General features: G+C 40.9%; 3 protein-coding genes across 23 annotated transcripts; all 3 read left to right on the plus strand.

The window, feature by feature from the left end:
* The first annotated feature begins 1,146 nt into the window (after positions 1-1,146).
* LOC127379192 (leucine-rich repeat LGI family member 2) lies at positions 1,147-43,418 on the plus strand. 18 transcript variants are annotated; one of them, XM_051428490.1, is made up of 20 exons: positions 1,147-1,675; positions 1,943-2,014; positions 3,071-3,142; positions 3,920-3,991; positions 4,188-4,259; positions 4,449-4,618; positions 4,806-4,970; positions 5,051-8,457; positions 21,316-23,251; positions 23,353-23,519; positions 23,607-23,830; positions 24,913-25,042; positions 25,112-25,212; positions 25,509-28,658; positions 30,168-32,085; positions 32,184-32,350; positions 32,437-32,660; positions 33,443-33,572; positions 33,651-33,751; positions 34,160-34,770. In XM_051428490.1, exons 1-8 carry the CDS (start codon positions 1,413-1,415, stop codon positions 5,866-5,868), a joined length of 1,704 nt encoding a protein of 567 aa, XP_051284450.1. In that variant the 5' UTR covers positions 1,147-1,412; the 3' UTR covers positions 5,869-8,457; positions 21,316-23,251; positions 23,353-23,519; positions 23,607-23,830; positions 24,913-25,042; positions 25,112-25,212; positions 25,509-28,658; positions 30,168-32,085; positions 32,184-32,350; positions 32,437-32,660; positions 33,443-33,572; positions 33,651-33,751; positions 34,160-34,770. The 18 variants fall into 18 exon arrangements, with proteins under 18 accessions (XP_051284450.1, XP_051284452.1, XP_051284454.1 ...); XM_051428478.1 differs by lacking the exons at positions 1,147-1,675; positions 1,943-2,014; positions 3,071-3,142; ... (3 more) ...; positions 4,806-4,970; positions 5,051-8,457 and adding an exon at positions 18,885-18,997; XM_051428492.1 differs by lacking the exons at positions 1,147-1,675; positions 1,943-2,014; positions 3,071-3,142; ... (8 more) ...; positions 24,913-25,042; positions 25,112-25,212 and adding exons at positions 10,122-10,924; positions 11,012-11,175; positions 11,259-11,482; positions 13,042-13,171; positions 13,250-13,350.
* Positions 43,419-43,617: 199 nt separating this feature from the next.
* On the plus strand, positions 43,618-58,582 carry ccdc149a (coiled-coil domain containing 149a). Of its 3 annotated transcripts, none has more exons than XM_051429196.1 (13): positions 43,618-44,185; positions 45,617-45,778; positions 45,943-45,981; positions 47,120-47,227; positions 47,358-47,474; positions 48,686-48,858; positions 49,909-49,981; positions 50,158-50,242; positions 50,949-51,093; positions 51,282-51,358; positions 52,260-52,292; positions 55,578-55,679; positions 57,390-58,582. In XM_051429196.1, the coding sequence occupies exons 1-13, from the start codon at positions 44,135-44,137 to the stop codon at positions 57,899-57,901; spliced, it is 1,677 nt and encodes a 558-aa protein (XP_051285156.1). In that variant the 5' UTR covers positions 43,618-44,134; the 3' UTR covers positions 57,902-58,582. The 3 variants fall into 3 exon arrangements, with proteins under 3 accessions (XP_051285156.1, XP_051285158.1, XP_051285157.1); XM_051429198.1 differs by having other exon boundaries at positions 43,618-44,093; XM_051429197.1 differs by lacking the exon at positions 52,260-52,292.
* Positions 58,583-65,606: 7,024 nt separating this feature from the next.
* On the plus strand, positions 65,607-90,648 carry dhx15 (DEAH (Asp-Glu-Ala-His) box helicase 15). Of its 2 annotated transcripts, none has more exons than XM_051429053.1 (14): positions 65,607-65,848; positions 67,742-68,069; positions 69,387-69,580; positions 69,993-70,152; positions 71,498-71,716; positions 74,970-75,137; positions 81,017-81,103; positions 81,462-81,611; positions 82,087-82,195; positions 85,475-85,666; positions 86,775-86,897; positions 86,993-87,183; positions 88,045-88,214; positions 89,979-90,648. In XM_051429053.1, the coding sequence occupies exons 1-14, from the start codon at positions 65,844-65,846 to the stop codon at positions 90,094-90,096; spliced, it is 2,214 nt and encodes a 737-aa protein (XP_051285013.1). In that variant the 5' UTR covers positions 65,607-65,843; the 3' UTR covers positions 90,097-90,648. The 2 variants fall into 2 exon arrangements, with proteins under 2 accessions (XP_051285013.1, XP_051285012.1); XM_051429052.1 differs by lacking the exon at positions 65,607-65,848 and adding an exon at positions 65,859-66,002.
* The last annotated feature ends 53,531 nt before the right edge of the window (positions 90,649-144,179 follow it).

Consider the following 144,179-nt stretch of genomic DNA (forward strand, 5'->3'; position numbering starts at 1 on the left):
AATCAGATGCGAGGATTTAACCTGTGTTAACCCTAATATTTCCAGTAGCAACTAACATGTCAAATTAAGTATTATTATCAATCTATTTATAATATAAATATATATAAATGAATGAAATAATAGAAAATAGGATGAATTAGAAACTTTGGGCCCTATATGTCAAAGATTTTAAGGTATTCTTCCCATGCTGTTGAAGTTGGCAAATTGGATTATGTGAACTGATTTGGGAAAGAGGAAAGGGTGTCGCATTGTCTTTTCTATAATACATACTATGATAATTGTCATTTTTTCATGAAATGGCTACACAAAGGCCTAAAATACTGGAAAGGCTTCATTTTGATTGCTTATTTTGCCTCAAAAAGAATATTATTCAGTACATGTTTTATCAGTGATTACTTTGTTGTGGGTAGACAATCAAGTTGTTATAATTTGATTATGACAATTACGTGAATTGTTTTTCTTAAATAGTATTTTAAAAGCATATATGTGGAATCTGCCATATATGAGTTTGTGGTGTTTTGTAGCTGTCTTAAATGTGTTTTGATAGCTTGTATTCTAAGTTTTTGAGAAGGACTAAAAGTGAAGGATTTTTATTTATTTTATTTCTTGTTTTTCTTTCTGTTATTTCAGTCCAAATTCCTCTTCTAGGAGTTGGATACACAATCTCTCTTACCTTATGTTGATACAGGTGTCTCTGGCCATATACTGCATACATAGTGTACGCTTTGCCTGCATTTGCACCCACTCAGATAGCCATTGTATTCAGTGAAGAAGCTCTAGCAGCTGAGCAGCCCTGCATAGCCCGCCACTGAGGCGCTGTCCATGGTGCTGCAGTTCTGCACCTCAGAGATCGTCTGTATGGAGGAGGGGTACTGTATAGCTTACTGTATGTAAATAAAAAAAAATCCACCTATAGGTAACGATATATCCCTTCCTTGCGTCTCAGACAAGCGGCTTGGTTTCATAGAGAGACTTTTATATGATGGCTTTGATTCAAACATATTGTTAAACTGCCAGAAAAAAGCGCAAAATAAAACCAAAATGATTATATGATGGACGTCGTTTATAAATGTATTTAGGAAATGTCCCCCTTTTCCTATGAATGCACATTGACAAAACGCAATATATCTGCTAATATAATTAAACCATATTCCTGTAATTGCCCCCTATATTCAATAACAGCCATATCTGCATAAAGAAGCGCCCCAAAGCAACATTAACTGCGTGTGAAACGCTCAGGGTTGCCAGATCTGCGGGGCTAGCCTACTAAAAGCCTTTTATTTTTTCTTTTCGGTGTGCGTGGTTGTTGAACCAACAGTTACCGACTGGAGCTCTGACTTAATAAATAATTAAAGTGGACGGAGGGGAGCTGCAGCTGATTTGCTGATGTCAGGGAGCCAGTGCAGCATTTCATGGTGCAGGGTGTAAACGCGCGGTGCCATCTGCCTCGATCGGTGCTCTCAACGAACCTCACACATGCGAGCCCGGCAAGAAAGATGCTGCCAACTCTCAAGATTTGGGCATTGTTTTCCGTGTCGCTCGGTTTCCTGTCTCAACCGGGTCATTTGAAGAAGGCTTTCCGATGTCCTTCAACATGCAGCTGCTCCAGGGAGTCTATCATTTGCGTCGGGTCCTCCTATGTCCCAAGGATTACCCCCAACGACATCAATTCTTTGTGAGTAGCCTCTGTATCTTTTTTTTTTTTTTTTTTTCACCAAACCAAAAACACTGCATGTATGTGTAATATGCAGCAATATAGGCTTATTAAGTTTCATCCTAGTTGTCCCAGGCTGTGTTTTATAATGTGCACCATCTTAATAACGACTGATGTTGCAAGGCAATGCAGTCCTGACTCTTCTCCACCTCCTCCGATTTATCACTTTTCAGCATTCCATTTGCTTTGCCGGCTTTTATGTTCGTCTTTTCTGCTTCTTCCTTTCAGGAGTATCGTCAATGGGACTTTCTCAGAGGTCAAAGAGGCGATGTTTGCTCACATGCCATCTCTCCAGCTACTGTAAGAGTACTTGAGCTGCATGTCATTCCTCTGTCTTATTATGAGTTGGCCTTATTGTAGCAAAGGCTCCTATTAGGACTGAACTATGCAGACAGATTGATTTCAGAACTTATTTTAAATGGATGACTTTAAAAACTTGGATATGTCTTCAATGTGGGGGTTTAACATGCCAAATGCAGACTGGTGATGGAGATCTGACGGCCTAAAGCTGCAATACACACACAGAAATAATAAACTATAGTCTTATCGGCATGTAGTATCTATTGAAGTGCATGTATGTATGGAGCACCTGTAACTTTCTGTTGTGCATTGCTTTAATACAGATACAGAAAAGCATCCTTTAAGTCAGTTTAAAGCATGTTGCAGCGTTTAGTAGGAAATAAATAATGGTAATCTAGTCTTGAGCCATCCATGCTGTCCCATACCAAGATGTACTTATCAGACATCATCAGTCTACTTTGTTACTCCACCTGTGATAGCTGTGACGCCAGCATAAACAAAGGCGTGGCAGATATAGAACATTTAACCAAAGTCACAACACATGATGATTTTAAAGTATCAAGGTTAATCTTTGTGTCATTTGACAGCACAGGGGCACAATCAAATGTAAGTTATAGCCCATTCATGCTGCACACACATAGTTCATATATACAAAAATTTAATTTAGAATAAAGTAAAACTATATATGCAGTTACTTGTTTACATATACACTCAGAAGGTACCATTAACCATTTCTCTTGAAACTGATATTTACGCAAGATGATTGTCTTTTGTGTTCTTGTGTTACATGTAGATGTAGGAGGTGTTATATCTTAGGACAATATAAACATCTGTGCTCTACTTTGTGTGTGACAGGAAACAATATGTGTGAAATGTGCTGAAATGGCGACAGAGGCCATGAAATGTGGTGATATAATTACTAACTCTTAATTTAACATGTGTTGCCATTAAGAATTGGAAAACATCCTAAATCACAGTCTAAGAAATGTCATCTGTACATTGTGTTGGCAGTCAGCAAATGTATATGTATAATGTGTATTTTATTATTCATTACAGGCTTTTGAATTCCAATTCTCTCACAACTGTAAGGGATGATGCATTCTCAGGTCTTCCACATCTGGAGTATTTGTAAGTTCTTCTGTTGGTTTATATTAAAGTAGTGCAAAAGAATTCAGTCAATAAATGTAATAACTTATCATGAGTAGGTAAAAGCATTAATTTAATCAGTTGCGACTGCACACTTTAATCCAACATGATCAAAACAGACCTTTAAGAATGTTGTTATGGACAAGAGGTTATGTTTTTGGATGCTGTCTTTCAGAAAGTGAATAAGGCAGGAAAATATCAACCGTACGCCCTCTACTGGTTCAATTTGTACCAGAACAAAATCTTCACTCATATGTCCACAAACAGTTTCTAAAAAAAGTATTACAAATGCATATCAGTATTGTTGCTGGAATTACAGCCATTTTGGAAAACTGCCTTCTTAGAGTTTATTACAACCCGCAAGTCTGAGTGAAATGTTACTATAATGTTTACAAAAATGTCATCTATTCATCACTAGAGTATACGTATATATCCTGACCAAAAGCTGCACAACATTTACTACGATCAGTATCATATTTATAAAAGTCTAAAAAGACTGGAATGCCACTGGAATGGAAATAGTGACTTGAGCACTTTCCAGACCCAGTGGCAGAGGCAGCTGCTGTGTTCATGTGTTTATAGTATGTGTAGACTATTTTTTAAAAGTAATTTTACTATAGATTCATGCACCATTATTGATGTAAAAAAAAGTCATATGCACAAAGCCTTACTTGTCTGCAACTGAGTTAATATGCATGTTAGAGAACTAGAATACCAAGTTTATGACTAAATCCAATATGCTTTTGTTATCTTTCACAGGTTCATCGAGAGTAATAAGATAGAGACTGCATCCAAATATGCCTTCAGAGGACTCAGGGACTTGACTCACTTGTATGTTCCAGTCTTTAAAATCCTTCCCAAACAAAGACTGTTAAAATCTCAATTTTGTAAAATGTATTTGCTGTAATAAGGCGCAACTGTGGGCCATTGTATATGATGCTAAATGTTGTTCCATTTTCTTGCAATGGAATTATGATATTCTTAATAAATACTATTTTATGTATTGATTTATTGCTGTTGTTTCTAGGTCTTTGGCAAATAACAACATTAAAGCCTTGCCCAGGGACCTCTTCATTGACTTGGACTCACTGATAGAGCTGTAAGTTTGTTGAGAAAATAGTGTAAATGTCCTCTGTTTTCGTTTTCATGATCTGTGCCAAAGATGGTGTCCTTGTTGACGCATTATGTTAAGATATATCTTCCTCCTCTCCCCTTTTTTCTTCTAAGATGCTTTATAGCTTGACTACTTTGTTTATCTGCAATGACATACAGTACTTATCTCCTGCAGGGACCTGCGAGGCAATGCCTTTGAATGTGACTGCCGTGCCAAGTGGCTGATGACGTGGCTGAAGAACACCAATGCCACGGTGTCGGATGTCGTGTGTGCCGGACCGGAGGACATGAAGGACAAGCGCCTCAATGATATGACCAGCCTGCACAATGAATGCGTCTCAACGGGTAAAAAAACCCCTGAGCCAACTGGCCTTGTCTCTAGTCTAACTGACATCAGTATCAGGCAACGCAATCGGGTCATCGGAAGAAGTCTAAAGAAAAAAAGTGTAGTTTTCTGAGTTTCAAAGTGGCTTTGCTTTTAGAATGTGATCATCTTGTGGAAAATCTCAATGCAGAATGTGTTTTTCCACAGATTTCGTGCTGCATCAGTCCGTGGCATCTGAGTCTCTGTCTGTTGACACATTCAGCTATAAGAATGATGTCTATGTGACTATTGCTGCTCCCAGCACAGACAGCTGTATGGTTTTACAGTGGGACCACATAGAAATGAACTTCAGAACTTATGATAACATCACAGGTATGGCGATGCCTTAACAAATTGCCTCAGAATACCCTGACTGACACTCATCTGTTTATAACTTTTTCCCTGCCTCCTAGGTCAGTCCATTGTGGGGTGCAAGTCAGTTGTCATCCAGGACCAGGTGTTTGTCATCGTGGCTCAGCTCTTTGGTGGTTCCCACATCTACAAGTTTGACGAAGACCAAAGCAGGTTCAGCAAGTTCCAGGACATTGAGGTGTCCAAGATCTCCAAGCCGAATGACATTGAGGCATTCCAGATTGGTTCTGACTGGTTCTTTGTGATAGCTGATAGCTCAAAAGCGGGCCTGTCCACTCTCTACAAGTGGAACGATAAGGGCTTTTATTCATACCAGTCGCTGCATGAGTGGTACCGCGACACAGATGCAGAGTTCTTGGACTTGGATGGGAAGGCCCACCTTATCTTAGCGAGCCGCTCACAGGTGCCTGTGATCTACCAGTGGAGCCGGAGCAACCAGAAGTTTGTCTTGCAGGGCGAGATCCCCAACATGGAGGATGTTGTAGCTGTAAAGCACTTTCGGATCAAGGAGGAACTCTACTTGGCTATGACACGCTATATTGGTGACTCAAAAGTTCTACGTTGGGGTGCCAAACAATTTGCAGAGGTCCAGGCCTTGCCCTCACGAGGGTCCATGATTCTTCAGCCATTCTTCTTCAAAGAACGTTACTACCTGGCCTTGGGAAGCGACTATACCTTCTCTCAGATCTATCTGTGGGATGATGACAAGAAACTCTTTGACCGCTTCAAGGAGGTGTACATCCAGGCCCCACGCTCCTTCACTGTGGTTTCCACTGACCGCAGGGACTTCATCTTCACCTCTAGCTTCAAGGGAAACACACAGATCTTTGAGCACATTATCATTGACTTGAGCTTGTGAGGGGCTGTGCCTTATTGCCCGTCCTGCAATCGAACGTCTTCCACTAAAAAGATACATTTGTGAAGGGAAAAGGCTCAGAACAGACTTAATGAACTGTTAAATATAAATTCCTACATAGTTTTCTGTCAGAAATAGGCGCTGGGTCAAGTAGTTTTTGGAATCCTTTTCCGTTTCTTAAGGTGTCTTGACCATTACTCAATGGCCTTGTCCTATTATCTGTTCTCATGGCCTCTCAGACTTTCAGAGATACCACCATTTCACAAAGAGTGAGAGGGAGAGTCAAGAGGGTGGACAGTTGTACAAGGCAGCTGGTAAATTCCCAAAAACTCCAGCTGACATTCCAGAGGGTGGAAATATTTGAATTATAATATGATCTATTTGGATGTATAGATTTTGGTTAATATCCCCTGTGCTAATGGTTTTATACCCCCCAAAAAATATAACAGGACTTTAGAGAAAGATAATTTTACTACTGAGGGTGTAACAGGTGTGGTTGCCACTTACCTCATGTCCTCTTACCCTGTGGTAATGTACAGTATGTTGCCTTATCAGCACTGGGGTTCTGTGTTCTGATGGGTCCACAGTGCCGCCCTCTGGCCGTGATAAAGTATCACACCCCTTTGCTTTTTCCATACAGGGAATCTCTTGAAAGCACAAACCTTTAATTGTCGTAGCTGAGACCCCAGCCCTTAGAGGTTAGTTGTTAAGTGGAAATGTTGCTGTAGGTGCTATAGATTATATTGCGTACAGTAAAAAAGGAAGAAGTGTTTTGTTGTTTTAGGAGGTGAAATATTCAGGACTGGATATAGCTAATGCCTTTTTAGACAAACACATATGAATGGAAAATCCCCATTTACTCACCCTTTTAGTTCAGAGGAACTATAAGTGGCAAATCTCTTTTTATCCATTTAGTGGAAAGGACCTGTGTTAAGGCTAAACCTATTAACAATACACGTTTGAAAAAATAACCACAGTTGGACTACTGACATAACTTAACTTTACTTTTTAGGCTATAACTAAAACAAGGCTCCTTACAGCAAAAGTCAGTGGACTCATATAAATACATTTAATAAGAGGACATTTGTTTGTCCAAAACCGAAGGAAACAAAATGTTGATGTAAATATATCCACTCAAGTTGAGAGGCTTTTTCGGTCTGTCTTTCTGTTCTTTGAAAATACTGAATGTTGACTTACAAACTACAACATGTACATAAAACAAGGACTGCAATGCCACTACCTGTTTGTCACACAACAGTCTGAACTGATCTTTGCACTTACTTAAAAAAAAAAAGTTACTGCAGCTTGCAAGAGCATGACATTCAAAAAAAGGGTGTTTGCCAAATTACTTTTAATGAACCTAATAAACTCAGAAGTCTAGAAGTGCTTCTACTCATTAAGTGAATGGTATTGCAATTAAAAAAAACATAATTGAATATGCAAGCTTTACAACATGAAGATTCTTTTGTATGATTATGTTTTAAGCATACTGAATGTTACTCTCAAAATATACTGTAAATTTAGTCAGTTGCGTATCAAAATAAACGTGTAAAAGTATGATTGTAAGATGTGTTTTATCATTCATTGATCATTAGGATTATGTCACTGTCAATATCAGGAACAGTTTTATTTTCTCCCCTAAAAATAATTAATTTCTTTGTTATAGGGAAAACCAGCAATATTTATTTTGCTGCCTTAACAACAGGCACTGGGATCTTACAGCTGTAACAATCAGTATTTTTATATTGATGTAATGAGCACCAAACTGCAGACTTTTATCAGTACCTAAAATATGATGTCACCATCATCCATGCTGTAATTCAAGATGAGGATTCATATGAAGCCCCAGCTCACAGTTGAACACAGTGTTAGTCCACAATGCAAATGAGCACTGTAAAGGCTATGCTGTCACAAATGTAAAGGTCTACAGTCGGGCAACTGTACTGGCTTACCCAGAGCAGCTTCTTCACGCTGCAAGATTCCTACATTCACCGTCTGCACTCCACCATAAAAATAGTTTATTTTTATGACTTATTACTTATTTATCTATTTATATAATTTTTGTTTTGTAAGTAGCATAAAGGAACTCCAAATCACCAACTGTGTTATAGAATTATAAATAAATTAACCCTACGCTATCATCATGCTTATATTATTTACATATAATGTAGTTCTATAATATGTGTTCATCCAATAACGTTGCAGGCTCCAGTATAAGACAGCTGATACCCTGGCAACCCAGCAGACCTCATAATTTGTGTGTACTGCCTGATTTTGTTACCCAAAAAACTGAGTTGTCTCTATTCAGGGCGAAAAAGGTTTTTCGCCCTGAATAGTGTCTGTAGGTAACCTTTAACAACAAATGTGATGCATAAGGATGTGAGTACAAGATAACAACAGCCTAAAACCATAAATGTGAAGAGGGCATGTCCTCCCCAGTCTCGTCCAGTCTGTAGCTGTAAATGGGAGGACCAAGTGACAGAGAAAGGCAGAGTCATAGTAAAAGAGTTTCAAAGAAATGCACACAAACCAAAGCATGCTGAATTTGCATACATATAATTCATACTACAGAGGACACCACACTTCAACAATGTAAGTTGATTTTCCTACAATCCTCTAAGATTCTTTTTCAAATCATATTGTAAAATAAGTGTAATAATCATAGTGTGTTTGATTAAGAGAAACATAATAATGTAGACCTGCTCTTATTCAAAATCCATTCTTGTGGCTATTTGATGTCATCATAATGAATGTTTACTTACAAACACAATGTGTCATTCTTGTACCTACCACGACCAAAAAGTATTCATAGAAATTTCACAACTGTTCACAATCTAAGTTGAATTCTGGTTGCCAACCTGAAGGAGGAAGTCCAAAGTCTAAACAGTCAGTGAGGGCAAGGTGTGGCACTCTATACATTAACAAGTCATAGCTGTACATGCCGATACTTGGCTGAGGGCTTTGTGAATCACAATGGTAATACATGTCATATCTAGTTATACAGTACTTACTGTAGCTGTGCTTGAGTTTCTTATTGAGTTTGCCTCAGCAAGCGGCTTTGTCTACATTTTAAAATGGCATAAAATCTAATCTAATCTAGTCATCATTTTGTCTTTTTCGCAGTTACCCTGAAGTAAAGACATGAATGTCATCACACAGTTTGAAATTGTTCCGCCTAAAGAAACACATCCTTTAATACAGTGCATATTTGACAACAATCTCAAGAAGCTCAAAAAATTACTAAAGGACAACAATATCAATCATCGTTACCCATGCAGAAAGTTGAAGGACTATGTAACTCCACTGACTGCTGCTGTTGTAAATCACAATACGGATATTTGGACTTTCCTTTTGTGTCAGGGTGCCGATCCAAACCAAGCTTCCGAAACTGGCTTAACACCTTTGCATTACGTCTCACTATCCAAAGCACCTCTTGTCTTTGTGGTTAAACTGCTTGAAGCAAAAGCTAATCCAAATGTATGGAGTATACAGCGAGTCTCACCTCTGCAAACTGCTGCCATCAATGACAGGGACGATGTTGTGAGAGAGCTCATCTCTGCTGGTGCACTGGTAACATTATTACCTGTCACTGATCCTATACATATGACTCAAAATAAAAAGATCTCTCTGATGATTCATAACCTTGCATCAAAAGGAGATGAATTATGCTGCACAATCAGACATTTCCTGGATATGGAAATTGATGTGCGAGGAGAGCCACCTGAAGAAGTGTTCAAAACGTTTGACAGTCACATGCTGCAGGAAGATCCTCGGAACCATCTGACCATGATTGAAGTGCTCTTTAATCTTGATGGGCCAGGTAAAGAAAAATACAGAGAAGGGTGTATTAAATGGCTGAAGAACACTGAAAATGTGAACACCTACATTGCAGGAGCAGTCAGTCGCCTTCCAAACATCCCTGCGATACATGTAAAGAGGGCCATTGATAGTTTACATGCAGTTATCTGCACAATAGAAGACATACCAAATGAGCAAGCTCTAGCTTTAATCCCTCAACTACTGGACCGGCTTTGCTCAGAAGAGAAACCTGATATTTGGGAAGCTGTTCTGCAAACACTGTATGTGATAACACAGAAATCAAAAGACACAGATGGCTGGGATCCCAACTTTGTTGAGAAGTTGTGCAAAACAGTTGCTCCTTTTGTAAAGGACCGACACTGTTCTGACATTAGAGTCTTCACATACAGTGTATTAGCAAACTTACTTTCAAATAACCATGCGGTTGACACCTTTACATCAGTGGGGATAAGTTCAGTGCCTGAGGACATACTGACATTTGCAGATATGAAAATGAATGACAAGCTGAAAGTAGTCCTCAGACGACTAAAAAATCATTTCAGCTCACCGAAGTCGGAATGTGAGGACAGTACAGCCTTACCTGGATCCAAGAAAAAGAAAAAAAAGAAGAAGAAAAAGAAGGAAAAGTCAGAAAAGTTAGAAGACCCAAATGATGATCAAGTTCTGACAACAACTGATCCAACATCAGCTCCTATTGTGGAGTCAACTTCAAATGTTAAGCCATTCCACTTCAACACCACTATGTCATCAAAAACACACAAATGGCTACAGATCAGCAAGAGGTGGAGAGAAAAATTAGAGAAGCTTCTGAGCACTGATGACAGTAAAGTATCCAGAATTGGGAGTATGATTTATGTGAATGATGCAGAATTCCGCATTGCAAAGGGCAGTGATGGTACTGAGGTCTTTCTGGGGCTGAGAGATGATGGCACTGAGGTTGCTATTAAGAGAATGTCTAAATGCAACTATCAAGTGCTGAAGAATGAGGAAGGAATTCTACGACTTCCAGAGCTTGATCATCCATCCATTGTACGATATGTTGATGCTGCGGAGGATGAGAACTTTGGATATCTTGGTCTTCAACTTTGTGAATACACCCTGGAAGAATACATCCAAAATAGTGATGGTGGTCTGCTGATAAAGAAACTTGTCTATCAGGTTCTCGACAGTTTAAGGGTGCTTCATTGTCAAAATCCTCCAATTCTCCACCGAGATCTCAAACCACAGAATGTTTTGATTGGTAAGACAAGTTATGACAAGCAACAATGTTTGAATTTATAAGTATATAATTTGTTTCCTGAGTTTTTCTTCCTGATTTGTTGTGCAGATGTTAACGGGAGGGCAAGATTAGCTGATTTTGGTATAAGTAGACGGTTACTCAAAGGCCAAACAACTTATCGCACAGGCAGCGCAGGAACAAAATGCTGGATGGCCAAGGAGACATTAGCAGGCAAAGCTGACATACCATACAAGCCAAACACTGATGTCCAGGTCCGTTTTTTCTCCTGCACAAAAGTTAACTGATGACTTGGTGAAAAATACTTCCTTAATTGCAAAAATGTTCTGTTTTTAAGGTGGCAGGGATGCTCAGTTATTATATCCTCTCTGGTGGACACCATCCTTTTGGCGACAAACCCTATGAATGTGAGTACCACATTCATGAAGGGAAGTACAGTTTGGACCATGTTCAAGATGTGGTGGCAAAGGATCTCACTGAGTGGATGATCGATGCAGAACCAAAGAACAGACCTAAAGTGGAAGAATGCTTGAGTCATCCCTTCTTCTGGACCATTAAAAAGTGAGGACGAAACTCTGATTGATTGACTGATTGATTCATTAAAATCCTTTTCCATTTATGGGATGGCGATATCAGTCTAGAACTTTGTTGAGAGTAAAACATTTCAACATTATTGGATGGAATGGCAAATTTGGTAAAACCATTCAGGGTTCCCAGACAATGTATTTTAACAACTGGTGATCCTCTGACTCTTCATCTATTGCCAGCAACAGGTTGACGTTTTAGGTTGGGGATGAAATGTGTTCATACCTTTTCTGAATAGCCACCAAGGCAGAGTGAAGTTTGCTATTATTGCCTCATCTTAGCTGCGTCCCACTTCCTCACTAATATCCAACAATCAACAGTCTTTTGCATATGTTGTCATCTCTATGTGATAAAGTGTGCCAGTTGGGATGCAACAACTGTGTATATGTTCAGTCTCATCTCAAAGGCATTTGTAGTGTTCATTCAGTTGTACACACAAGAAGTAATGAAAGTACAGTAGTGGTATAAAGAATATAAACAAAAGTCTACAACCATGTAACAGTTGTGCATGGGTGATGGGAATGTCATTACGGTTTGCAAGTATTTAGTCATAAAATTAATGTTACCATACCTGTGGAGAAATATTACCAAATTTCATGGCAACCTGTCAATCACACGAGGAACAGTCAGCGGATCACCAAAGTCATTGCAATTCATTCTCTGGGAATAGGGTTGGGTGCTGTTCACATTTGAATCTATACCAATAATGGTACCAGTAACTGGAGTTTGTTACCAGTACCCATATGGGACCTTTTTTTTGCTTTCATAATGCAATATTTCATAATATATATATGTGTGTGTGTGTGTGTGTGTGTGTGTGTGTGTGTGTGTGTGTGTGTGTGTGTGTGTGTGTGTGTGTGTGTGTGTGTGTGTGTGTGTGTGTGTGTGTGTGTGTGTGTGATTCACATTCTATTGGTTTTATACAAAGGTTGTGTACATCTCACATACAAACTTGCTGGTCACACTAGAGGAACAGTTAGATGATCACCAAAGATCAATACTCTGGGCACCAGGAATATCTCTACTAAATTTCATGACATTCCCTTTAATAGTTGTCAAACTTCTGGTGGTATTAATCACCAGGATTCTGTGCACCCTGGTCATTCACCTGATAGAGGTACCAAGGCTGATTTCTTACCACAGTAGCCACAGGTTTCAATCCAACCCTGTGGCCCTACTGCATGTCCCCTCTCTTCTCTCTCTTCACCATCTTGAGCTTGCAAAAAGTCACCCCCCTACAGCCTAACCTGTGACACATGTACTGTAATAAGCTAACAGTATGCTCATTGGCTTTGAAAGTAACGCTAGATGTAGGTAGCAAGTTAGCCAGACATGCTAATATTTGCAGGGCACATAACATTTAATCCATTCCTTACAGTTTTGCTGCTGTTTAGTTTTGCACGCTGCTTTGGCATGTGGGTAAATCTAAAGCATACTAGGCCTGTCAGCCTAGTTAGGGACAACAAAACAGTATTATTAATACTTTTTCAAGGTTCTATTCATTTGGCAAATCACATATCTTTTTTTTTTTGCAGGGGAGAAGAATACTTGAGTAAGATTGGCAACAGGGAGGAGGTGGCAAACTGTCGAAATGCTGTCCCGGAACTGATCTGTTCACTGGAAAAATGTGCTGGGGATGGATCCTTCAAACAGTGGAAAAATAAGGTGACAGCAACTGCAACATAACAATAGTTTCTGTATACCTAAATTCAACGTGATGACTAATTACTTTAGGTGTTGTAGTTTCCACCAGAGTTGGTCCAGAAGATGGATGCCAAGAACAAAGCCTACCCTGACAACATACTGGGATTACTGCGCTTCATACGAAACCTCCATGAGCACTAGTGAGTGAAACTGAGTTAAAGCTGATACAGGGCCTTAACTCACCACTAAAATCAAACTTCACAAAGACACTGAAACAATAACTTTAAGACACATAAAAAAATTTTTTTTTAAATGTCAGCAGAAGGGGTTTTCTCAGATTCAAAATTAATTTCATAATCAGCTAAAAAGAGCCAACTGCCTCAAACCAGATGGTCTCTGATGGAGACCGCAGTATGATTTTAATGGTGACTTTACAGAGGAAATTACACCATCTAATTTTTAACATTACATAAAACTACAACAAGTTTTTAACTGGTTGTAAAATAGTCTCATTTTTGATGCCTCTGTATGACCTACAACAGGGGTATTTAACTACATTTGTAGATACTAATACTAATTAACCAGTTTTCGCAGTATTGTGCAGTTGCACTGTTATTGTGCATGTGACATCTGGTTGTAACAGCAAATGCGGTTTAATACTGCAGGTCACAGAATATGTGGCAAAACAAACTATTGCTGATTAAATGAAGAAGTCAGGCAATAATTAAAACTTTTCCATCATTCTGTGAGCAACCTTGTTCTGATTTTATACTGCACACAGCATAAGTGTTTGAGTCTGTGAGCTCACTGTGGCTGCTCCTTCTTGTTCCATTACTTCCTGACATATTTACAGTCTGCTGTAAGATAGCACACATTGTGATCATGTGGTCAAGGGTGTCTTTCACAAACTAGATGTCAAAGATTTGTAAGCTGTTCATTATTTTGTAATAGAATGTTCCTTTTTGTCCACAGTGCCAAAGATGCAGCCCAAGTTGATGTGATGGTGTTATTTCCTGATCTCTTTGGATGTGTTTACAAGTTTGCCAAGACCCAAGGGTGGAATTCAGAGACCCCCTTGAAGGAAATGTTTCAAAGAGAAGACATCACCATGAGCTTTACAATGCTGTCCACAAACGTTGAGGAGCCCCTGGGTGTCCCACTTCAAGAATCTCAACCCACTGACTTGAAGGAAAGTTGACTTGAAGTTGACTTCCAATAGGCCTTTCTCATGTATGACATTGTCAGACCTTTCATAAAAGGTGTTACTAATTGTCCCATTGGCCTTATTGCATTACCGTTTATCATAGTTTCTCAGAAGTACTGCCATTTTAAAAAGATTGTGAGATCAATAAAGAGGTTGAGCATTCATTCTGTTATTTGAAAATACTGTTGTTCAGATGTCACACAAAACTCTGAAAAGTTTTTGCACTTATACTGCTTCCAGGAGCATGACATTCAAAAAAAGGTGTTTGCCAAATTCTTTTTTAGATAAACTTCAACTCAGAAGTCTAAAAGTCATTAAGTAAATTAATTTCAAAATAATTGTTTTGATCATATTGAACATAATTTTCAAAATATAATGTACATAGGAGTATCAAAATAAATGTGTGAAAGTATGATTGCAATATTTGTTTCATCATGTTTATGTTAGGTTATGTAGGGTTATGGCACAAGTATTTTCCTGACTTTCATACTTTAAGAAAACACACAATACTCACACAATAATATTGTATAGACAGAGCAGTGTTTTGACTATTCTCCTAAAGCAGCTCATGGTAAATTTATGGTACTAATAATAGAAAACCTGTTGCAGCAGCATTTGTTCCAACTTTTTTCTGTTTAACAAAAAAACTTTTTTTTTTCTTACTTGAAGCATGCACTGTATAAGCTTAATTTCCAGTATTCCTATTTTATGTAACTAGTAGTATTTTCTGTTAAATAATATCTATGATTACAATATATGATTTTTCTCATTCATAATAACTGAAAATTAAAAAAGTATTATTCCAGCTTGTTGGAAACTGGAAATTCTAGAAATATGTGTTGGAAATTTAGAGGCAAAATCAATAATTCAGCAGGGAATAGTGGAAATTTGGCAAGATATGTGGAATAATAATATCAGGGTTATTATAAAATTCAGTTAGAAGTAGAAAAAGTAACAGCAGAAAAGAAGATATCATTTTAGATAGATTCCGATAAATGTGAAACATGTAATTGTAAAAAAACTGTTGAACATGTGCTGATGGAGTGTAGAAGGTTCAGTATGGACAGGAAAAGATAGACAGACAGGGTGGTGGATATGGGGATAAACAAGGTTCAAATACTAAAATGAAACATTTTCATTTACAGAATATACTTCTGATATAGTCATAATGTCACACTGTGATACAGTTGGTGGCGGCATGCACCTTTAACGTTGGTACGGAAACCAAAGAAGAAGAAGCGAGTGCTATCCAGCTTGTTGGAAACTGTCCAAAAACAAACATTCCAGTTAGAGTTAAATGATATACTTCACATGCAAATATTTTGCCATATCTAAAAGGTTTGGGAATAAATATGCTATATACCTTTAAGTCATGAAAACACTCAATCTCTAGTTTAATGTGGAATTTAAGGAGTCAGTTCCCAGTGCAAATTACAAAAAAGATATAGAGAGCTTCCACTGTGTTGACTGGACATGCAGCACTTTTCTGTTGCATTTGTTTTTGGACTTATTAATATTTTGAAATTATACCATTTAAGTTGCTACAGTCGTCTACATGGTAAAATGGCATCAGATGTTTCGACAGTAACCGCTTTGTTTTGTTTTTCTACAGGTACTCTGAAGGAAAGAAATTCATATTTTCACACAGTTATCAGTCAGAAGACAACAACCTCAAGAAGTTTCAAAAATGATGAAAGGACAGCAGCATTAATGGAGTTTACCCATGCAGAAAGTGGGATGATGATATAACCCCACTGATAGCTGCTGTCGTAAATTACAATCAGGATATTTTTACTTACTTACAGCAGCTGGGTGCAGACCCAAGCAAGACGTCCACAAATTACTGGACATTACTGGAACGTCAATTCACACCACTGCAAACTGCTGCCATCAATGACAGGGATGATGTCTTCAAAATGCTCATTTCTGCTGGTGCACTGAAATCAGAAATGAAGACAATAAAATGAAAATCACATTATGGGTGATCACTTCTACTTTTGATACTTTAGTTTATATACATATGCCAAAAAAAACATTTGTTAAGGGGAAAGGAAAGACATCAGAATAGACATAATGAACTGAAATATTTCCTATAATAATTTTACTTCTGAGGGTGCAACAGGTGTGGTTGCCACTTACCTCATGTCCTCTTACCCTGTGGTAATGTACAGTATGTTGCCTTGTCAGCACTGGGGTTCTGTGTTCTGATGGGTCCACAGTGCCACCTTCTGGCCGTGATAAAGTATCACACCCCTTTGCTTTTTCCATACAGGGAATCTCTTGAAAGCACAAACCTTTAATTATCGTAGCTGAGACCCCAGCCCTTAGAGGTTAGTTGTTAAGTGGAAATGTTGCTGTAGGTGCTATAGATTATATTGCGTACAGTAAAAAAGGAAGAAGTGTTTTGTTGTTTTAGGAGGTGAAATATTCAGGACTGGATATAGCTAATGCCTTTCTAGACAAACACATATGAATAGAAAATCCCCATTTACTGGTAGATTACCTTTTAGTTCAGAGGAACTATAAGTGGCAAAGCAGATAGAAGCTCTTTTTATCCATTTAGTGGAAAGGACTTGTGTTTGGGTAATATCAGGGAAATGAACTTTGAATTAAATTTGAAAAAATATCTGCAATTGTTGGACTACTGACCTAATTTAAAAAGTCAGGGAACCTAAATAAATACATTTGATAAGAGGACATAATTGGAGGATTTTATGTAAATATATACACTCAAGTGTCTTTTTGTTCTTTAAAAACACTGAATGTTGCCTAACAAACTACAAAATGCACATGATCTGATTCGCTTTTATTGGCCAGGTATGTGCTCACAAACAAGAAAGTTGACTCCAGTTTCACATTGCTCTCAATTTACATCCATAGAAATAGACATACATACAGAAAAAGGAAAGGACAACAAGCTCAAGAGTGCAAAGAATGCTGGAATCTACATCATTTTGATTGACCTTCCTAAACTGGCACAGGAAGTACATCTGGTGTGGAGGATGTCTGGGATTATTGTGTTGAACACCAAACAATTTAGTAAAGGAACATCTCTGTTGAATAAACTGTAAGCCATATAGTTTGAAAACACAGGCCTGCTTGAACAGTAACCTACATGCTGATGGTGGTTACATTTATTTGCTTTTGTTTGTTTGCTTAGTTGTGATCACTTTACGTTAAGTTTGGAGATGTGAGCGCATAATATCGACTACAAATATGATCTGATCTAATCGTTAGCATTTCATTCAATGTCAGTGAGTATTTTTTCTACCTCCTCGTATTTCCGCCAATTTCTCATCTGCTTAAGAAACTCTTAAGCCTCTTTCAAATCATCCTCCCTACGCCTAACGTTATTACATCTTAGGAGCTTTCTTAAGGGCTAACGTGCTTTGTGAAAAACTTTCATCTCGGATGTTGGATCTAGTCTTAACTGGAAGTGGAAATTCTTAAAGTCATAATTGTATTGAAATGAACCAAACTGTAGACTCCTATCAGAAAAAACACAGTGTATGTTTAGCCTGAGAGGGAAAAGTGATGAAAAGTTCAGTGTGCAGTGCACATAAGGCATAAGGCAGATGAGAATATCAACATTTTTATCAACTCAGGTCTTGTGAAGGGGTCCCTGTGGAAAACTATTCTGCTTATCTCTTCTTTTCTAATCACACATAGAGCTGTATAATAACCTAGAGAGTCATATGTTCAGGGTGTCGCTTCTTTTGCAACAGTTAATTTAAAACGTCCATTATGATCTACGGGAGACGCTTCTCTCCTGCCTACCTCTGTGTGTCTGCTTTGTCTCTCGCTCTCTGCTTGGATAAAACTGAAAAATAGGCGGAATGTGGAATAATTAGCCTACGTAATTTACCGGAACCACAAACACGAGTGACACTGTTTTCAGTATATATAGTGGATTTTGATATTTCATCATGTGAGGGATAAGAATGGTGAATCGAGACTGAAACTGAACATGCTCCATTTATCAGAATCATGTAATTTAATATATCATTTATATAGTTTATGGTATATTACCAGAAATGGTAGCAATTTAAGCAGCTCTGATGAAACTGTCAAGAGGGCTAAAGCATATCCAAGACCCAGGGTTGGAAATCAAAACAATGAATGGAAAGTCATAATTAAATTTATTGAGCACTTCCATCTCATTAAGGTGGCAAAAGCTTTAGAAAAAGGTGTGGTTGTAGTGCAAAGAATTTGAATACTTGGCAAGATATGTGGAATAATGATATCAGGATTATTATAAAATTCAGTTAGAAGATATCATTTTAGATAGATTCCGATAAATGTGAAACATGTAATTGTAAAGAAACTGTTGAACATGTGCTGATGGAGTGTAGAAGGTTCAGTATGGAAAGAAAAAGATAGACAGGGTGGTGGATATGGGGATAAACAAGGTTCAAATACTAAAATGAAACAATTTCATTTACAGAATATACTTCTGATACAGTCATAATGTCACACTGTGATACAGTTGGTGGCGGCATGCACCTTTTACGTTGGTACGGAAACCAAAGAAGAAGAAGCAAGCGCGTCAACACGTACCGCGAAAACTTGAATAGTATATTTCTACTGTCAATAGTGGGTACGTCATACTTTCGTTTCACTGGAAAAGGCGGGTTTGGATCACGGTAAGTCAAGTCACTCGTCTCGAGCGGTAATTTATTTTGTGTTATCACAGTCGTTACCTCTTGTTGAATTATTTAGTACTTTAACACATCCGGAAGTTTGCCATGTCATGTCAGAGTCTTTCGCTATAGAAACAAGTCAGCTCTGTGGAGATCAAAGTTTCTGTACCTGCAGGAACAACCGGGGTCCTTTCGCTTCGCCGCTATGCAGTCACACAATGTTTGTGTGTGTGTGTGTGTGTGTGTGTGTGTGTGTGTGTGTATTATAGCATTTATTAAACGTACTCCTCTATCCGCCCCAAACAGCCAGAATGTAGCTAGCAAGCAACAGGCAGTGTACTGCGGTAAAGTGAGCCGCTGTCAGAATTCCCTTGCGCCTACAGTAGGGTTATTATGGTAAGTGTGGCCTCTGAGCGAGGCGATGGTCGTGAGAGATACATACACCCTTTTATGAAAGCTACTACATCATAAAAGAAGAAGAATTAGAATTCCAATAATAAATACAGTAATAGAAAAAAACATTTACATGTGCAACATTCACTTTTGTTTGTTATTTCTGAACATAAATAAACACTATAGTATTACTATTACTACTACTACTACTAATAATAATAATCTCAAATCAGAGATTTAAAAGACATGTGTAGGCTATTTAAGATATTTACCCTCTTTAAAGAAACTGCATCTTGATTATGTTCTGTTGGTGATCATAAGATGTAATTTTCCTACATGGTAGAGGCAGAGATAGATAACTACCAAATGTGAGGAAGTCGTGATTGTTAAAAAGTCAAATTTCTATATCTCAAAGTCCCTACAGTAAAATTACTCAAAATCTCCCATGAGTACAGTGGGGATTATCCTTAAAATGATTACATTGCGAGTTTTAGCTAACCTACTAAAGTAAAGTAAATGTGAAGAAATTTTGATTAGTATAATAAAAATAGTTTTCAGGACCGTCTTGCTCAGAGGCCACACTTATCATAATAACCCTACTGATACCACGGTTCCCTAATTGGCCACTCACGTTACCGCAGTCAGGCACAGATGGGTGAGTGTCTGCAGACAGCTTGGAAAACGAGAGAGTGAAGATAAATCCACTCTTCATTCCCAAAAAGTTTTTAAAATATCGACTATCGGACTACCAGATCAGAACTATGAGATTATAATGTAATTTGAGCTTGTCCCTTTTAATTTTTTCAAAAACTGTACAGTCAAAATGAATGAAACCTCCATGAGCACAGTGGGGGTCAATCTTAACAAGATTACATTCAACGTTTTCGCTACCCTACTAAAGAAAATGAAATATGACTATTAAAATATAAAAACATTTGGATATTTATAATGAAAATGTAGCCACCTTTCCCTTTATTCTTTTCACTATACAGTAAAATTAGTCCACTCAAGGACAGGAAATATGACCATTCAAATATGAGGAAATTATGGTTTTCATTATATACGCATATAGTAATACTAATTATGTGAAAATTTAATTATTTCTATTTTATTTTGTATTAAAAAACAACATTTTGTTAGGGGCCCAAACATATAAATCACATATGTGCACCTAAGTCTTCCACAAACCAAGGAACAACGCTACAATTTAATCTGCTATGACGCACATTAATACAGACTGGCGCTGCATGCTTGATGGTGTGCACGACGGGGAAATACTGCCAGTCTTTGATTATTTGATGAATTTTTACTTACAAATGCAATATTTCATCCTTGTACCTAATGACCAAAGGTTATTGTGTCGACATATCACAGCTCAAAGTTGAATCCTGGTTTCCAACTGGAATGAGGAAGTTCAAAGTCTAAACAGTCAGTGAAGGCCAGGCGTGGTACTCTCTTATATCAGTCATATCTAAAAAAAACATTCAGTCATTAGCATTTGCAACTCTAGAATTTAGGACCAGCGTTCACTTGACCTTGTGTCCACATTGAATTACTACTCAACCTGTTGTGACTTTTCTCAGCAAAAACAGTAAATATATGAGTTTTTTCAATTCGTAAAATGAAATCATTTTGCATACCTGTACATGGCTGAAGGCTTTGTGTATATAGCCCCTAGCCGGATGCTGGGGTGGTGGGGCTTACAAAGCAGGCAGCAATACGGATGCAGGGCAGCAGTGGCATTGACAGAGCAGAGGGAGAGCTGGGAAATTGTGCAGTTTAAATAGACAGCCAGATCGGAAGGGTGCGCTTTGTTAGTGATTATGGAGTGAGGCATGTCGTGTGTATAGCAGCGCAGCTTGAGTTGACTGCCTGAACTAGCTTGCAGACTTCCGTCCATTAATGTCTTAATTTTGTCTTTTTTGCAGTTACCCTGAAGTAAAGACATGAATGTCATCACACAGTTAGAATTTGTCCCGCCAAAAGACACACATCCTTTAATACAGTGCATATTTGACAACAAACTCAAGAAGCTCAAAACATTACTAAAGGACAACGATATCAATCAACTTTACCCATGCAGGAGGTTGAAGGACTATGTAACTCCACTGACTGCTGCTGTTGTAAATCACAATATGGATATTTGGACTTATCTTTTGTGTCAGGGTGCCGATCCAAACCAAGCTTCCCCAACTGGCTTAACACCTTTGCATTATGTCTCACTATCCAAAGCACCTCTTGTCTTTGTGGTTAAACTGCTTGAAGCAAAAGCTAATCCAGATGTATGGAGTCTACAGCGAGTCTCACCTCTGCAAACTGCTGCCATCAACGACAGGGACGATGTTGTGAAAGAGCTCATCTCTGTTGGTGCAATGGTAACATTGTTACCTGTCACTGATCCTATACATATGACTCAAAATAAAAAAATCTCTCAGATGATTCATAACCTTGCATCAAAAGGAGATGAATTATGCTGCAAAATCAAATATTTCCTGGATATGGAAATTGCTGTGCGAGGGGAGCCACCTGAAGAGGTGTTCAAAACATTTGACAGTCACATGCTGCAGGAGGATACTCAGACCCATCTGACCATGATTGAAATGCTCTTTAATCTTAATGGGCCAGGTAGAGAAAAATACAGAGAAGGGTGTATTAAATGGCTGAAGAACACTGAAAATGTGAACACCTACATTGCAGGAGCAGTCAGTCGCCTTCCAAACATCCCTGCGATACATGTAAAGAGGGCCATTGATAGTTTACATGCAGTTATCTGCACAATAGAAGACATACCAAATGAGCAAGCTCTAGCTATAATCCCCCAACTACTGGGCCGGCTTTGCTCAGAAGAGAAACCTGATATTTGGGAAGCTGTTCTGCAAACACTGTATGTGATAACACAGAAATCAAAAGACACAGATGGCTGGGATCCCAACTTTGTTGAGAAGTTGTGCAAAACAGTGGCTCCTTTTGTAAAGGACCGACACTCTTCTGACATTAGAGTCTTCACATACAGTGTATTAGCAAACTTACTTCCAAATAACCATGCGGTTGACACCTTTACATCAGTGGGGATAAGTTCAGTGCCCGAGGAAATACTGACATTTGCAGATATGAAAATGAATGACAAGCTGAAAGTAGTCCTCAGACGACTGAAAAATCATTTCAGCTCACCGAAGTCGGAATGTGAGGACAGTACAGCCTTACCTGGATCCAAGAAGAAGAAGAAAAAGAAGAAGAAAAAGAAGGATAAGTCAGAAAAGCAAGAAGACACAAATGATGGTCAAGTTCCAACAGCAACTCATGTAACATCAGCTCCTATTGTGGAGTCAACTTCAAATGTTAAGCCATTCAACAACACCACCACTGTGTCATCAAAAACACACAAATGGCTAGAGATCAGCAAGAGGTGGAGAGAAAAATTAGAGAAGCTTCTGAGCACTGATGATAGTAAAGTATCCAGAATTGGGAGTATGATTTATGTGAATGATGCAGAATTCCGCATTGCAAAGGGCAGTGATGGTACTGAGGTCTTTCTGGGGCTGAGAGATGATGGCACTGAGGTTGCTATTAAGAGAATGTCTAAATGCAACTATCAAGTGCTGAAGAATGAGGAAGGAATTCTACGACTTCCAGAGCTTGATCATCCATCCATTGTACGATATGTTGATGCTGCGGAGGATGAGAACTTCGGATATCTTGGTCTTCAACTTTGTGAATACACCCTGGAAGAATACATCAGAAATAATGATGGTGGTCTGCTGATAAAGAAACTTGTCTATCAGGTTCTCGACAGTTTAAGGGTGCTTCATTGTCAAAATCCTCTAATTCTCCACCGAGATCTCAAACCACAGAATGTTTTGATCGGTAAGACAAGTCAGAAATATAAAAAAAAAATCAACAATATTTGAATTTATAATTATCATGTAATTTGTTTCCTGAGTTTTTCTACCTGATTTATCCTGCAGATGTTAATGGGAAGGCAAGATTAGCTGATTTTGGCATAAGTAGACGCTTACTCAAAGGCCAAACAACTTATCGCACTGGCAGCGCAGGAACAAAATGCTGGATGGCCAAGGAGACATTAGCAGAAGAAGAAGCTGACATACCATTCAAGCCAAACACTGATGTCCAGGTCAGTTTTTCTCCTGCACAAATGTTAACTGATGACTTCATGAAGAAATACTTCCTTAAATGCAAAAATGTTCTTTTCATTTTTAAGGTGGCAGGGATGCTCTGTTATTATATCCTCTCTGGAGGACACCATCCTTTTGGCGACAAGTCCTATAAATGTGAAAGCAACATTCATGAAGGGAAGTACAGTTTGGACCATGTTCAAGATGTGGTAGCAAAGGATCTCATTGAGTGGATGATCAATGCAGAACCAAAGAACAGACCTAAAGTGGAAGAATGCTTGAGTCATCCCTTCTTCTGGACCACTGAAAGGTGAGGAAGTAACCCTGATTGATCGATAGATGGATTAATTGAAATCCTTGTCATCGATTTTATTTTTTCATTTCTATGGAATGGTATATTCTGTTGTTTAGCTGGTCTACAACTTTGGTGCAGAGTGAAATATCTCTACATTTACTGGAATGATATAAAATATGGTAAAAAAATAACAAGAATTCTCTCTTTTGCACGCGTTTGTGGTCTGCCAGTTGGGAGGCAACTTCAATCAGGAAAGACTTAATTTTTTGAATGGACAATTCTATTTAATTGATATGTGCACAATGAAGATGAGAAATGTGAAAAATCTTTGGCAACAAATCCCATCGTGGCATCATCGTATTTGAAGGAGTTGGTGAAGCCATGATTAGAATAGGAAACCCCCCCCGATGGAGTCTAGACACTGGTTGTGGATGTGGTGGTGAAGGAATGAAGAGAATGCTGAAGATCTGGATCTTTGATGAGGAGTAGACTTCTGATGAGCTCAACCTGGGCACTGGATGTGAATAGGGTGGAGGAAGGTCGTGAAATGACAGCTGACAGCAGCAGAGAGGAGAACAGATTTACAGTTTTTTTTGGCCTTTAATGAATAGTGACAGCTGAAGGTAGACAGGAAAGGGGGTAGAGAAGGGGGGTGACACGCAGGTTGGATTTGAACCCTGGGCCGCTGCAGCAGCTTGGTACATGGTCGCCAGCTCTGCCAAGTGAGCTAACCAGGTGCCCCCCAGATTTAAAGTTTGATGGCAGCTCCTACACTTGTTTCTAACATAACCACACCCAGTATTTTGAAAGTTGGTTTTGAAAGTTATGCTTGGAGTAGGTAGCTAGTTAGCCAGGCATTCTAACACAAGATTGTGAAATCCATTCCTTCTTGCTGTTTTGTTCAGTCATACACGCTGGTTTGGTATGTGAAGAAATCCAAAGTTGCCTGTCTGCCTAGTTAGGGTTAGACAAAGCTGTTTGTTGGAGGTGTTTAGTGACTGGTCAGTTTCCATCTCTAACACAAATTCCAATCAATATCATATGATAGTTCTGTGTATTCTGCAATTCATGTCAATATGACAAAATATTTTTTTCAGGGGAGTTGAATACTTGAGAAGGATTGGCAACAGGGAGGAGGCCGCAAACTGTCGAAAGGCTGACCCAGAACTGATCTGTTCATTAGAAAAATGTGCTGGGGATGGATCCTTCAAACAGTGGAAAAATAAGGTAACAGCAACATAACTTTAAGTTTTGTATTCCTAATTGAAACGTTATAACACATTTTTGGTGTTGCAGTTTCCTCCAGAGTTGGTCCAGAAGATGGATGCCAAGAACAAAGCCTATCCTGACAACATACTGGGATTACTGCGCTTCATACGAAACCTGCATGAGCACTAGTGAGTGAAACTGAGTTAAAACTGATGCAGGGCCTTATAACGTCACTAAAATAAAGTCTCTTATATTTAAAGTTTTATCATTGCCAATTCTGTAGGCTGGATAGGAAGTGTTGGTGAGCCAGTTGAATACACCTGACCTACATTAACAAATTAGTGAGAAGACTGGCTATTTCTATGCAGTTACTCTACTGAATCCCACCAGCTTTTGTCCACAGAAGTCGCCAAAATCCACACAAATAAAACAATCCTTCTCAGGGCTTTAAGTTTTGTAATAAAATTTTCCTTTTTGTTTGCAGTGCCAAAGATGCAGCCCAAGTTGATGTGATGGCATTATTTCCTGATCTCTTTGGATGTGTTTACAAATTTGCCAAGACCCACGGGTGGAATTCAGAGACCCCCTTGAGGGAAATGTTTCAAAGAGAAGATTTAAGCAGCAGCATAACTGTGCCATCCACAAACCTTGAGGAGCACCTGGTTGTCCCAGTTCAAGAATCTCAACCCACTGACTTTAGAGGGAAGTTGACTTAAAACAGGATTAAGGAAGTCACTCTTTCTCCCACATTGTCAGACCTTTTCATAAAAGGAAAAGCACAGGTGTTTCTAATAACATTAACAATGCCAGAGTGACAGTGAGCCAGCGTGCACAATGCGAGAAACCCTGAAACTGAAGCAGCTGAATGGAATTCAACTATCACCGATTTTATTATTTCCACCTATTATTTATTGGCATATGTATTGTACATAGAGACTATTTTCCAAATGTTGACAGTAACAGTAAATAGATTATAAGGTACTGTAGTACAATTTTAAGGGACTTTCGCTTCACTGTGGAATGTGTGTGACTTTATACTTTTACTTTACATTATCCTCATATGGAACTGTTTTACTTTTATTTTGCAACATTTATCTGATGGTTGTATTTGCTGGTTACTTTAGAATTTGTTTAGCTTTTACCGCTGATATAGTTATAAACTGATATAGTAAAACATTTTTGATCATTGCATAATTTAAAATTTGTGATTATCCCGTATGCCTTACAGGGGACATTTTGGGTTTGTTAATGCATATGTCATAAGCTCTGGCAAGATGATTATTATTATTATTATTATTATTATTTTATTTTATTTTTTGGGAATTTAATATCAGACCCTATATTAGGTCTGTCTAAATGTAAATACGCTTTAAAACTCCATTTATCATACGTTGAACAACAATGTCCGCATTTAAACCCACTAAAACACCACATTTTTGATCCCAGGACCATAGCAGCATAAAATAATGCTCCCTGCTGTATCAGCCTTTCATTCTAGAGCAAGCCCAATATTTTTTTTCAGTCTTACTATTTTCCACCAGATTGAGCCATTGTATAGGGTTTGCCTTATGGGGAAAATACATTTAATTTCCCTGGTTTCCACTAGGCACACTATTGCCTATGTTAGTAAGCAGTGAAGCAGATTTTTGCATCAGAAATGGTGTTTGTGTGTTGATATGGACGTCAGAAAAATGTTAGTGTTTGTGTGCAGGCATAGAAATTATATTGTAGTGCAGGTCATATTTTGCCTTCTCTCTGTCTCTCTCCCTGTCTCTTTTTCATGTTGCGTTCCCACCAATGGCGAAGCGAGTATTCCCCTCGCATTACTTGTGGGATCGCTTGATTACTCTGCGTATAGTCGGCTTATATTCTGGTTTACATTTGTGGTATGAGAGCCTAAAATGTTTGCTGTGATTTGAAGTCAATAAACGGATCTAAAGGATGCTGAAATAACTACGTCATGATGACAATTTGTAAAGAATCTGAATTCATACTTTGTCAGGTTTTTCCTCAGAACGACGAGCAAACAACTTTTAAAATGCCTGTTCTAAAGTAAAAAAAAACATAATTGAATATGCAAGCTTTACAACATGAAGATTCTTTTATATGATTATGTTTTAAGCATACTGAATATTACTCAAAATATACTGTAATTGTAGTCAGTTGCATATCAAAATAAGTTATTAAGATAACACCTTCTCACCAATGTTTCACTGACTGAAGGATCAACAATATTTTTCAGCTTCCCCTTTTGAAATCAGCCCCTAGTCTTTACCACCATAATACACACAATACTATTTTATACGCTATCATGTGTCTATATTAATTACATATTATTTAGTTATATAATATGTGTTCATCTAATTAAGTTGCAGGCTGTGACAGGAGACTTTGGCCAATCGCAGGTCTGTAAGACTGTTGATTGTTGAGGCTCATTCTCAGGTCATCTAATCCCAACCGACCTAGGAATGAGGCCCTCCAGAATCACTTACTGCACCTTTAAGATAACACCTCCTCCCTTTCCTTCACTGATGTTTCACTGAGTTGGCTAAGCTCCAAAAGCTTAACAACATTCCTCATCTTTCCCCTTGTGAAATCAAACCTCATACTTAACCACCATAATGCACACAATACTACTTTATTTATTATCATCTGCAGGTGCAGGTCTACATGCTCCAGTTAAAAACAGCTAATGCCCTGGCAACTGAGCTGGCTTCAAGTTTACTTCCTGTTAACAGCATTTCTGTGTGTCATCTGTCAAGTACAGGAAAGGGCGTGCTTTGGTTTCCGAAGTTTGTGTGTGTGTGCGTTTGTGGCTGTGTGGGGGAGGGGTGCTTATAATAATGAACAAATAGATATGCAAACCTCTGTCTTGTTAATGTGCAAACCTTACTTATTGGCTTCCTTAATAAACAGGCCTATTTCATCCTATCTGATAGATAACTTGGAATTGTTGGGGCTTTGTGAGTTATCTTGTCATTGACTGGTGTTAAATTCTGGCTTCAATAAGGGGAATATTAACTATGAATGAAAATATAGATTAAATGTTGTAGCCTAAAGGTTAGAGATGCGAGTGTGTGACCAGCTCAGTGGCCAGCAGATCAGGTTGTGATTGTACTGGATAGCTTCTAGGTATGCATGTGTGACAGTGTGAATGTGATTAGAGTTTCTGCAAAAGAGAGGCATTCTCTCAGTGAACCTTTCCTGAATAAATAAAGGTAAAAAAAAAAAAACATCAGTAAGGTAGGCCAGCCTGTATGTAACCTGATACTCTATTTTTTGCTCTTTACGTTTAAGGCTGTGAGAGGACAGTAATAACTAAAGACACTCAAATGAGCTCATCAATATTGTTATCAACTCAGATTTAGACTATGGCTGGACATTCAGAACAATATTCATAGAAACCAAACTAAATCAATAAAAGTGAAATGAGCATGTCCTCCCATTCCTTATGAAAAACCCAACCCCAATCGGTCTTTTGAGTCTTCTCTAGTCTATAGTGTAGGAGGAGCAAGTGACAGAGAAGCAGGAGAGAAAGAGTATCAGATTGACAGGCAGAAATACAGAACAATCACAGCATGTTGAGTTTTGATAGATATAATTCATGCAACAGTGGAAACCTTTCTTCAACACTGTAAGTTGATTTTCCTACAATTCTCACAAGATGATATTGTAAAATAATAAAACAAAAGTGTGCTCACTTAAGAGAAGCACACTCATGTGGACTTACTTTTATTCATGAGCCATTTTTGTGGTTATTTTGTCATCATAATGAAAGTTTACTTACAAACACAATATTTCATCCTTGTACCTACTACGTTCCAAAAATATTCATAGAAATTTCACCGCTGTGCACATTCCAAGATTAATGTTGGTTGTCGACTTGAATGAGGAAGTCAAACGGCTTAGCAGTCAGTGAGGGCAAGGTGTGGCACCCAGTTTGCATTAACAAGACACATCTTAAAACATGAAAACATTAACATCAGCAATTCTGAGTTTAGGACAAGTATTCACTCGAATGTACTTGTGTCCAAACTGGATTACTACTCAACCTTTTACCAGCAAAAATAGTAAATAAAGAAGAGTTTTCGAGCTGTATAAATAATTTAGCATTCCTGTACATGCTGGCACTTGGTTAGTGGATCACAGCCTTGGTAATAAATTAACCCTCTATTTACTATGTGTAGTCATGTAGTCACATTTCTTATTGAGCTGTCCTCTGGTTTGAATTCTCCACCGTCTGTACCCACTTCTCAAAGCATTAAACATTACACATTTTCTACACACTAATAATAAAAATAAAGAACCTTTAAAGTTAAATTCTAATGATAGCTGTTGGCTGCTTATTTAAAGTCCCTTGAAGTTCATTCATCTGCTAGAGGTGGAAAGTTTCTCTGTGCTCAATGCAGTGTTGCAGTTATGTGGGAGCCAGTGGGAGTCAAGCTACCATGAAAGAGGTCAAATCATACATCTGTAGGTCGCTAATACATTACCAGCAATCTGTAAAAAAGTAACACCTTTCATATGATACCAAAAAAGGTAGAAATGCTTCTCCCTTTGAGTGATGGGTCTCAGTTGGCATATTTCAGCCCATTGAATCTTTGCTGCAATATCATAGGGCCGTTTCAGGTTGTGACAGTGTATTTGATACAATTGTTGCAATTGTGGACTTCTGTGTGGTAAAATGGTGAAGTCTCTCTCGCACTCACAGAAAGAGCACCCATTTGGCTATCATTTATTTACCTCCATCCCAGGCGTTGCTTATTTTAGAGACCCCAAAAAATTATAACTCGAACCCTGGCTCATTGGAAATCTGTCTTTATCAGATCCCGGTCCAGTATGTAACTTCTACTTCAAGTGTGATGTAGAAGTGCCAGCAGTGCACATACACTGAAAATGGACTTTATAGTGAAGTATTAGACAGCTTGTGACCAGCAGGAAAACTTTAGAAATTAACAACATATACATATTCAAAGATTCTGGAATATTTAATCCAGGTAGCAGGTTTTTTAAATGTGGAAATTATACTTTAAAAAAAAAAAACATCATACATAGATATATGACTTAATACGTGTCTGGATGGAATTTTTTAAATTGCACCAAATGTTGTTACAGTAATATCATAATTCTATCTTTTTTACAGATACCCTGAAGCAAAGAAATGAATATCTCCAGAGTGACAGCTCCACCAAGAGAAACACATCCTCTCATAAAGTGTATAGTTGACAACAACTTCGAGACATTCATAAAATTACTGAATTACAAAAACATTAATGGACTTTACCCATGCAAAGAGTGGAATGACAATATTACCCCACTGATTGCGGCTGTTTTATATAACAACTGGAATATTTTTATTTACCTTTTGCATCAGGGTGCAGATCAAAACAATGCTTCCCAAAATGACTTAACACCTTTGCATTATGTCTCACTATCCAACGCACCACTTTTCTTTGTTGTTAAACTGCTTGAAGCAAAAGCTAATCCAGATGGATGGAATGCTATTGGACTACAGCGGTTCACACCTCTGCAAACTGCTGCCATCCATGACAGGGACGATGTCATGAAAGAGCTCATCTCTGCTGGTGCACTGGTAACATTGTTACCAATCACTGATACTGAACATATGATTCACAATAAAAAAATATCTTGGATGATTCATAACCTTGCATCGAAAGGAGATGAATTATGCACCAAAGTCAAATATTTCCTGGATATGGAAATTGCTCTACAAGAGAAACCATCTGAAGAAATGTTCAAGACCTTTGATCCTCACATGCTGCAGGAGCATCCTCAGAACTATTTGACCATAATTGAAACACTTTTTAATGTAACTGGGCCAGATGCAGACACATTCCGCAGGAGAAGTATTAAATGGCTGAAGAACACTGAAAATGTGAACACCTACATTGCAGGGGCAGTCAGTCGCCTTCAAAACATCCCTGCAATACATGTAAAGAAGGCCACTGATAGTTTACATGCAGTTATCTGCACAATAGAAGACATACCAAATGAGCAAGCTCTAGCTTTAACCGCCCAACTACTGGACTGGCTTTGCTCAAAAGTGAGGCCTGATATATGGGAAGCTGTTCTACAAACACTGTATGTGATAACACAGAAATCAAAAGACACAGATGGCTGGGATCCCAACTTTGTTGAGAAGTTGTGCAAAACAGTTGCTCCTTTTGTAAAGGACCGACATTCTTCTGACATTAGAGTCTTCACATACGGCGTATTAGCAAACTTACTTTCAAATAACCATGCGATTGACACCTTTACATCAGTGGGGATAAGTTCAGTGCCCGAGGACATACTGACATCTGCAGATATGAAAATGAATGACAAGCTGAAAGTAGTCCTCAGACGACTAAAAAATCATTTCAGCTCACTAAAGTCGGAATGTGAGGACAGTACAGCCTTACCTGGATCCAAGAAAAAGAAGGAAAAGTCAGAAAAGCTAGAAGACACAAAAGTTTTCACTATTGCAACTGATCTTACATCAGCTATTGTGGAGTCAACTTCAAATGTTAAGCCATTCTACTTCAACACCACGATGTCATCAAAAACACACAAAAGGCTACAAATCAGCAAGAGGTGGAGAGAGAAATTTGAGAAATTAGAGAAACTTCTGAGCACTGATCAAAGGAAGGTAACCAAAATTTGGAGCATGATTTATGTGAATGATGCAGAATTCCGCATTGCAAAGGGCAGTGATGGTACTGAGGTCTTTCTGGGGCTGAAAGATGATGGCACTGAGGTTGCTATTAAGAGAATGACTAAATTCAACTATCAGGAGCTGAAGAATGAGGAAGGGTTTCTACGACTTCCAGAGCTTGATCATCCATCCATTGTACGATATGTTGACTTTGCAGAAGATGATAACTTTGGATATCTCGGTCTTCAACTTTGTGAATACACCCTGGAAGAATACATCAGAAATAATGATGGTGGTCTGATGATAAAGAAACTTGTCTATCAGGTTCTCAAGAGTTTGAGGGTGCTTCATTGTCAAAATCCTCCAATTCTCCACCGAGATCTCAAACCACAGAATGTTTTGATCGGTAAAACAAGTTAATCTGAAAGTATACAAAAATATTTGAATTTATTCTGTTCAATATATGATTTTGTTTACTGAATCAGTACACCATTTGTCCTGCAGATGTTAATGGGAGGGCAAGATTAGCTGATTTTGGTATAAGTAGACGGTTACCCAGGGGACAAACAACCTATCGCACAGGCAAGGCAGGAACAAAATGCTGGATGGCCAAAGAGACATTGGCAGAAGAAGAAGCTGACATACCATACAAGCCAAACACTGATGTACAGGTCAGTTCTACTGCTACAACAACTTAATTGATGACTTGGTGAAAAATACTTCCTTAATTGCAAAAATGTTCTGTTAAATTTTTAAGGTGGCAGGGATGCTCAGTTATTATATCCTCTCTGGAGGACACCATCCTTTTGGCGACAAACCCTTTGAATGTGAGTACCACATTCACAAAGGGAAGTACAGTTTGGACCATGTTCAAGATGTGGTGGCAAAGGATCTCATCGAGTGGATGATCGATACAGAACCAAAGAACAGACCTAAAGTGGAAGAATGCTTGAGTCATCCCTTCTTCTGGACCACTGAAAAGTGAGGAAGTAACCCTGATTGATTGATTGATTTAGAAATTAAAATCCCTGTCAGCTGATGTCCTTACTTTCATTTCAGCTTTTGGGGTGGCATTGTCAGTTGGCTGGTTGGTCTACGATATTGGTCTAGAGTGAAATATTTCTACCTGTAATTGAAATGGTACACAATCTGCAACAAACATTCATGCTTTTCAAACATTGTGAAATGTGTTCATGTCTGAACTGATGCCAGGTTCAGACAACACAATATTTTTGCCCGTTACGATGTCTGTCACTGTGTCAGATTAGACAATTATAAAGGAGTCATACATTTTTGCCGTGACAAAGAGACATGACAGACCACATGCCAACTTTCAACACGTGCATGATGTCACAGGAAAGGAAGTGCTAGGGACCACCTTCATGGGACATGGGAAGTCCACTACGGTAAGCTACATGGGACAAAACAATCAATTGTCTCACCCGATTCATCTGTCAGGTCAGGCTTATTGGGCTGATATCATGTAGTCTAATAGTGACCACCAAAATTGCCCAAAGACTTTGCGTTACATATGTCAATAGGCTCCAGAATGAGGTTTTCTTAATCCTGGAACAGACCTGAAAGTTCCAGCTTCACTCGGCTTGGTCGCACCAAGGACCATTTATAGAGCATTCACATGCCAAAGCAACATACATGCCAATGCACACCAGGGCTGTTGTTCATAGTTAGGGTTGCTAAGCTATGATTTGAGAGAATGGTCTAGCGAATGGTCAGTGTGCTCAGTATCTGTAACTTTTTTCCAGACGAGCTGAATACCTGAGAAAGATTGGCAACAGGGAGGAGGTGGCAAAGTATCGAAATGCTGAGCAGGAGCTGATCTGTTCACTGGAAAAATGTGCTGGGGATGAATCCTTCAAACAGTGGAAAAATAAGGTGACAACTACTGCAATATAACAACAACTTCTGTATGCCTAAATTCCACCTTATGACTAATTACTTTTGGTGTTGTAGTTTCCACCAGAGTTGGTCCAGAAGATGGATGGCAATAAAAAAGCCTACCCTGAGAACACACTGGGATTACTGCGCTTCATACGAAACCTGCATGAGCACTAGTGAGTGAAACAAAATATTAAAAGTGGTGCAGGGTCTTTACAATAATAGTAACTACTAACTAGTAATAAACTTTCATTTTGTTTTTTGATAGTTGTGTGGTTCAGTCCTTTTTAAAAGACACATGTTATGTGCTGCAGTGTTGGGTGTGGATGCAGCTGGATGGACACTGTTTCTCAAATGGCAAACCTTTTATGTAAAGACAAAAACAACATTTTCATCACTATGTTCTTGCTGCAGTTTACATTCACCAAGATGCAAAATTTTCATGAAACAAAACATCATGTGGTCATGGGTGTCATTCACAAACTAGATGACTGTTAAACAATTTTATATAATATCTGTATAACTGTACAGATATTATATAAACTGTATAATATATAATAACTACTTTTTTTTTTGGTTTGTAGTGCCAAGGATGCAGCCCAAGTTGACGTGATGACGATATTTCCTGCTCTCTTTGGATGTGTTTACAAGTTTGCCAAGACCCAAGGATGGAATTTAGAGACCCCGTTGAAGGAAATGTTTCAAAGATCACCACAAGCTTTGTGATGTTGTCCATGAGCCTCTCTTAAGTGAAGTTGACTTTTAAAACATAGGTCATCGTTTGGAACCCTTTTAGCTTCTTTGTTCTATTGCTCTACCTGTCTTAATGGCTTTTTATGTCATTGAGAGGTACAACCATTTCAGAAATAAAGAGACAACTGAGTGAGTGGCAGTCGAGAAAGTTCGTACAATTGTAAAGCAACTAGAGGAGAGAAGTCACAGAGTGCAGTAATGTCTTAGTGTCTTCCTTCATTCCTGACACAGATTTCCTTTCTTATTACATTAAATGTGTATTTATTATTGTTTGCATGTTTTAGACGTTGAAATAGATGAGTAATTAAGAAAAAAAATATATAAATGAAATAATGTAATTTTATGGTGTTTAACCTATTAAGATGACTTCACATATTGTAAAATGTATGTTTTTAGAAATAGATTCTTGTCTTATAAATAAATATCAATCAAATCTTGTTTATTTAATATTAAAATTGTTATTGTTATGTTTTCTGTATTGATTATAAATTGAAGTTATTTTAACAAAAAAGAGTTGTTGGAATGGATTACATCATAATGTTTTCAGTTCAAGAAGATTCTTGATTAAGCAACTTTTACGAGTAATTTTAAGTGACACCAACTTAGTTACAGAAACATTCTTTATTCAATTCTTTTTACTAGCTTTCTGGTTGTCAGTGTTTTTGAATTTTAACAAACTCATCCTGGGGAATGGATCGGATTGACTCCAAATTTGGTCAGTATAATGTAAAGAACATTGCGGTCAAAAGTTATCAAAATCTTGAGTTCTCGTTGTCGGTGGTGTAGCTCCGAAATTTGACATTTTTCCACGAAACAAAACAGGTTATAACTTCAGGGTGCTTAGTCCAATGTCTGATGAGAGTCCCGCCCTGAACACACACGCAAGCAATCCAACAACAGCCAGTCCAATCATGCAGCAAGATAATGCACTGATATGGGAGGAGCAAAAAGAGAAAAAAAAGCAGAGAGAGAGAGAGAGAGATCACTTAGATCCTGAACTTGCTTTATCAACACGATAACTTTGGAACGATAACTCAACAAAGACAACCATCATACTTCAAAACTGTAAGTTATTTTTTAACTTTCCTCCCACTCTAAGTCAAGGTAGATCTCTAAACTTAAAAAAGTTGCTAACCTGGATGACAAACTTCCCTGGGCAAGATGTACTAAAACATTCACCCAAATACATCCAAAATGAACCAGCTTGTTTAAAGAGTCTCTGGATACAAACGGTATATAAGTATTTTGATTATTGCAAATGTTTGAATCACTACGCTTTTAAAAACCAGCAACCCTGGCAGTTGTACAACCAGGAAGTTCACACAGGGCCATATAACTGTGTTCCAAGGGGAAAGGAAATATTAAGTGATCAAATGTCAAATGAAATGTAGGTACAGTAAAGTGTTGCCATAACTGTGGGGAAACACATTTATGATCTTGTGATAAGTGACTCTGGCAGGATTGGTCTGATACCATAGCAATGATGCAGATAATGCTAAGTTTAATTTAATTTAATTTAATTTTACATTTTTACTTAATGGAAACTGAGAGTCAAGTGATATATACTTTATTAATCCCTATTAATCTATATTGAGTCTTTATTGTTTAGCTTTTGATTTACGTCAGCTGCATAAACATGTTCATCAACTCTCTCACGGTTTCGTTTCCTCTATACTGCAGTGTATGTGTGTGTGTGAGAGAGAGAGAGAGAGAGAGAGAGAGAGAGAGTTTCACCGCGATGTCCAAGACAGCTATCAAATCAAATCAAATCAAGTTTATTTGTATAGCCCTTTACAATAGCCGAAAGGTACCCAAAGTGCTTTACAACAAAGCCATGAAACAATACATAACACATATATAATATACAAATACAATTAAAAGTGCTGTAGTGCTGCAGAACTGCAGGGTATTAAAAGCCTTCCAGAAAAGCTACTGCTAGTGTAACAAACGTTGTCGAGAATATATATTTTTGGCATTGCAAAAACCCAGCACACAAGTACTCACTCACTTTACTGAGTTTTAGTCTAATTTCAGTCCTTGGACCTGCATCAGATTAAATTCATAAAGACACTAATACGATATATATATGGACATTGGAAATATATTAGCATGGCCAAAATATCAGCCACCACCATCACCGTCCAATCTTCATTTATCATACTAAACTTACTACTAAATACTTGTTTAATGTATTTGAAGTAAATTAAATATCTTAATTTAAGACCAAACGTGACATTAACATTCATCTTACGAATTAATGAAAGTAATCCATTGCTTTTGTCTTGCCACAGATACTCTGGAGCAAAGAAAATGATCAGAATAATAATTCCTGTGGGAGGGGAGCCATCTGTAGTGTTCAAAATGTTTGACCGTCACATGCTGCAGGAGGATCCTCCGACCCATCTGGCCATGATTGAAGTGCACTTTAATCTTAATGGGCCAGATAAAATAAAATACAGAGAACGAAGTATCAAATGGCTGGAGAACCCTGAAAATGTGACATTATACATTGCAGGGGTAGTCAGTTGCTTTGTAAACAAATCTGCAGTACATGTAAAGTGGGCCATTGATAGTTTACATACAGTTATCTGCAGAATGGAAGACCACCATATACCAAATGAGCAAGCTCTATCTATGGGGATAACTTCAGTGCCCGAGGACATACTGACATCTGAAAATATGAAAACACACAAATGGCCAAAGTTTAGATTGACACAAAAATTAAATAAGTTTCTGAGCACAAACGTTTTCACGACAACAACTGATCTAGCATCAGCTATTGTGGAGTCACCTTCAAATGTTAAGCCATTCCACAAGAACACCACTATGTCATCAAAAACATACAAAAGGCTACAAATCAGCATGAGGTGGAGAGAAAAATTAGAAAATTTAGAGAAGCTTCTGAGCACTGATCAAAGGAAAGTATCCAGAATTGGGAGTATGATTTATGTGAATGATGCAGAATTCCACATTGCAATGGGCAGTGATGGTACTGAGGTCTTTCTGGGGCTGAGAGATGATGGCACTGAGGTTGCTATTAAGAGAATGTCTAAATGCAACTATCAAGTGCTGAAGAATGAGGAAAGGTTTCTACGACTTCCAGAGCTTGATCATCCATCCATTGTACGATATGTTGATGCTGCGGAGGATGAGAACTTCAGATATCTTTATCTTCAACTTTATGAATACACCCTGGAAGAATACATCAGAAATAATGATGGTGGTCTGCTGAGAAAGAAACTTGTCAAACAGATTCTCAAGAGTTTAAGGGTGCTTCATCGTCAAACTCCTCCAATTGTTCACCAAGATCTCAAACCACAGAATGTTGTCATCGGTAAGATGATTAAAACTTTCACTATTAAAATTTGAAGTAAAATAATATACTTCATTTGTTTTGTTCAATATATGATTTTGTTTAACAAAATAATATATTATCCTGCAGACGTTACTGGGAGGGCAAGATTAGCAGGTTTTGGCAAAAGCAGACGATTACCAACGGAACAAACAAAATATGGGATGGCCAAAGAGACTAGAGACGTCGTTTTAACAGCATACAAGTGCAGCGATGACATACAGGTTTGTTTTTCTGACACACAAATTTTCTTGCATGAAAAGTCATTCACATATTTGTGCTTACATTGAATCTGTACTTACATTTAAGGTGGCAGGGGAGCTGATTTATTACATCCTTTCTGGAGGAAACCATTTCAGCGACAAACCCTTTGAGTTGTTTCAGTACAACATTCATGAAGGAAATTACAATTTGGACCATGTTCAAGATGTGGTGGCAAAGGATCTCATCATGCAGATGATCGACAAAGAACCAAACAACAGACTTACTGCGAGTGAATGCTTGGACCATCCCTTCTTCTGGAACACTGAAAAGTAAAATCACTTTTATCATGGCCACTTAATTCAGATTAATTCAACTTGTGTTTTGTTGCTAACGTTGCGTTAAAAAGGCCTCAAGTCCATTACTTTGGCTCTGAGGCAGCTCTTAAAGGCACAGTGGTGCTTTCATCCAGATGCTAATATCAACAGGCCAACATGCTAATGCTAACAGGTATAATGTTTGCCATGGTCACCATCTTAGTTTAGCCTGATAATATGAAGAAAAGGTTTAAGTTGTTTATGTTATGAACATTAACCCAAAATGGAAATTTTCATTTCCAGGATAGTCAAATACTTGAGAGAAACTGGGAACAGAAAGGATGTGGAAAACTGCCGAAATCCTGAATCGGAATTATTGACTTCACTGGAAAACTGGCCTGGGGCTGCATCCTTCAAATTGTGGAAAAATAAGGTGCCTGCAACATATACATTTTATGCTTTATTCAAAACCCCACTCGTTTGTTTTCTTGAATTCCACTTTATCAATATAATATAATATATATCATAACTAGGGCTGGGACTTTATTGCGTTAATTACGATTAATTAATTACAGAAAAAATAATGTGACAAAAAAAATAACGCATTTAATCGCAGTTTATTTTTACACACCAAACAGCGCGGAACGTTGCTTGTTGCACAAGTAATACTGATGCACAGGACACAACACGAGAAATGGAAACTGATGAGAAGTCGTTGCTGGGTTTGGTTGGCGGAAATTTGAGTATTAAAAAACTACCGGGTGGAAACCTGGATAAAAGCACAGTTGTGTGTAAATTGTGCAAGAAAGAATTTGCCTATCACCAGAGCACTTCCAGCCTCCGCTACCACCTCAATGCCAAACATGTTGCAGCTAGCACAGACAACGCTCCTAGTTCGAGCAGGTTTTTTATTTTAATAAACAAAAACAAATGTGTTTAAGACATAGAAAGTTTACAAAAAGTCCTGAAAAAGCTTGAATATAGCTAACTTGAATTTAAGTTTGTGCCTTGTGAAAAATGCAATCATAATATTCTTTATTCATAATGCACTTTATGTTAACACTCAGTGATGAAAATAAACACGATTTGGTGGTTAAGCTCATTTATGTGTCTATTCATTGATTCAGTCATATACCAAAATCCATTTAAATTGAAAAATGTTGCTTCTTGTGTAATTACAAAGCCTCTAATTAATTTGATTAATTTATTTTTTTAATCGAGTCCCACCACTAATCATAACTAATGTTTTTTGGTTACAGTTTCCATCAGAGTTGGTGAAGAAAATGGAAAAGAAAAAGTCCTATCCTGAAAACCCACTGGGATTACTGCGCTTCATACGAAACCTCCATGCGCACTAGTAAGTTCAGCTGGGTTAAAAATGATAAAGGAATTAACTAACCCTTAACATATTATTTTCCGACCTATTGATCTCATTGTTCTTTTGGTGAAATTAATGAAAAGTGTTCACAGTGAAGCTAGGACATTTTTTTCCCCTGGAAAGTGATGTTGATAATGAGTTTTTCATTTTTTACTTTTCAATCCCTGAGCTGCATAGACAAAATGCCATTCACCTTCATTGTGAAAGTCAGAAAGGATGTTCAAAAGATTTGTATTTGTCTTTAGAACACAGTATTTTGGAAGAATGTTTAATGATTGCATTTATTAAATGTGCTTTACTGATTTCTTGGTATGAGTTTAATTCCTCCTGTAACATTGACCTACATTACACCTATCTTCATGGCCACATCAGTGTTTGTGCTTTCTGCTCCTCTTCTGTTTTTTGTCTTTGTAACACAGTTTTATTTTTTGTCTGTTTGCAGTGCCAAGGATGAGGCCGAAGTTGATCTGGTGTGGATGTTTCCAGAACTCTTTGGATGTGTTTATACATTTGCCAGCAGTAAAGGGTGGAATTCACAGTCACCCCTGAAGGAAATATTTGGAACAATCCAAGCTGTAAAGCCACCCACGGTGGATGAGAACGTCACTGGTCCAGTTCAAGAATCTCAGCTCATTTCTATGGAACTCGAAAGCAAAGAAATAATCATTACCCCTCAATTACCAATGGAAGACCTCCCAAAAGAGATAAATAATCACATTACTTATTTTTGGACTTTCCTTTTTCGTCAGGGTGCAGATCCAAACCAAGCTTCCGGAACTGATTTAACACCTTTGTGTTATATCTTACGATTAGAAGCTCCACTTGCTTTTGTGACAAGACGACTTGAAGCAAAAGCTAATCGAAGTGTATGGAGTCAACAGCAAGTCTTCCCTCTGCAAACTGCTGACATACACGACTTTCAGATGATTCTTAACCTTCCCTGGAAAGATTATATATGCTCCAAAATCAGACAATTCCTGTATATGGAAATTGCTGTGCCAGGGGAGCCATCTGAAGAAGTGTTCCAAACGTTTGACAGCCACATGCTGCAGGAGGTTCCTCAGACCCATCTGACCATGATTGAAGTGCTCTTTAATCTTGATGGGCCAGGTAAAGAAAAATACAGAGAAGGGTGTATTAAATGGCTGAAGAGCATGGAAAATGTGAACACTTACATTGATCCAGTCAATCACCTTCCAAACATCCCTGCAATACATGTAAAGTGGTCCATTGATAGTTTGCATGCAATTATCTGCACAATGGAAGACTTACCAAATGAGCAAGTTCTGTCTGTATCAGCGGGGATAACTTCAGTGCCTAAGGACATACTGACATATGAAAATATGAAAACACACAAATGGCTACAGATCAGCAAAAGGTGGAGACAAGAATTAAAGAAGCTTCTGAAGACTGATGACAGTAAAGTAACCGGAATTGGGAGAATTTTTTTTGTGAATGATGCAGAATTCCGTATTGTGAAGGGCAGTGATGATACTGAGGTCTTTCTGGGATTGAGAGAGGATGGCACTGAGGTTGCTATTAAGAGAATGTCTAAATGTCTAAACTATCAAGTGCTGAAGAATGAGGAAAGGGTTGTACGACTTCCAGAGCTTGATCATCCATCCATTGTACGATATATTGACTTTTTAGAGGATGAGAAGTTTGGATATCTTTGTCTTCAACTTTGTGAATACACCCTGGAAGAATACACCAGAAAGAATATCGATAGTGGGCTGAGGAAGAAACTTGTCCAACAGATTCTCCAGGGTTTAAAGGCGCTTCATCATCAAATTCCTCCAATTGTTCACCAAGATCTCACACCACAGAATGTTTTGATCGGTAAGATGATTTAAATATACATAAAGATGTTATTCACTATTTGAAATTCAAAGTAAATCATATACTTGAAATAAAATTAATGCATATTTTTATTTGTTTTGTCCAATATATGATTTTATTTAACAAAATAATATTTTTATCCTGCAGACGTTACTGGGAGGGCAAGATTAGCAGGTTTTGGCAAAAGCAGACGCTTACCCATACGGGACAAACACTTCCACATACCCTCAGGACAATGTTGGAAGGCCGAAGGAGACTTCAGACGTACGTTTTAACAGCATACAAGTGCAGCGATGACATACAGGTTTGTTTTTCTGATACACAAATTTTTCGTGCATTAAGTAAAATGTCATTCAGCAATTATTCTGCTGTGCTAACATTTAAGGTTGCAGGGGAATGCTGATTTATTACATCCTCTCTGGAGGACACCATCCTTTCGGGCGACAAACCCTTTGAGTACAACATCCATGAAGGGAATTACAATTTGGATCATGTTCAAGATGTGGTGGCAAAGGATCTCATCATGCAGATGATCGACAAAGAACCAAACAACAGACTTACTGCGAGTGAATGCTTGGACCATCCCTTCTTCTGGACCACTGAAAAGTAAAATCACTTTTATCATGGCCACTTAATTCAGATTAATTCAACTTGTGTTTTGTTGTTAAAAAGGCCTCGTCCTACTTTGTTGAGGGTCTTAAAGGCACGTGGTGCTTTCATCCAGATGCTAATATCAACAGGCCAACATGCTAATGCTAACAGGTATAATGTTTGCCATGGTCACCATCTTAGTTTAGCCTGATAATATGAAAAAAAGGTTTAAGTTGTTTATGTTATCTCAAACATTTAACCAAAATTGATATTTTCGTTTCCAGGAGAGTAGATTATTTGAGAGAAATCAGAGGCATAAAGGATGTGGAAAACTGCCGAAATCCTGAATCGGAATTATTGACTTCACTGGAAAACTGGCCTGGGGCTGCATCCTTCAAATTGTGGAAAAATAAGGTGCCTGCAACATATTATTATTTTATGCTTTATTCCAAACCCCACTTTTGTATTCCTGAATTCCACTTTATCAATATAATATAATATATCATAACTAATGTTTGGGGTTACAGTTTCCATCAGAGTTGGTGAAGAAAATGAATGGCAAGTCCTACCTTGAAAACCGAATGGGATTACTGCGCTTCATACGAAACCTCCATGCGCACTAGTAAGTTCAGCTGTGTTAAAAATTATAAAGGAATTAACTAACCCTTAACATTATTTTCTCACTTATTTATCACATTGTTCTTTTGGTGAGATTAATGAAAAGTGTTCACAGTGAAGCTAGGACATTTTTTTCTTTCTGGAAAGTGATGTTGATAATGAGTTTTTCATTTTTAACTTTTCACTCCCCTGAGCTTCACAAACAAAATTCCATTCACCTTCATTGTTTTAGGGTGAAGGCAAGAAAGTGACAAAAGATGTTCAAAAGATTTGTATTTGTCTTTGGAACACAGTATTTTGGAAGAATGTTTAATGATTGCATTTATTAAATGTGTTGTTGGTCTGAGTTGAATCCCTCCTGTAACATTGACCTACATCACACCTATCTTCATGGCCTACATCAGTGTTTGTGCTTTCTGCTCCTCTTCTGTTTTTTGTCTTTGTAACACAGTTTTATTTTTTATCTTTTTGCAGTGCCGAGGATGCGGCCGAAGTTGATCTGATGTTGATGTTTCCCGATCTCTTTGGATGTGTTTATACTTTTGCCAGCAGTAAAGGGTGGAATTCACAGTCACCCCTGAAGGAAATGTTTGGAACATTGTTTACCCGAGTTGTAAAGCCACCCACAAAGGATGAGAACCTCAGCGTCTCAGTTCAAGAATCTCAGCTCATTACTACTCAGCCAACTGCAAATTAGTGCAGTCTTTGCTTAGACACAGTTCAAAATCATTTTGAATGATTCTGAATAATTCTCAAAATTTGTTTGTCTGTTGGGTATAAAAATAAATATATTTGATATAGGGTATGGTTTTAATAAATCGACATTAGTTTGTATTAGTGTTATGGGTCAAAAGTATCATCTAAAAAACTCATAAGTCTTAAAATCCATATACTCCTTATGAAGTATATTTAATATCACTTTGTCATGTTGGGTATTACAATAAATGCTCACAATGTAATATGATTGCTTTATTTTAGGGTAATGGGTTATAATCCTTTCTCAAGACACCGGGAACTTTATTTTTCGCCAGATGTTATGGTCATATGATCATTTATACTGAGAGCAGTAACTTAACTAATTTATTGAATAAAGTCATTGCTGTATGTAACCCACCCTTTATATATCCAAATACATGTCTGTGTGTGCTTTTATTGCGAAGGAATAAAAACAACTATGTTCAATTTCCGTTTTGTCAGTTTGTAGTTTTTTCAGAGGTGCTCCAGTCATTTACTTCTGAATAATATGGAATCCCCACTGTTTCATATTTGAATTGTTTTAAATATACATGGGAATTATCCTTTAAAACACATTTTCTTTAACGATAATCTTATTTTCAACGTTGTACCGGAAGTACCGTCTCTTTTTTTTTTCTGCTGTCATTCCGCGCGACTTGACAGCTGAGCCAAAAGAAGTGACGCTGCAAGACAAACAAACGGAGGAGAGGCAGCTCGGACGGAGGCAGAGAGAGGTAGCCTGTATCCTGACATTTTGTCAAATATATTTCGGATAATGCAGTCTTCCAAGAGGAGCGAGACTGACTGGCAGGGGCTGGTCAGCGAGGTAAGAGAGCGGCGAAGACCGTGACCAGCTGTTGCAGACACGGACTGATTTTTGCGGGAGCTCCCTCGTCCATATGGAACGAGCTTCGGTCTGTTGGCTCAATAGACAGAGGAGCTGTCTAAAACCACATAGAAAACTCTACTTTCTCGTCTTTGGCTAGATAGGCTAAAGGATGAATGGTAGAGTACGTTAGCAATGCTATTCTGTCAGGCCGACAGCATCCGTCTCCGGGTCTCTGGGTTGGAAATGCAGTAACGATAACACTCCTGCCCACCTCTTAAACACGTACAGTATGGTGCTAAACGTTAGAACCCACCTGTGGGGGTGCATTGACTTGTTAACATTGCTAGCATAAATTCATTTAAACTTACTGAGTAATATTCGACCTATGTAGAGTAAATATGAAATAGATATTAAATATATTTTGGAGGTGCAAACGCAGTGTAAGCATATTAACGTAATTAGCACTATTACAGCAGAAATGTGTTCACAAAAAGAAAAAGAACAACACAAAAACAACACATGGAAACTCAACAGTGACACCCTTTAGTAATTAAATTATTCCAATCAATAGCTTTTTACTGCAGTGAGCCACCACACACAAACACACACACACACACACACACACACACACACACACACGCGCGCGCATAGGGACAATTCATCAAAATCACATTTTAATCCAAATAAAAGTATAAAGAAAGAAGATATTCTTGCAGTTTTCAGGGACTGTTTACGTAGCTATGTGATTTAAGGAGGAACTTCCACCCTGTAGGTGGAGGACAAAACTGGTTGATAATCTGATAGCTAGTGATAATCCAAATGTTCTTTATGAAATTTGAATGAAGGCATCTGACTCTACTACAGCACATAAGAGTTAAGCTGCAATGATCAAATACAAAAGCAATTATAATTGGGCACTATTTTGTTAATCAAATAGTTTAACATTAAGTGGGGGAATGACTGTCAGATTCATTTATCATTACAACTCTACATAAGGGACTGGCATGGTTGAACTTGAAACCATACTACAGTCTTTACTACTGCACATTCAGCTCCATGGCAGCAGCTGCCGTTTCATTTGGTTATGAGCTGGTCTGACAGCTATCAAGGTTTATTCTTCTGCTGTGTCTTATCTACACTTTAAACACCCCACTGTGTGTTTTTCCACCTGCAGGGAGCTGTTCAGTTACAGCTAAGTAATTTGGTCATTTCCATCCAAAGATAGGACCTGTAGGGAGTTATAAAGCTGGACAACACAGGAAGTGTTACAATAGATGGATGTTGTATACATACTCATGTAGTCCTGGAATTGACACACAGAGCTAGGTTGACAAATAACTGTATCTAAAATAATGCATCTCATCTATCTGTTATTGTCTCTCATGTTACTGCTCTCTGTTCTGTCCTTCTCTGCGCTGTTTGTTGTAGTTCCTGGTGTGTAAGCGCAAGCTGGAGAGTAAGAAAGAGGCTCTGCTCATTCTGTCCAAGGAGCTGGATACCTGTCAGCAGGAAAGAGACCAGTACAAGCTGATGGCCAACCAGCTGAGAGAGCTCCACCAGGCACTCAAGAAAAAGTACAGAGAACTCATTGTGAGTGGTTCAAACCATCAAGGTGATGTTTATTTGTCCATGTGCACATTGTTGTCTTGTCTGTACAGCTTATTTGTTTACTAGCCCCCGATCAGTCAGTTAATTCAATGTTTAACAGTATGCATAATGTAATATAATAATTGTATTTTTTTTTTCTGTTTTAGGATGGGGACCCCTCTTTGCCACCAGAAAAACGCAATCAAGTAAGTTGTTGTTGATTTTACAGGACCACGTTACTGCTCAGTATGCAAGTATTTGCCTTCTTTATGTTGCAGTGTGAATGTAATGGTGTGGTTCAATCAACTTGCTCTCTCTCTTTGTTATGTTGATTTAAAAAGGTGAGGATAACCTCTGGGACCTGTGTTCACATCAAATACAGCATCTCAGTGGGCAAACAACCTCATAATACCAAACAAATACAGATCACATGCTCACTTAGTGACACTGAATAACTTGTTCAGGTGGTCTATCTGCAGCTTGCAGACTTGTCCCCTTTAGCACGTTATTATGGTTAGGATAAATGTGAGGGTGGGTGTTTCTTGTTGGGAGTCCTACAGGACTCTGCCTTGTGGTGCTTTCAAGGACGCTGTGACAAGCACAATGGAAGGCTTGGCTGCTGAATTTCATTAGAAAAATGAGTCTTGCTTTTTAGAGGACAAACGACAACCATCAGTTTTGTGAGGATAATGCTGACACGCACATTACATCGCTGTTTATATACAGTAAATAATGTGATCTTGAAAATTGGACAAACATAGTTGGCCAATTAAAATCTGCATATGATTTACAATGTGAATGAGAGGGTGTTCTTTAGTTCTGATATTGATTATTTAGAATCATATTCTTTGTAGCTTATATATTTGCCATTATGTATTATATAATACTGTATATTTGTTTATGTTTTTCAACACACACACACACACACACACACATTCAGTATCACAGTTATGTTTTGGCTATGATTTGGCTGATATCAAGACATCTGTGAAATAGTAATGTTGGTTAATAAGTATTTATGAATTGATAATTGAGTTGAGACTGCTACAAGTGCAATATAGCTATGAAATCAGCCGTGTGTTCTTGAATTAACATGTGATGATTCAAAAGCTGTTAAAAGCAGCTTCAGTCATTTCTGTATGTTAACAATTGTTCCTGTGTGAATGTTTTCTTTAGCTGGAGAAGAAAGAAGTGGTGAACCTAATTGAATGTTTTTAATCTGTCTCTCTTGTCCATGATGGATCAAGTGACCTGTCACCAGCTTTCTAGCAACTGTAGGCCATGTTGCTTTTCAGTATCTTTCTCCTTCACTTCATTCACCCCTCTTCTCCACCTTCTCCTCAGGTGAATCTAGCTCAGCTGTTGAGAGACTCGAGAGAACGAGCGAAACAGCTCACTGAGGAGTTGAAGGAGCTGACTCAGAGGCTTACAGAGGCCCAGGGAGATAACAAGGTGAGGCTACTACCCGTAGCAGCTAAACACACAAACTTAGACACAGTTTAAGGCGACCCCTCACTCAGTCCTGCGCAGGAGCAGACGTGCTTGAGAGAAGCAGTGAATTGAACATGTTTTCCCTCTACAGCTCCTGAGGATGACCATTACTCGACAGAGGCTGGGGGATGAGGAGGTGGGGGCACGCCATTTCCCCGCCCATGAACGGGAGGATCTAGTTCACCAGCTAGAGAGAGCGGGGCTACAGGTTGATACATTTACATTTTATCTCTAAAAAAGCATCATCGAAAACCATCTAAACACATTTGCACAAGTGCATCCAAGACATTGACAGTTCATTTTTGCTTTCTGCCTGTCAGAGGCAAAGATGAAAGGCTTTTATTTATTTTAATTAGCCTTATTTAACTGTGGGTATATTTCCATGGGCCCAGGAACCATTTTTGTAACAAAGAAACCTTACCATGCCATTGGGACAAGGGACAAAATTGAGGTCCTCAACCCTCGTATCAATTCGAACTAGAGGCAAACATTTCTTGAAGTGTTAATTAATGTTAAAAGCAAAGTCATGCTGTCAGATTCATGACTAGACTAAAAAGGAGAGAGAGAGGGTGTCTGCGAATGAGCTGAAGAGCAGGAGTGAAACAGAGAGGGGGAGTGGTAATTGAAAGTGCTAGCAAGCGATTCAAAAGAAACAAAACATACTTTGATATTTGTTTCTTTGTTTTTTATGTGTGAAAGCAATAATGAAAACTCTGCGGGTCGACTATTTTAGTCTCCCTTTCCACCTTTTGCTTGTCTGGTTTCTATCAAGCCATTACATCCATTCAAACAGTCATGCCACAAAAAGCAACACAGTGGCTGTGCTATATTGTGGTTTCCTGTTTTTTCTTATTCTGTTATTGGACTAATATGCCCTCTCTTTACAGTTCTTCAGATCCAGTGGGAACACTAAAAACATTTTTTAATTCTTGGTTTGGTTCCTGAGTGTAGTTCCTGCTGCTCCATAGTTCCTTGAACTGTTTGGTTGAAAAGGAACTAATGAAAAATGCCCTCAGTAGTTACCAATACAATTCATGCACATTTTGCATTGTGAGTTAGGGGCATGCCTCACTTTCTGGAAATATTCTCATCCCACTACTACTATCACTTGCCATTATGAAGCTTACAGGTTCACTTTTTTTTTTTTTTTTAGGCAGTGGTGGTGGTGTACTGGATTTAATTATTTTGATGAAACGGTACTTTCCCCTCCACCTGCTATTAAGGTGTTCGTGAACAAGGCACTTAACTTCTATCGGCTCTGGTGGAGCCACTCACTCAGTTGAAAACAGTAGACGGGCTCCTACATTGCTGATTGCTGGAAACCGTGTATGCACTCTCAGCAAACTCTGCTTTGGTAAACAAAGCTTGAAAATATCTTTTTCTCGTACAAACACATTTTGCCTCGTTAAATTTGTCTAGATGGAGGAGATGGAGCACAACATGAAGGCTCTGACAGATGAGCTGCAGGACGTGAAGGCGGAGCGCAATGCGTTCAGGGAGAAAGCCTACCGGCTCAACGTAGAGCTCAACCATGTCTTGGGCAACCGGGAGGCACGCATTATTGATGTGGATGCCCTCTGCATGGAGAACAGGTAAGTGGGGCAAAGAAGCAGATAGTACGCTGAGCTACCTCTAACGGTCACATTGTTTAAAGCCAGATACACTTGTAGTTTTCTAAATCTCTAATCCAGCTTCTGGAGAGGCTGTGTGTTTTCTACAAGCTGCTCTCTCTCGAGTTCTCTCTTTCTCTCCTTTCCTCCCATTCCGTGCTAAAACGGGATGTAAACAAATCTTTGTTGAAAAATCATACTGCTGGGGGAATACAGAAAATAATAAAATATCTGGTGAAAGCAGAAGATTCAAGTAAAAGGATTAAAACATTTTACTTTGTCCTGTTTACTTATTGCTTAATTTGATTTCCATTTTGGGATCTTTATCTTTGTTTTTGTATTCTGCATTTTACGTAATGCTGAAAAAGTGTGGTGGCAAAAAATGGTGGCTTAATTTCCTAAATTGTCCAAAAACAAACCCTCAGGTCACACATTGTTTTTATTCTCACTCTTATGTCACTGAGCTGTGATTAATACAACGATGTGTCCCTGTCTTGTGGAGCCATTTTACACTTCAAATTTCATACTAAATATTAACAACAACAAAATATATTATGTGTACATATAAACCATGTGGTACCCCTTGTGGAGTAGTTGCACCTTTTGCTTCACCACAACAGTAAGCATCAAAAACATCACCTGTGTACATTTACTGTACTTTTTGATAATGTTAAGTAAGAGAGGGGAATCTTTGAGCTCTACCAAGATTAGAAACTAAGTAGAGCTCATTAGCTCATTAGTATTCATAGTGTTTAAGTGATGTAAGGTTTTTTGTTTTAATACAATAATGGTCTGATTGATTTTTGTTCTCCCCCAAAACAAAGATTGACAATTTGTTAAAATGCTCATCAGGGACGATATGTGCTAATACCAAAACATTGTGTAAAATATTGCACATGTCTTGTTGAACTTATTTCAGTGGGATTTTTGGAACCTTATATTCAGATATCATTCTTTAACTTTGTGTCTTTTTTTTTGCATTAATCTGCCTTCATTTTCTTTGTCTTCTGATTTTTATCACCGTTACTGCAGGTATTTGCATGAACGTTTCAGCCAACTACAAGAGGAGGTGAATCTGCTGAAATCTAACATTATGAAGTACAAGGTACAGATGGAATGCATCTAGTAATATGGAAATGTAAAGCTGATTTGGAGGCTTACGAATCCTGCCGCAATTCATTTGATTTCATTAACTTTGTATTCTTATGCATGCACACTGAAAGTACAAGAGGTTGCTTTGATTTTAAAATGTTCATCAAACATGTTTTTACCTCCCCACAGACAGCTCTTGAGAGGAGGAAAAACTCCAGCACATATGGGAAATCAAACAATAGTCCCCTCACTGGAGTCCTCTCAGCCAAACAAGGTGAAAGCACAAACTGTTCGGCTCACTCTGAATTCTCTTTAAACTCTGACATAAAGAGATAAAAGAGCAGCTCATCTGGAAAGTGTTGAAGGGCAGTAAAGTATCGCGCGTCACCCTTTTGCAGCATGTAGAGTAGCTAAATGCAACCGATTCTCCCTTCAGTATAACAAATCAGTTTCGTTCTTTGGTTCTAGCTGCGCCTCATTGCATTATTTAATATTTTTGTGCCGATCCTTCAAGCCACCGCCCGGACACCAGCTGGGTTACTAATTGTATTCTGAGTGGTGGAGAGCACCACTGGCAGGGAAATGAGCCTGCCATGATGACTGACAGTTGCTGGCAGAAGCAGCACAGTGGGCTCCGGAGTTAAAGTTAGGAGAGTGTCACCTAGTAGACAGCTGTTTCTAACTCTCCATCTCTGTCTTGCTCTTGTCATGCTGTTTTCCCCATCTCTTGTTTTATTACCATCTTCTCTCTTTTATCTATTTTTTAAGTTCTGTGAAAGTTTTATTGGCAGGTTGTAGGTTAGTACCAGACATACCCTGAGTAAATGAGGCCAAGTTTTTGTCGATGGCGTCATTAAAACATGTAACTTCAAATGAAAAAAGGCCTTCTCCCTCCTCTTCATTCCCTTCCTATCACACTCTCTCTGTCTGCTTCACTTGTATTTTTCCTCTCCCCACTCTCCTCTCCCTCTCCTTATTAGTCCAGGAGATGCTCCTGGAAGAGCAAGGCTGCAGCCTGCCAGCAACACCTCAGTCCATCCACGACCTCAAGTCCCTGGCCACGGCTCTGCTGGAGACCATCCACGAGAAGAACCTGGTCATCCAGCACCAGAGGCACACCAACAGGTAATGCTCCTCCATTTCACAAGGGTCATCATTTTCACTTCATCCATCTGACACACTTCTAATGTTTGCCTACCTGGTTCGAGAATCCTCCTCCACCTCCAAGGCAAACACTGAACTGTGACACACGAATACACAACAGTGCTGTTCATCAGTCCCACGTAACCTGACCCATAGTATTTGGTCTGCAGGATCCTCGGAAACAGAGTTTCAGATTTGGAACGGAAGCTGAAGACGTTGGAGGTTTCAGGACTGTGGAGCCTTCCAGGTGGGTCTCATGACCGAGTGTTAAATCTTTCACCAAAAAACTAAAGCATTTAAGCTGCAGTACATTGCTGTGTCATTACTGAAATCCTGAAATGTCCCCCCCATCACTTAATCTAACACCAAACACAATACACAATGAAACAAAGTAGTTCTGTCTTTCAGCTTTTAGAATATGAAAACAAACAACTTGTGATACATTTCATTACATTGTCTCTTATTAAACAGTGTTTCAATGGCACAGTCATTTGTCAGTGATATAAATGATTTTAGTTTGTGTATAAAATAATCATATTTGTCAATTACCATACATTTATATAGAATGTTTCTGTATAATCCAGCAAGTAAACATTGATTTTTTTTTAAGAATACAGAATTAGTAGGTGAAAATGTTTGTATATAGATAAAGTTATTAGATGGCCAGGACCTGAACCGTACCTCACTGGGAAGTAAGACATCAGTCTCAACCTCTGTGTGTTTCCACTCTTGCAAATACTACTGTACCATCTGCTTTGGCCTGGTTGGTACCTAACTGTATCACACCATTAACAAACATGCCCATGTGACTATGGGTGTGTTTGTGTGTGTGTTTACATAAAGGAAATTGCAGTCACTTGTGATAAAGCATGACATTTCTGTCCCTCTTGTATATAATAATTTGTTATAGAAATTAGATTTTTTTTTTTTCAAACATTGTGCTTCACCTACACTGCTCTCCAATCTTATTTTGTAATTTATTTCTATATGAGTAAAAAACATTACTCAGGGTTGTTTTCTCTAAATGTTCCAGCTAACAAACTCGTTTAAATTGATTTCACTTCTTCTCTCTTTTTTTATCTAAATACATTTGATATGGTTTTATGTTCATAACAATGTGTCTTTCTCTCTCTCTGGCTGCGTCTCAGGCTTGACCTACCGCGTATCCGTGGGAATTGGGAGTATGTATTCCTTCTGCCCCACTTAGCCCATCCATGCCCTCCACTATGTCATGCCAGGACCAATCTGGGCAGACGCCCAGAGAGCGTGTCACCTCATGCCCACCGTTTACAATGTGTTGACTCCATTGACCACCCGCTCATGTGTCTGTTCATGATATCATTGACTGAAGCAGGCTGCCTGAATATCACACACTTTTTGAATGTCAGGGGTTGGGCATGTTTTAAGGGCAGAAGAGACCTTTTTTTTTGAATAATAAATGAGAACAAGATATAGGTTGTTGAAAAGATAATTAGAATTGATTTAACATACTGCTTTTTAGGATATGAGATTGAAAATGAATAGTAAAATGTGCTCTTGAAGCTGCCGATTTTATTTATTTATAATTCTTTTAGATAGATAGATAGATAGAATACTTTATTTATCCCCGAAGGGAAATTATAGTGAGACAGTAGAGAAATAACATACATATATATACACTATTTTATTTGCACCTATATCCATACCTTTTATATGAAGTAAACCCAGGCTTATGAATTATATACTTTGACATGCACTGTGTCTATAGTGGTGCTTACAATCTGCTAAGACTGCTTCCAACTGTCAACAAACCTCATCCTCGGAACAGCAAACATATATTTAAGTCAGTCCACCTAGAAAACAGCTCCCCGCTTCTCCCACTGGAGGGAGATGTTGTGCCGCGTATGAACCACACAGAGCGGTGGAGGGGCTGCGGCTGAATGGAGGTGCCCTGTCATGAGACCGTCATTCTCACCGCTATAAAACTGACAAGCATCCATTACTGAAAATGATTGCCCACATTACAAACACATTTAGGGGAATGTGCCGTTATTAGGGAATTTGTAGGCGAGGGCCCAGAGTGCCTGACGACCACGCTGTCCACCACAGTTAGGGAGACAGAAATATAGAGAGGGAGATGCGAGCGTCTGTGGCCTTGATGTGATGTGAAGTTGGGCTGATGGATATTAAAGGCAAACAGGATAGGATGGAGGGCCTTGGCTGCCTACCTGAAGCCTGGAGAACACTAGGTGGCTACATTGTCTCCGGATGAGAGAGAGCCAAAAACAAGAACAATAGTGTCCATGCAGAGAGTCAGATAAAGTTGTGATTGATAGATTCCCCCCCCCCCCAATGCTGAATGAGTGCAAGCTGAAATGTAGCACAGCAAGTGAAAGCCTGTCAGTGTGCATCAGCTATTGAGAAGACAAAGGTGGATACAGAAGGCACCCATATAGTTTTGGTTCATTGACAGACTCTTTCCAGTTAAGAGGAAGGCATTTCCTTGTCACCCTAGAGCTAGACAGCATCCCAGTGTAGGGTTTAACTGTGTGACTGTTTGACAGACATGTTATGTCTCCTTATTTGTGATATAGAGTAGAGTATATGATCCTTTAACGCAGAAGAGCCTGTTATGTTTGCATATACATATACAGGATGTATGTGTGTGTGAGACAGAGAGGGGGAGATGGGTAGATGGCTGGACAGGCAGCTGCCAGTCGGCTTTAAAGGAAGACACTGGTGCCTCCTACCTCCTCCTGAGTGCTGCCTGGCTCCTGGAGACACACTGCTGAGCTCAGTCTGGGCTTTGCTCTTCATAACAGTCACAGATAGCACCTTATTATTGGCTTTAAAAGGCAGTCTGCAGAACTTCTCTAAGGCCCCTCTCTCTCAAAACTTGAAGACTGCGCTTGGATGAAGTAGCAGAGTCTTTAAGCTACAGGCCAGCTAAAAAAAAGCAAAAAAAATTATGATATATCAATATATATATATATTAAGATCACAGACATTTAAATAGAGATTTTTCTTTACAACTTATACAATTGATTGATATCGCTGGGTATATTAGCTTATTGTGGGCAGTGTTGCCAGTAAGTGAGACTGCGTAATGGCAATATATGATTCACAATGTCAAATGTCATTACTCAGGACAAATTTCATATGTGGCTATATGAAATAGTCATTTTGAAATTAAAGGTTAATTTAGGAGAAACAAGACTACAAGTCTATCTCCATGCTAGTAGCTCTGTGAGAGATACAGCAGTAATTCAAGCTAAATGTAATGCTAACATGCTGATGTTTAGCATAATAAATTCACCATCTTTGTTTAGAGTTAACATTTGTTCATTAGTATTTAAAACAAAGTACAGCTGAGGTTAATGGGAATGTCATTAGTTTTGCAATTATTTGGTCACAAACAAAGTCCTGGAGAAATTGAAATTTTGACTTGGGATGACCAAAGTTATGATAATTCACCCTGAGGGGACAGGATTGCTCGTACCAAATATCATGGAAGTCCAATAGTTATTGAGACATTTCAGCAAAAACCACAAGTGTCAACGTCATTTTAGTGCTAGAGGAAAAGTCAGAGGGTCACCAAACTCATTAGGATTAATCCTCTGGGGAGCATGAATGTCTGTACAAAGTTTCATGGCAATCCATCTTATTGCTTTTTAGATATTTCAGTCTGGACCAAAGTTGTGAACCGTCATTGCCATCCCTAGAGCCTTGTCACTAAAAACAGTAATGAGGTTTGATACAGAAACAATCTAACAATGATTGAAACAGCTGCCTTGGTAAAAGAAGTAAAGGAACTTTGTAGATAACCAGCAACTTTATTGCTTCTCTTTGTGCCACCGGTTTGTATGTAGAAACCCTCAAGATCCAACAGCCCACACCCCACCTTCTCACTCACTGTTCCCAAATCAGTGTCAACACTGAGCATCCATAACAATATGGACTGCATTAATAACAATATGGTCTCCGTTCACCATTCATGATTCTCACGCATCGTGTCACCCAGTCATCCATTTTCTCATTCTTCTGTTTGTTTTTGTGCCTCACACTTGAATGGTCAGAGAAACAGGCCTATTCACAGGGTTTCTGTGACGTTAAAGGCTGATGTGCACACTTACAGGCTGGACTGTAGGCATGTGTCTATGTGAATACAGTTTTGTGTGTGTATTTGTGATGTCTGGTTTATAGTGCACAGTCTTCTATGAGTAGCATATGGTGTCAGCCTAAGAGGCGTGCAGCCATCACTAATGAAGACAGATGACAGGGAATTGAAGCCACTTCCTGTGAGCACTGCAGTGCATACGTGCGTGTATGTATATACGCTGTGTGAAAGTACGCACAGCACAGCACAGCACCATACATGTGCTCGGATGATCGGCATCCAATCCGGACATGCCTTTCAGAACTTTCAGAACTCATTGTCATTTGGATGTGACATTAACAGTGTCCGTTTCTTCCTGGTGGTCTCACAGGGACACGAGACCTCACACTGAATGAAAACCTTCAACCGGAGCTTCATCCAACACATGCCACATCTTACCCAAACATGCATCCCAGAGTGCAGCCACCCAAAGGTGAGTGCGTAATTGTGTACAACTGGCTTCTCCAGCCATTGATAAGAGCACCCACAGCTAACGGCATAAACACTGCAATTAGCCACTGCGTGCTAAACACTCCTTGCTATCTTCCATGTTTAACCCTTAAGTCCTTTCCCTTCCCGCCTCCACTCCTCTCTGCGTTTCATTGGTGCAAGCTGCCCAAATGCCATGGCATTTTGGAAATGTGAAGCAAATTCTCGCCCGCTGACATTCAGAAACTTCTGCCGTGTTCTCTTTGAAAGGGGATGGGGGATGGGGGATGGGGGGCCATAAATATGGATGCCAGTTCAAGTAATGTTGCTTTCTTCTTGCGTGTTTTTTTTCATGTGTGCGTGCGTGGGAGAGGAGGTGGCTGGGACTCTATGTGCAGTCTTTAACCTTTTTGCCTGCACATCCACAAATATGGGTCAGTAATCCCCAAAGTGAGAGCATATTTTGGCGAAGAAGCAGAACTAAGCTGTTGCTATTGCCGAGATGCGGGGTGTCGCACTTGTCTTGCGTCCCCTTGTCTGGGGCACTGGTGCTATATTTAGCCTGTTGCCATGGAAGCGCTTTAGTCACATAAGTAATTGAAATAACTTTCTACATTGGCACAGTGGTCCAACTCCAAATGAGGAAAGTATTATATTATTAGTTAGTTAGTTTATACTGGCTGTTCATCTGGTTTTCTTTATAGTGTGTTAGTGCAGTCCCACATGTACAAATAGGGACTGAACATAGCTGTCTGCCCTGAGAATCAACATAGCTTTTTTTTTTTTTTTTTTTGAGTATATTTTTGGGGCTTTTATTGCCTTTATTACAGTGACAGCTGAAGACAGACAGGAAAGGGGTCAGAGAGAGAGGGGATGACACGCAGCAAAGGGCCGCAGGTCAGATTCGCACCCTGGGCCACTGCAGCAAGGACTCAGCCTCGGTACATGGGTTGCCAGCTCTACCCACTGAGCTATCCGGGCGCCCAACATAGCTTTTTTGTTTTAAGTTCCTTTCACAGGGCTTTTTAGGCATCTTGGTCTACCATGTCAGTCTAAGATATAACTGCAAAGTGTTTAGATTGGGCTGAACTATGGACCTTTTATCTCTTTATGTCCTTGTGTTTTCTGTCGACTGTAAAATTAAAATAGCTTACTGTGACATCAATTCAATTCTTTATACTTTATAATAATTAATAATATATTTGTTATTACCCTAACTCAAGCTAGAGTTCGTTATTAGTAGTATTAGTGTTAGTAGAGCCAAAATGATTAGTCGATCAATCGATTAGTCAATAAACAGAAAATGTGTTTGCAACATTTTGATAATCTATTTATATTTAATATATCTGAGTTGATAAATATCAGGCAAAAAGGTCAGATATTTTCTGGTTCCAGCTTCACATTGTGAGGAATTGCTGTTTTTCCTCTGCTCTACATTATAACAAATTAAATAAAATTGGGCTTTCAGATGTTGGTCAAACAAAATAAGTAATTTAAAGATTTTCACTATAGTCAGTAGAATAACGAATATAATTGTTTGCTTTAGCCCAAAGAAGAAGGTGATGTAGTTGTAGTCTTAGGTATAATTGTTGCTTGCAGCGTAACTCTTTCAGAGGAACAGAATAGGGCAAAAGTACTTGTTTTCTGATGTAACTATGGCTTCAGATCAAGTGAGTAATTAAAATGACCAGTTGTCTCATCTTCCCTCTCCCAGTTGTGTCAGACGACAGAAGTTCACATGAGTCATTGTGGGAATGCCACACCGCTGGCAGCGACCTTGGTACAGATGGCGTCAGCGGGGAAGACGCACCTGCACTGCTCAACAGCCTGGAGCCTCTAGTGGGGGTGGAGACGAATGGGATTGACAGGAGAGGGGGAGAAATCGTGACCCTGACGGAAGATCAAGCTGCCTTGGAGCTGGAGGAGGGGCGAAGTCCTGTGGAAGAGGCGGGGCACGAGGAAGAGGGAGTTGAGGATGGAGAACTGGGTTCCACGGTAGAGGAAGGAGAAGAGGCAGCTCTGGCGCTAGGTGTCTCTGCGTCTACCGAATCAGTCCATCCATGGCTTCCAATTAATCAAGCCTCTGTTGATCATTCAGAGGTGGGTCATCAGCCCTGTGACAATGGGTCTAATGATGTACCTGAACATACAGAAGCCTCAATATCAATTCCAGAGAACCAGAGGACTGCAGAGTGTGACACCTGTCATAGTGACAACTTGGCATGATCTGAACATCACTGAGAGACTTAAAAAGCTTATTTAAATACTTGTCCTTGCTGTCCTTATTAATAGTTGCATTAATGATCCCTAGTTGCATTCTCACAACGTAGCCACCGCTCACTAACTCCCATTTCAACTCTGTTTTAGTCAATAAAACTGAAAACACTTTTCCAGCCACCGTTGACAGAGCCGGAGGTGCACTTTGTATGTAGAAAGGCTTGTTGCTGCACAGGAACAGACGATCTTGAAATCAATGGAGTTGCAAACTTTTTGCCCTACAGGAAAGAGAAATTAGCTGGGAAAATATCAAATATGGCAACCTCAACTCCTGCGCCCCATATTCCCTTCCTCCTTTCCCCTGCGATGAGATAATCCCAATTGTTTGCTTTCTTCTTCTTCCTAAGGGATGCCAATAAATTGAGTGCTGCATTTTGTTGTTAGTCTCATAGAGGTTCAAATTGGCTTACCAAAACATGTAATGAATGTGTTGTAAATAGATGTAAATTAATAATGTAAATATAAGAGATTCTATTGATGTTTATTTATCTGTATGGGTGAATGTTACTAATCAGTCAGTTTATATTTTTCATCATTTATAAGTTGATATTCGGATGAGACTAAATGTGCCTTATATGTGGATGTATTTACTGATATTTATAAATATAAATACATAAATCTGCAATGTGACTTGTCTTTAAGTTGGTCTTTATCTTTAAAAAAACATATCTGTGCAGTTAAAGGGATTAATAGTTGAAATAGGTTGCTAAAAGTAGCCCAATACTACATTAGTGGTAGCACGTGGCAGTAATACACATGCAGACTTGACCAAACTGACCTAAATACTGAAATGTTTGGACTATGACATGTGGAGTCAATGAAGGGGTATTTGAGTTCATCTAACATGTCTGACAAAAAAGGCTGGGACCAACTGGTCTCGTAACATTGAAAGCTTTTGATTGATATTTTATCAGCTCCCGCCTTAAGCTAGAAACCACACAAGCAGGAACCTTAGTCCGATCAAAACTTCCACTCTGACACAGAGGCTGACTTTGTGAACTTGGTGTAATATTTGCTTGAGCTTTCACCCACAAATGAGGTTTGTCTGATAGTAATGTTCTGAACCAGAAAATGAGCCCATATCCACAGAAAATCGCTCTGACTAATTTCTAAGTGTTCACAAGGTTGGTCTCTCATTAATTCTAAATGCAGCAGCCTCAGTCTTCTGATTGTTTTACAGATTAGAGGAGCTTAACTTGATTCTCTTCTTTCCACCCTTGGGAGAGAATTGTTCCGGTATTACAAATCTACATTGAGTTGTCTAAAATCAAATAAATTTTCAAATTCTATTTTTAGTTGAATTAACATTTTTGGAAAGATATTTATTTTGAGTGTCCATTTATGAGCTCATTTTAAACTGTCTGGGGTTGTGTTTGTGTCCAAAGAAGGTACATAAATATACTAACACACGCACAGTTAGCGCCTCGGTATGATTGTATGATTACAAAAAAAAACAAAGTTAATGACCCTAAGAGTTTTCCAGCACTTTAAAATGGATGCGTAGACACACCCGTTTTGTCTCGCAGCCAAAGTCTACTGTGTATTGAGAATCAGTGGTGAGGCCTCCTCTTCCTGCATGCAGGTGACAGCTGGCCTCTCCAGGCAAACACAGCGTCAAAGCCAGAATCCATGAACTGCTTATTCTGCAGAAGGCCACTTGCTATTTTTAATCTCTGACACAAAATAGAGGCGAGGAGAGAGAAAGAATTCGAGCTAGGCAGCCATGGTGTGTACCCAGCATCGGCACTGTGCCAGGCAGCTGATTTGGCACACTGCAGCTAGCCTTTTTTTTTTTTTTCAAGGAGTTTGTTAAGTTTATAAACCAGATGGAATCTGAACTAATACAATTGAAATTGCAAGATGATACCAGCTTGCCATTGGGTTCCTCATAAAGTCGTTGACCAGTTTTTTGATTTTTGCATGCGTATGAATGCCTTAAAGTAATTAGAGATAGTCTGTCAGAAAGAAAAGAACGCAGTTGTGAGATGCATTGTCTGATTCAGGGAAGCCATATCGGCTGCTCTTGCGGGGCGGTTAGACACGTGACATGACTTGTTTTCCATGACAACATTTCGGTGAAACATTTAAGCAGGTTTTAAAAAACAACAATGTGGCCCCAACTCAATTAAGTATGTTCAGAAACTAGAGCTCGATCGATAAATCAGACAATATTTGCTTACAACCCATATCGGTGTATATTTTAGAAAAAGTGTCACTATTACATAGTTTGTCCACCAGAGAGCACTGAAAAATGTCCCACTTGGTGCATGTCGGTCACAATTCTCCAAAAATCTCTTCTTATGTTATGCATTTTATGTTTAAAAAGTAGATAAAAACTGGATTTCTTAAATTCTAATATCGAGATTGGTATTGGCCTTAAAAATCCAGCATTGGTCAGGCTATAGCGGAAAACCCCCGGAAATTTTAGGTGGGTGAATTCCCTTAATTAATATTGAACAGCAGTTTCAGCACATAAAGTAATTTATTCAAAGAGCAGGGAGACAAAGCCGTAGTAAATAGAACGAAGCTCTGGAGGTGTATTGGTGGTTTACCTTCTCAATAATTACTTGAATTGACCTCATATAACCAAACAAACGACCAGCATAAACTTGCTATACGAGCTGATTTACTTGCTAGAGATTAATCGGAGACGTCGCCCCTCTGACCCCATTACCTGTCAGGATTTCATTGGCCAGTATTTGGTCTTGTCACACAGCTGAAAGATTCAGGCTGCCTCCCCAGACCCCAGAGAGCAAAAGAGGATTGCTGAGAACTGTTGTAGCCAATCATCACCACTACAGATAAAATGAGGCTACGCTACCAGCAACTAGCTCTTGCCAAAACTAATCTTAGCCCCTTATCTGTGACAGCGACATCCCCCCACTAGATGGCAAGTAAAAAAAATGTGCATTGCGAAGTGCTTCGATTGGGCCCCCGTGCTGCTTAAATCACTCAGGTGTGTGTTTGCCTCTCTGTATTTGTGCTTGAAGGAGAGATCAAGGGAGGCATAATTTGTATGTGTGCGCACGCCTGTCCGGTGAATTTTATTGCTTTGTACTTAGCTGCAACCCTTTCATGTTTTAGATGTTGAGATGAGTTGTACCATACCATATAGACCACTAATCTTATCACAGTATCAACTTGCTTTGTTCTGATACCTTGCCCCCCCCCCCCACTCGTTTTACCCTCCCTGGAGCCTGGATAGTGGGAGAGACGAGCTGGGTCACAGCAATGCTCACTGGCTCTAATAAGTGTGACCAGGGAGGGTTTGACACTCCATCATCTCCAGGTCCTCCAAAGGCTTGAGGGATGGAGGGTGGACAGGGGCATGTGGAGCCAGCAGTTTCCAGGCCAACCACTCAGCAGGGTTAATTACTATACCAACCAGATGCACCTTCCAGTGATGGTCAGTGCCCTTATGATCCATGCTTCATTCGCTCACCTTGCTTTTTTACGCTTACCTGAGTTTTATCACGTTTTGCCTCCGAGACACTGGCGGAGCCCTGCAGGTTTGCTCCCCGGGTGCTCATTTTGAGGAGTGTAACTTTCTGCTCTGTTGCTGACAAGACTGTTATTATCTGAGATAATAGAGGAACGGCAAAGAAAATAATAAAAAAAAACAGGCAAAATATGTCAGTCATCTTTTTCCTGCTTGTTTCATGTGGAGTTAATAATTCTAATGTATCACAGATATGATGTGCATAACTGCATCATTTGCTCGGTTTGCACTTTTATATGGATTTGGTATCTCTGTAATTAGGCTCACTGTGTGCATTTTCTCATCACTTGAGCTGTCAAACATGAATCCGGTACAGTCAGTTGCACAAAGATAAATTGCTACATAGTCTTAAGGTACATGACGCACTGATGTTGTCATTGTCCTGGCCTCCCTTGAACGTTTTCGGTTGTTGGTTCATTTGATGTCTTATATACACTCACTTTGGATTCAAGAAAGAGTATAACATTTTGGGAAACGGTTCATTTTCTTGCAGATAGTCAGGTGAGAAGATTGATATATCACTCTCATATCTGTACGCAAAATATCAAATTTAGCATAGCCAGCTAGCTTAGCATAAACCCTGCAGAGGAAGAAACAGCTAAGCTGGTGCTGTCTAAAGGGAACATTACACGTTATTGTGGAAATACAGTGCGGATTCCAAAACAAATTTGAAAGTATGAATTTCAAGAACTGAACTATAGAAACAACAATTTGACATTTTATGCAAGGTTATGTGCCGGGCTATTTCTCTCTAATCTCTGCTGGTTGCCTGCCCAACCTCACACTGATGACAAGACTCTGGACTCTGTTTCCCCCTGTTTTAAGTCCTTATGCTAAGCTAACTGACTGCTGGCTGTAGCCTTACATTTAACGCACAGATATGAGAGTTGTATAGATGTTGCCATCTTACTCGCAAAGAAAGTAAATAAAAGTATTACTCAAAATGTCAATCCCTAACTTTAAACAACATCAAACTGGCACGTCCTTGAATAGTTACTCAAATTTCTGAAAGATTATAAATGCACGGAAACTGCTCTACTGCTGCCTATGGTTCTTTGTCCCCTGTGACCTACCTCCATAGTTTCCAGATCTCCTGGAGGCAAAACTGAGACTGACTGCTACAACAACAACAACAACAACAACATGGCTCCCAAGGCCCCCGCTGGGAAGCAAGCTTGGCAAAGTCGGAAAGAACGTTGGAGCCACGTGAGCTTGTGGACGGCCGATAAGCAGAAAGGCCACGCCGAGGGTCAGCACGTAGCCATGGCGTACAGTCAGATCTCTATTAAGATAGAAGATGGTGGGCCAGTGTGATAAGAGCCGACAGGACCTAGTGATGTGATCTCAGTGATGGGGCGCCAGCTGCAGATGACACTGTCCCCAACCAGCAGGGGAATCAGGGTTTGTGCTGAACCAGCTGGACGTTTGGTATAATGAGGTTGTCCTCAAATATCTTGATTTACATTTCACAGTGTTTGAGCACTTCCAGAAAACAATCACTTTGGCAACAATTTTCTGCATGTGAAAATATTCTTTATACCTTTATATCAACGTTTCCTCAAAGGCAGTGTATATTATTAGTCATGTTATCTCATGTTCTTGGTTTGTTTCTCAGAAGCTTTCCAGCAGGACTTCACTTTATTTTCCAATGAACTGGACCAGTTTATTTGACTAAAAGTCGGTTCTCTGCATGGCCTACATCCAAATTTAATTGGTTTCCCTTCTTCTCCTCCATTATCAGTGTCATCCTCTGTATTTGACCATCTGGATAAACATGTTTAAAAAGGACTTAGGTCCCCTGGCTGACCCACAAGCAGTGTGGTGCTGGGTTTCATTTCACAAGTAACACTGTGTTATTGTATTCTCTCAATGGGAGTGCACCTGACCCCAACACTTGTGAGCAGAATATGACTGAAATAACTGTATATATATATACTAAAAATACAGAATTATTAATGAAAATGTAAATTATAATGTGCATGTTTTGAAAATGCAATGCTTCAGTACTCACAGGTTATTTTTATTATGTGATGTTAAATGCTTTTCTCTATACATGGATGAATTATGAGCCCCCATCCAATTGCAAATGTCCTTTTGCGTTTGTTTCTATTTGTACTCATTTTGTAATTGGGCTGTGCAATATGGCCAAAAAAATCAAATCTCCGTTTTTTAACACACTACATCCAATTTAAGTTTTTAATCATATTTTTTCTCTTTAAAACAAATAACAAAAGACACCACATCTGTATCGCTTATCACTGCGTTCTTATCACTCCCTTTTTCTCATGGGATGTTATGGGAAAAAATTCTACACATTCTGTCCAGATGAGCGACTTCATTGGATTGGGGCTTGTCTTTGCAGTTATATACCGCATTATAACATTTGTTGTTTCAATCTTGATTTTATGATTCTGACGATTTTTTTATGTATCTTTTTAAAGTTTTGTTTTGATATAGTTTTATGCCTTTTATTTGATAGGACAGGTGAAGATGGACAGGAACGGGGTAGGGGGGCAACATGCAGCTGTGATATGGATGCAAAATTAACAAAAAACAAACATAGGATTGGATTTGGTTGGCAGATAATGAATATGAAAGGACTGTGATCGCGATCAGGAGCAAAATAACATCAAGACATTCCTACTTTTAACTAAGCTGTGTGACTTTCCAGCAAGAAATGTTAACAGTCACTTCAAACAGAGGCCTGATCCACAGTGGTCTGATCCCTCAGACCACTGTGCCGTTCAGTAATCCATCAATGCTCCAGTATGGTTTGAAACGATAGTATTATAGGAGCATAAAAACATCCCCACCTTGATCATATTTTCTATTTTGGACACATTAAAGTTATTGCTCTCTCTTCTTGTCAATTTTCTGTCCAGTTCTTTCAAGCCAAGGATTGCAGTTTGAGTTCATGTAGCAATATTCTAAATGATTAGTCCCCAGTATTGTCCATAGCCTCGCCGCCAGCTCTGCAGCTATGTTTGCCAGAGCTATTTCATACACAATTGGACTGCTACTTAATAGCCTGTGAAAGAAAGACAGTCTGAAAGGTGGAAAATCCCCAGTATTTTAAATTATCCTTGAATATTAGAGCATTATGACTTTGTTGTAACGTTGACTTCTCCTTAACCATCACCATCAATCCCCCAGCTATAAGCAATGAGCCATTTGCCATTATGCAGCTTGTTAGCAATGTCCAGGCTGTGTAATTACCTGTGTCAACGGCAATAATTGTCTCCAGTGACAGATTATTCATCACTTTCTAATTGTAGAGGTTGAAAGAAGGGTTTTTAGCTGTTCTAAAAGAGCCTAGAAGTACAAAATGTTCATGCTCTTCACCTTACCTGGTTGCACCTTCCAGACTTGATCAAGTCTGCAGAAAGAATAGAGAAATTCTAATTAAATCACAATTTCAGTATAAAGTGTTTCTATAAAATGTGCCTAATTGTCTTGCCTTTTTCTCTGCAGTTGCCTGCCCAGTTCCCACATACAGTATGAATAGCTGAAAACACCCCTCGAACATAGGAGTTGGTTTGGTTACAGACTATTGGCTCATGCAGTTTGTAATGGGCTGGTGATGAGTGATGATATTGATTAGGCTTATCAGTGGGTGAATGAATGGGTGCCAGCGTGCCCTTACACATCCCGATGGAGGTCAAATGAATAAAGAGGTAGAGCAAATTGGTTTCATGTAAAGACGAATGACCTCATCGCATCATTCAAAGTGTAATGTTGTATATTCATTTATTTCATGTTGTATGTATTTACTGTTGTGTATTTTTAAAAGTCAATATTTGCCATAGTCATTGTATTTTTACTGGTATTTTGTGATATAAATTAATTAATATTAATATAACAATTGCTTTATGTATTAATTTAAGAGTTATTTTTGCTTGTAATGCAGTTTGTCCTCAGTATATTAGAACTAAGATCACTTAATTTACACTCAGAAAAGCAGAAACTGTGGTTGTTTGTTAATTCTCTAATATAATATCTAGTAGTTTCTAAAGACAGACAAGAGTCACATGTAGCCTATAACGACTAAATACTTTCACGTTGCTCGTTTCTTGAGACAAATCACAGACCTGCCTGCAGTGAGACTGGGGCTGTGGACTGAAGGGGGCGAGGCAATAGTAGTGTCTGTGTGTGTTGCGTTGTTTGGCGGGCAACCATCATCCCGACCCGACGGAGCGGCAGCGGACCTCCCGCATCCCCGATCCACCGCACTGTGTCTGCGGGCACCGCGATAGGCTTTTCATGGACAGCATCATGTACAAGACTCAGTAACGCCGGGGGACGTTTTCTATGCAACGCGCTCGCTTGGTCTTAAAGTAAATCGCGGCTTTCTCCAGTCGGTTTTTTTTTTTTTTGTTGTCAAGGATAATAAAGATGAGGTAAGAGCTTCCGGTCGCCATTTTCCCGGTGTGTAACGGTTTTTGGGGGATAATTAGCCGCTGTTTGGATGGATGCCGGGGGCAAGATGTTCAAGCGACATCGCTTAGATTTGGGTGAAGATCATTCGACGAGTAAAAAGAGACCCTCTGATGGGTATGTAATGTTAGCGTCGCTGCTGCGGGCTGTTTTGTTTTTGTCCCGTTGCTAACTAGCCGTGCTAACGTTAGCTCTTTGCACGTTTAGCTAGTTAGCTGTTAGCAGTGGCTGGGGTGGAAATGCACCGCTCTACTGATAGGATACCCCCCCAGCTAGCTGCAGAGGGCTGCTGGTGGACGGATAGGGTGTGCAGGGGCTACCCAACAAAGTGACCACCAGCGTCCCGTTAGCAAGCTAAGTTAGCCAACAGGCTGGTCTGGTCTACACGTGGCTACATGCTAGCCCTCGCTAGGTTGCTGCGGTTTTGTGTCTCACGGTGAAAGGTTATAAATTCCGTGACACAAACTCAGCAATATCACGATGAACTCTCGGTTGTCGTGGTGTGTGGCTTTTACCAAACGAAGGCGGGAAGCTGCTCTGAAGCTGCACACAGGACCCTTAGCTAGGCTAATGTTAGCCGCTTAGCGTTAATGTGATGCCCCGGCAGATGTCATGTACCACCTTACTGCCCCCCAGTCAGCGCCCGTCGGCTTTTGCTGTGAAGCCAACCTCTCCGTGGGGGTGTTAACGTATTGCTGAGCGTTCATACGGATGCAGATGAGACCTGACAGGCCTGTAGAAGTTGGAGGAAGCTGAAGCGCCTCTGCTTGTCAATTGTCAAAGTCACCGTTAGTAAGCTCAGGGTCACTGCCCTGGGTTTGACATCACTTTGACCTTACGGGAGGTTCAAGCGAACTGATGAATTCTCCCGCGGTGATAAATGAATATTGCATGCGTTATGTGGACGAGGAATTCCGATATAATCTTGTTCAAACAGCGTTATCTGATGTGCCTACTGCAGCTTCCCCACAGTCCAGGGGTTAATGAATGCTAGAGATGCGTAGTGGCGTACGTGAAGACGAGCTGTTGGGTGTTCATGGGTCTCAATGATGCTAGTCATCCCTTTTTCTGGTCTTCTTATTTCTGCTGCACTGTACACAGCTTTCATTAGCAATAAGTTATGCAGCTGTGTTATATTTTAAAGTATAAAGGAGGTGTTTTTTTTTTTTTTTTTTAGGTGAAATATGCCAGAAATGACTAGTTCATTTGCTCGGTCCCACTGTTAATGTTAGCCTCAATTTACCTCTAGAATTAGATTATTTGGTACTACTAAAACCTCATCGCTGCCACAGAGCTACACACACACCATCTTCTACATCTGGCCCGTGTGCAGCCAGCTCCACCGCAGTAGCTGGCTGTTAAGTGCCTCGCTCTAGGGTACCTTTAAAGTCCACATTGTGCTCAGCCTTTTTACAGACAACTTATGTGGGGATGTAAATGGTTCACGTTCTGGTCTGTAGCCATTAAATACATCTGTCTGTAACAGGAGAACCAACTTGCTTGATTTGGATTGTGGACAATCAGTTTTTTTTTTTTCATGACCTTTGCATGCTCCACTTGATTAGGCTGTGCTTTTTGCAACCATGAATGAGAATGTGCAGTAACCTTATCATGTGATTTTAGGATAAGGACTTGACATAGGCTAATGTCTGTTTCATGTTGTGTCTTTTCTGTTTGGTTTAATTGTCACAATATCTGGGGCGGAAATTGTTAAGATTTGGTATTTTCCAGTGTATGTTGGTGTGTATGGATTAAGGCCATTTTGAGTTAAATTGTGTTTCTGTGGTAAATTAAATTGGTTAGCTTCTGTGGCAATGCTTCATCAGATCTTAACCCCGTGCATCTTCCACTCGCAGGCGTGACCGTGACAGAGACCGTGATGAGCGGCCGAGGGATAGGGACCGCGACCGGGAACGGGACCGTGACAGGGACAGAGATGTGAAGTCATCCGGGGTGCCCAGCATCATCCCGGCTGCAGGCCTTAGTGGCTTCCTTCAGCACTCTCCTTTTCAGCAGAAGATCAACCCCTTCACCAACCTGCCCCACACGCCACGCTTCTATGAGATCCTTAAGAAGCGTCTGCAGCTGCCTGTCTGGGACTACAGAGAGACCTTCACTGACATCCTGATGCGTAACCAGTCTTTCGTGCTGGTCGGCGAGACGGGCTCTGGAAAGACCACGCAGGTAATAGACAGTGTTTAGCGTTTTTTGCAATACCACATAAAGCTGCACTAGATTTGTAACTTGCCCCTAAACGGACTGAAATGTGTCAGATTAAGTAAAAATGTAAAGTTCAGTAATATAATTGGTATAATAATACCACCAAAAACAGGGTGCAATGAACAGATGATGCATTTTAAACAGTTTCTCTGTGGAGCTGATTCACAGTGTGCGGTTGTTAAGTTTATTTTAAGTTCCTGAGAGCATAGGGTTGTCTGTGTTTTTTTTTTTTTTAAATTTGCAAGAGAGAAGATTAGAGTAAATCACTGGTTGAGCCTTTGCCTCCTCCTGAGGGGAATATAAACTATCTTCCAAACACTTCTTAAATTAAGTGGTGTAATCTTGTCAGTGCTTTCTCCCTTGATGATGCGAGAAACCATTTGTATTCAATGCATTGATCATGAATTTTTGAACTCTATGGACTTTCAAAGAATGTTTAGTATGAAATCCCCTCTACATGCTCACAAAGGTAGGGCCTGCATTTATTGATCTTTAGCGATAGTCATCTGTAGTTATCGCTCTTAAAATGTAGGAAAGGAAAAATAATCAGTGTTGTGTTTAAGTTTAATAATTAAGGATTTCTTGAAATGTAAGAGAGGATGTTAAGTGTTTGTATTTAGCCAAATTAAAATATAATAATGATAAACGATCAGAGGAGAATGCAGACTCCCTTTAACATTAGCGCTGCAATTTATTCTCACAGTCAGAGTCTCACCATTTTCAGGCAAAATGTGTTTCAAAACAAAACAAAATATATTAAATACTTACTACATATGGGGCTTGGATTACTGTTGTGTACAAATGAGGTTGCACACAGCTATCAATTGAAATAATAATCATGCAGCCCTAATCAGCATTCCACCAGACATATCCTGATGATTAGGGTCAGGTCCTGTAAGTACTAATAACAGATTTTAATACTGCCTGCGAAATGTTTGTCTCTCCCAAACCTGTCATTGGCATTTTTTTTTTTGTTCTTCTGATTGGATGAAATTTCAAAGACTGCCCTTTCAAGATGATTCGGATCTTATCACTCATCTGAACCTCAGGATTAATAGAATGGAAATAGGGCTCTCTTTGTTCAGGCCTCTCTTGATGAGGGAAAATGATGACTGCTATGGACTTTCATAGACACTTGCTTTGCAGGACATAGAAAACTGCAACAGTTCACTTCCAAGTAGTACAACTATGTATTCTTCATCCTCCTACATCATCTGCCTCGCATTGCATCTCTCAGTCTCTTCGGCTCAAACACAACCTGACGTATCCTCTGTCTTCCAGATCCCTCAGTGGTGCGTGGACATGGTGCGATCAATGCCGGGGCCGAAGAGAGCGGTGGCCTGCACCCAGCCAAGGAGGGTAGCGGCCATGAGCGTCGCCCAGAGGGTCGCCGATGAGATGGATGTCATGTTGGGCCAAGAGGTGGGCTACTCCATCAGGTTCGAGGACTGCAGCTCTGCCAAGACAGTACTCAAGTAAGAAGGCTAGATAAACATATTCACGTAGACAACAGTCGTCGCCTTATTAGGTTAACAGGAGCCCTGTACAAGGGATTCATTCTAACAGGCTGCTCAAAAAAGAACACAAAATATGTCAAAGCTGACATGGCCATGAAATGCACGCTTTTATTTTCTCAATTGCAGTAAACTTGTTGTTTTTTTCATTCAGATGTAGATGATTGAATTGTCTGATGCTTGACCGACTGATGTTAAAGGAAACGTTGGATGTTTTTTATTTTCGGTCCCGCTTCTGTTCTGTTCTGCTCACAGCACTTTGAAGGGAGAATCTTCTCCTGTGGGGACTTCTTTGCTCATTACATTACATGTTTTATTCAGTTAAATGCCATCCCATATGATTATAAAGCCTGCATGTCTTCTGTTCTCACAGGTACATGACAGACGGAATGTTGCTGCGGGAGGCCATGAATGATCCTCTGCTAGAGCGCTACGGTGTCATCATCCTGGACGAGGCACACGAGCGCACATTAGCTACAGATATCCTCATGGGGGTCCTGAAGGAGGTGGTCCGCCAGAGGGCTGACCTCAAGGTGAAAGCAGTTCTTAGAAATATGCTGTTGATTGAGTTTGAGTCTGTTTCTGAAAACTCTTTTTTTAAAGGCCTTGGTTTTGGGTTTAGGTCTTGCATTTTTAGAAGGGGTGGATTCATTTGAAAGTTCCTTTATCTTAATGTGACTATTTGTCCAGCACCTAAATTTGCAGTTTATTCTGGAAAATCTACTTTTATTTCACCTTCTATCTAAGTGTTGTGCTGAAAGTCATCTTGACAGTGGTCTGATTTGTTTCCACAAATATGTCCCACTTAAAGCCTACAAAACACTGTTATAGCCCTACATATTACTTCCCCTGAGGATAAATTCAGTGACAGCCAGTGTTAATGTCCCTCTTCTGTCACTCCTCCCGTTTGTCACATTTCTTTTCCTGACACTGTCCCCATGTCTGACAGCTGTGTATCTGTTGAGGAAGAGAGTGAACGTTGCAGTTGGGCTCAGAAATGCACATCCATTCTGCACCACAGCACTAGTGGAGATTGCTCACAGAGTTAGCACCATTTTAAGCCAATCAACCGGGGGGGAACAGCAACGCGTCGGCGTGGATGGGAGCGTGCAGGCAGAGGTTTTATTGGCAGAGTGTGCCAGACATCATTCTCATAAAGCAGATGGATAATGACTAGTTGTTTGTCAGCGTGGAATCAAAGGTTAGATTGTTGTTCGCGGACTGTTAAATGAGGTCTAGGGTTATTGGGAATGATCATCCACCCGCACCCCTCTATCTCCTTCATCCCTATCCCCTACCAAATTTGAAAGTTTAATTTGCCTTGATTAAGAGCAATTATGATGTCTCGCAGAGCGTAAAGCGAAATGCCGAGACACTGGCCCCTGAAAATGTTTGAGATTGAAAATGGGAGACGCGTTTCCCATCAGAATCCTAATGCGCTCTATCTAATGGCTCTGGAGAGAACATTGTGTACCCAACATCAGGAACAAGGACTGTCATAGCTCCGTGTAGGTCAGTGACTTGGAGCGTAATGCCAAGTTCTACGCTATAGACGCCATCTTGGGTTTGTGCCAGCGCCCTCATCCTAAATTCTGATTGAAAGCATTATCCAGCCGGTATAGCTCTTTACACTCTTCATCTATTCTGTATTTATCCGCACCCTTATCCAATTAGCATGTGTCCTTATCCCCAATTATCATCAAGCCATATAAAATGTTCACTCATTCTACGCTCGAGTGCTCACGCCCATAATCACCGCAGTCTTTTACAGTCTGCTGTCTTTACTTTACTAGTTTTATCTTTCCTTTAACCTCCTTTCATGAGTAAATTGTCCCTCACAGACTTCTCTCTTCTACATCTGCGGCCTTCTCTGTCCAGGTCATCGTCATGAGCGCCACACTCGATGCCGGCAAGTTCCAGGTGTACTTCGACAGCTGCCCACTGCTAACCATCCCCGGACGCACGCACCCCGTGGAGATTTTCTACACGCCGGAACCCGAGCGAGACTACCTGGAGGCAGCCATCCGCACCGTGATCCAGATCCACATGTGTGAGGTGGAGGAAGGGGACGCTCTGCTCTTCCTCACTGGACAAGAGGTGCAACTCTATAGTACTTTTTAATCTTATTTATCAAACAGGAAATATTTGTGTTTGATGGTGTTATGTTGACTTCTACTGAAAGATTTTTATACAGTTATTATCTTTAGTGGCTCTTTTATCACATACATGTAGGGCTCGTGCTCATTATCGATTAATCAGTTGGTAATTAATCATCAATACTGTGAAATGTCTCCTCGCAATTATCTAAAGGCCAAGATGAAATATTCAAGTTTTTTGGCGTGTATTGTGGTTTCTCTAGTGCGCTTAGAAGGGGAAGGTGAAGTGAGGTATTTGTCGTTGCACAGCTAGATATTACTAAATCCTACACACTGGACCTTTTTAATGTATGTGCATGTGAGTGTGCCTGTTTGGGAACCTCCAAGATTTGCACAGTGAAAGGCTGTGGGGTGGGGGGGGAGTACGAGGAGTGACCCAGATTCTGCCCTTCCCATGAATCTCTGAAATTAAGTCATTTATTATTTTTTTTTCCCCCTTCCTGCAAATGTTGTCTACTGATGTGTAATGGAGGGCAGGGTTCATGCCCAAAATGATGAATTTGGTCACAGCAGGGTGGACACACACACACACACACACACACACACACACACACACACACACACACACACACACACACAAAAGCACCAACAAATGTTTCAATGTCCTGATCATTGGACAGGAGAAGCCAGTCAGTGCCTGTGCTGGTGTGATTTTTCTCTCAGCACTCTGCTGGAGACCATGTGATTACCTGTGGTTGCAGAGGAGAATGTAACTGGTGTAAATATAACAGTTTGCTGTGGAGATACAAAAAACATGTGGACTTTTTTTTGTTACACTGTACCAATTTTTCATCTACAGAAGGAATCTTAAAAAGGTCTCATGTAGTTGTGTCACCCTGGCTTCCCCAATCACACCTTGTGACAAGTTGTTTATTAGCAGTAATTATTTGTCACTCAACACCGGATTGACTGTGGCAGTCCACCTATGTCAGTTTTCATTTGCCAAAGCAGGATCAATATGCAGCTTGTTACAAAAGAGACAAAGTCATCGGAGGGGCATGGTGTTTGAAGTGGGCTCCACTGAGGTCTGGTAATTGATTTTAGATTTAGTGGTATCCCAGACGCTCAGATGGTCAGAAACACTGATAGCTGCTCATATGAACGCGTAGAAGTCTGGGATATTTGCAGGCAACGTGTTAAACACTTTCTGCAGATAGATATAATATGTTGATTTATGTCCCCCCCCTTCCTGCACTGTGTCAAGCTAAGGCATTACTGAGAGCACTCCCACGGCGAGTTCATTATCACCCCCTCCTAATTGGGTTAAAGAAGTTAATGTGTGGTAGGTCTGGCAGAGATGGGTGTTCAAAGGGTGCTGCAGCGCATCCCTCGAGCGTTTCTTAACCTCTTCAGTCTCCCAGCAACTTTGATGTAGACTAATGATTGGGAGGCAGATCCATGGCAAAGCCATAGACTCTTTTTATCTGACTGTTTAATTTATATCAGACGAAAGCAAAAATGCACGGGACCCTCTTCCTCTCTCTTAGTTTTTCTGTGAGATATTTTTCTTCCACAAACAAATAGAACTGATGCACCAACTCCAAAGAAGAAAGTCGAAACTTATCACAGCTGTTGAGCAAAGATAAGTCCTAATATTTAAGCTTCCCCCTCAGCAGCTAACATCAAAACGTGGGGATTGGCAAGGGGGTTGTTTGCTAGTCAAGAGGAGTGCCTAAATGTGTCGGTTATTAGCTTGGCTGTAGATTGTTGCTTCTGGGGTCGCAGGGAGAAATGGTGGACAGGTTCCCAACACTGGCCAACTGCCCCTATGTATGTGTGTGTGCGCGCGCGCACACACACACACACACACACACACACACACACACACCACACTCTGTCTTGATGTCCCTGAGGGATAGACAGCCAGCTTGCTTCCAGCACTTTGGCAAAGAGGTCCATTTTTTTTCTCCATGGCAGCTGCTGCATCCAGAGGCTTGATGGGCTATTAATACCCAGGCTAATTTTACCAATCCATTCATATTTACCGTTTTCCACTTGTCAGTGTGTTGATTAAGAGGCACGTGGCCATCAGCAGGGCTAATAACAGACTTGCAATCCAGAAGGAAAACAGGAAACATCACTGTGGTGTTTTGTCGTGTCAAAGCAAGTGTTACAGGCTTCACACACTGGTACAAATGAAGTCACTTTAAACTAACTTAGCTTTTAGAAGAGGAAAGATGTTTGAGAAGTTCTGGGCTATTCTTGGCCTAGTAGTTAATAAGTATGCATGCAGAGCTCTAACCCTTTGTATGTTTATAAGCACCAGTAAAAAAAAACTGGATATCAGAGTTTCTGTGCTTCCCTGCCTTATGACTCCTCTCTTCGCTGCATTGCTCCCATGGGCCTGCAGGTGGTGCAACAGTATAGGCTGTAATGTGACATATAGTAACTGCTGCTTCATGAGGATTAAATTATTGTTGTTAGCAAAACAAAGAAAATGGTTCTTAACAGCGGGGAGTCGCTTAGAAAAGAAAAAGCTATTATATGTTGTTTTAGGCCATACAAGAATCTACTTAAAACCTTCAAGTCTGATGATTAGAAATGTGTATGTGTGTAAAAGGGGTAGGTAAAACAAATTTTCCTATGTTAATGAATTATAAGCACTGGGTTCATGTGGAATATGAAGGTATACTTAGTCCATTTAGTAGTGTATTTCAATAGGCCTTTAGAGACTAGGCCCCAGCCCTGTGCTCACTATCATGCTTTCTTATTCCTGGCGCTACTCAGGTCCTCTGTCTGTCTGCCAGCCCACCGGCTCTAGAACGTTCAGCTTCACTAAACTGATCTGCCATGATTTGCCGCTGGTTATGCATCAGTGCTGCAGTCTCATCTCACATTCCCCTCTACAATACTGCACGGTGGAATAATGAACCCTGTTTGAGTCTGTCTGGCTCTGTGTGTGTGTGCGCGCCCTTCCGAGCGTGCGCGTCCATGTTTTCCATGATTGCTGCATTTGACAACAGAGCCACGGGGAACTCGGCAAAGCATACTGCAGTCCAGGTTTAATTTCCTCCTTCAGATGGAGCGATAGTTAGAACAAATGTACTGTAGCAGGGAACCACGGTTTCCCCGGCCACCTCGCCTCGCTTTCCCCTATCACCCAGATTCACCACCATTGTTTATCCAGGTGTTGTTCAGAACCTGTTTGATTTTGCTGTTTGCAGTGTTAATTGTTGCGCTTTCCCATTTTTCAGGAAATTGACGAAGCCTGCAAGCGAATCAAGAGGGAGGTCGACGACCTGGGGCCTGAAGTCGGTGACATCAAAATCATCCCGCTGTACTCCACGTTGCCTCCACAGCAACAGCAGAGGATCTTTGAGCCACCCCCACCCAATAAACCGAATGGTGCCATTGGAAGGAAGGTATAACTACCTTGTTGTTGTTATAAAAACACTCAGAGGTTGAAGTGGGGAGTTTCAGGGAGAGGGTAACTGAAAGAGAAAATGAGTGGGGATGATGTAGAAAGGCCAGATGGGGAATAAGGTGGGCAAAGGAAGAGATGCTGGAAGGTAGGGACTGAAACTTTTTTCCCTTTCTCAGCTCTAGCGCAGAACTGACTCACACAACATATGCTGCTTTTGTCAGCATGCGTTTCTCTGCTCTAAATTATAACTGGGGTATTACTCACGCCCTCTGAGCCCGAGGAAAGTACTGCATTCTCAGTCATTTTTATCTTTCCACTACATTTGCGCAGGCCCTGCTGCTTCTCCGAGAGGAAGCCTAAGACCTCTGCTGTCTGAAACCGTGCGAGGGGTGCACGTTTATACGAGCTGATCAAAAACAAGACAAGTCATCTTCTTCCTCAATCACTTAATCTCAGAGGAGTGGATGATCCTCTTATTGATACAGACACTAAGACAATTCCTCTCCTTTGTATGACAGTTTCTATTCAGATGGGCTCATCACCAGACTAGCAGCACCACCTGCGCTGCCACAATGTTGGCCAGGGATCTGACAGAATATCAGAATATCATCGCTGCCAGTGAATGAGCAAACATTCACCCTCAGCATCTGATAGGGGATGATGTTGATGAATGACTCATTGCTACAACCCCTCTAATTGAGGCAGATCAGGCTGACATGAGCAGCAAAAATATTTATGTGCTGTCAGAGTTAGCTATGATACATTAAAAACGCTTCAATTCAACCTGGATTTAGGGAATATAGGATTCCTTGCAATGTCAATTAATCAGAATTTGAAAAAAGTATAAGACATGCCATAAAATTGGGATCAAGTATGTTATAAAGTTTACATTAACAACACGGCAAAGCCTGAGGGTTACCCACAAGGTTTGGATCAAATATTATACCACCATCTTTACTGTTTTGAGTTTTATAGTTTCATCTCTTCCAGCTTTCTGTTTGATTTGTGTGTGTGTGCGTGTGTTGCACAGGCTTAAGAGGCTCAGCATTCTTAGTAGTTTGATCGGCCAGTGTCGGATAAGATCTTTTTCGAAAGTTCAGATATCATTCCCAGTGTTTGCCTCTGCTGTTCAAAGGGATGCTGACATGAAACGGGGCCATGGTTGCATAGGGACAGGTTTAAATATTACATGGCTCCCGCAATACCTGCATGGCCCTGTAGGTTTACATATATCTGCCTGACGTTGTAGAACTAGGAGAAAAATACTATTTCCCACTGGCAGCGGGCTTGCTGGATACATTTGGCTCATCCTCTTGGTCAACACCTTGCAGCAACTTCTCCCTGTATAGTTAATACAGTAAATAAAAACAATGTACCAGCACTGCCCCCTGAACTCTCAACCCAGCAACCACTTTTAGCTTCAGAGCAGTGCAGTTGACGCGCCATTTTCCACTCGAGATCAATTCGTCAGGTGCTTGTTGAATCGGTGGAGGTGGCATCTAACGTTGCCGCGACTGAAGTAGATGTGCTTCTCCTCCGTGACTGACTCGAGCGACTCATCAAGTGAAAAATGCAGAGATGTCATCCAAGCCAGCTCAAGAGGAAGTAGTGAAAAAGAATTAAGGCTCGCCATGTCTGCCGCTACGCATGCTAATGACTGCATTAGGCACCCCTCAATTAACATAAAGCTCCAGCTCGTCATTGCTCTATTTCTCCAGGAAAGCCACTGATCTTCTATTTTTGAACAGTTTAATCATTTAGAGCCCAGGCAGTAATTGACTAATTACAAACAAAGATTATAATCTCACTTTGCTTTCCAGCGTCTCAAAGATTGTCTCTAACAAATGTGCTGCTATGAGTGTTTTTTTTTTGTTTGTTTTTTTAAGCATTGTCACGTTTGGAATATTCCCTCAAATGTCACTCGTGATTGCGCTGCATATCCATTTCAATGAGCTTTGAATGTTGGTGCGTCGATGCTGCTCGAGGCACGTTCTCCTTTTCCCCCAGTCAGGGGTAGGCTTTATTTGTCAACAAGGCTGCGTTTCCCCCAGCAGGGAATGTGAAAGATGGCCCGTGTTAGCCATAGTACTTTCTCTCCTGCAGGTAATAACCCAGAAATAACATGCAGAGATGATGCTCTAATGATATTACTGATGAAGAAGCCAGGATTATCCAGTGCAGCAACAGACTGGAAGGAGCCAGCCTATGTTCAGTGTAATGGCCCTAGCCTGGATAATCCTTCAGAATCAATGCAGTCAATGAGGCCACCCATATGATCATGAAATGTGAGAGGGTGTCATGTGTGGCATCTGCTGGAGCACTGACTGTGTCCCAACACGTAGGACAACCTCACCTGGTCCCATTTTTTAAAACCCCGACTTTAAAGTGTTCCATGCCTTTCATGCCTCGCAGGGATGTTGGTCGCTGGCATGTAGCGTCTGTCATGAGACACTGTCTGAATGCGTGGGCTTTTTTGGCAGGCCACTTTAATTTCAGACTGGCATATTGTGGCAAATTGGTTTTTTTTATAGATGGGGTTTCTCTGTATCTTTTCCACTGCAGGAACTTGTCAACCCATTACCCAGGAGTTTCCTTAAACTGACATTTTAGAATTCTTGTGAGCCTTTTGGTGCTAGAGTTTTCCTTGAGTTTTCCTTTTTTTTTTTTTCTTTTGGTGAAAACAGTTTTCCATAGGTTTTATCTCTACTTCTGCCAGACACTGAGAAAACCTTGGGTACACCTTTTGCTTTTTAACCACACGCTCTCGATCGACAATCTCACTTCAACTGATCTCATCAAGCGTACTCCATTCTCTGTTTTGAAGTATTGGTTGGGCCTGTTTTTTAGAGTTGCAGTAGTAAAGCAATGGTTTGTTCTAGTCTAGTGATGACCAGTCACGATTGACAGCACTGTCGAGCTTAGAGTTCTGAGAAATTTAGTTTCAGGAACTCACCCCCTTAGCAGGTGGAAATCCATCTAAACAGCAGAACCTTTGATAGCGGCTATGTTTAAAATACGTTTCGTGAAGTTCCTACTATGGGAATGGGTTTGGAGCCCATATTATTTTCAGTTGTCTATCAAAATTAAGCAACTCAAATTTGTCAGGGAGTGCTCACGTCTATCAGATCTAAACAGCCGTTCAACCAAGGAATACATGAATAACCAACCATTAGCCAGATACTGCTGTCTGATCAGTTTTCATACAGGCGTTTATCGCCGTCTTCATTCCCCTGCTTGAGTATTAAGGGGAATGTGTCTTACGACAGGTGAATTACCCGAGGTCGAGGGCTGAATGAGGGGGGGAAAAAAAGGCCCTTCCTGGCATTAATAACTAAACAGTCAGGCATTCTCAGGCTGGGGAGAAATCCTTGCTTAAAAGGTGGGATTTAAAAGTCTGTAAGGCTCACAGTTTGAAGACAGCTGAAGAGGCACAGCTACAAAGGAAGTGTGTCAAGTGTGCAAAATTGGTTCTGTGGACCTGTATCAGCAAAGACTACAGAGAACTGTTTGGTTTTTGTGCTTGGCATTTTATCACAAGGACTACCAGGAAAGCAGACGGCTACCACCAAATGACTGCTTAGGTCAGCCTACAGCTTGTTCCTGTCTTGGTACATGTTGAGCAAGTGAGCAAGGAAAAAGATTCTGAAGTGTGGAGAGGCATTTTTCCAAAACACCCACTTGTATATTAGGCTGTGACACTGGAGTGGCAGTTGCCAATAGAGTGGGCTATGACCCGGCCACCACAGTCTCAAGTGCTATGATGAATCTAAAGGGTTTCTCTGTCCAGTCTGTTTCAGCTGTTCTATCAGGAGAACTCATCCTAGCAGCGGTCAAGGTTTGCGTGAGAGCAGCTGCAAATCTTTCTCCCTCTCCCCCCCCTCTTCCCTCCTCCCCCTGTTTGCGTATATGCTGACAGCTAGAGACCCATAGGGTGATGTGACTCATTAGATTTTTTTTTTGCTCTGAATCAGCTGTCGTTTCTCAGACAGACTTGCTATAGGGGATAATTGTAATAGAAAAAGATCTGGGACTGACTGAGAGATGGTGCAGGTTCACAGTTTCCCCACTTGCCTTATTTTCCAAACCAAGTAACTTTTCATTGTTTTTCCTCTATGTTTATGAAGACAGTTAACAATGACGCACTGCTTAACATTACTTTCTGGCCAGAACAGCAAACATACAATTGGAAAGTGTACCAGTCATTCTCTTTTGAGACTTCTGGGGCGACTTCATTAGGTGATTATTAGGACTTACGCCATAGTTGTTGCCCTGTATCCCAGTGAGGGGGGTAAACGCAGCGATCACATGAAGTAGTTTTTGTAATATTCTCTTATTTAGTAATGAGACAAGGCAAAATTAAAGTTACATGAATATAACTCCAGCTCAATAACTAGATGCACAGCCCCAAAGACACTCTATATGACCAAGTGAATATGGAAAGAATGTAAACACAGTTACTGTGGGGAATATAATTAGAGCGCAATACGGCCTGATCATGCACAAGGCATCTAATGTGATGTGGTGGCGGCGGCAGTGGAATCAGCAGGGGAAACCCAATGCTGAATGAAAACCTACACCGCAGGTATCTACAGCAGGACTCCCATTAAACCCTTGCATCAAGTATAAATCTAGCTTTAGATTTGGTGGGTCTTTTTGCTACCTAATGACACCTACACCCCTTGGTGTATGGATCGTATGCTCACTAGGTTTTTCCACAAATTTATCTAAAATTATCTAAACCAGCCATGTCTTGTCACACTAGTTGATTTTTTTTAAAGTTAATTGTTGGGAATAAACTCTTTAGTGTCAAATTTCAAATAAATCCTCCACAAATAATAGCTGATCCTAACCCTTTCCAGTGGTCAGGTTAATGATTTTTTAAATATTTCAAACTGAACATAATGCAAACATTTGCAGTGCTGTTTGCCTCTGGTTGTGTTTGAAGCACAGCTTTGGAGAAGCCACCATTGCGTAGCACACAGCAAGAGCCAATCAGCGACAATGAGCCGTGCACAGTTGGCATGTCCGCAGACAGCGTTGTTCCAAATTTCCCGAGACGTGCTGGATTCACATGAGATAGCAACAGCAGCCCTCACTTGGGGGGCGGGGGCGGGGGAGGAAAAGCAGCTAGGATGCATGCAGTAACGGTTGTGGAGCTCTCAATGTGTTAAAAAGCAGGCCGCCTAACAGGAACCATTACATAAACTATTTTCTATGATTTTGAAAAACTACGGGAAGACCTTTGCAAGAGAGGGAAGCTGACCTGTAAACTAAACCAGCGGCATGCTGAGGACAGTCGGACAGAACCCCGAGCCTCATGCACAGACACGCACAACACAAAAAGGCCAGAGGTAATGCCTTTGGATGGGACACTGAGCACCAAGCCAACTCCCACAAATACGTTGCTAGCACATTGAACTTGATTGCAGAAGCTGTAGCGGTACTCCCCTGTTGGTTTGCATTAGACAGCGTGTGTACAGTGCTCTAAAGTGACATCTCTACAAGCTTCTTCAGTCAACTGGCTCACATCAGGGAATAGTTTTCAAGTTAAAGCCAAGCTGTTATCTGCACTTGTTTGTTTCCCCTCCGTGCTTAAGAATTACTATGATTGACACTGATGACACTGTAGGTACTGCACATTTTGATTGTACAAAGCACTTTTAAATACTTGAATGACAAATATAGTTCTTGCACTATTTTCTTATATTTCAACAGAAGAAACTACCATGTCCCCAAGTTGCTGAGTTCTCTGTATTTGAAAGCTGACATCTTTGAATGGATTTGCTAAATAACTGATGAAAATATAAAAAAATTATGATGCAATGTCTTGCACCGGAGTCTGAGGTCTTGTCATCTCATCTGTCCTCATTTTCACAGGTTGTCGTGTCAACAAACATTGCTGAGACGTCCCTGACCATCGACGGCGTGGTGTTTGTAATTGATCCCGGATTTGCCAAGCAAAAGGTTAGCACCCCCCTTCTCCCCACCACTGCCATGTTCTCCCACCACTCTTTATCTGCTCGATCATCTGCGTCTGTTGCCCGAGAATCCCCAGATAACACAGCAGTGCACACCTGACAGTGGCAAAGATGGAAAAGCCAGTTATTTATTCCTCTGACATTTCACCAGCCTGGAGCCAAGTCATGCATTTGGCGCAAAAAGAGATTATAGATCCACTATGGTGAATTGGGTGTATGTGTTACTGTATATCTGATTGACTATATCTGAGCTGATTGTGTGTATATATAGTGGATTGTGGATGTTAGTATGTGTGTAACTATTGCGTATTTACCTGAAATTCATTCTTTTCTTTTCATATCAGGTGTATAACCCACGCATCAGAGTGGAATCACTTCTGGTTACAGCCATCAGCAAAGCCTCAGCCCAGCAGAGGGCAGGTCGCGCTGGACGGACACGCCCAGGAAAGTGTTTCCGCCTTTACACAGAGAAGGCTTATAAGACAGAAATGCAGGTAAGAAACAAGGCAGTCTGATAATGGTTAGAAATTCAATGTTTGATTCACACATTCTTCAATGCCACAAGCACTTTGTATTCCCCCAAAGCAGCCCTCTAGCTGGAAAAGCTCTCTATTATACAATATTTGCTCTTCGAACTGCATGATTCCCAGTTCAACTGAATTATAATTCCAAGGGCTTGGTGCTAAACCACACTGCTTCCGCCCTTCCTCGTAACCTGTGCTAACGAAACAGCCACCTTGTGACAAATGAACCTGCAGAGGCCCAGTTCTCCACTTTAACAGGCCAATTCTTTCACGTCACGCTGAGTGGGAAAGGGAATTTTTTAAACAAGTTAAATAGCCCTTCAAATGCCCTAGACTTGCGGTCTCTGTTCAAGTTGACATATGAGCGACGCATGAGGAGATAATAAGCACCCTGACTAATTCATTTTGAATTGTTCCTCTCGTTTCTCTTCTCTCCTCTTCACAGGACAACACGTATCCAGAGATCCTGAGGTCTAATCTGGGCTCTGTAGTTCTGCAGCTGAAGAAACTGGGTATTGACGACCTGGTGCATTTTGACTTCATGGACCCACCAGGTTAGTATGGAAAAAAAATACTAACCTAATCTTTTTTTTTTTTTTTCCAGGGGGTGGGGGTAATCTTTTGCAATATAATTTAAAACCTGTTCAAAATTGTACTGAATATTTTCATGAAATTAGATCCCGTTTTTGATATTTATGGTCTGCATTTTTACAGCAATAGCGATTCAGTGGATTTACAGTGTAATTAATTCTCTTTATTGTAGTTTTCATTGTTGGTGGTGGGGTAAACAATTTTCACATTGGATTCAAATTGCCTTGGCATTCACATGAAATGAGTTTTGCCAATTTTGGAAAATTACTTGTGCAGTGTGTAGCAAATCAGATTCTGTTTGCAATTGTTATTAACTGACTTTTCATTCATACTATATTTTGTTTGGCTGCACTGTAAACAAAGATACTACATCTTCTGTAGTATTTCTGACAAAGTAGCTACTTAAGAAGCACTTGCTGTTACAAACCAACCCAAATGATTGAAATCTGAAATGTCAATATCAAATAATATTAAGATCTTGAGTTTGATCAGTATCCCCTGAATCAGTACAAATGCAGTTGCAAACTGTTTTAAAATCTACATTTTGTTGAACTGTGGTTGTTTCATGTATGATATGAAATCTGGGTTGCCTGTGTCACCTGGGAGCTTAAAAATGACAAAGCAGAGATAAAATGATCCTGGCAGATATCAAATACTGCATACTGGATGTTTGGAGATTTGAGTAAAAGTGATCTGACAGACATGGGCTTCACAATAGTGTTATACAGTTTTTATGAGCAGTCTACTTTAAGTTTAGATGATTACTGTTCAAAGTGAGAAAAGAGAGTGATATGTGGAGTTAGGATTCTCGCTATCAGTCAATTTATGTTTCTGTCTTTGTATTTCTTAAGGCTAGTACATCTGAATCAGGCTGGATCTAGGCCAAAAACAGACCTAGTCTCACCGAGGCGCCAAGTTAAGGCATTCTCTAGGAGAGTGTGTGTTCCTACAGCTTCCCGAGGAGACCACCCCTCCTTTCCCTATCCTTAACCTCCCCCTCCCTCCCCCACTTTCTCACCATAATATAGTTTTCATCTCACCTCTGAGATTAAACCCATCTCTCCCCGTCCACTGTGGCAAACGCCATTTTGAGAATGAAATTGGTTACATCAATAGCAGCGCTATCACCTTAGCTATTGCCTTCCCTTTATATTCCTCTAGTGAAACGTGACTGACCTCCACCACCACCCCCACATTTCTCACAAAACGCAGGGCTAAGTGTCAACATATGGGATTGGCCTTGTCGGCTGACTCTAACTGGGAACAGTGGGGTGAAGGGAAAGAGGGGGATTACCTGTATTTATTTGATCCACTCATGGCAGAAGGTTTCTCCTAACTAGGTTCTGAGCGCGCTAGAAGCTTGAGCTAGTTCAGCGCTATTGTTGAAGACTGCTTTAACTCTGTGAGAATTCTTGTAACATCTAGTTACAGTGGATCAGTTTTGATATGCTGTGTCAAAGGCCCACCTCAGAGAAAATGGACAGGTCAGAAGTGTCTCTGGAGAATCAAGAAAGAGAGGATGAAGCAATGAGTGTTGAGATGATACGGGTTTTTCTTGTTGGTTGAGCTGCTTTATTAATTAGCTTTTGACGTGTTTGAAATCTTAAATGTGGATAGGTGGACGATCTTGTAATTGTCACAATCAACTCCCTGGTCTGAGGCTACAGTGTTTATTGTGGTGATGAAAGACCAACATACATTTTGTACTGTTGTATCTTGATGTTTAAATTTGAGTTTAGGGTTTGTCTCCAAAATATCAACCCCAAAAGCCTGTGGGTTTTTCTATTTGCGCTCGTCCGTACCTCAATGGGAGCCTTGATTTTCCTTTCACTGTGAAATGCCCAAATATCTAGTTTATTTCTCTCTTTGCTCACCTCGCTCCTCGCTCACTAAACACAGGAGCGACAGCGTGAGCCAGCCCACCAAATGGAAAATCCAAAAGAAATCAGTAGCGATTTACACAAGGACTTGGCTGGGTGGGATTCATTTGCCTGGTGACATTTCCAGAGAAGTACCTTTCGAAGCCAATGTGGTTTAATGTACCTTTAGCCTTTCGTCTCATTGATTTGGCCCTTGGTTAATATATCGGATTCTTGTGTGTTGAGGCAGTCAATACGTGGTTTCTGATGAGCCGCGTTGTGTATAGATTGAATTTCCACACTGGTTCATCATGCTAGCAGTACTTGAAATCAGATTTTCACCTTTTGTTTAGCCCCACACAAGTCACTGGTGTGGTAAGTAATGTGGCCGGCACTCACTTTGTGTAAAAAAGTAGCTTTGATGCCCCAAATCAATATTTGTTAATCATAAAAAAATGCCTCCCTGCTGTTTGAAATTGAATTTTTTTGGGAGCACTTGAGAGAAATGAAAGTGAACGAGCAGCGCAGCCAGCGCTTGAAGCTAATTTTCAGTTAACATGCAACTGGTCATTAGGCTTCAGCTCTCGGGAGCCAAAGGTCAATAATTGCATCTGGAGGAAAAATCTTTTAACCAAACGGTGGAAGCCTTTTGTGTTGAAGCATTAAGTAGAAAGTTCCCCTGTAATTGCATTCGTTGTTAAGGATTGCCTGAGCGGAGGATGAAAAATGAGCTCTGCCATGATTACTTCTCCGCTAAGTTGCTGTCTAATGTAACTCTGGCCATCACACACTGAGAGCCTTCTCATTTTGATTGACCTCATGCTCCCTGCCACCAAAGCCCAAAACAGACTCCCTTTGTTTCAGTGTCGGTCTCTTTTCTTAACTCATTTGTCTTCTATTAAAGGTGTGAGTACAGCCAGTGCTGGAACTCAGTTGTTTATCAAATTCTATGTTATAATCTGCCATATATTTACTCAATTAGTCGATGTAGGATTGTTTTCTCTATAAGACACAATTGACAATTATAATATCCCAGAGGCCAAGGTGACATCTTCAAATGTCTTGTTTAATGTGAGTGTCACATTTGTGTAGCTGAAATCACAGAATTAGTATTGTTGTTGAAAAATAACTTAAAACAATTCACTGATTCTTGAAAAAGTTTATTTCAGCTCTACGTGTAAACATGCAGTACAAGAGTATTAATCAGTTCTGACACAGGTGTGTGAAAGGACTCCAAATTGTTCTTCTCAAGTTTCGCTGCGATGAAGAAATGACAGTTTTGCAAATTGTTCCATCTCTCTCATCAGTGCGTGTGGGGTTTTTTTTGCCCCATGGGCTTGGACCGTTGTTAATGGCCCATCTCTCCCATTCTGTCTCCTGCAGCCCCAGAGACCCTGATGCGAGCCCTGGAGTTGCTGAACTACCTGGCAGCGCTCAATGACGACGGTGACCTGACGGAGCTGGGCTCCATGATGGCAGAGTTCCCCCTGGACCCCCAGCTGGCCAAGATGGTCATCGCCAGCTGTGAATTCAACTGTTCAAACGAGGTCCTCTCCATCACTGCCATGTTGTCAGGTAATGCTCAGGGCTGGCCCACTGTGTGGGTTTGAGCTGCTACTCTTTCCATTTCCTGTGCTCACGGAGCGTGCTTCAGTAACGACCAATGAGCTTGAAGGAAATATACAGAGCAGCTTCTTTATCCCTTACGTGTGTTTGCATTATTTGACCCCTCTTTTTATTTTAGTTGTGTTGACATGAGGAATTTAATTGGTTAATTAGAGTTGTTTTAGGTATTGTTAAACATATTGTATGCCCTCATTAACACATTTTTACTTACAATTGACTTAATCTGTATGAATAATAGATAGACCCCGGGGGTTAAAATCTACTTAGAATAAGTTTAATGTTTACCTACTGAACTTACCTACAAGGCAAGCAGAGGGTAAAGTCAGTGGTGTCAGCTATTATTTGTGTGGAAGGGGGAAAATACATGTCTGTACAAAATGTATAGGTGTAGCTGGAGCGGCACCAGCGTGCTACAGCAGTAATTGCACTTTAGGCTTGCCAAAGCAGAATGCTGCTCATTGAGATGAATCTTGGCGCCTTTGAAGGGAGTGCGAGGGTCTTTGAGAGCGGGGAAATGGATTTAACTAGGTGTTTGGACGTGGTGTGCACTTAAAGCAGGTGTTTCAGGATGGCAGGTTTTTGCTGAGTTCATTAGAGTAAGCAGCAAAAGTACACCTGAGAACGGTGCCGCCACAGCAGCCGACCAAGAGGCTCAATAAACGCAGCTTTTACCCATTAAAGCCACAATCGAGCAGGTTTGACGTTAAGCAACTCAGAGCGAGTTCACAGAGGGGAGACGGCAGAACCAGAGTCCTCTGGGTAAACTCCACTGTTTTATGTTGCCTCAGTGTCAGTGTTTCTATAAGAAAGAATGCCTGTTTGGACTGGGTGTCATATATTTGCTTATATAAAGCCACACTGTAGCGCATCAGGAAGGAGAAATCCATCCGTATCCCCTTCTCTTTGACCCTCCTCCTTTCCTTTTCCACCACAATACAGTGTGCCCTGTGAAGTGCTCTGTGCCTCTCTATGAGCTGAGGCCTTGTTCCTCTCTGTGGGATTTGCTTAACTTATCCCTATGGGCGGCTGTGTTGGGGCCTATACCAACCTTGTTTAGTCCCACAGTGCTTCGTCCGTCCCACGGAGGCTAGGAAGGTGGCCGACGAGTCCAAGATGCGCTTCGCCCACATCGACGGCGACCACATGACGCTGCTCAACGTCTACCACGCCTTTAAACAAAGTGAGCGGCCCCTGCACACGCACACTGGTTTCACCAAATGGTTTCACCTCGTCCTCATTTGTCCCTTAACTCTAAACTGTGATCCTCTCACGCAGACCACGAGTCCACTCAGTGGTGCTATGACAATTTCGTCAACTACCGCTCGCTGATGTCAGCAGACAACGTACGGCAACAGTTGTCCAGGATCATGGACCGCTTCAACCTGCCGCGGCGGAGCACTGAGTTCAGCAGCAGAGACTACTACACCAACATCCGCCGGGCGCTGGTCACTGGCTTCTTCATGCAGGTCAGTCACATCAGGGTCCCTAGGTCAAGTTCCTCGCACACAGAAGCATATTGTATTTGTCTTATTCTCAGTGCAAGTTTTGGGCTTGCTACCCGTAGCTATTTAGTGTCCTATTGCTTTGTTTATAATGTTATACATCATTCCACTTCCTTTTTTTTGTTGGTCCCTTATGTGTGCAGTCTTTATATTCAGCCCCACTGATATTGGTCATTTGAAAAATTAGTGTTTTTGTGCATAACCTAGTATTTGACTAAAAATGCAGCTGAGATCACCCCCTTAAAAGTACACACGAGATAGAGCTGCTCTGTTTTTAAACGCATAAAAAGAAATCTAGTCAATTTGCTCCTCGCTCAAGGAAACAAATGGCATTTAGCAAGAAGCCATTTTCAGGGCTACCTGAAACAAGCAACCTGACAAGTTGAATTATGGTGTTAATATTTAAATATTTGTCAACATTAACCTTTATCTTGGAGACAAATTTGCGGCTCATGTTGGAGCTTTCACAGCATTAGAGATCATGTCTTTGTTGGTAAAGGCCTTTATTGAGACTGATTGCCTTAGTTAATCACAACAGCCACTGCATTTTTACCTAGTACCTACAAAGTAGAGAAAAATCACTCACTCCCTAAGTTTGCCTTCAATGTCTGGCTGCTTTTTTATCAAAATATTAGTAACTACCTTATGAGGTTGTGATTGATCTCTATAGTTAATCCATAGTGTGTCTATAGTCTATAGAAATTAAGTAAAGCACCTATAAAGGGGGGTATATGTGTTTGGTTTTTTTCCCTTTTTCTGCGTGAACTCGATTTCAGAGTGTTAGTTACTGGCAGTGACACTCTTGTCTCTCCGTGGTGTGACCAGATCGCTCACCTGGAGCGCACCGGCCATTACCTCACAGTGAAGGACAACCAGGTCGTACAGCTGCACCCCTCCACTGTGCTGGACCACAAGCCGGAGTGGGTGCTTTACAACGAGTTTGTGCTCACCACCAAGAATTACATCCGCACATGCACTGACATCAAACCAGAGTGGTAAGTTTCAGTTGTTGCTACATTTTTAATGGAAATATTTATAGTTTATATTAATAGTTTTAAAGATAATTATCATATAAAAATGTTAGGTTGAATTGCAGAAGGTGTTGTGTGTGTGTGTGTGTGTGTGTGTAATACAGGTAAAGCATTTGTTTTAAGGATTTACTTGAGTTTTGCAAGAAGCACAACACAATTTTTTTGTACCATTTATACACATAAGACATTTTTTTTAAAATGTGGTTTTATTTTCTGAATTTTTTCACATGAACACTTTAATTGTTTGTGTTTGGGTTAGCGCAGTCTGATGCCTGTGTGTGAAATACCCTGAATTTCTGCACGCAATCACTTTTATTTTTTCTTCAAAATGGCTTCAGAGATCCATTTTTCTTTTGAATTTTGCTCTTATGAAATTGGGTACAAATCCTACACCGTTCACCCAGTATGAATATAAATACCCAAATGGGCGACACACACCGGCAGCGTATGACACACGTCAACACCCACACCTGTTGTTTTGCGTGGAAACACCAACAGCATCTTGAAGCCCATTGTTGTGTCAGAATACATCACTGTCCTATTTCTTACGCGTGTCTACACAGGAGCAGCTTCAGTGCTCAATATATGTCTATACAGGATGCATTCAGACACAGTATTGAGTGTAGGTCACTTGGGTTTAAAGTCTAATAGTGTACACAAACATTGTGGTTACTAGGCCTGTCACAATAATTACATTATCGACTTATTGTATGATATATACGATATGTAATTATCTCCTGTCACAATATCCACTTACTGTTTAAGAATGGTGCAGAAATCTTAGCCAACATGATACCAGTGACATAAAATGGTCTTGAAATTACAATAATATTCTTAATCACAACTATTTCTAGAGCAATATATAGTCCAACCAAGGTAGTTATGGCGATGGGCCTCGCAGTTACGCGCATTCAACTTAAGATAATAGACCGGAAACATAAAAAAAACAATGCGGGTCTCAGCATATAGCTTTAGTGAAACGGAGCCTTTACGCAGCCTATGTACACAGCTGACTGATTAAAATAGAAGCACGTCTGTTCTGTCAGACTCATGTGAGACGGATGGCTGAAACACTTTGTGTAGACACACCTTTGGCGTCCACATGCATCCGTGCTTCAGGAAAGTGGGGGAGACATGGAGGGAGGGATGGGGGGGGGGGAGGGAGGGGGATGGAGGGAGGGATGGATGGAGGGAGGGATGGATGGAGGGATGGATGGAGGGAGGGAGGGAGGGAGGGAGGGAGGGAGAGGTATGCCACGCAACAAAGGTCCCCAGAATCAAAGTGTAGGGTATCAAACTGTGGGCCGTTATGTGACCTGAACCGACTCTACCCTACCTACTTTTGTGTTTGTGATTAGTTCGTGACATGGCCAGTGTGTTGCACACTTCAATAAAGCTAAAAGTTGCCCTTGTATGTGTTGTTTCTAATGCAGTGTGCTGGGACTAAAGAACCAGCACAAACCTAAAAAAGTCAATCAGTTTTAACTTCTCAGGGCTAATGACAATAAAACAAAGGCCTCCCCAGTGCAGGCTTGTTTGCACACACTTGCACTGCAATAAGCCTGCTACCTGTGTTTCTCTTCCCCCCTCTGTGACCTTGTACAATTAAGTATCAGATTTGTTGAGATTGCTCTGGTAGTCACTGTGAATATGGAAGAACAGCGTTCTCCCACAAGTAAACACCGAAGACAATTTTTGTGACTAATGTTTACTTGCTTTCTTTCCTAGGCTGGTGAAAATTGCCCCGCAGTACTACCAGATGAGTAACTTCCCCCAGTGTGAAGCAAAGAGACAGTTGGAGCGTATCATTGCAAAACTCTCATCCAAGGAATACACCCAGTACTAAGAAGGTCTGCATGTGCTGCAACGGCATCCTCAGTGTCTGTACAAAGGAAAATCTGAACTCATATGAGCGGTCTCTATTTTTTTTAATTCCACCAACAACCTCATTTTGAATTCTATTTTTGTCTCACTGTGTGTAATGTATTTTCACGTTTGATGATGAATTGTGTTCCATTAACCGTTCGAGGCCACCTTGCGTCTTCTTTTTTGAATTCAAGGGGGTTAAGCACTACTAGAAATGTACTGTAAATGACTGGTTGGCAGGAATTTAGTCATTAACCATTTCTGTTCAAAGCATGATATTCCATGTCAAATTTCAACATTCCTCTCTAAGACATCCATACTAAGTCACAGCAGGGGATTCTTGGCTGTTGTTTTGCTTCTACTGCTGGAATGACATTAGTCCACGGAGAGAAGCTTTTGATCAAACGTAATTTATACTGTGTTTTGATGCGGGCATAATGTATTGTTCTCTTGTCATGGAGATACTAAGAGGGGCACTCTGGTCACATTTCCTGTCGCTGTTCAACTTAATAAAAATGACTTTGTAATAAAACATTTTTCCAGTGTCAGCATTAAAATAACAGGATAATCTGTCCATAAACTTTTCACTTAACCCTAACACACCACACACACACACACACACACACATACACACACACACACACACACACACACACAGGCACTGAGCAATCACGCTTTGACCTGCCAAATCCAGCTCGTTTCCTGGCTCTTCAGGGAAGTTAAATCTTCTTACTGGGATATTGATAGCTTCAGAAACAGTTGGAGTGAGGGAGAATGTTAATTACAAATGTTTCGGAACAAGATCAGTGTGAAATCCCTGCTGTGCTGGAGCCTGTTCTAGCTGTACCGCTTTGTGTCAGCGCCTCTCTTATGTGGAAGGTAAAGCCTGCAGTTGGGAGAAGCATGAATTCTGTGCACCGCAGTGATGTAAAATATCACCAAAATAATGGTCAGCGACATAGCTTGAATGCGTATTTAGTTTTACGATAGTCCAACCACGACTGTCTCATCAGGTTAGACTTCAAAACTTAGTATCCGACACCGAAGCTTGTCAGGATTCCTTAGCAAGAAAGAAAGTTGGATGAGTTCTGACAAACTTTTCTTGGGAAGCATTCCCCTCTCATTCTGTGGGTCAACAACTTAAACGAGGCAAGCTGCCTGCGAGTGGCAGAGCGTGAATTCTACAAAGAGTTTGATTAGCAAGGCTCACGAGAGACCTCTGCAGGGTGGTGGTGGGGGGGAGGGCTATCCCTGAGCTTAGGTCAGAAGTCGAGTGCACTAGGGGAGAATCCTGGTCCTACCACCCCTACAGACTGATTACTGCTGTTTGGCAGCTGGCAGTTAAGTGTGTGTGTGTGTGGGGGGGTGTGGGGTAGGTAACCATGACACATACTGCTTCTTAGAGGTGCACTCCTACAGGTAATAGTCAATTTACTAGTCATTAGTGCTACTACACAACCTGTGAAAACAATTTATTTTTTAGGTCTTCTGTGGCTCTGGGCAAGCTTTGTCAAGTCTGAGAAAAACAATTCAAGTGACAGCCAGGTATTTTAACTCACACTTGGAGATTTTGTTACAAACTGAGGGCTTGGTCGTACTGTGTTCTTTTTAGTGTCTAACTAAAAAAGGTAACCAGTTATGGCCTCTGCTGCATTGATTTTTGAGCATCCTTTTTTAATCTCTCACACAATGCCCTTCAACTTTGAAGAAATACATTTTGAAGAAAGTTGTGCCTTGAATTGTGAAATTACGTTTTAGAATTTTGTATGTGTGATAGCCCTAACTCAAAGTTGCACTTAGTAGATTTTTACTTAGGAACTTTGCACTAGGCCTGCAACTAACGATTAATTTTTTGCCATTAATTAATCAGCTAGTTTTTTTTTCACGATTAATGACTCAAAGGTGGATTTCCACTGATTTACATATCAAAGTCTATTTACAGGTGTTGGGGAGTACCACATATATGAAAAAAAATGTATATCCATTTGTGGCATCAGAGGGAACTGTGCAAAAAATTGCCTCAAGTGATGTCACTTAAGTGTGCATCACTTGGGGGCTAGAAGTGTAAGAAAGGAGAACAATGTGGGGGTGTGTAGTTAGAAAGAAGTTAGCTTGCCGCTACTAGCTGAACACCTAAATCTCCGATCAAACCTTCTGTGGATGAGTTGCATTGTGGGTAATGTAGGCACCTTCTTGACGAGGAAGAAGATTGCATGGACTAGCCACTTCTATTATGCTTCTGACAGTGATGTAGCAGTGAAAAGCTAAAGTGGTGGAGTACTCTTAATCACTGATCATTGTATTGTCTAATAGTGAGCAATTTGTTACACATGACTTTACAACAACAACAAAAAAAAAACAGTTTACTATCATGTAAGATAAAGGAAAAACAGCAACACCCTGCAAATGTTTGATATTTTTATTTGAAAAAATTACCAAAAGGATTGATCCATTATCAATAAACGTATCCATGACTTCGACTCCAGGTGGGACAGACTATTCTGTGTGGAGTCTGAAGCACAAAAAAGCTTGAATTGTTTTTTTAACTGAGTTTGAGCTATACTTTGTCTGGGCACAATGACAAATGCAAATCAAAGACCACATTTTGCTTCTTACGTCACCTTTTTAAAAAAGCAATTTATTCAGCTGCTCCTAATCCAGTTTTCCTTCTGTTCAGGTACACATTAGCCTGTATGATAGCGTCACCTTGCCTTCCTCTGTTCTGCATCTCAACTTTACATCAATTGTAAGGGAATATACATAACATTGACCTGAGGATGGAGGCAAAAATGAGCCAGTAAGCATTTTTTCGCAATCTCTGTAGTGTCTTGAGGTAGGCAGGCCGAGATACTAGACCTGCTAAGGGAGTTTTAAATTAAGCCTGCAGATTGTGTAATATGCTAAGTCAGGAAATTAGCATGTGTGCTTTAATATTTTTTGGACTGTTGGGAGGCAAGTTTTTAAGTGGACGGGCCCCTTTTGCCCGGGAACGTCGACAGAACCACAAAATGGTGCTGGAGAGATTAGTCCCTCTCCAAAGTGAAGCCAATAGAAAACCCATTAGTTTGAGCTGATCTGGAAATTATATGGAATTGATCCCAGGGTAAGGACAGTTTTTCATGCTCAATACTTCCCATTGATTCACACCGCCATAATTACAAATGAAAATCATTATGTCTCCAAGTTGTATTTTGTTAGCGTCTGATGTGAGGGTAGACGACGATTGCATGCAGCCCTACTTTTTGTGCTTAATCATCTGTAGTGTCTGTACGTAGGCATCCTCAAATATTATTAAAATGGAATTCTGACACAGTCGGAATTAGATTTTTCCCTTTTGTTTTGCTGTTCAAGCCAGAAAGTTATTTGAGGTCAAGGTATGTACTGTACATTCCATCAGGCAGCTGTTGATAACACACCCATCCCTGCATCCTGCGCTGATGTTAGGGGCCATTTTATGTGGCTCTTTGACAGTAACTCACCAAAAGTAGCAAACACAAACAAACACCAGACAGGTATTGTTCAGCGGTGTTTCCAAACAGTGTGAATCACCACCTTGCTACAGCTCAATCTCCTACCACCCACAGAGTCCTGGATGGTGCCTCATCATAATTTGAGACTGTGGGTAGGGAAGTTTATTGCAGAACACCTCAGCATTTCAGGAAATCCATCCCCGCACACGGTCCTCCTCCCATCCCACGCCAGGCCCCCCCCCCCTCCCCCTCCCCCTCCCCACCCACCAATGCCGCCACCGATCGGGGCCCGAGACAGGTGTCTTATCTCCATCACACAGCACAAGCACAGCCAATCTTCCAGGAAGATGGCGACTGGAATGTGACAAATCCATCTGTCCTGGTTTGAATTTGTATGCTAATTTGAAGTAATAGCCCCTCTGGTGACAGTGCAAGGGAACAATTCAATCATGCCATCTATGACAGTTGCTTTCCAGCCTTCTCTGTGATATGGGAGTATATGCACGTATCGCCGGGTTAGGCTTGATAAATTGGTTATGTAGGGGAGATGTGGCATGTAGACTGCATGTTTAAAATGGGCTGCCAGTTTGAAATGAATCGACTACTGAAGGCACCTGTGCAGAAATGTGCAGCCACTACCTGTAGGAAAGGGGGGGGGGGACAACATTTGATTTGACCTCATTTATTTCCCCTGCACAAATTGGTAGCTGTCCTGAACTTTCACCCAATTTCACTGCCGCAGCCTTCATGAGATATGTGTGAATGATAGAAATATCCCCACATAAAATCACACTAACACAATTGTTACATTGTCACACTGAATTATCTCGGGCTGTTGATTTGATTCCGTGAAAAGCTTTCATGTGTCACTGGGCAGAAGAAGAAGCAGATCAGAGGGATGCTACGGGCACGAGTATACGAACAAGCTGAGCTGTGCCATATATTCAGAAAGAAGCCGGCTGTACGATTTGTGATGTCTCTTGTGCCTTGGCACGCCCCTGTGCCGTGCAAACGTATGGCACTCCATAATCTTTAAATTAATCTACAGCACAGGACAGATTATGGTTGATGGTGACAGATAAGGCAAGAGAACAAACCGCTGTTCATTTTGCTTGCATCGTTCTTTTTCTTCACCTCCAGATCAGGGCACGCTTTCTTTCAAGGCCCTTTTGGTTGGTTAACATATTTTCCCCCCCAAATAATGCCATTCCATTTAAATATGCACAATAATCAAAAAGTGTAAACACACTCAGACCTGCAAATGCCACAGAAAGCTCAAAGCCTTGCAAAAATCCCTTATTTTGTTGCTATCTGAAGTCATTTTAATGTATTTTTATTCCACAATTTTCAGTATTGACGCAGCTAACAAGCCTCGTGAGAATTAATTAAATGAAATATGTAGGCTGCGTTATGACCAATCGCCATGGGGAACATTCACTGTCATTTTTCCGCCTTTCCATACTCTCACAACTGCAGTGAATTCTTGACGATTTTCTCCTGGAAAAAGAGAATGCACAGCACTGTGCCAATTGACCACACTTCAAACGGGTGCAGATCATGCGTGGCAAACGCATCTGATCAAACAAGAAGGCCAGCAAAGAAAACTGATGAACAAAAGGCCCGTCTTACTGCACTGGTCTCACATCCCAATAAATAGCGGGGCTAAAAGACAGCTCTCTAAATGAGCTCTGCTAGCAGCCCTCCTTGTACAGTTTGCAGTGAATTGAAAGATGTCCTGTGCTCAGCATGGCTGCACGCACATTTTTGGAGTACAATACTGTGCTGGTTTTGTTCTGGGGGGGGATTCTACAGTGCTTTGCAATTGTTCTAATGGTTAACATACTCTTTTTGAACTTCTAGTTTTTCTCTAAAGCTGAGTAACAATTTAACTAATCAGCCAGGCTTTTCATTTGAATGCACCATAATGGCCTGGAATAATCTATCACAGTCTTTATGACTAATAAAGCAATTAAAATGCAATTCAACATTTTACACTCAAGTTTACACTCACATTCATATTTACAACATCAAATACATTTTTTCCTAATCTGTATTGATTTTGATATTCGCATGGTATCAGCCTACAATATGTGTCATGCGTGAGCCGCATTGTTACACATGTAGTGTCGATAATGTCATTCTTTAATTGGTTTATATCCAGGAACACCCACTGCATTCTGTACATACTGTAATGTAATTGCATTGCAGTAATAGAATGGACATTTTCTGTCAACCTTTGGTCAGAGAGTATACATCTAGTGAATTAATAAATCTTGAGGTGTTTTGCAACTAAACCTTTTGAATTAGCTTTGCATTAAACCTATTTGCTTTTTCATCTCCTAAACAATGTGACTGTTGACAAGTAGATAGTCCAAAACCTGATGCAGTTGAACTCCTCAGGCTACAAAGCATTTACCCGTGACATGTGAGAGAGTATGATTGATACATTGTAATGGAGGTCATCACTTTATCTGAATACAATTTTTTCAGGTCACCTGACCCAGATTTGTGTGTCTCTGAAGATGGCGCTGAATTTAAGCCTATATTCCCCCTTTTTTGTACAGTGAGAATTATCCAACACCACTGGGAGACAGTTTCTTCTTATATTCTGCTGCTGTTGTTAGTTCTCCCAAAAAGCAATGTGCCAATCACAAAACATATTTTTGCATAACTTAATTTTTTTTAACACATAAAGATGGTAATTAGGAAAAATGATCAAGTATTACGGACTGACACTGGATGGATGTAGACAAACAGTATACAGTACAAACACAGAGAACTGCTCCACTAGTTTCTTCAACCTAGTTAGAGTCTTCCTCCAGAAGACATTTGTCCTATTCAAATGTGAACAGACAGCTCCCTTTGTCCTGGCTCCGAAGTGCTGCTGTTTTCTGTCCCTGCAGCTAGTTTATCGCATTCACCTGGTGGCTCTGATTTAAATCAGCCTCTTGAAGGCAACATGGCTATAATAAACCCAGCAGTGCTCGTCTTTTGAAGCTGCGTTAAAGCCTCAATCTCACAGAGGCAAGACTGAGGGACGATGGCACAACTGACCGATTGCACATTGGACACAAAGGTGTCCAAAACACATTAACATTAACAATGTCCAAATGTTAATTTTAGCCTAATAGGCTCGTCAGGCAAATGTATGCAGCTGGTATACTGCATTTGCATGTAAGATTATCATAATGTGTTATATTACTGACCTTTGTTCTTTACAGGTTAACAGTCATCTGTCTCTAATTTGTTGGCTTGCTGTGCTTTGTAAAGTTCTTTTTCAGTGGCACCTGATTTGGGGATAACCTGATGCAAATTAGCCTCTGGCTATATGTATCTCTGGTATAATGTAGCTGTGTTATATTTTGTACTGTCAAATAATGTAGGTAAGTAAAGTGAGAAGAGAATGAGGTACAAATTATTATTGGTTCAAAAAGTGGGTTTTTTGACATTTTGTCTTTAATTGAAGTAATTCATCTTCTTCCACGTCTGTGCCATCCAGCCTCTGCAGCCCAGCTGGTCTTCAACAGATCCAAGTTTTCCTACTCTACACCGCTTCCCGGCACGTTGCACTGGCTACAATGGCTGCTAAAATCAGATTCAAGACACTAGTACTTGCTTACTGTGTGGTGAATGGCTGAGGACCATCCTGCATCCAGGACATGGTAAAACCATGCACTCCAGCCTGTCCACTACGCTCTGCTGCTGCCAATTGGCTTGCTACATCCTCAGCACAAGGGGGGCCCAGCTACCATTCAACAAAATCATGACTGTATGCGGTCCTGGCTCCACAATGGTGGACTGAGCTCCCCATTGATACCAGGACAGCAGAAACTCTACAGATCTGTTCAGACTGCACCGTGGCCCATTCTTTCTCAATCTCTTATTGTTTCTAAATGTAGCAGTTGAAGCTATTGAGCATATTTGATTAAGTTGATGTACTTCATTCACATAGTTGAATGCACTTTTTGTGAGTCACTTTGGATAATAAGCTAAATAGATATAATGTAGTTTTGCACAGGTGTTCTCACTAGTTCTGTCTGATTTGACCTCTGCTCAGGTTGGCTATGCAGAGCTTTGCATGACGTCTCTCCGTACTAACAGTGCAAAAGATAAAGGTGTTGTCCCGCAATAACAGGGGCAACACAACTAACAGGAGAGTAGGGAGGATGTCAAAAACTCTGGAAATGCCCTGAGAAGACGTCTAATCAAACACCTGTCTTCTTCGTTTTTGCCTTTACTCTCCTCAGATTTTCATTAGAGGACACATCAATGAAGATTTTGTTTTGTGAGAACAGAACTGTGTGGACTTTGTTCAGCATAGTTTTGTCTGAATGTGGTAAACATGAAATGCATCTTTCCCTTCAGCGTGCACAAAGTCTGCTTCAAAGTACATCTGGAAGGAAAATTAAGAGTTAATTCACTGCACTCTTTCTTTTTTTAATTCTAAATTAAAAGGCTGAATTCCAAGTGAAGTAACAAGTCTTTCGCATTAAAGAAAAAAAAAAAAGTTGAAGGCCTTTTTCACAGCAGCCATTCTGACATGAAATAGTCAGGTAAACACAGGTGTTACCCATGTTAAGGTTCCTTTCCATTCAGGTCAAACAGACTCAGGGTGCTGCTGTAATTGTGCATGTTGGCTCACTGGAAAGGCTCTGCTACCCTAAATGGAACATTGCATTAGTAACACCTGTGATTGCCCTACTATTTCATGTCAAAAGGGCTGCTGTGAAAAAGGTCTATTTGCTGCCTTCAAATAAGGGTCGTGTTTACAAGAAGAGTTCATACGAGGGCGCTCTTGTGGTATTCACGGCCTTAGAAGTGTACATTTTCGGAAAGCTCAGAGTTCACGAGTCGAAACGTGTTTGCTGACATTTTCAGAAATGGCAGAGGTCATGGAGGATCATTTTTTGGTGGGTGATGAAATATATTGTAACTTTAGTCATAGACAGGGTTTTCTTTGTAATTTTTAAATGGAAAATGTTGATATTCCCAACAGCCTAATTTTTTTCCATGCCTTTACTTTTCCTGCATTACTTTACCCGCTCGCTAGCTTGCTAAATTGTTAGCCTCAGTGGCAACAAATAGTCGTTTGGCGTCCGTGTCGCCTTTGCCTCCGCAGCGGTCGTTCCCTCGACTTCGCATTTAACCCTTGAACGCCAACCACATTGAGTTTTGTACACAACTGTCAGTGACACAACTGTTTAAAACCCTAAACACTTATTTGAATCCAAGTCACTCAACCCCAGATAGCCCTGAAGTGCTTTAAAACACTCACAGTCACACAATGCAACAAAGTAGTGTCCATGTACACTGTCTAATTGCTAGAAAATCCCACAATGCACTGCGTCATTTTTTCAGTTCAGCAGCAAGTCAGACCAAAATGTCGATGTGGGGCTACAAACTATTGAGTGGAAGTGAAGGGAGGGAGTGATTTTAGACTTAAATGTAGCCAAAGAACGCTAATGGCGGTGGGAACAGCAGGTGAGTTTAATGAACAGAAAAAGCAGCTAGCTTATGTTTCAGAGGACCTACAGGTGTTGGGGTGGAGAGGGAGACAACAACACTCATCTTTCACACCCTGTCATTTAGACCTTTCGTAATAAAGTATTCTTCATTATGTTGGGGGGTACTCTTGACCCTGCGGCTGACACCTACGGGCGGTCCGCGGACCCCACTTTGGCAACCGTCGCCCCCCGAAAGCATCCCACTCTTGTCTTTTTTTTTTTTTTTTTTTTTTTTTGGGAGAATCCGCCCACGTGACAGGGAGCAAGCAAGCATCCAGCACACCGTCGCTGCTCGTTTGGTAGCTTCCACAGCGCTGGACGGAGAAGGCAAGCGGGGCAGAGAGAGAGAGAGAGGGAGACACGCACACCCACAGAGAAAGACACACTCGTCGAGGGAAGACAAATTAAAAAAAAAAGACAAAAAAAATCTCCGTTTGCAGCGTAAGAACTCCGCAGACCCCCCCCACCACCCCACAACCGAGACGGCTGGCTGGCACATAGACACACACCATGGACGGTTATGCCCGGACCGAAGATGAGCTGTTCTCCTCCTGCCTCCTCAACCTCACCTGGGAGAATTGCTACGAGCAGGTAGGACATGTTTCTCTCCACCGCCATAGGTACGGGCTGAACAGTCTGACTGTAATGATAATGTTGTGCTTAAAACGAGTCAAATAAGTTAGTAAAGCATATTCAGAGTGAGTCAGCGCGTGAGGTGACAGCAGGTAGAAACTTCAGGAACTTCATTTTTCCCTTTTTAATTGACCAACCGCGCGAGGGTCCCTCCCCCCCTTTTTTAAGGCTGTTTTTACTTGCATGTTTGTACCAAACTTTTTGCTTTTTACTTTTTTGACATTACAGTTGTGATTAAAATTTGGGGGGAAGCAGCCGACTAAGCGCCCCGGTGTCTCCAAACTACTTTTCTGAAAGGTTGCCTTCCCGAACTTCCACGTCTCTCTGTAAGGGGCTCAAACATCCTGCCCTTGAAATCAATAATGAATTAACCTAGTAGACAAAATAAATCTTATGCCAGGAATTCCATTAATAAATAAGAGCCGAACACAAACTTAGCATTCCTTTGAAGTAACTGAGATGCGTCATCTTCGGTGTTATGTGGACCCCTTTTTCACAGCAGAGATCATGAAACATAAGCTTTTTTTGTTTTGTTTTTCATAGCCATGTGTCCTGAGACCCACGGGTTGCCAGGTAGGTTGCTAAAAGCAGGTAAAGCGAGCTGGGATTGGACTGAGTCAGTAGTTGAGAATAGACTTTGATCCTGGAGTGCTGGGCCTGTTCTCACACAGCAGAGCAGCAGCGGTGTCTGTTTGGAGATAATTACCTAATTCCTCCCTCTTCCCTCAAGCTTAATCAGTTCTGCCTTTAAAATACACTTATCGTGCTGTATGAAATCCCCCTTAATTCTCACATTCTAATTTGTGTGAGGAATGTGTGGAGGCTAAAGTCATCTGCCACAAGAATGCCAATGAAATCATTCTCTATGAATGCTAAGAAGGCTCCCAGCTATTTAGCAATTTATGCTCAGTGATTGATGCCAAAATATTTGTACAGTGATTTTTATGGTTATTTACTTGAATGCCACCATGAGAGCTCAGGATATATATACAGGATATTTATTTCTCTGTTATCAGCATCCAGGTTGCAATACAGTGACGGAGGACATTTAAACAATAAATCTCCCGTGGTTTAGTGGGCTAGCATTTTGAATTACAAGTAATCACAAATTAAAGAGGATTAGGCTCTTAAAGCCGAGCTCGCGATTGGCTGTGCTGAGAGTCATATTGTTAACAGTTATTTAGGCACAGGAAACAAAAGCCACCACAAACATGATTCAGGATTGCAAAGTCATTGTGGATGGCATTTGAAATGTGCAACAATTGAGCCTCAGCATCTTCTGCTGCAAAATGGATTTTGGCACGTCAGTTGGGAGCCGCACATTTACAAAGTCAAGATACTAAAAACCACAATGAAGAGTTGACTAAGCAGCGTGGCTTTTAGCCGGATTCACACCCGTCTCTTGTGTTTCAACACAGAGGGTTAGAAAATAAAAGTTTCTAACTTCACTTCATGTGCTCTTAATTTGATTGAAAATATGACAGCATTATATGAAGTCAATTGATTTTGATCAGTTCATCTTTTAAGTCAGTTGTCAAGCAAAAATGCCAAAAACTGGCTTGTTCCATCTTCTCAAATTGGGGTGTTTGTTGCTTTTCTTGGTTATATGTCACTGTAAATAAAACAACATATGAGCTTTGGTCAAACAAAACAAGTGGTTAATTAAATTAAACTCTATTGTCTGTATTACTTGTGAACAATGAAGCATAGTTGTCTCATTGCAAGACAATGCAACTTGCTAAAACAAAAAATAAATTTGGAAACATGACTCATGAAGACGTTGTTGGATTAATCTATAATGAACGTGATTGGTCGCTACAGCTGGCCCCAACATTTCTGTTTCGCATGGCTAGCTGAAACAGAATTCTGGTCTCCTTTTTAAAAAGCTTTAGCGTAATCTCCTAAATTCAGTTTGGTACACCGGCTGAAAGCGGGTCATGTGCTCGGCCAGCATGTTGTTAGCCATGCACATATCCTCTCTCGCCCTCCCCAAGTCCTACGGCGGGTGGGTAAATAAATTAATAAGGAAGTAAAGGGAAATGTTGACACAGCCTGTCCTTGTGGCCAGATTATCCACTCATGCTTGAGCGCCGGGTAAAGGCCCTGCATTATTCAGCCTAAGACACAGAGATGGGTGGAATAACTGTGGAATAGCTTGGTCTTGCCGCAGGAGTTGTGTGTGTGTGTGTGTGTGTGTGTGTGTGTGTTTTGGCGTAAGCACCTTCACTTTTGAAAGAGCAGACATGGGGATAGCTGAAATGCATGGGGTGGGGAAGATGAAGCCTTTGCTTGATTATCAAATGAACTCATTGCTTCCCACTTTACTCCATCTCTCGTTCTTTTTTTCCGCTCTCTGCATCTCGCACACTCTCTCTTCCCCTCGTCAGGCTTCTTGAGGGCTGCTGTCCATGGTGCTGAAAGTTTCATCACACATTTTGTGCATGTCTTTTTTAGAATTCCAGGCTCCAATCCCTGCCTGGCCCTCGTCGCTCTTCAAAAGCAATGTATTCAGTTTGTCTTGACAAAAAGCGTGCCAGCACTTGGCAGTCCAGCTCAAAAGGGTGAAGCCTATCATTCAAGACATTTCAAAAAAAGCTGCAGGTAACACAGTGTGCTCTCAGAAGCAGTAAGGACTAATGCATTTTATTTTTTTTGTGTCTGCTTCTGCCTACAGCATGTTTCATCACAGCAAGGCTCAAGTTATGTTACTACTCACTCAGTGGCTTGGTTAAATGAAAGCTCCTTTGTGCGCTCTCTTATGTACTGCATTTGATCCATGCGACTTCTTTTTCTGTGTAATGAGTCAGTCGACTGAATAGTTTTAGGGGAGGCTTTACAGCAAGAAGGGATGAAATATTTGAATACGGTAGTCTTTTGCTGAATGTGACTTGCTTCTCTTCAGTTCAGACCCAGCAGAGAGGTAACATTTTTTTCTAGTAAATTTAGAATGTGCTCCCTTTCAATTGACAGGGGAGTGAAATAGTAAAATTTCATATTTTCATATTTTTTTATTGGATTTGCAAAAGTCGTCCCTGGAAGTCTTGTCCATTCTATCTTCTCCCTCCTGCAAAATTAACATTAATTGGCTACTATTTACATAATTTATTAATTTATAACTTGTCTTTGTTTTATATAATTGTAAATTGAAATTAATTGGCTCTTGCATTGTTAGTCAGACAAAACAATACATTAAAAGAAGTCCCTTTGCACTCTGATGTTGTTTAGACCAGACGATTCATCAGATGATTGAAAAACTGTAAGATAATAATTGAAAACAATCCTTATTGAAGCTCTACTCTCACATATCAATGCAGAGACTCAGAGAACAGGTTTAGTTCCCGTAGTGCCACTGGTATATGCTGCCTTTCACATGGATTCATGCAAAACTGGATGTCAATTTAGTGGATGAGAGCAGGACGGTCAATTTAGGTGAGGCCGGCAGAGAATACAAGCAGTGGTGGACAGCACTGTCGTCCTCGTCGATGGAAATAAATATTGTCGGACTGTTTTTGTTTCTCCTGGGTGGTGAAGAAGGTGCTGTCCGTCTTCCATCTGCCTGAATCCATGTGACTGCAGCACCAGTCGGGTGCCAATTCAATTGCAGTGTCTGTGAGTGGGAAGCCGGTCAGGGATCATGATGTTTGCGCTGGTCACTCTTAACTGGTAGGTCAGGGTGTTTTGGTCACTAAGCTTCTGGTGCAACACCAAGACGTGACTGACATAATTCAGTGTACTATTCATACTTTTCATACTAATTAGTAGGGGTGGGTAAAAATATCGATTCATCAATGCATTGCAATATATTTTTTCCCAATTCAATATCGATTCATTAAATCCTCTGAATCGATTCAAGCCCCCGGCCAGTGGGGGCGCAGTGAGCAACACCTTTGTGTGATTTGCATTGTACGGACGGAGGCCGCACTCGACCACACAACAACAACAACATGGCAACAGAAGCAATGTTAAACCAGCGCCTTCAACTTTAAAAGCAGACGTTTGGAGTCATTTTGGGTTCCAGTGTAAACCCGGAACACAGGAAATAGACAAAAGTAAGGTGGTGTGTATGCTGTGCCAGGCAGTACTAAAATACTGTAATAACACAACAAATTTGCGCAACCACTTAAACCAACACCATGCAGATGCTCAGCAGCAACCCGCGGCTAAACCTGCCGATTCAAAACAGACACAACTCGACAGATCCTTCCTTTGCAAATTGCCGCCAAACTCCGCCCGCGCACAGAAGATAACGGAGTCTGTGGCTGTCATCATATGTAAGGACCTACGACTGTAGTGTCGTGGAAAACAGGGGTTTTAAGAAGATGGTATACACACTCGAACCACGATACGCCATACCAACACGCAAACACATGACGGAAGTCACCGTCCTGAAGCTTTTAGAATTATCAACAGGTACTCTAATGAATTATTTGTGTAATTCTACTTATTACTGAATCGATATCGAAGCATTTAAATCAACATCGAATCGATATCGAATCGAATTGTGACCTAAAGAATCAAAATCGAATCGTGAGGTTCTTAACAATACCCAGCCCTACTAATTAGTGAGTCTTTTGTTGAGATGACCCGATTGACTAGTGACAATCATGATCTAAGATACTTTTTTTTGGTATCTATCAACAGCATATGATCTAATCTATTACATAAATGGTAAGTAGGGAACCAATGATGGACAGTCCATGTGTTTGAGCAGAGACTCATGGTTGCCTCCCAAAGATGAGTTGTGTAACTCTAACTAACTAGCCATTCCAAATTAGGTTTAAAATGGACCATTGCAGGCAAAACATCAGCTGTCTTGGGGGGGAAAAAAGCCTTTTTACCTGTTCTAGGTTCCAGGTACTCATTTACTGTTTGTCATGGCTTCAGTCCATGTGTATCTAGAACTTGTCGCACCTCTTACAACTACCCCCAAAGGAGTATTATCTAATTTCCATGTTGGCACATCTTTTTTTTTTTTTTTCTCAACAAGTGTGTGCCTGCTGAACACTTTGCCTTTGATAGCAACCCACAGGAGCAGGGCCTGTCCTCAGTTTAATGAGAAGCGTGTTGTTCTCTTGCAACATATTGCCAAGATATGGATGGGTAATTATCTAATCAAGACTTTGTGAAAGTGCCGCCACTTACTCACCGCTGACCTGCTAACCGTCTGCCAGAGTTTTTGCTGCAAGATGTTTACATACTCTAAATTGAACATAGAGCTACATTTTGGCACGTGTTACAGTTTAGGATATGGTTGAAGGTTTACATGGGTACTGATACAGAGGAACGTGCCTTTATGTATAATGTACACAGAGTAAAAAGTAAGTAAAATGTATAGAAGAGGAGGCTTCAGTTTTCAGATGGCTTTTTGATGACTTACTGTTGCTTAGTGGGGATGGACAACAGGGTTCTATCGAGCAATATGAATTTAACATAGCTTTTAAATAATTTATATTTAACATCATAGCAACATGGCACTTGGTACTTATTTATATACCAACATGCCAATGCCCAAGTGTGATGCTATCCTTAGTTGTAGCTCTCCATGGTCATTTTTAAAGATTCAACATTGTACTTTGAGCACAAAGGAGGAGGAGATGGGCAGGGTGTCTTAGCAGAGGCTAAAGCAGGTTTGTTGACCACATCATTAACATAAATGTACCCAAAGCACAATTCCAAAGGGAGATGTGGACCACCAGAGGGAGCAACAAGCTTTGATTTCCCATTGAACTATAAAATTAGTCATGTCAGTTGTTAATTCTAATGTAAAGATTTTTGAGCAGCAGAAGACTTTTAAACTGCACCACCATGGCCCAATACATATTGAGAGAGAATAAATGGTGTTTGTCAGATTACTTTTCAGTCTTTACCGTGTCTGTGTGAGGTGGTTGTTTCACAGATAAATTAATGTAATCACAATATTAGTTTGCAGAGATACAGATCTTGTTTTCGAGCCTCCTCGCACTCTATATCAACGTCATAGCAGAGGGAGTGCAAGCACACCAGACTACGTTCTTTGATTATGTGTGGGAAAATGTCTTCCTCACCATTGACAATCTGTTGATACCTTGCAAAATCTGAGATGAAAGGAAATGCAGCTTAGACTGTGAAAAATCCTTGCCTTCTCACCGGGAGGTAAAAGTACTCTCACAAACATTGAATTGTACATCTGAAGTGTTATCAATTCCACCTGAAACGGAGGGCCCCGGTGGCAGAGCTGAACCCCTGTGCTTTTGATCGCGCCAGCAGTGCCTGTAAACAAGTATTTTCCCATCTTCCTCTCTGTCTGTCTCTCCGCTTCCCTCCCTTTCTCTCTCTCTCTCTCTCTTCCACCCCCACCAAGGTGTCTGGAGGGGGAGGTTCCTTTGATTATCTCCGCTGTGGATTAATTGCTTTTCTTAACCTCTGCACAGACGTGCTCCTACACCGCCCCGGAGCCCGCCGCACGCGCCCAGATGGACCCCTGCCAGGAGAAAAACAAACCACACCATGCTTCTATCTCCCCACCTTCTCTCAATTACTGACCTTCATCCTTTCATTTCGCCTTGGATGTTATCATTGGCATTATCAGTGTATTTACTTTGTTTGTTTAGCTAGTTACTTGGCGCACTGCAGCATTCTTGACTATATTTTAAGGCAGACTGAGCATGTGTGAGAGGTGTATTAATTTCTGGGAAGAGTTACAGCGGTGGATGAGATGTGTGCGTTGTCAGGTAAATGTATTGTGTGTCATAAAGTGTCTGTGGGTCACCAAGTGAGGCAGCGGGGGGCAGTTTTTATGCAGGAATATTATGCTGCCTTTTTTGGAGCTGTCCTTAGTCCATGATTAAGTAGATTTTGGCCTTGAGTTGTGCTGGCCAAGCAATTTCAGTCACGTTTTTTTTTTTTTTTTTTTCTTCCCTAACACTGAGTGCTCTTTTCCATCTCACTTTGCCTTTGAGACACGCATGTTCATCACGTCTCTGAAAAGGTCCCAGCCCCTGCCTCCAAACACTGTCGTATAGCAATGGACTGCCTCCTTCAGACCGTGGTTTTTTTTTTTTTTTTTTTTTTTCCTTCAGGACATCCTGAAAGCACATCCAGGGGGCCATCTCAATGATTTATGCACTACTCACATGCAGACCATCTACAGTACCTTCACAGTTTGGACAACGCTGTGCTAAAATGTTCTCGGAAGTGTGATTTTCACAGGAGTAAAGAAGAAGTTTTAATTTTTTTTTTCTGTTGTTGGTGCTGACTCAAGAGTTCAACATTTAGACATGAAGAAGTTTCTTTCTTAGCCTAGAGTTGTTGGCAGAAAATTGTTGGAATATAACCTTTGTAGTCTCTGGCGGGGGTTTCATAATCCATAACTCAGACTTTTTGGTCTTGGTCTCTCTCCAGTTCATCTTTTTTTTTTTTTTTTATCCCAATAAGTGAATCCAGACAAACTTCTCTTATAACTTAAGTTTTGCATGACTGTTTATGACATTACTGTAAGTGGCTTTAGGGATTTTTTTTTTTGCAAGTATAGCCTAATTGGTTCAGGTGTTTTGATACAGAGAGCACTGTGGGGCTCCAGTCTAACAGAGAAGAGACAGCCCACACATAAGCACGCACGCACGCACGCACGCACGCACGCACGCAAAATCTGCATGTGAGACATGAACAGACGCATAATGTGCACATAATGTGCACACTGACTCACTCATTCACTCACTAACAGGCTAGACTCCCTGGACTGTATGGTACAGTATGGTGTTGCTGATTTTCCCCATCAGCAGAAAGCCGGGATGAGCTGAGCTAATTGAGCTGGGAGGCCCGGCGGGGGGAACAGGGCCCCTTCACGCACCGGCTCGTCACTTCCTTTCTTTATCCATCCACCACTGTGTCTTCAGTCCCATATCTCCAAAACACTCAGTGCTGCACAAATGTGTTTTCAATGCACGATTCAGTGTTTCAGTAAAAGCCAAATGCATAGTGATGTGATCTTAAAAAAAAAAATATTTAAATGCAATGCAAATTCCACACATTATGGTAAATGAAAGCTGTTTTCTGTGTTACTTTTTGAGGCCAATAGTAGCAGTTATTTCTGTATTAAGTAACCCCTTAGTAGAATAACCTTTCACATACCTGCCCAAGCTGACAGGCGATTGTTTTTGAGTTCTGTGCTACACCCAAACAGGAATAAAAGCCCAAGTGGACACAGTGCATTGTCTATATCACAGCAGACTTGGCGACAACAAAAGCAGATTACCTGTTCTATTTGAGGGATATTAAGATGTTACATGCCATTCGATGGGCCCTGGGAGGCCCGTCATAAAAGCCACAGCAAGCTGTTGAGACGGAGACTCAGAGTTGTTTCCATCTTTTAGCTGCACTTGGGGACTGATTATGGTCAAGCAAACGGCCTTTACCTGGAAAGTCACTTTCACTTTCTCGTCCACCATTTGTTAGTTTGGCTAATGTCTCATTAAGTCTCTCATAGGGGAAATGATGTGCTCTTTGGGTGAAGGTTAGGCTCTCAGCTTATCATGAGACAAAAGAGAGACTGATTATCGCAGCACTGGTGTGCCTTAGCCTGTGTCTTTCACAACAAGTCCTATTTGTGTTACTGCTGGAGCTGCTTCATTACCCATAATCTATTAGCCCTCCCTCCACCTCCCCCAAATAAAAGTTAAAACATTTGGGCTAAATGATGAATGCTTGATCACTTTTGCGTAGTGTTCTACGGAAAGGAGTGGACGGAAAGGAGGCGGGGGGTAAATTTTACATTATCAAGGAGATAATTACAAAGCAATCATAAGCTGTTTCCGGTAAAGTGGTAAACAAGCCAAGGGCTTGTGCTCTTTTCCCAAGAATAATTAAAAGTCGCTTTGCATTCTATGCATCAGTGTCCTTTCCCCCACTCAGTGGCCACCTCTTGGCATAATAAAGCTGGCTGAATTTTGCCACAGGGGAGGGGTCCTTAACTCAGAAGTGTTTGGCATTTTCTGGACCTTTTTTACTGTCTTATATCTTAACATAAATCTATATAAAACTTTTAACCCTGCAATTGTAGTTTTCTGATTCATGCTTTTCCTTATTCATCTATTGTTTTCCGGTGCCAACTGCCAATTCTGAACAGCTACAAATTGCTGTGTCACAAAGCAGGAATGTTTCCAAATAAGGACTACTACTCCTCCATGTCTTTGCCTTTTAATGCCTGAGTAACAAGTTCTTTCATTGATTGCTCTAGTCTTGAGAGAATGGCGACTTGCCGACGGAGGTGTAGGAATATTAGATGAGAAGCCTCTCCATTTGGCTGAATTCTCAACCATAAAAATTCCAATCAACTTTTACTTCAAGTGACAATAAAAAGGATATTTATATGCAGCATGCATTTCATCCGGGACTCAATACTAAAGTACAAAGAGACACAGAGCTTGGCAAAAAAGATCATTTTTATGGATTTTGGCAATTGGTTTGTATGTTTTCCAAATTTCCAAGTTTTCTATGGATCCTGGTGTTTTCAACAAGCACATTGTTATGATCCATGAATTTCTTGTTCTCAACTTCCATTCTCAGTTTCCGAGCCATGTCTGTAACTTGAGATGCCTGCAGGCTGTGTCCCATCACAGCGCTGACATGTAGTCGTTACCCCACTTCTGACAACACCAGAATCAGTCAATTATCGAATCAATCGATCAACATAACCCCAGTGCCACTCATTGAAAAGAGCCAATTAATCTGCATGGGCCTTTTCTACATTTTCCTCGCTGTGGTACAAGCATTTTGTGTGTGCGTGCATGTGTTAGGCGCCGCGGGTTGGCCCATGATGGATCTACTCGAGTGACAGCTCGTCTTCTGATTTATGGTTGTTTATCGCCGGAGTAAGACTGGAGTTGACCCCTCATCTAGGTTGCCACCACTTCCCATGATGCCTGTAAAGCGTAGAACGTGGATGTTCACGAGCACCTGAACCTTAAATGTTGCACTCGAAAGCTCTTAACTTTGACTCACTTGATATGTCGCTATGTGCCGGCTGTACTCACCAACTCCTTGGTGACTTCATTACTAAATGAAGCGGCCCATAATTCCACATCACTGCCGTGATAGATGCTGTAGCGGCAGTCTGTGAGGCAGAGAGAGTGGGGAAGGGGGACACTGCGTCCTCCCTACCTGATGACATGCAAGGTTTATCACGTTGAGCAGAGACATGGTCACCTTACCGCGGGCCTCATTGTGACAGCCAGCAAGTCACTCGAGAGCACCATTGGAAATCAATAAGCCCTTGCTCTTTAATTGTTAGAAAAAAAGCTTCCCTGTTTACAGCATCACATCATCAGTCAGGACAGCCTGACTTTCGTTTATTTTTGCTTTTTTCCTCTCTTCCCTCTTGTCTTTTTCTTCTTCTCCTCTGCCTTCTCCTTTGTGGAATGTGCTAGCTGGCTGATTATTTGGGAGATTACGTAAAAGGAGCCGGCTGACTTTTATTTTGGGCGACCTGTTTGATATGTATACAGAACGCTTTTCTGATTAACTTCAGGGTGCTTTAGGCATTTGTGAGTCTTATCTCAGTGAATGTTTGCCTCACTGTGAGCTGCTCCGCTAGCAGAGGACACATGCCTACTTCTGTCCTCTGTTGACTTCAAGATGCAACTGCTCCACCGTGTGTGCTGAGGAGAGAGGCTGGTGATCTCCATCAATTGCAAACACACAGCAGTCCCATATACTGCAGACCAACTTGGATTATGACCTTAGCCAAGCCATGCCTGTTCCAGACCCTTCGTTACATTACGTCTGTAATTTGTGAGCAGGTCAACCAGAGAGTGATGGCACAGAAAATCACGCTTTATATTTGTAGTTCACTGCATTGTATTTGAATAACATAGTGAGTGGATTTGACAATCATTCTTCAACTTTCAACCAAAAGTTTGAGTAATTTTAAAAAAAAGAGTTCCAAGTCTTTCTAAATGATGCACTTGCAGTAGTTTATTTTAAAGTAGTATTTCATGACAAGCCAGGAAAGATCTGTGTAACAGCAATTCCTTTCCTTGTTTGCTGTCTTGTTTAAAGCTCCCTGTGGAGTTTTTGACCGCTAGTAGCAATATGGAGCAGTGTTTCTACAACTGGGCCGTTTTGTTTGTATCGTGCATGTGCATAAGCATGCAAGCAACTAGCATGCAGACAACATGGTACGCATTACTGCTGCCGGTATTACATTATTCAGCTAACTGCAGTAGTGCGCAAAGAAAGTAGCAATCTGCAAGCAAGCCAAAGGAGGAAGACTGCAGAAAGCAGCTAGCAAACGTAGATGTAAACAATGCACAATTTAAAATATATATTCAAAAAACACCTTGCAAAGTTTTTAGCAACAAAATGCACATCAAGGCCTCAAGGATACACATGATACACAATTTTGGTGAGAAATGCTGATCATAAACATAACTTAGTTTGCAAGAAATCTGCACAAGGCACTTCCAATCATCTGTTTATCCTGACCCCCAGATTGGGAACTACTGCCTTGTACAAAACAATTAACTAATTAAAAACCTATCATCATAATATCTCAAAAACGTACCAATTCTGCCAAATTCTATGTATTTTTGTACACACAGGCCAAAGCAGGTTATTGTGGCATACTCTCTTTTGAGAAGCCCAAAGCCAATACTTACCTGTTTCCACGCTCTTTACTCCATCTGTGTCTCCACAAGCTTCTCCTATTAGTGTGTTACCTGGGGAGGACCACAGCTCCAAAACTCTGATTAGGCCCTCTCTGGCTAATTAACTGCTTGGGCCACAGTTGGCCATTTGCAGCGTTTAATGGAGGGACGATGCTGCAGCTGTCCTTCGTCTGTCATTCATCTGATTTGTGCCCTTTATGCCACAATTTGTGCCATAAAATTTATAAATAGCCAAAGCTAGCATAGCATTTATCGCTCTCATTAAAGTGACAGAGAATATGGTGCATACTACGTCTTCATGTAAGCAGCAGCAAGGGCTGTGTTTTAATTATGAGGAAGAGAGAGGGAGAGTGTAGAAGGCTTTTGTCCTAGTAGGAGAAATTCCTGGTGATTCCTAGAGAGTGGACCTAATTATGACAATGTTGTGGTACTTTAAAATGCCGCAAGCGGGGCTGATCGCTGTTAATTTTCCTTTGTCCTCCCTCTTCTCTTTTCCTCTCCGGCTATTCAGGGCAACAGGCTGCTTAATTATTTATACCTATCTGTTACGGTATGAAAATCGGGAGGACACTAACATGCATACAACAGAAGGAATCTAATATTCCCCCCTCGAGTGTTGAGTTCAGACTTTAACTCTCTTCAAATCCTTCACTCTGTCTAGTATCAGTGGTTTGGGGAAAGGTAGCATTCATTAGAATCCTGAACAGATGGCTTATTTTGTGTTGTACCTGCTTGCTCCTATGCACCAACATGAACATACTCAACACACAAAAACTACATTGTATATGCTCACTCACTTACCTACCCACTTACTCAAATAAACCCCAGGCACTATAGTATCATCCAGTTGTAGTGTGTTCATTAGGCGGGGAGAGTGTTGGCCCACTCTGGCCTTGCATGTGCAGAGAAACTGTTTTTTATTTATTCCTGGGTATCGCTGCTGGATAATTTGAGTTCTTTAGGTTTCATTTCATCTTCAGGCCATCTTTTGCATTCAACCTGCTTGAAAATCTGCAAAAGCATGTTTCAGTACACGTATTTGTGAATTGCTGTGCACACATGAATGCACAAATACATTTTATAAAGGCAGTATGCTCTTTTGGCCAAATTTAGTACATAGTCCTCCTTCTAGTTCATGCTTCAACTCCATTTCCCTCTCTGGATGTTTGTTCTTTTGTGTCTATGACTAGCCTCCACTTTATTTTTTCTCAAGTCCTTCCTGAGGGAAAGTGGATAGCACATGTGAACGGATCACTTCTGATTAGTGGGGCTGCTTTAAAGAGACGCCTGTAGTGTTCTTCTCCAGAAACAAACAGTGGCGTGGCCTCCCCAGGGAAGACTGCCTTTTCCTTAGCACAGCGTAACCCTGAAGAGAAGTTGTTTTATCTCCCAAGTGCTGTTAAATTCGGACTTTAAACCGTGTGCTTGCCCATGCCTGGTTTTTCACATCACAAGATGATGATATCATGCAGGATGGTGACAGAGCTTATTTAAAGAAAACAAAAACAACAACTATTGGATTCAGCTTCATCTAGTCTACACAGAGGAAGGCTTTTTTTAATTTTGTTACAGCCTCACAACATAAACTCACTGTCATTCAATTCTTACTGCAAATTTACATATAAAGTGACTGATAAGCATATTTGTGCGTTGCCCATGCACGTTTGCGCAATTTGTGGCAAAACATAAAGGTTGGAAGAAATTTGACTTTGTTTTGAATCATATGGCATTTTGTGTGAAAAGATGCGGAGCGAGGGAAGATAGGGAGGTAGGTAAATAGCACGGGAGGGGCGGGGAGCAACAGCAGGCGACTGATTTGCCTCCGTTCTGTCGGGAGGATTTACGGTGCAAGTGTGTTGAGCCATCAATCAATTGTGGCGCACTCCAAGGACAACTTTGTCTCTTTATACAATTTGTAAGGCTGTCCAGTCAAATTGATTCCTTAACCAGGAGCCGTCCAGCTCCCAGAGAAGAGTAACCCCCCCCCCACCTCCCGAAGAAGAAGAACATCAACCTCTGTTTGCTGTAAACCAGACAATAAATGATAGGACTATTGATGGCCAAAATCCAACCGCAAAACAAAGTGGGTGACAAAAAAATACAAGATTAAAAGTGATCGCAGAAGTGATTGATTAAATCTGATTAAATGGAACAACTGAGGATTGATGCTGTCGAGGCTCTGTAACAAATGATTCTTGTATTAGGATTGTTTTACTCTGTCCTTTGTGGATTATATGTGCAGAACCAAAGCAAATTCTATTTACAACCATAAATGGACATTTACACTTAAAATTCAATAATGCACACACATTTATGGACACACAGTTGTATGGATAGATGAGTTGTGCAATTTGGTTATTACAGTATAGGTTTTTAGCCACGCTTAGCTATGCATGGGCACTGTTGGTTGATGGTTGGTGTACCACTTTCATCCCCACTGAACTCTGTCAACAACTATTAGATGGTTTGTGTTGTAATTTGGTTCATTCATCCATGGTGCCCAGAAGATGAGTCCTGGTTCTGAGTGAAATGTCTCAACAACCTTTGATGCAGAGATTCAATTGTATTAACTTGATCCTGTGAGTGTTTATCTAACTCTTATCATCAGGTCAATAATTTGGTTGTGACCAAATTGAAAACCCTGCACTTTCCCAAATGTTAGCCACTGTAGTTGCTAGTTGCTTCTTCTTGATTGCATATGTAACAATTTGATACATAAGTAGCACTATACAGTCTTCAAAAAGATTTAAAGTCTGAATTGAATCAAATAAGCAGTGTGATGCAAGTCATACCACCTTTAAAAAAAATTGCCTAACAATGGGGCGGAGGAAACCCCATCCCATCATTTCCTGCTGAGCACGCACTCAGTTTTCTTCCATGTTGACTCTGTGGTGATTTGGGACGTTTAGCGGACAATTGGAGAGCGATTACAGAAACAGGCTGTACACTTGAATAATTGATGCCGGAAATCGTGCTCAGCTTTTCAGAATTCATCATGATGAGCCCCCCCCCCCATTTATCTTTTACCCCCTCACATATATAAAGATACACACACATGCAGACACACAAACAACCCCAAAAATATTCAATTTGTGTACAAACACCTACGATCAACTGCTCTGACTTACAAGCCTGAGTGCTGTGATCACATTAATGCCGTAATAATAAAAAATCCAACATCAATGGCGTATGATGAATTACTCTGCAGAGTAAATGTCTTAGCATTGCTTTTAATATGGTCTTTAAGATTTTAGATTAGCATCCCCTCATTTTTCTGCTGTGAAAATCAAATTCAAAGGATATTTTCCTTCCATTCCGCTGACTGAAATGACTAGAAACATAAATATAGAAACAAATTGAGTCAAAGATTATCTAATGGAGCGTGCGTCAGTGCAGTTTGTCACAAGCTTTATATAAGAGTATTGCTCAGTGGCCACAGTTCTTTAACTATTGAAACAATTTTATTTACCAAATAGCATGAGTTTTGAGCTGTTGCAGTTCACTTTATCATTCATTTAAGAGATGAAAACATTCTGCCACCAGTAAGCCTTTGACAGCTGGCACAAGGCACATATGGCATCCAAGTGAAGAATGGCTGTATTTGTGACAACAAATAGCCTGAAAATATAGTTCATTTCAGTTTGATCAGGAAAAAAACATTCCATCTGAGGGCTGTCTGACAAACCGCACCACAACATGTCAGACTTGCTGCACATTTTGTGTGTGATAAGACAAATCTAGAGGGAGGGAGATCCAATATTAACAACAGTGGTTTCTTTCACACAAAAAAAGATCTTTTTGGATGTGACAAGTCATTGCAAGATGTGAAATATCAGTGGTACACTATCCTGGGCCCTGGACCTAGGCTGCCCCAGCAAGATCCTCAAATTATCCTTTTTGATTGTGAAATATTGACTAAAACATAGAAATCACCCTTGGAATTTCAGATATAATTTGTGACAAATACTATGTGACAGTGTAACTTAATTAGGCAGTAGACCGCTTCAGTCTGTGTGGTTAAAAATTATTTTGCCTGTTAAGTCAAGAGTTGCCACACAAGTGTCATTTGACCAGTTATACATGCTGCAAAGCCCCAGAAACCAGACCTACCTGTTGACATGGAAAGTATTTAGAATAACAAATGTAGACATGCTGATGTACAGCGTTTAAAGGCAAGGTAATGTCAGCAGTTGGACAGCAGTAGCACGATTTGCCATTTAGTTTTACTTCATTCAGCCCGACATCGTGTTCATGTTAGCTGATTGTTTGAGGGGGATGTCTTCTTTTGGCTTAACCAGCTGTAGGCGACGAATCTGCCACTTTTACCGTTGACATGAAAGTGGTGATGTTGTTGTCACATTGATAAAAAAAATGGCAGTTTGAGAGTTATTTTCTGTAAGTCGACTTGCAATAACTTCATCGATATCATCCACATTTGTCCACATTTGTCTGTCTCTGTTTGTCATGAATGCAGCTAGCTAGCTATTTAGCAAGATAGCATCCCCGTTCTTAATTCTGCCTGCTAAGCTCTGATTGGTCCGTTGAAACAGCTGTCAATGGGCACATCCTCAGTCGTAGCTGAATTGCTGAACAAATCTGAGGAGTTGACCGGAGATTCAGAGGTCTGGAACCAGCCTAGGACAGCTATTACTATCAAAAATAGAAAAAAAACAGGAAGTCATTTAACTGTCTTCCCGTGCAGGTTGCAGCCGGTGCCACTGTCTTGCATCTCTCTGCCTGTAGGAGGTGACAGCTCTAAACATGTCAGTGTTTCCTCTAGGATTTGTTTTAGCAGTGGCGGCAGACCCGTCCGACACCCCCCCCCGTCCCGTTGCACCGGCAAACGTTTTACGTATGAAACAGACGCGACACAAACAAATATATTTACCGTTTTAATGTTTCCAGATGTTTGATATCAGGACGTTGAGCTGAGAACTGACAAGTTGAACGTTGTCCAATTAAAACGGACCCACCGCGGTGACGTTTTTGGTGGAGCTGTTAGTTTATTATTATTGGGCGGCTGTGGCTCAGAGGCAGAGAGGGTCGTTCCTTAATTGGAAGGTTGTGGGTGCGATCCCCGGCTCCTGGTGCAACATGTTGAAGTATCCTTGAGCAAGATACTGAACCCCAAATTGCTCCTGATGCCGTGCATCGGTGTGTGAATGTGTATGAATGTCAGTTTCTGTTCGATGTTTGCCATCACTGAGTGAATGTGTGTGAAAGGGTGAATGTGGCACGTAGTGTAAAAGCGCTTTGAGTGGTTGGAAGACTAGAAAGGCGCTATACAAGTACAGGTCCATTTACCATTTACCATTTATCAGTCGACTTGGAAGAAAGCAAACGTTTTGACAATAAGCTACATCAACACAACAGTATGTGGAGTTAAACTGGACAGCCCCAATAACCTCTGAATAGTTCTACTTGTTGTTAAATTGCAATGTGAGCGGCAGCCAACGGGGGTGCATTATGTCAGCAGGATCATTTAAAAGGCAACCGTGACTACATTGTGCGTCTGCCCCATTTCTGATACCGTGGCGGCAGAAATTTAACAGCGGCGGGCCGCCGCTCCAAAATCCACATAGAGGAAAAACTGCATGTGCTGCTCTAACATTGCTTTCCTACAGGTGGCACACTTTGGCGTGTGTTGAAGTCTGACAGTGATGAAACATCTCCCCCTTGCGGAGAATGTGCAGCCTGCTAAATGTCAATATGTGAGTTTGTTAGTGAGTTACAAACTAAGATCCATGAAGATAATGTTGTCCTGCCTATGAGAAACACACAAGGCAGCTGTGAGGAAAGGAAAGCTCAGTTTTAAAATAGGATGAAGGACTTTGAATTGAGTGCTCTGCTGTGTTAAAAGGGCCAAGACATGTTGCACACAATTTTTCTGTAATTGGCCTCTATGGACACATTCGATTAGTGACTGTGTCACCTATAACCTTTTTTGTACCGACTAGTTCTAAACTCTGTCCAGGGCCAGGGGAGTTCACAGGGAACAAATGAACAATTCATACACCCAGCTGTGCTCAGATTTCAGTCAACAGCTCTCTGCTCCACCCCCTGGCAGGAAATGACAAAAAAACAACAGATTTTGATAAGGAAAAAAAAGCTAAATCCAGACAGTTGGGAGCAGAGGTGCCATACCACCCCATCCCCATTTCAAGGCTGTAGACTTGGCTAAAGTGTGATGTCCAACTGCTCTGCTCAGAATAGCTTTTTGTGGTTCCTGTCTAAAGCACTGGACATCACAGCTAGCGCTGCCACTTCTGGCTCCATTAGAAAGTTGGTCTTTGTTCAACTCAGTCTCATGCTGCTTATTTGACATTCTGCTCACCTGTGCATTTGCCAAGCGAGACATTGTGCTGCTATTGATTGGCCAAGACCTGGTCAGTCAGGAAGAGTGTGTGCCCGCCAGGTTATCAGTGACATCACACCTCAGAAAAGCAGCGTTTGCCTCTCCTTTCCCTTATCGATAGTTTCGGGAGTGCATTAAGAGTGGCTGCTCAGCCTGATTTATTGAGACACGCCAGCGCCTCTCCGCGCACCCAAAGGGCACTGGGTAACAATCCAGTCTCACTTCCTTTCCCTGCAAACAGTGTTTATTTACTCACTCTCAGGGAGGCAATGAAGGCAGCTCTGACAGACAAACAATCTTATGATGCAGCCTTCATGTCAGGACTGGATTTTTTTCCCCCTCTCTCTCTCTCCTTCCTCAATTCTTCCTCCCTCCAGAATGTCTCAGTCAGTTGTCAGTCCTTTTTCCCTAGCCATGGGCCCTGTTGACACAGGAATCCGTCACTCCTCACACGGGGGAGAGTGGGACATGTTGGCGGCCATTACTATTCATGAGGCAGTGTGATCCACTCTGTCACCCGTTGTCAGCAAGAGGTGTCTGTCTGCATCGCCGCTCCCCTTACTCTCTTTATCAGCCAGGGGTGGCTAATGAGAAGCACCAGGTTAATACCACCACTAGAACAGCAATGGCTTTAAACCTCTTAATTCATTTAGACACTGCTAATTGAAACCCATGTGAACTACACTCTGGACACCATCCATTTTCCTGCAAGCCACCGCTGAAAGCGGAACGTGTATGTGATTTGATCTAATTTTTGAAACTGATGCCAGGATTAGCTTACCTTGAGCCAGATTATTTCCCTTTTTAAATTTGCAGCTTTTCTTTTTTGAGCAATTCCCAGCCCTGCACATGATAGCCACTAAGTTCAAACTAAGTCTTGCTGGGAAATGTCAGGAGACAACCACAACCAAATATACTTTGGAACCAGGGCTTACATGCAACACCAAAAATAACCAGCTTTGGATAGTCAAAAACATCTTAGTCCAATTACAGCAAGTAAAAACAGCAGCCATGACTAATACTAGACAACCTCCTGGATGTGGCAAAGTGTAAATTAAAAATTCACCCCGCAGTTGTCAGACATGACTTAGTCATCCTGCACTTGAGTGTTTAATCAGCATGCATTGAACACCGTGGGCTCGTTGACTAAAACCAGGAGTTCTTACTCTCCCTCCTTCCACCTCCTTCAGCCTTCATGCATATTTATCCGTGCAGCTTTTGTCAATGCTGCTGGAAATTAATATTGACAACAGTGAGAGGGTTTTTCTCTATCCCACCACACAGTCAACTTTGTGCATCTGACACTCGGAGGCCTTTGCTTTCCTTACTATGTGTAAGATAGCTGAGCACGATGCATGTTGACTTATTTTCCCCCCTTGCTTTTACTGCTATCTTTGATGCATCTTTATGCTACACTGAAGGGCTGTGGCCTAATGATAGGAGATCATTCCATCTACCTTCAATGCCGCTGTAAATATTCAAATGAGCCATCATCAGTCGATGGTGTGAGAGATAACGGGTCCATCTTTTACCTGCCCCTTCTTGTGTGCGACAGCAGGATATATTTAGTTGACTGCATCATCGTTCCCAAAAGCGGTTGATTTGGCGGCATAAATTTCAGCAGACACACATCCTTCCCACGCCTGCAGAGGCAAATGCTTATTCATTTACCCGTTTGTCATTTCAATAGTTATTTTATGGTGGTGCTGTATTAATTGAACTGCTTCTGCTGCACAACAATTCAAGGCCCAGTGAATCTATTACAAAGGGAGTGTGCCGGAAACATCACTGAAGGGGCTCACAAATCAGCCTAAGCTGAGAGGGGAACCTCACAATAATGTAACACAATCGCACTAATCTTTCATTTACAATGTGCTCCTTCCTCAGCCATGCAAGGAAAATGTCGTAAAAGCCCAAAGTGGCTGCTGTGGAAAAACCAGATTGGTTGCATGGGAGTTCTATTAGGTCACTGTGTGCTTGGTGTAGTTGTTGGGCTTCATGGGAACAAATATCCTATATGTTAAAGGTCCAGTGTGTAACATTTAGGAGGATCTATTGGCAGAAATGGAATATAATATTCATAGGTATGTTTTCATTAGTGTATAATCAGCTGAAAATAAGATTTGCTGTGTTTTTGTTACCTTTAGAATAAGCTGTTCTAAGGTAAACAAAGAAGCATAAAAAATGGCAACCTTTTGAGAAATAAAAAGTTGTATAAAGGTTAAATATGTTCACCAGCTAGTCGCTCACTTTGTCTGTGTGCTGTTTGATGCTGAGCAGGTAGCGTACAGTAGGTTTTTCAAGTAGTTATTTTATCTCTGCTTAATATAAACAAATTATAGCTTGTAGCTCTAACTATAACTAACTTATCTATAAAGTCCACATTCTGTGCCTGCTCTGTTGACTTAAAGATTTTAGGACTGATTTATGTTTTGAAGCCTTTAGTTTGACAAAACTAATGCGCTCATATCCCCAATAACTCAAGCACTGTCAGTCCACATCGTCAGTCCCCTGCCTGTTATCAGTGACAATGCTCTGCTGTGTAACTTGACATCACATATTCAAGTCATTGATGTTTCAAGCTTTGAGATATTTCTGCTAAACTAAAAATCATTTGAATAACACTAATTTATCTTAAATATGCATTGTAGCTTAACAGTGTTTTGATTTCTCATTTTCTTAATAAAGCTGGTGGGGGGGGGAAGACAGCAGCTTCTTGCTCGCTTTGTCACTTTAATTCATCTGTTATCTTCTGAAAGACTTAATAATACTTCTGTGACTCAGCACTCCGTTCTCTAAAACAAACAACATGCTCCAGAGCTGATGGGGACATCCAATTTAACTGCCATCTTAATGGAATCTATAATAAGCGCAGGGGCACAATAATGGCAAAGCACTGCATCTTCTGATAACACAGCAAGCATCAAAACCCCTGTGATCACCAAACAAGTCCAGTTTTTTTCTCCTCAGAGGAGCAAAGAACAAAATGTCCAGATGTCATTGTCAAGTTGCTGGTAACGTATTCCCTGTGGGCTCCTCACAGGGGGCTACCTCAGCTCTCCAGCGGCCCTCGTGCCATATAGAGGTAATCTGCAGTCTGCAGCACAGGGACTTCTCTGCATTTCCTTCCACGCTTTTGAAAACCTCCCCCGACTTTCATTTCACGGGCGCCTGTTCCCTCATGTGGTCATGGCGGAGGAGTCAAATCACAGGACTTTCATATATAAGCGCCGGGACCGAGCCAGAGACTTGTGATTCAAGAGGAGAAAGAAAGGCATGCTATATGACGAGCTTGTCTGGCGGTGACACGCGGAGCCGTGTTTCACAAACATAAATTTGTGCCGGTATTTGTCATCTGAAGTGGCCGCCTCCAGTGTGTTAGTTTGACGTGCGGGCATGACATGAAAATGATAAAGCAAACAATAGTCTATGTCAAGCCAGGGTCTGCTACGGGAGCTACAGGGGTCACAGATGGCTTGATGAGGTTGACCTATGTTGTCGCAAGAGTGTGCGTACATCCTTCTTGGATCTCCGGGAGGTCAAGGGTGGAATAAAGCTAAATGAGCACATGAAGCTCAGAGAGTTCAAAGTTTTTTCCAAAGCTTGAAAAAAAAAGATGGCTGTAACAATAAGGCAGACTGGGCAAACACAGGCCCTGAGTCGTGGAGCAACATGCGACAGCCTGATGAAACGATAGCGACTTTGGCTCCTCAACAAATATTCAAATGAGATTACATGAAAGCCAGAGGAATGATAGACAAATGGACACAAATCGGGTTTCATTTGTTTACTCTTCTGCAATTGTGTTAGGCACCCCCCCCCCTCCTGGCTCCAGAGGTAATGATTGTGGTGGGACCAGATTAAAGGCTGTAGTCAGCTGTTTAGTGGGGCTCTGCTAACAGAGATTAGCGGCAGCTGCTTGGCGACAGACTTGGTGGGAGGAAAAAAAATAAAAAATCTCGACAGAGGGTTTCATTGTCTGAGACCAAAATCACCTTGATGAGTAAGAATTCCAACAACAGGCGGCAGTATGAGCATGGAGGATTGACATCAAAACTCAGTCACCGTCCTGTAGTCTTTCTCCTGTTCTTTCCTCCCCCATTCCTTTCTTCACCCCCCCTCCTTGGTGGCGTACGCATGGCGAGTCGTTGCAGATGTTGCCCGTAATGATGCAGACGGCACACACAGTCATAGAGAATGGAAGCGGAGCTAGCTGAAATTAGTAAAAATTACTTTCTCATTACCTCCCTCATTGCTCCTGTAAGTAGTCTGAGTTTCCGCACGATTAGGAGAACGAGCCGTGGAGCACCGGGCCTTACCACTCTCTAACACACGCACACACAGCTCACACACACATACGCACACCCACTGAGAAAATAAAGAAAACTAGGTTAGCCTTTCTTCAACTATTTCAACACTCATCACCTCACGTCACCTTTCCACTTATCGCTGAACAGGCACCATGTCAGAGGCAGGAGACTATTAGACTACATGCAGCTGTGTCATGCTTCACATTTGGCCCTCACTTTCTCTTTCTTTTTCTTTTTTTCTTCTTCCTCCTTATAACTTAAATGTGTCAGCCACTCAACCATCAACCTTTCTTGGGCCTGACGGGAGCTAATTACTGCATGAGCTTCAATGAATGCTGTGTGCCCATTTGTCCTTGTCTGAATACAATCAGACTCTCCATTGGCTTGGTTCTACAAAGCCTGGGGCCAAATAAATTTGAATAAATTCACATGGTGAAATTACCTGTTTTGCTCACAGGTTATTATGAGTGATACACACAGGCCATGGTTGCAGCCTTGAACGGTACCTCAAAAGGCTTTAATACTGAGATGGAGGCTTAAAAGCAGTTTTTTTTTCTTGTGGGGTTTATAGAGGCATGCGTATGCATGTGGGCACTCTGAAAGAAGAAAACCACTGATTTGCAATAGAAACATGTACTGCAAGAAGCACCCGGAATGAAATTTCTGATTGTGTGCCTGTTCTACAAGCTGCCAAAGCTGGAAGACTAAAAAGGGTGCAGTTGGCATGGCTGAGTAATGGATCACTTGAGACGGTCCGGAACAGTGGTGTGCCAGGATCGCTTTACACGAAACCCAGGAACAGAGAAAATGCAATGTCCGCACAAAGCATTGCAACAGGAAACCCGGAAACTGGTAGCTTGTGAACCACAGACAAAACTTGGTTTGGTCCTTTTTATAGGAATGATCGCCTTATTCTTTTTTTTTTCTCTCTCTCTCTTTGTTCCGAGTGCATGAGCGAAGTGTGCAAGGTGTGCTGTGTAAATCTAGGACATGGCAATACGCCCAGGAAGGTGTTGATAATGTAATGAGTCTCTCTGTGCAGAAGAAGATATGAATTAGAGAATAAAAAAAAGTGTCCATCTATATTTGCAACGTGCAGCGTATTCCTGAGCCAGAATCTGCTATTTGTTCATTTCACATTGATTCTTTCACCCTGTTATTCCTCACCGCATGCAGAAAATGCAAAAAACACAAGTATAGTCTTAATTCCTCAGTATAAATAAACCAGATACGTGCAGTAGTTCCCTTACTACAACATTAAAGAAGGTTTGTAATGTAATCATACTATCGTGGATGGTTTTGGAAGACTTTGACGTGTCAGAAGCTGTGAAACAGCTCTGTTTTTAGAAGCAGGGAACAATATTACACCCACAAAATTAGACTTGTTCTACAGCCAAAAGCTTGACTGTGACTATAAGCAGGATACACGTGTTTTAGCACCTATCTTCGGCTGCAGGACCTCATACAGTGTCAGATGTGTCATTCCCCTGTTTCTTCCAACTGTGTGGTATTTCTTTCCGCTGTGCCTGTTGCCTTGTAAAGCATCACCCAAAAATAACTTCTCCACTGGAATGCTGGAATAGGAAGGAATTGTGTTCATCCAGTTAAAATTATCTCCAGTCACTCTCTGGGAACCCACGCACTTCATCCCAAAATACTCCTGTCTTGCGTCACGGCTGGACCTTTACATAGCTTTAGAGGGGAAAACTGATGCCAACTCCAGCAAGCGCGTGAAGCTCCTGCAGCCCGTGCCAAGGTCTCATGGTGTGGAAATGGTGCCAGCTGACTCCCCTCCATGTAAATGAAAAGTGGCTGTTATCTTTGCAGGTCATGAGGTCGTGGCAACTGAGCTGGACTGTTGATCTCTGCTAAGAAAGCCGTTTCCCTAAGCAACCAGCTGAGCATGTTCTGTTTGGTGAAGCTCATCATGTTCGGTCACATGTATCAGCACTGTGTCAGATGGTGGTTGTCATATAATAGCAACATATGTCATGCAACTTGCACTATAGCTTTGTAAAAATGGATTGCACCTCACACAATAGTTACAACATATGGGCCAAACTAAAAAAAGAACACGTCAAAAATGTCTTTCCCAAAGGTTTGGTTTGGTTTCTGTCATTTTAGGTAGTTCTTATCACACTGATGTATGCCAAGTGTTTACAGTTTTTAATTAGTTATTTGATGTCACATGAAGATTGAGAGCTGAGCCCTGCTTGCAATTGAGTTGGACGGATGTATGGGTGGGACCTCGATTCCACAGCTCCAATGCTGATGACTACTGCGCAGACACTGGCTCCAAATGACGTCACCAATGAAAGATGCCAGTGGCCGTATCTGGGATTTTTTGGGACTTTATTATTGTACAGTGGGAGGAAATGGAGACCAGTTTTCCAAAAAAAAAAGAGGAAACCTGTACTTTTAAATTGTGCTTGAATACTGTTAAAAAAAAAAAGGGGGGGGGAGTAGCACTTCCGACTTGTCTTATTTATAGTCTGGCGTCTTCTAATCCATCCTCAGACATCTGTGGTATTCCCCCAGTATTTTTGTTTTCATAAGAAAACCTAGAGCTGTTAATCTTGGCGTGGCTGTGGGGGCCCAAACAGGCCTGGGAACAGTTATCGGGCTTCTGCTCAGGCAGCTGGCTTCAAGCGGTGACCAATAAATGATGGTCATTTTTTAATTTGCAATAGTCTTTCATTGGGCTCGCCGTGGGGGTATTGTAGAACAACTGATGATTTAAGACCATCTTTGATTACCCACTTGCTCCCCCAGCATTCACTACATTCACTCACCCGGGCCTAATTAATTTGGTATAGATCAGATTCTTTTTTTTTTTTCCTTTCTTTTTTGTAATTAATGTAGCTCCAAAATCTGAATTAGACTATGTTTCCAAATTGTTCTCCGTGGATGGATACGCTTGGATACTTGCAGTGAGTTTAAGTAGGCGTTATCTTTACCATTTAATGGCAGATGTACAATCACAGTGAATGAACACAATTATATTGCATGTTATCTAATCAACATGGAAAAACAGTGGAGAGGAGGGCCTTGCAGATTGAGGAGCAATGATCGAATAAACTGCACAGTAAAATGTATAAACTGTACACATAACATTGATAGGGCTTCTGATTCCACACCTGCAACAAGACTTTGGCTTTAGTACTGTATGTCAGCACACTGCTACCCTGCAACTGATCAAATCTCAGTGACGGCTAGACTGACATTTCAGCAGTGCTTTCGGGCATTCCAAAACAAATTCACACTCCTCTACAGGGCTGGTCACCCTAATGAATCTGTGAACGGGCCTACAAGCTATTGATACTCAAATAATCTTAACCTGCAGGATTACTCGATCCTGTCTAAATGGCAAGTTATGTCAGTATTAATCTGCGTTATGAGGTCACTCAAACAAGGTTGACATTTTGCCTGCCTGGATCGCCTCCCTGTCGCTTTGTGTTTGTGATACCAGCCTATGTAAATAAGGGAGCTCTGCTCTTCTGTTCCGCCTTGCCTCAGAATTTGTTTAGGATTAGAAATCTCATTTTGCCCCGAGCCCTGCTTGCTTTAGATCAGTCAGCTCATCTGCAGATCTCGGAGCAGATAAACACTGCCGTTCTCCGGGCCTCAGCGCTTTTTACATTCTGCAATTTGCAGAGAACCAGTATGCTCTGTTCCTGTCACATCACAGGCCGAATGGGGGAGCGAGTGGTGGGGGGCGTGAGGAGGCGTTTGCACACCTGCAGGTCGTGACAAGTGTGCAAGGCATGGCAGAAAGAGTAAGCGCTCCAGGGGTTATCTACCTAATTTCAAATCCATTCTGGGAGGAAAGCCTGGGCGCTATTCCCATCTTTACAGAAAGATTTAGAGCGAGTCAGTTGACAGGGCAAAAAGGCAAGGACAGCCTTTGTGTGGGAGATGAGTGACAAAATGAGTCATGGCCGTCAGTTGGGTTATGGAGTGTGATGAGGAACAAAGAGACTGTAGGCCTGTCAAAGAGGAAAGCTATTAGACCAAATCTCACTCCACCTATCTTCACTACTAGACTCGGATTTCAGATTTGTGGTGACAAATTAACTTATTTTTCAACGATGTATTAATTCTTTGTTATGATAATAAAAAGGGTCTAAAATCTAAAATGGGAGACAAATTTGAAAAGCAGGATGCTAAAGCTGAGGTTGAGTGATGTCTCCTGCAGCTTTTGTTTTGTCACACTTCTCGGGTGCTGTCATGCGTGGCTCCCCAACACTGTGCCAGGCCCGCGTTGCTATTTCTGGGTGCAAAATATGGATGTTACATAATTTTTTCTTTCTGTGGAACAAGTTGCACAGGTTGCACTCGGGCCCTTCACCTTGCCACCATGCAGAAACTGAACTGGAAGGGGCCCGGGCAGAGCACTGAATGTACTCGCTTTGTACGGCACACCAATCTGTTGGTGTTGAGTCAGAATGGCCACCCACGAACAACTTCCTCTGTATCAACGCAAGCTGGCCGCTTGCTGTGAGACGTCAGCCGCTAATCTAGCATAACGGGGACTGAAAATGAAGCAGACCAGAGAGTGCCGAGGTATTAGCATTTGAGCGTAGCGTGCAGGAGGAAAAGCTTTTTACCAGCCCACTGCACCCATATGGCATTAGCACATAAAATGCCACTGTTGACATTTTGGAGGCTCGGTGCCTCTGTAAGTGCAGGGCATCGATATTAGAGTCATTAGAGAGGGTACTTGATCCCATATTGATGGTGAAACAGTCAAGTGCCACCTAGCCAAATGATTCTGAGGTTCTCTGGCATTACTTGTGGTGTGTCTAGGATGATTTTCCATACTGGTGTAATGATGCAGTGCTCATGAGGACCAAGTGGATCCTGAGCTATGAGAAATTTAATGACAAGCCAAGATAGCCAGCCCAGGATCCACCTACCTCTTAAATAACTTATATCTCTTTACCTTCCCCCTTTTAAGAATTCTTATATTTGTGTGGATTTTAAATGTGACCACTGCAGGATTATACCTCTGCAATCATTACTTCCTCTTAGCTCTTTGATACATGTCATCCTGTTGCAAATCCTACTCTTGATAGAAGCAACAAATTAAAGCTGCTTAAAGGTCAGTTAAAGGTGACAGGCACTCATCAGCAGCTCCCAGGGTCTTAGAAGGTATGCTTTGTATTGATTTTAGTTTTTCAGTGCCAAATGAAACATTTCTCCTATGGGATTTTGGTCTGAGACCACAGAAGCCTTGATTACATTGGGAGTGTCTAATAAATATATTGTGCTGATTTTTGTGGTCATTTGGAAATCATCATATGCAAACATTTACAAAACATTTTTCAACAGCTATCAGTGAGGATTCCTCTAGAAAAATATGTATTCCTGGCACAGTGCTACCAGTCTTGTTAGGAAAAATAACTTGACTGAAAGAATGAAATCTTTTTTTCCAGGAGGGCCACAGCTCATAATGGCTGTATAACTTGATTGTTGAAAGTTTGTTTACCCAAAAGTGAGTTGCTAGCAAACATTGGATTCCCTGGAGGCATTATGTACCTAAAATCAACTTCTGGCTCTTGGTTCTAGATAACAAGACTAGAGCTGGATGGCTTTTTAAAGCTTTTTGCCACCAAAAACAGCCGACTGAAGGCTAAAGCACACATGTTGATAGTGACCCAGTGTTTTCTACTTTCCTAGTTTATCTTATATATTTATTTTTTCCTTTGGGTGCCAAGTAAAGCATAAAATAATACATCATACAAATCAACTATCCATATTACAAACTTTTGAATAGTGTCAGACACTTTCTCTACCATGCTTGTCATCCTGCCCAGAGTTTCAATTCAGTGTAAGTGAGGTGGAAGTTGTTTGGATTGGATGGGTCACAGGTTTTGTAGTGTTCACACAGGTCTGAATTTACAGGTCAGGAATCTAGTAGATTGCTGATTGTATTCGGTCATGTGTCAGTGGATCTGTTATAATGTTCAAGAGCTCTGATGCTAACTTCAATCTGATGATGCAGGTTATTAATATTATTTGCAAACAAATGATTAAACCAGATAATATTTGCTTTGTTGGTGTGGGAGCTCATTTATAAACATGAGTTAAAACGCACCTTTTCACGAAACTATGTAGTATAATGTTTATGTTATTGGTAATATAATCTGGAGTAATTAGCCTGTTACGCAATAATAAGCCCATGTCATGGAAAAATGGATGTGTAATTGTGTATCTAACCAATGTGCACTGTGTGTTTTGGATGAAGAAATATTGTATTCGCACATGTTTTGAACGCCCACAATCAGACAAATTATTCTATTATGATATCATATTGTTCCACATAATAAAACACACATACCAAGACATTCTGACCAGGCACCGTGACTATTATAACAGTAACATGACCAGCTGATCCCAGTGCTGTGTGGGTGGAGAACTGATCTAATTAGTGCCGCTATGTCACTAGTGGTTGATGTTTGTCAGACTGCTGTAGAAGAAAGTCTTACAGCTCTGGCAGTCCTTTATATTGTACATTGGATTATAAAACTATAATAATAACATGATCACAGGGAGCAGATGTCAATCTACACAATGGAACTGGACTTAGACAAAATTACACAACACTTCCTTGTTGCAAAGACATAGTCAGTAGAGACTCAAGGTCCCGGTGTCCTGTCTGGACCAGCCTCTGTTTTTGTTGAGCCATGGTGTTTAACCCGCAATGGCCTAGGGCTGAAGGGGAAATGGTGTTAAAGGTTAAAGACCGCTAAAAACACAAAGGTTGAATAAATCGTATTAGATTGTTGATAATCTAACATACAGTTGAGTGAGGACTCTGTTCCAATGCTGCATTTTCTGTTAGCTGCGCTATTACAAATGCAGATGGGACTTTGAATGAGGTTTTCTTACTTCTGGGACAGAACGCAGTTTCCCTTTGGATCTCTGACAATGTATTTCAATGTATTTGTTAAGTTTGAATAATCAACTGCAGGTAGGATAGAAGATAGGAGCAAGCCTACTACCTCTAGTCTTGTAAACAGTCTGATTATCAATGTGTAAAACGTAAAACTAACACTGTTGAAAGCAGAGTGTACAGTCCAGCTGCTGCAATGCAACCATACCTGACAGCCAACAACCATTCCACTCCCCACGCACACCTTTTGCCTTTTCCCTCCCGTCTCGCAACCTCTCCTCCCCTAAATAATCTCCTGATAAGAAATAACACAGGTGATGATTAATTATAGCCATTGTGCTTGTGGACTGATATACTCCCTTCTCACATCCATCTTTAACCCCCCTGTTCCCCCCACTCTCATTCTCTTCCACGTGACCATTTGCCTCTGAGGATAGTTTTCAGAGGGACATAAAAGCTAGTCAGCTGTAAAGCTAAATGAAAGTCGTTTGCTCTCCACATAGTCTACTAATGTAACATGCAGCTTTAGGGACTATTGGTCTTTCTGTAGTTATAAAGTAACTCATTCTTAAAGGCGGTGTTTAATAATTGAAAGTGATGGAAGGGAACAAAATTGGAATAGGCATAATTTAATGATTGAGTGTTCATTTCTTTCTTTCTCCATCCCCCCACTGTCTTCTTTCTCCCTTTTTTCACCATTTTCCAATACGGAATCTGTTCTCAGATAAATGGTGAAGGTAATTTAGTTTTCATTTGTGTATCACTCTTCATTCTGCGTGTTTTTGGTGGTTGTTGGCAGCGTTTGTCAGTGTGCATTGTTTGTTTCGCTCAATTGATTAAAAAAAGATGTTGTCTCATGCATTGTGACGGAGTATTTCCTCCAGAGATTGCAGAGTTATTACAGAGCGGCGGTCTGGACACCCGTTGATGTATTGTGCTGGGCTTTGGGACAAGGCGAGGTGAGGAGGAGGAGAAGCGGAGCAGGGAGAGGATGGGAGGGCGTGCTCGGTTAGGAGTTAAAGACGGAAAGAAAAACAAGTCGCTCGCAGGCACACCAACTTCATCACACACCTCTCAAAATGACAGCGACTAGGACTGCATGTCTTTTGCCATGTTCCATCCCCTCAATCATCTTTCCATCAAACACCCCCTTACTAGTGTTCAGACTCTCTCTCTCTCTCTCCACACACACACACACACACACACACACACACACACACACACACACACACACACACACACACACACACGTTACCTTACTAACAGGTTGTCATAGCACTGCCGCATGGTTGTCAATGTCAAGGAATCTCCACATGTCTGGGGCGGAGAATGCGTAGAGGATAGTTTGTGTTGTCAGTGACAACACCTTGTCTGAGTTATCCCAGGATGTGAGACCGAACAATATTGCAGGAGCAGAAAGTCACAACACAGCCCAGGTGGGCTGATAATCAGTGTGATCAAATGCCTGAAATGAGTGTGAGATCATTCTTGGTAACCTCGAGAAGCACTGCGCCAATCCAATAATAAGAAAGCCTCAGTGCACTTTAATTTTCATGCTGTCTCTTTTCTTCTGTATCTCCATTCCAACATGAACATTGCAAAGATTGTATAATATAACATTTTGAACTTGTTATTAAGTTATTATTTAGTTAGTAATTAAAAGTAATTATTAAAATGGGTAACCCTGCACTGTCAGAGTATTTTGCATTAACTTGTATGCAAAACCCTCCAGGAATTTGAAGCCATCCTTTTAAATGTGTGTGCAAGATGGTGGTTTTTGGCATTCATTCCTCCACTCAGGACTGAAGGAGGCTGAATTTAAAAACTTTTTCAAAATCAACATTATATGATGATAAAGCCTTTCAAAGAGCCACACTCTCAAATTCAACTCTCAAAAAGCAGATTGTGCCAGAATCCAGGTGCACAGGGAAAGCAGCAAATGCAGGTCAGTGGGCAGGGAGAGCTTGGAGTGCATTTGTTTTACTGGCACTGTTCTCTGCTTCTGTGACTGTGTTGCAACAGTAACTATGTTTACTGCAGCCTAGTTTTTCCTACCCATATGCTGGCACAACATGAAAGATTTTTGAGGGCCGTCTTGGAAACTGTGGTTTTTGAAAAGTTGTACACAGATCCACTTTGACTACATTTATTGCATATGATGTTGATTCTGAACCTTTTATCTACAATTGAAGTCATTTCTGAAAAAGAGCTGAAGTGAGCTGAATTTTAAAGGATCAAATTCAAATGATGTTTTTACCAAATTTAGATACACAACTGAAAAATATACTGTGTAAATTAAAATTTGGCACACTTTGTTCAGACTTAAAACTCAGAATAAAATTTTATTGAACACTACAAATGTTAAAAACGTACAACTTTTACACCAGAATCACAATTGTGTCAGAACACCCTCTATAACAATTTAAAGCTATAAGTCTTAGGTGTTCTGTGTAAGAATAAAATATCACCACACTGAAACAAATTGGGCTCAGAGGGCAAGTTTTAATATGGACAGATGCAGTATGTCTCGATCAATCTTTCAGTGGCCATGGGGATGTTTTTTTTCCCCTTTCAACGTCATTGTAAGATTTGAGTGATCACGTATTTACTTGATCCAGCAGTCCTTCGTGGCTCTTGTGGTTCTCTTTCAACTTTTTTTTCTTAAAAAAGAAATGCCGCTTAATCCCACAGCACAGCATTTCATATTTTCCCGATTGTCTCATGTTATATGTGAAATTGCCTTATTGCTGTCAAAACATCTCAGAGCGCTGAAATCATCTTCATTTAAACTAGTTGTTTGTTCCTGCATCTCATACATTTTAAAATGTGGTTTGAATAAATGACAACATCACAGACTGATGTAATACCTTCTGATCACTTTTTATAGTGTGAAATGGCTTCAAAACATGGGAGATAAATGTGCAGAAGTACTCAAATATACAGTACTGTAATGCTGTACTCTTACATGAAATGAACATTACACAGAAATGGGTTGCTCCTACTATAGGGAGGCATGAGAACATACTCGGGCAATCAGGAAATTGAATCTCACATGTGCATGACAATGGGAAGTGTCCAGGTGACCTCTAATTGAACAGCTGCTCATTCATCCCTGCCATCACGCTCTGAAGCCATAACTGATGCAGGTTTCATTGAACCCCGCCCCGGCACCTCCCTTCTGCGCCTCGTATCGGCAGCAGATGTTTGATCGGAGATAAGCGCGCAGGTCAATGTCGACCCCATTGCAGCGTACCTAGTTTCGCCCATCATGCCAATAACTGCCAGCCAATGGGTCCTCCCCTTTTGCTGCGCTCTGATTGACAGCTCTCCGCTGACAAGGTTTATGGGGGTCAGGACCTTCCTCTCTGTCACCTCTAATTGGAGCACCACGCCATTAGCTGGTGGACCCGGACCTTGGCTGGCATAGACCGGACAGTTATCCTCCTCTGTGTGAAAGACAATGGAACCCCTCTGATGAATTATCTACAGCATAGCAGCGGTTTTCCTGTGAAGATGAGCCAACCTTTTTTTTTTTTTTTTTGAGTAATCAGCATCTACTCCGTAAGAGTGTGTGTGTGTGTGTGTGATGTCCAATCAATTGTTGAGAGAAAACTACGTTGTGAGGGCCGTTAAGAGGGAAAATATCCAAGTATGTCAAGGCAGCCTTGATAAAACAGAACCACTCAGCCCTAAATAAACAAATGAGTTAGTGTGATTGACCTTCAGGCTGTGTTACTCCCTTAACCTGTCCTGCTGGGAGTTAAGCCTCCACTGTGATTCCTTGGCCCCCCCTGCTATGCCGGTGATTCCACACTACATGCGTCGCCTCACATGCAAACACCACAGGTGAGCTGACCACATTTGCATAAGTCCGTGTAACCGTGTAAGTGTGCGACCCCTGCCAAGCACAGGTGAGAAGGGATCCCGTAAACCATTAAGCGAAGGCAATGTACAGTACGCAGGAGAGCGGCTCCCCGTTTGCAGGAGTATAAATATTTCCTATATGGCACATTGTGGCTTTGTGCAGGATTACAGCTAAGTCTTATAATTAGCATGAAATGCCAGCAGGGGAGAGAGAGGGAGAGGAGAATATGAATGGACAAGGGGGACTGACCTCCGCTATCTCCCCCAGGCATGCCTATTGCTTATCTGGCTCCATGGCAGCAATGTTTATGTATAACTTAAGCGGTGCGGAGATGTGCGCTGCATAAGCTCCTGTGTGACAGTTCAATTTCTGAATTGGTTTTTGATTATGGACCAAGCTTTCAGAGAAGACTTCAATGACCCTAAACAGGTTCTTTTTTAAAGTGACTGATAATGTTTCAGGTCATGGTCAAGTAGTTTCTAGTCTTGATTTTGTGGGAATAAGACACCACAAAAAGATTTATAATCTTCTGAGACTCAATTCATTGAACCACCCCTCCCTGTACATTTTGATTAATCACCAAAACCACTGCTAGTCTTAACAAGAAGTGGCCAACTTTTGAGAGGCTTTGAGTTTTCCATTGGTCAGATCTTACATTACATTGTACATATTGATTTTTGGATGGCCTCTTGTTGTGAAAGTAGCGCTGTCACTGATGCTGCAGCACAATCTCAATCCTCTGCAACATTTTATTTACTCCACAAGCAGACCCTGACCACTATACGTCCGGCACTGAAGTCTTTGGCACCAAACATTTCACTTCAACTTTTATTTAACTGGCAAATTACTTGAAATGCTTGTATAATCTCCAGGCTGAAAAATTCTGCACTGAGCTCTCTTGTTTGTTTGTTTTTTCCCCCCCTCCCCTTTCATAATATCACTGTGTTAGTCATTGGCGTTGTTGCATAAGGGAGCACTCAATCCCAGCAGCCACCAAGACAATTAGGCAGGAGCTGTCCTACCCATGTAGACCGTTATGAAAATCAACTTTGATCACTTTGTGTTAATTGACAGGATGCTAATTTAGCTGTTGATTTGAGGTTGGTTCACAGCAGTCATTTTAGGGATTTGCAACTACAAATAATTCAGGCGAACAAAGATGCCAGAACTTGATGTAGATTCATGTAGTGTCACCTTTTTAGTCAAACACTGTCCCACTTAGATGTACTGATACTTTTATATTTGCCAGTGTGCTGGGGCTGTTTCTGTTGTTTTTTTTCTCAGCTTCATAGCCTCCCTTTGTGTTCGCTCAGGAAGGAATTATTTGACTAGATAATAACAAAACATAACACATAGTTTCTTGTTGAGAGTTGCCTCACTATAAAGGTGGAGTTTCTTTTTCAGTGATTTTTCAATTCCAGCATAGTGCAATAAGAACTTTTTAATTTGAAATTGGACTTTGCTTAGTTTGATAAATATTTATGTGCTCGTGTTTGGACATATCAAAGTTTGGCAGAGTTACGATAAACCCGAGGTGAAAATTAGCCGTGTAATCACAAATGGATTATGCAAATTAAAGATCAATTGCATTTCCACGTTTTTCCAGAAAATATAGAGACTTTGTTTCCGAAAAAGCCTTTTGGCCATCAAGGTGAGTTTGCTGAGAGCCAGTGGGGTTCCTCATCTCCCTCCAGCGGGTAACAAGCTTATTTTCCATACGTAGCCAGGTGCATGTTTTAAGATAGAGCCTTAACAGCATGGCATGGCGGTGAATTCCAATTGAGCCGAACCCAGGTACAATAACGCTGTTATGAATGCAACCCGTGATGTTGATGGCATCCATATCACACTCAGAGGGACGGGGAAAAAAGAGCCTGACATCTGTTTCAAGCACACTCCAGCCTTTACATCTCCCCACAAAGTCATGGGTTGGGAGGCGCACGTCTGGCTTTCCTAGATTAAAATGTGTCAACAAGCTTAACTGCTGGCTTTGAAACTTACCTCTCTCCCTTTGTAATTCCCATGATGGTTGTGTGAATTTCCATTTTCTTAAGCATATGGTTAACACAATGATACTTTTTCCAAAGTGTAACCTCGATGTACATGATAGGTTTAATGACACCTGATTAATGTTTGAGCATTTATTCTCATCCAGATGTGATTAAAACTCAATTTTGGTTACTTTTGTTTAACACAATAGGCCACCGCAGTACAATAGCTCTGTTGATAGTTGCTATTGAGGAAATAATAAGCGATGTTCATTTCCATGTGCATGATAATCCCACACAGTGGTCCTGAAGAAAGAAGGGTTGTTGTTGTATGCTATCAAGCCACTGCTTTGGCTACCTCATCCTGTTGGACTTTTTTTTTTGGTTTAGTTATGGGGATTACTCTTTTGGACGAGCTTTAAAGACTACAGTAGGAAGAGGAGAGGGAGAGGCAGTTGGGCTTAAGGATAGGATAAAATGGGGGGGGTAGCAGTGTACCATCTAAAAGATGGTGAAACAGAGAGACAGAGGTAGGGATGGGGCCGATCCGATCCAGTATCGGTATCGGGACCGATACCAGCGTAATTCACGTATCGGATTTTCCCGATCCAACCTGCGGAGATATCCGATATCCATGAGCCAATTCTGCGCTTTAACGTTTGCTGAAATGACTCCACAAGTGATTCCTGCCGGCAAGTCTGCTAGCTGGCTGCAAACTGTGGAATGGATTTCCTGAACGGAGGCGCGGCTCAATGAGACACAGAGTTATGAGACATCCATATGAAGAAGAAGAAGAGCAGGGGCAGAAAGACAAAAGGAGCTGTCAGGAATCACTTCTGGAGTCATTCCAAAAACAAGGTAAACTCCAGGCAGACAACGTGAAAACTAAAGGGGTGTGTGTGTGATGTTTACATTTATTGTACTTTTCTTATATTTCAAATATTTGAAATTTGGGGAATTTGATAACCCTTACAGTTGCATATTTGTTTTCAGGATGGGATTTTTCTTGTTAACAGGATTTCTTGTTTTTCTGACTTCCTTTTCTGACCTTATACTTACCTCAAGTTGCCTTTTTGACATACATGCATACATACGTACAGATCATACTTGCCTGTTGAGCGGAGTTTATTTCAGCCTCATATAAAATCAACAATAATGATAATAATAATATTAAAGCAAACAGAGCTCTGGTATTGAAATAGTATCGCTATCGGCCGATATCCAAATTCAGGTATCGGATCGGAAGTGAAAAAATGTGGATCGGTGCATCCCTAGACAGAGGTGTTCTGTTGCTCAGGAAACATCCCCTTTCTCTGGTGCCTTCTCCTCTTTTCATGGCTGAAGGTCAGGATAAATAATCGATAGCATTAAAAAGAGCTCCCCCGTCCCCGGTCTATTGTGCCTGAGACTTGGTCCCCATTGACAATTAAAGGCCCTGGAGTCATTAATGTTGAAGTAGCCTGGAGAACCCCTTAGCATTGTTCCTTCTGAATGAGAGGAAATCCAATGCAGGCTTGAGGTCTGCCACTGCCGGGTCATGACATTGACGGGAAGAGGGGAAGGCTGGATGATTTGCTGCCACACTGACACTGTTCACACATAAAATGCCAAAGACGAGGACGCCACCTTCTCAGGCAGCCCCACCTCGCTGCTTGACTTTACAGTTATTTTTAAAACGGAGGGAAAACGACTACATCGGCCTCGGTAGAAGAAGCAGGAGCGAAAGCGGGAGAGGCAGAGACAGAGGGAGCGAGAAACAAAATGTGAAGGCTGGCTCCTTTTCAGTGGGCTGTGTCACTATCAATAGTGACACCTTGAACAATTCAGTCAGTGATATTGAAAGTGCTGTGTGTCAGCAACCCTGCCTGTGACACTCCCAGAAGGCACCGACTCCCCCGGTGGCAGGTCACACTATAAAAAGAACAATCAGAGTGGCCTGATGGAACTAATTTCATCTGGCCTTTAATGTTCCCATCCCTCCCTTATTTCGCTCACCCATCCCAATCCCACACACATACACACGTGCACACATATTTATGCCTCCTTGTCTTTACTCCCACTCGCTTTCATGCTCCCCTCTTTGTTTCCATGTGTCTATGTTTCTCTCCTGTCTGTCTCACCTCTCCATACCCTCCTCTCTCGCTTCCGTCTCATCTCCTTGCTCCTCTGTTCTCGTCAGGCTTTCCTTACCTTTTGCTTTGCAGTCACGTTTCATCTCTGTGCATGACTCATTCTGCTCAATAAGCTCCAAAGTAAGCAGATTTGTCCATCCTCTCCTCTCTCTCACTCCCTCTCTTTCTCTCTTCTCCCCCTCCTCCCTAAGAAGGCTATTGTGATTCACGGAGGAAACCCTTCAGAGCAAATATTCTCTGGGCATTTCATGTATAAACATGCCTGACTTTCTATCACCGGGGGGAGAAAAAAAAATGAAAATGCAAAAAAGCTTTGTGTAACGCAGTGATTCAATACGTAACAACCAACAAATGTTTTGATGCATTGGTCTGAGCCATTTGGTCGAGTTAATGCCAAGTGTGATAAATAGATTAGTCTCTAGATGGTGGCCTCAAACGAGTTTCCTCCAATGCTTAAGGCAGAGTTGTCATTCCAGCTAATTTGTTGGGATTTTGCCTGCCAAGAGTCCAACTGGTGATGAAAGGAGTCAGCCCCTTTAGCATTTAGACAGAAATAAACAAATTCATACTCTCTATTAATATATATGTATTTTAACTGGATGTGAAATCCTCCCTCCGAATGCCATTGTCAGGATTAAGGGTCAGAGAATGCAATCTGAGTTGAATTAAGGAAAGCAACCTCGGTGTCATACGCACCGAGAGCACACTCCAAAAGAGAAAAAAAGAAGAGCATTAGCATTCTCACATTTGCATAACGTTCCTATATATACATCAAGTGTTGTGGAGAGCTTTTGGAGTGACTAAGTGATGTACAGAAACGCATCAGAACGAGTGGGCTGTTTCAAAAGCACAGGGGGGTAGAGTTGCCGTAATCATCCGACAACATGGTAGACGGGGGAAACACAAAGATTTGTTTTGCACCTTTTTTCTTCCATCTTTCATCAGCTGCCGACTCCTAAATTATAAGAGCAAATCATTAGGAATGTTGACAATACAATATAACATGACTCTGGCACCGCTCAGCAAAAAGTGCCTCACTAAGCAATGCAAACAACAACTTCAATTATGTTTTTTTTTTTCTTTTTTTTTTTTTCCTCTCCTCCCTCTTCTGTCACGCAGCCATTTATTGCCTCAGATGATGTACAGTATGCTGCACTGGGACATACATATGGAATGGCTTGAGGACTTTAGATTAAAATTGATTTTCCTCCCCTTGGGAAGTAGAAAAAGTCAAAAATTGTTACTTGCACATTTATGAAACAGATTTAGTCTGTTGACATTGAAGGCTATTTGATAAGTAATTAAATAGCCTTTACCCAAGACAAGGTGACAGGTAACTCTTTGTCATTCCCCCCTGTGTAGAGTAGCTCTGTAATGATGATATACAGTGCAGAGCTTGTTGTTTTGTGCCTGATATTATAAAGGGAATAGATCATATTTTGTGGTTGCAGCAGAGGATTACATTAGTATCTGTCAGTTGTGGTCATTTGTGCCAATTATCGAAGAGTTTCAGGCTGAGATTGTGACAGAAAAGAACAGGAAATATATGCAGTATATCAATTAATATACCGTATGCATTGCAGGCCGTAATGTGTTTATGTGTGTGAGCTGCGGAAGCACTGTGCAGGGAAACACTTGGCGGCAGTAGTACCCTCCGGCTGGCAGGATCCTCTGATTAATGAGTTATCCCAGGCTCGTAGCCTCGGACGGGCAAGAGGCCACACATCTGTGTGTCACTCAGGTCTGACACCTTCTCCCAGCCCGGCTGCCAGCCGCTCACCAAGGGATTTTCCAGATGTTCCAAGGTTTCTGTACGCGGTGCAAGGGCCACTGTCGCCAAATCACTATCCTGACATTGCGTTTGTGACACCGGAGTCTGTAGAATAACTTTTCTTGCAAAGTTCAGAGCATATCAAAGCAGCTTTTGCTCATAGCTTATGCACTAGGAAATGCTTTATCAGTTTTGCTCCAGATGTTGATTTGGCTCGCAGGTGTTTGAGGTGTTTGTGATAAAGGCAGCTGCCTATGATGACATGTTTTGGTTTGAGATTAATTTGTGTTGTTAGCCCCCTCAGTTTGGTTGCCTGCACCATAGAGAGAGATGTAATTTCAGCTTTTCCCTCCCACCACACACAGCCTCTCTGTCTTAGATGAAGCAGTTGGACCCAAGTTCAAAATGGGACCTGTGGGTATCAGGTATCAATAGCCTATGATAAAAGTTCAGCAAGCAAAGCTGATATATTGTTGCTGTCCCCAAAGGGAGGATAATTTATGAAACCTTGTCCTCAGCTACCTTTTGTGCACACAGTTGCTTTTACATTGGAGCCACCGCTTCCAAGCAGCTACTGTATGTTGATGCCATTTTTATAATCTCAGTTTTCCCTTATTTCCCACAAATAAAGGAGGGGAAAAACTCATAATGGAATTCAGCCAAGGCATTGGATTATAAATGAGGTCTGCGCCAGGCTTCATAACGTTATTTAGATTTCTGTGTACAGAGACCCGTGTTCCAACTCCCATCAGCACTGCGACAGAATCAAATGTGAATATAAGCTGATATAGGGAAATTGGTTTGTAATGTGCTGATGCTTTGGAGACCCTGTGCAGAGGCAAAAAAAGGAGAAAAACAGCAGTTCTTTGGCACATGCAGAGTGATGTTTTAATTACTTGAATTGGAATGATAACAACCACCCCTCCCATCCCAGAATGAAACAAATTAAAAGGGTTACACTGAAAGTCACCTCATTTTTTTTTTTTTTTTTCATGGAAAGCCTCATTTTGTTGTCATCTGCCTCTGTTGTATTTGTTCATAATTCACTTTCAGCGTTTGAAATTTCTGCTCATTTCATGTGGAATTTCCTAACATGGGGCAGTGTGGCATCTGTTCCCAGTGCCACGACTGTGATAAAACTCAAACACACCAAAGACTGATTGGAAAAGACGGAGTGTGAGTAATATGCGTATTCAGTCTGTTTGCAGACCGAGGACCTTTTAGCATGTCCTGCTGCACGTCGCTCACCATGCTACATAATGAATGTGTCCACACCAAAATGGCCCCAAAAAAACCTGACTGTTCATTACCCAGCCTTTTAAGATTTTCCATTTGATGTTCAAAATGTTGCTGCGCTTTGATCAGATGAAGCTTAAAAAGTGATGTCAGTTGCGTTTTCAATTTTCTGCAAGTTGTAGACATTAGTTATCAGTGGAAGTAAACAAACTGGTTTGTTTGCAAAAATGTACTGCTTTTTCATGACTTGCATGACGCTTTGTGTCTTTTTGTTACATAGAATGTTGCTTATCCAAAGGTGTCGCATGGAGCTAGTTTTCCAGCACGGACGTGACTCAGGCACTGCAGTGACTACCCATGATAACCTGTGTTATGATGAGTAGAAGTGGTTTTTCCAGCACCCAAAGTAACATACCTGCTGTGTTTATTATGAATGACTCTCAAAGAAATAGTTCGACGTTTTTAGAAAATGCGCTTATTCACAGTGAGATTAGAAGATTGATCGCGCTCCCATGTCTATATGGTCAGAAACTGAGTGTTAAAATGACAGTTGGGTGTTTTATAGGTGGTTCTGTGCCAGACTGTTTCTTGGCTGGGAACAGGCAACCAGCGGAGTCTCCAGGAAGTTACTAGTCCCAGCCAAGAAACAGTCTGGCACATAAGCCCCTATAAAATGCAAATTGTTGTTTTTATACTTCAATTTTTGTACCGATCCAACAAAAAAGATATAATGTGTTAATCAGTGAAGTTACTGGTAGGCGGATTCTGTTCCCTTTAGACGGAGCTATCTATTTAGCTTGCTATTTCCCCTTGTTTTCAGTCTTTGTGCTAAGCTACGCTAAGATAAGATAACCAGCTGTTGGATATATTTATATTTACTGTACCAAGTGGTATTGATCTTTTCATCTAACTCTTGGCAAGAAAGCAAATAAGTACATTTCTCAATATGTTGAACCGTTCCTTTTATCATATCTGATGGTAGCTGTATGTCACTCTCGAATTATATATAAAGAAAGGTACAGTAAACACAGCAACTCAAAAATCGGATGTTGCACCCTCAGCATTCAGAAATAATGTGTCCATCCTGGGATTATTAATTATATGACACACAATTTGGACTTTTCTCTTTCCTGTTGGGGCACAGAGGATAAACAGAAGTGTATGACTTTTGAGAAAATGAGACAGTGTTTCATCCCCAGGCACAAAAGGCCTCATAACTTCAGCACTTTGGCAGCATTGCTTTTTGTATAATTCTCTTCAAGAAGCTAAGAACATTGAAGCAGAGGAAAAGCAGTATGACACGCCTCGAGCTGTTGTGCAGAGATGCAAGACATGTCGGTTTTTCCACCTTACTTACTACAAGGTTAACTTTGGGGAATGTTGATGGAGGCAAACATCACCTGTTTTGGCAGCCAGACCTAGCACACCTCAGAGGCTGCTCCCAAGAAAACAAGGAGCGTTCCCCTGCAGTTCCAACCCACTTCACATGCTCAACTGCATAACATGCAAACTGAATAGGCGAGATGTCTAATCCATCCATTAAATGTAATTGAGACTGAAACGCTGCATTAGAGCCAGTCTGTGGGATTGAGCTCAGAGACGAAAATTGCAGGGATTAGAAAAATCTCAAATATATGTATATACTCGTATTTTTCTATAGCGAGAAAATACTGCAGAAGGTTCCGCAGTAGAGCATCTAAAATTACCTTGTCAATCGTGTACCAGCTGCGGACTAGTTTTCTGCTCGTCTCACTGGCACATGAAGAAAAAGGGATGTAAAAGGGTCAAAACAAGCTCTCTTTGGATGGCTTTCAGGGCCATGTGTCTAATGGATGGTTTTTAATGAGAAGAGGCTATGACGTCTGATTTAGAACTGCAGTGACAGCCAGTCAGAGGGAAAAAGCAGCCCCCCCCACCTCCGCAAACACCAAAAACTGCACCACCATCATTTATTGTCACGATGCCGACAACGTTCCAGCTAAAATAGCAGCAGAAAAAACTGCAAACAAAGTTGAAGTCCCTTCCATTTCTCTTTTTCTAAAGTTGTCAGCTTTCTGTCAATGGTGTGCTTAAGACTTATACTTACAAGCGTGGCAAATGTAAATATGGACCTCCAGTTGCCAGAGCGCTTTGAGGATAAGAAAATAACAATTTGTCAGAACAGTACTTTCCCTCTGTGTTTTTAATGTGGCAAAAATTAGCACAGCAGAGTGAAACGATGCTAAAAATTCAAGGCAGTTCGCCGAATGATCACACAGTAAAGTGACGAAATGAGATGGTGTAAAGATAAATCATATTATGGATCTCGAGGGTAATACACATTGCAAATGGACAGCCTACTTTGATACTTATGTTCCCTAGGAAACGCAGTCCTAATGTTGTACTGGGGGTTGGGAATGTGACTAGCTTTTTGATGCTCTTCCACTGTGAAATGTCCGAATACATTTGCATCGTCTAGCCAATGTACATGTGCCAGCACAGCTGTCATAGTTAAAGGCATACAATTGTGTCCCTGTAACAAGTAGTACATACTAATGTGGGGGGAAAAAAAATAATGTTAATCATGACACATACTTAAATCAGTTGAATATTGCAAGACAATAAGAACACACAGACTTTAACACTCTGATAGCTGTTGCAAATGACTTGAGTGAATTTGCACCAATCACATTTTTTGCTAAGGGGGACTGACGAAATCATCAGCCCAAACTGTGATCTCATCAGACGGGGTCGCAAGCGAGGAAAGGCAGAGGGACCTCACCTATTTACCCAGAAGCGGTCTGTCTTCTTTATCTCGTCATATATTTCAATCACAAGAGCCAGCTTTTAGCAATTTTATTTCCTGCGCTGCAGTAAACGCTTGACCCTCATCAGTGCAGTCAAGCCTTCTTCTTCATCAAAAAGCTGCTACATCCACCGGCCTGCGCTGATGATTGCCCAAATTATGTTCATCAACAGGAGACATTTACAAGAGTTGGAGAAATATAAAGACCACATTCTCTATATTAGGACATGCTGCTAACCAGCACTTTATAATCACATGGTAGGCAGACTGGTTGCAGAAGTGAAGGGAACATAATGGGGATCTCCCTTTCTATTTAGCACAAACATGCCACCCCGTTAGACGATCAGGGTCCCCGATGATCATTATTACAAGTCCAAACCCCCTCGGCCTGGCACACTTGCACACACACACTTACATACCCACCCTGGATAAATACGCCATGGGTAATTATAGCGGGGAAGCGTGTCTTAGTGGAGCTGTCAGAACTGTAATTGCTAGAGGGATGGTGGGCTATCGAGAAGCGAATCGCGCTGCAAGTGCAACACTGGCAGTGGCGAGTGACTTTGATTATAAGGAAAAGGGGTGAGAGATGGAGGTTATCACCGAGCTCCTTCTCATATCTTGCATGTTATGAACAAGGCTGTCTATTTAACACAAGATAAGCAGAATGCTTTAGAAAATACTCACATGCATTACCTTGACTGTGAAGTGACTGCCCTTTTTTTCTCCCTCTCACTTTCTCTTACACTCTTTTTCCAGAGGATGGTCATGCCAGAGTGTTTAGTCTAGAGGGATATTACAGTGCACTTGTCTGGGCTTAGAAAGGTAACATCCATACCTGTATCACATCAAACATGAGACGAAAAACACCTCTCATCTTGTTGGAAGAAATTGCCACGGGTAAATGTGTGCACTAGTGTGCTCACTCAGCTTTGCTGTCATGAATTGGCCGTTTCTGTGCCAGAAGCTTTGGGGGAGAAGAAAAAGAGAAAAGGATTGAACTCGAGCCAAAAATGGGATTTTAATTTCTTAGAAATTCCCATCTGTTTGTGTATGTGTGCATGGGGGAGTGGGAGGGTGGAGGGGGAGAGGAGAGTAAAGGATGAGAGAACAGGAAAAAAAGAATACTATATACCCAGGGTGAAGGAGAGAACTGAAATCATGACTTTCAAATGAACAGCAAGCGTCTTCTCATGGAGATAGCTTGTGAAAATTACAAGTCATAATGTCATCAGGAAATCAATGGGGACTATAAAGGTAATCATAACAGTACAGTGTGTGCGAGCTGGGGCCAAATTGCCACTCGGTTAGCCACTTTCTCCTCAGCAGATAATTGCACTGGACAACCTGAATCAAGTCTATTCATGCCGAAACACTTTACATACATCTCCCCATGCCATGAAGCTAATTGCATTTCAAAAAGTTATTCTGCCACAACACCAAATATTGATTGAATGCAAAACATGCAATCTGTGAG

Source organism: Dicentrarchus labrax, unplaced genomic scaffold (assembly GCF_905237075.1).
Source record: "Dicentrarchus labrax unplaced genomic scaffold, dlabrax2021, whole genome shotgun sequence".
Taxonomy (NCBI): domain Eukaryota; kingdom Metazoa; phylum Chordata; class Actinopteri; family Moronidae; genus Dicentrarchus; species Dicentrarchus labrax.

Bases quoted from the DNA above. Each gene is read 5' to 3' on its own strand.
- LOC127379192 (XM_051428478.1), top strand. From the start codon at position 21,334: ATGAATGTCATCACACAGTTAGAATTTGTCCCGCCAAAAGACACACAT. The intron at 23,520-23,606 runs GTCAGTTTTTCT...TTCATTTTTAAG, and splicing joins AGCCAAACACTGATGTCCAG to GTGGCAGGGATGCTCTGTTA. The intron at 25,043-25,111 runs GTAACAGCAACA...TTGGTGTTGCAG, and splicing joins TCAAACAGTGGAAAAATAAG to TTTCCTCCAGAGTTGGTCCA.
- ccdc149a (XM_051429196.1), top strand. From the start codon at position 44,135: ATGCAGTCTTCCAAGAGGAGCGAGACTGACTGGCAGGGGCTGGTCAGC. The intron at 45,779-45,942 runs GTGAGTGGTTCA...TTTCTGTTTTAG, and splicing joins AAAAGTACAGAGAACTCATT to GATGGGGACCCCTCTTTGCC. The intron at 50,243-50,948 runs GTGAAAGCACAA...TCTCCTTATTAG, and splicing joins AGTCCTCTCAGCCAAACAAG to TCCAGGAGATGCTCCTGGAA.
- dhx15 (XM_051429052.1), top strand. From the start codon at position 65,917: ATGGATGCCGGGGGCAAGATGTTCAAGCGACATCGCTTAGATTTGGGT. The intron at 68,070-69,386 runs GTAATAGACAGT...TCTGTCTTCCAG, and splicing joins GCTCTGGAAAGACCACGCAG to ATCCCTCAGTGGTGCGTGGA. The intron at 81,104-81,461 runs GTTAGCACCCCC...TTTTCATATCAG, and splicing joins CCGGATTTGCCAAGCAAAAG to GTGTATAACCCACGCATCAG.